We start from the raw sequence: 144179 nt of genomic DNA on the forward strand, positions 1-144179 counted from the left end.
GTCACATGTCAGTGTGGATAGAAGTAGCAGCCATTTTGCTTTGGTGTAACATCTTGAATTTTGTTCAATAGGGAAGGTTGGCGATAGTTTAGAATAGGGACATGCAGTGTAGGGGGAAGTGTTTTTGTTCCACTAATCAGCACATGAAATCATATAAATAGGGATTGCAGGTACTTCTAGTGCATCAGAAACCGTTTAGGCTAGCGATAGTTTAGATTAGGGACATGCACTGTAGGGATAGGTGTTGTGCTACAAATAGGCACATGAAGTCATACTGTTGGGGATGAGAACTGAGTATACAAAAATACTTAATTCAGCCATCTCATAGACTCAGTTATATAGTTCAGCAGATGTGAACTAACACACATATTTGTGAATGCTTTTGTTTCTTACTAACATGTATATATGTATATTGCATATTCAGTGATTTTTCCTTAAGACACAGTATATACTGGTGTGTGTGTATATATATATATATATATATATATATATATATATATATATATATATATATACAGCTTGAAGATGGCTGCCATTTCCTGTTTTGCACATGAGACAAATGGACAAAAGAAATTCCTGGAGCCTGGACTGACCAATCCAAGGACCAAGGAGGATGTGTAGATCTCTCTACGTCATGAAGCCCTGCCCTGCGATACTTGATTGGACTAAAACTTTTGTTTACACCCCTTTACTGCTCGGCCTAGAGTTTTTTCAAATAATAAAGATCACTTGGTCAAGAGCCAGTCATGGAGATAGATGTAACTGACTTGCTGTCCAGTTATTCTTCATTCTCGTGTGCACACATGACATTGATTTGAAACAGTAGCCAGATCCTGAGAGACCTTTTGAGTCTCACCATCATCATCGTCATTTTTTTAACCTTGACAGTTGGCGCCCAACGTGGGGCCACCGAGAAGAGTGAGTCAGAGCTTCCATTTTCCGGACATCTGGGGGCTACTCCACAAGTATCCATGTGTCGCTCGATAGGATTGATCCCCCTCCATTCTGCGGTAAGCATCATATACATTGTGTGTGCTGTTTTACCTGTGGTTCGAGAGACACCTGGCGAAAGGGGGTGGTCACTAGTCCGGAGAATGGTAGTGCACCGGAGACCTAACGGTGTGACTGTCACTCGCCGGTGACCTAGTGAAGGACCCAGCCCCCATAGGGGCTAGGCGTAGGTGTTAAAGGATCTGGCTGTCTGTATTATTGATTTGCTGTAAGTAAGGTAGGCTTTTTGAGTAGCTGTTGATTTGTATATAGTGTATGGTTAATCAGGCTTGTGATTACTCTGTTTGGTTCTCAAAGAGTTAATTGCCTGCTGCTACCTATGGAGACAGTGGAGAAAAGCCCAGTGCCTGCAGTTTTTTTCTTCTTCGCTGAGAGCGAAGAGGCAGACTGCTGGGGTCTTGTAGAGCCCAGGGACATCCATGACAGTCTTTCTATTGAGAACAAAGAATGCGAGAGGGGGGAGCAGAAGCCCACACAGACGCAGCTGCTGTCTTTGTTCTGTAGAGGAGAAGGGGGTCAGTGTGTGTTAGCAATCCCCCACTGCCGTGGTCTTTGCATTGAAAGGGAGAAAGGAGGTGTCATATACCCATAGCTGCTTGCAGTGAGGAGAAAGGAGGGGTCAGTGGGCTAACATACAGGAGGTGGCTGCAGCCTTTGTATAGTAAAGCAAACGGAGGAGTTGTAATGATTTGAAAGAAAGACAAGTGTTATTTTGGTTTGGATTAGAGAGAAATTAACTGGCTTATGCGTTTTTCAGCATTTTGTAATTGTTGGTTTGTTTTTGGAACAGAGAGATAAGGGAATCGTCGTGTGCCCCAGTGTTTTTTATAACACATCGATTCTTGTGTTTATAGCCGGTAATAGGAACACGTGGAGAACGGTATTAGTATCCACGTGTTGGACGCCGAAATGTGCGTCCTCTATACACGGGAAAGAGGGGGAGGGATTCCGGTGGTGGTAAATAAGTGTTTTGAATCAGCGTATTTCCCCTGAGTATTAACTCATGCACTGCTATGTGAGATGCCGGAAAAAGGAACGTACGAGGTACGGTTTGTATTCTACGTTGGACGCCTAAGTGTGTCCTTATTACATAGCAGGGGACGAGGGAAAAGGGTTCAGTTGGATTTGGCCAATCCAATTAGAGCACTGTATACTCTGTTCAAGAAGAGATTGTTTTTAGTAGGAGCTGAGAACGCTGTCGCCCTAGTTACAAAAAAAAAAAAAAAAAGAGCGGAAAAATATATGAGATTGTAAAAACTTGTGTAAAATCGTTGGACTACCACTAGATGGCAGGCTGCAACCCATGTACTGAAGTTCAGATTAATCTCCAGTGAGAGTATACTGGAGGACAAAGACCCTATTCACTGTGTGTTGCTGTTTGTAGAATCACTAAATGTTTTTCTCTAGCTGTGCCTCGTTGCTTTCCTTTAGAAGTCATCATATCTGGTGCTAATCAAATCTCTCCTTTGTATGCTGGAATGCAAATTTACAGACACTAAAAGTATCCCTGGTTTACTTCGTAGCTTCAGCCACTCCCAGTACACCCAGGGAGTCACAACATGGATGCTACACCCGGAAGTCAGGTGCCTGGAACTTCCTGTGGCAGCCGTCTTGCTGCACCTCTGATGGCAGTACACTTCATAAGCCACACCCCTCGCAATGGCTCTTTGTTCAAAGCTCTCCACCCATCCCCAGTGGGAGGTGTTCTGTGGTATAAATGACTAACACATTTGAATAAGTATAAATAGTATATTTGTTTACTCAGCTATCCCATACATGCAAGTCAAAGATAAGTAAGTGAAATTTTTACTGAATTGATAAATAGTCAGAGATAAGAATGTAATGTGTCTTTCCCCAATAGTGACGTAAGTTTAGTTTAACCCTTAGAGTTCAGGATTTCCCATTTTTAGTTTACTGCTTATACCTGAATAGGGAATATTAGATTTCATGGGATCTGCGATTTAATTTCTGTGTTGTTTTGTTATACCTGAATAGGGAATATTAGATTTCATGGGATGTGCGATTTAATTTCTGTGTTGTTTTGTTTTTTAATGGCGATTTATTCGAACAAAATATATTTTTATTTTGTGACTCTATTATCTTTTCTGTTTTTACGATTATTTCTAAACAATTTATATATTTTTGCAGGTTAGTTGCCCAGTCACAGCTGTCATTTAATCACGTCTCAGTTATTTCTATTATGAAAGGTTTTTCTTTTCTTTATGGATACAGTGTTGTTTATCGTAAGGTTCTAAAATTCCCCAGCAATGTATATTGTTGTAAGATATACGTTATTTTCAGTGTTTGTTCATTTTAAGTTTTAGTATGTAGCTAATTTATTGCCTGCTGTTTTATTTTTTCTTTTAGGGAATACCAGCATAAAAATTCTGAATTTTGTTACATTGGTAAATAAATACTCAATTAAACAAGGGGGGACATGAAGGTAATAATTATATTCTCCAACAGTAGAGGGCGCAGCAGGCATATTAGATAGGTTTTGAAGCTGATCCTTCCCCCGCAGGTTATGTTTATTAGATTACTATGAAGTACATCTGTTAACTGAAATAGGAAAGTCTTGTCTTATATGTTTATTTGCTTATTTATTTAGTATTTTCAGTCATATGAAGTATAGATGACCACTAACTGTATTATGGTCAGAGTTAAAGTTATAAGAATGATCTAATCTATATTTCTTTTAGTTTTGTTTTTATAGATGAAACCAGATGGTAGTCGATTCTGCACTGGATATGCTGCTGTTTACACCAAATGAGGTAGTTAAATTTAAGCCACTCTCTCCCCTCCTATGGGTACAAGAGGCAGTGCCGCATTAAATGCCTCTCTTGATGGGTAGAACAGGAGTGGGTAAGAGTCTTTAGAGGTGTATGTAGGTTGTAGATTTTTTCCTGTTGTCAAATGAATTAGGTATGCTGAGGAGAAAGTCTAGATCTGAGCTGATGGAATTGGATGGAGATCCCCGCACAGGTGCAGCTGACCAAGAGCAGTGAGACCATGCCTCGGTGACACCGGTCACGTCAGTGACTTCTGTCACTCCTTGTGTTCTTAAATCCCTACAGGAACAAGCAAAACAACAAGGAATGGAGAGTGACATGCAGGGAGCCAGCTGACTGAGGAAGGTCTGGACAAAGGGTGGTAAGCTTTCTCTGCCATGAGAGCTCTTTTTAATGATGGCCCAGGTAACATCTGTGAAAGACAATTGTCAGTTTGTGCTTTGGTGACACCAGGGTTCAGTACCCAGGTGGGTAGACTTACCCAGTCTCGTAAGACATGTGCCTAGAACGAAGTGAGGAGGAGAATTGTAAAGAGTCCACAGAAACACCCTGCACCTACTCTACCCATTTTTTAGAGACTGCAAACTGATTATAGATGTATATCATGAGCACGTTGTATGCAAGTCTGTGCGTGTTGTGTAAATTTCTCTCCAGGTTTGGTCAGAGGCATTCCAGCGCAGAAAACGACATTATTGTTGAGAAGCACACAAAGGTGGTATGTAAAAAAAAAATGTGTTTACAAAAAGTGTATATTTTTATAGAAAAGTGGAAACTAGTAAATCGTGTATAAAATGTATATGTTTTGTTTTCTTTTCGTAATAAACAGGTCTTTATGTAAGATGTTTTTTTGGTTTAGCACAGACATGTATATTTTTATATAATTGACTGAATAGTGTGATAAACAGGTGTATTTTCCAATTCCAGATCTTAAATCAGAGCTATTAGCATATGGTTTTCGGTCAGGAGACTGATTGATCCTAAAGGACAAGCGAGAAAGAGCCATGAGTCAACACTAGAGGAGCTGATCCAATCCGCAGAAAAATCTATGGATCCACACCTCGCATTGTAGAAGGGTTGATCAACCAGAGCTGCACTGAGCGTTCTGCTCATACTTATCCTTTTCAGAAAACCCTGTACAGTTTTAGACCAGCATTGCCAGAACAGTTAGAAGAGAGGACTTAGAGAACCTTGAGACATGGGAAAGTCCAACTACAAAGGGTGAGGACTCGCTTAGGAGTCCTTGGTCTCAAACCGGTGAAGAAAACCCCTTTCCCCTTTTCGCCCATGTTTCAACCTTCAGTTAGGCAGGTTTTCCGATAGGTCTTTCTACCTCTCTTCCTAAGGGAACATAGTGCCCACAGAATTCAGAAATGGCAGAAATAAGTCTTTAGGGGGGACTGTTGGGGATGAGAACTGAGCATACAAAAATACTTAATTCAGCCATTTCATAGACTCAGTTATATAGTTCAGTAGATGTGAACTAACACACATATTTGTGAATGCTTTTGTTTCTTACTAACATGTATATATGTATATTGCATATTCAGTGATTTTTCCTTAAGACGCAGTATATACTGGTGTGTGTATGTATGTATGTAATGTGTATATATATATATATATATATATATATATATATATATATATATACACACAGCTTGAAGATGGCTGCCATTTCTTGTTTTGCACATGAGACAGATGGACAAAAGAAATTCCTGGAGCCTGGACTGACCAATCCTAGGAGGATGTGTAGATCTCTCTACGTCATGAAGCCCTGCCCTGCGATACTTGATTGGACTAAAACTTTTGTTTACACCCCTTTACTGCTCGGTCTAGAGTTTTTTCAAATAATAAAGATCACTTGGTCAAGAGCCAGTCATGGAGATAGATGAAACTGACTTGCTGTCCAGTTATTCTTCATTCTCGTGTTCACACATGACATTGATTTGAAACAGTAGCCAGATCCTGAGAGACCTTTTGAGTCTCACCATCATCATCGTCATTTTTTGAACCTTGACAATACAAATAGGGATTTCAATTAATAGCAAATAAACCCGCACACTAACACCAGCACATCCTCAAAATAGAGAGGGAACCATTGAAAAAAAAAGGACTTCGTGTGCCAATTGTTGATTCAGACATAATTATTTAAATCCAATACAAAGTGATTACATATAAAAAAAAATATTTTTATTGCACATAAGACATTGGGTTACCATAATAAAGATTGAATACAAAGACATGTTACAGGGTAAAAAGAGGAAATAGAAAAACGGCACAAAAATTCCCTACATGGTAGACATAAATAGCAGACCTATCCACCAAACTTGACTCCTGTGAGGATAATATATAATGACTCAAAAAAATTTACCAAAGGAGAAAAAAATACCACACACGGAGGATGAGCTCACCACAATTAAAGTATGTCAGAAGTAGTATATAAATAAGTAAGCCTCTATGGGACTAGACCTCAACCATGTCACATAAAAAAGTATCTGAGGTAGCCCTAAAAGGGCCTACAAACACCCACTAATATGACAGGAGAGGAAGCCCATACAGGATTGGTATAACTCACCCATGGAGAGGTCACACTTGATGTAATTATATGAAAAGTGCACCTACGCATCTCGCAGAAAGCTTCATCAGGTGAAGTATTCTGTTATGGGATGGTGCCTATGTCAGACGCTCAGCCATGTAGAGCTTTTATAGTGTACTGCCGGTGTATAGAATTGAGTCCCGATGTGGGCATCGCTATGTTTTGGCGCATGCCCCCACGCAACTTCCCCCACCCGCGTCACATCCGGCACTCCAGCACCGACACCAATAACGTCACTGCTTACGGAGGCCATCAGGAACAAGGGCGGGAGAGCGGAGGCGGGCGCATGTGCACTCGACGAGTCCACATTTCTCTCGGGTAACATCAAGTATCAGAAATGCGTCTGTGCATTAGAAGTCCACCGCTATCAAAGGAAAGCAGAAAATGGTGCTAGTATCAACAGAGGCTGTATGTGCATATGTATATATATCAGGCATATGTGTAAAAAAAAGGGGGGGTTATTGGGCAGAAGATGATACCCGTATATATGCCAGTTATACCACGATTATACATGGGATAAAAGAGTATATACTCATCAAATTATAAAAAGATATATCCTATACTTATTGTATTTTCCATGCATATATGCATATATAAGAATACACATAGAGAAGGGAAATATGACAATGTACCAATACATGAAGTAAAAAGTGATATAAATAATTATCCCTAATTCAAACCCTTCAAGCATCGAAAAATTCATCATGGATCATTCTATAGATTGTGCCATATGAGACAGTATATGTAAAATAGACATGATAAATCAGTATACACAAAGCACGTAAAAAGCACGTAAAGTAACAGCAAACAACCATCAATCAACCAGTATATAAAATGCATAGACGAAGATGAATGGTTGACTTTAGTTCACTCCAACTTGAACCGACATCAGAAGATACGGCAGCAACATCGGCTACAGGATCACAAATAGCACCAACTAAATATAGAGAGGAAGGAAACATACAATTAAAATTTAAACACACACATAGGGAAAAGTTTTTTTGTATAAAAACACCGCAAAGGAGAAATAATTTCAAGAAGTATGTATGCAAAAACTCAATGTACAAACAAGACGGACAGTCATGTTCAGGACCAGAGAAAGGATTTCAAAACTACAAAATGCCAGTGGATAGACAACCCTCATAGGAATGGCGAGAAACTAAAGCGGGCTTTACACGCTACGATATCGCTAGCAATTTCTAGCGATATCGAGCGTGTAAGTACCCGCCCCCGTCACACATGCTATATCGTGTGATCGCTGCCGCAGCGAACATTATCGCTACGGCAGCGTCACAACCAGTTACATGGTCGTCATCGTCGCTGTGACTGCCGAAAAATCCCTCCCTCAAGGGGGAGGGACGTTCGGCGTCACCGCGACGTCACTAAGCGGCCGGTCAATCAAAGCGGAGGGGCGGAGATGAGCGGGACATAACATCCCGCCCACCTCCTTCCTTCCGCATTGTGGCCAGCGGCAGGTAAGGAGACGTTCCTCGCTCCTGCGGTGTCACACACAGCGATGTGTGCTGCCGCATGAGCGATGAACAACATGGATAAACAACCCTTACTGATTTTTGAGTTTGGGACGACCTTTCCATGGTGAACGATTTTCACCATTTTTGAGGTCGCTTAAGGACGCTGGTGTCACACGCTGCAATATCGTTAATGACGCCGGATGTGCGTCACTAACAACGTGACCCTGACGATAAAACATTAACGATATCGTAGCGTGTAAAGCCCCCTTAAGTTTCTCATTGAGACCCAGGGGTGCAACAATGTCCAGTCTCAACAAAAACTCGCATTCACGCTTAATCAAGGTTTTCTTATAATCACCGCCCCGTATACCGAGATGAATGACATCAATCCCCATGAACTTAAGTTCATTGGGATTACACTTATGATGGAGTTTGAAGTGGCATGGTATGGTCTTGAGGACATTGAGGTCACATTCCTCTTAAGCCACCATGATGTCTCTCATGTGTTCCCTTACACGCTTGCGGAATTCCCGCAATGTAAGGCCCACGTAGATTAGGTTACATGTGCATTTGGCGTAATAGATGACATTTGAAGACCGGGAGGTAATATTATGTCTTAGCTCAAACGTCTTACTGCCGTCGGTTTGCAAGTTGTCAGGCAGTGAGACATCCAAATAGGTGTTGGTGCCTGCTCCAAATTATCCAGGCTGAGGCCAGTACATTAATAGGTATTGTTAGTGAAGTCTGTCCACACTGCATGTTGGCAATTGTAATTACCTTTAGAAATTTAAAAAGACCAGTCTGGTTCTAGCTACTGTAGCCACGTATTATTGTTCTATAAAAAATTGTTAGTGCAGCGCACATTCTGCATGTTGCCAATTGTAATTGCCTTTAGAAATATTTATAAAGATCGCTCTGGTTTTTGCTACTGTAGCCACGTATTATTGTTCTACAAAAAAATTGTTAGTGCAGTGTATATACTGCATGTTGGCAGTTGTAATTGCCTTTATAAATATTTATAAAGACTTAAAAAAAAATTGTCAGTGCAGTATCTACACACTGCATCTTGCCAACTGTAATTGCCTTTACAAAATGAAAAAAGCATCACTCTGGGGATAACCATGTATTATTATTGGCGGACCTAATAAAGTTTTTAGAGCAGTATCTAAAAAGTGTTTATTTATTGCCACTTTTGTGGGTCTGCTGTAAATTACGCACTGAAATAAATTTATAGGTATTGGTAGTGGTGCCTGCTGAGAAATTGCTATTAAACAACATAAAACGGTGTTCTTCTAATTTTTAGTAACTAAATAATTTATCTTTAGTGTCAAGTGTCTAACATGAGTGGTCTTAAGGGGGTGTTACACGCTGTGATCTCGCTAGCGAGATCGCTAGTGAGCGTACCGCCCCCGTCGGTTGTGCGTCACGGGTAAATCGCTGCCCGTGGCGCACATCATCGCTAGGAACAGTCACACATACTTACCTGCCTTGCGACGTCGCTGTGACCGGCGAACCACTTCCTTTCTAAGGGGGCGGTTTGTTCGGCGTCATAGTGACGTCACTAAGTGGCCGCCCAATAGAAGCGGAGTGGCGGAGATGAGCGGGCCGAACATCCCGCCCACCTCCTTCATTCCTCATTGCGGGCGGTCGCAGGGAATGTGATGTTCCTCGTTCCTGTGGTGTCACACATTGTGATGTGTGCTGCTGCAGGAACGACGAACAACCTGCGTCCTGCAGCAGCAACGATAATCGGGAATAGAACGACGCGTCAACGATCAACGATAAGGTAAGTAATTTAGATTGTTAACGGTCGTTCATGCGTTTCACACACAACGACGTCGCTAACGAGGCCGGATGTGCGTCACGAATTCCATGACCACAACGACATCTTGTTAGCGATGTCGTTTCGTGTAAAGCGGCCTTTAGGGTTGGGAAACATCTGTTTACAAGGGGATCGGTACAGTAACCAAGAGTGGTAAATCAGGACAAGGTTGTCGTGTCGTAGAAAGGGGAATAGATGGGGTGTTGGAGGTGTATGTGTGGGAAGTTCTGTTAGTCAAAGGTCTAATGAGCAAACACCAGCTTAGCCTCTCCCAAGAGAAAGGAGAACAACTTATGTTACTGGACAGCCTACTACACAAGATTTGTTTGCCAGCCGTACATCGATTCAACTTTGAAATAAGGCTCATCAACATCAGGTGGTAGAGTGGATTTCAAGCACTATATCAAATAGCCCCTCCTTATCACACACCTCCACATCACACACAGTTCATTCCTCAGAGGTGCCACCCAATTATACTTGTTTGTGCCCATGTCAAAAATTTCCAACCGGCAGACTGACTGTGGGGAACCAGACATGGTTGGTTCTGCAAAGCTTTTCCCACATTCTATCCGATGGGCATCACAGGTCCACTCCAAAGATTCCCAGACTGTTAAGGAGGAAAGCATCTGCACTGATGCCCAAAATCTTTGTGAGTTGGATCCTGGCTCAGACAAAGTAGGGTCCCACCCTCATCAATTAACGTTAAGTCCTGGGGATGGAGGTGATGATGAGGAGACTCAGATACCTGAGTTGCACACGTACTGTGCTGTGATGTCAGATGAGGAAAAGGAGAAGGACAACATAGAGCATGACAACGAAGTTGTAGATCTCACTTGGTGTGAACCCAGAGGCATGCAGCTGAGTAGCTCAGATGACGAGGAGCAGAAGCAGGAAGCCGAGGATGTTACAGTGTCAATTCCTGCACAAGCTCATAGTGATGCACCAAGAGAAGCACTCCCATAACTGTGGCTGTGGCCAGTGGCAGTTGAGGGTCTACAGTTCGCAAGACGTTTTGCCTAGCCTGGGCCTCTTTAGAGACCGCAAAGGATGACCCAACTTGCGTTATCTGCCAGCATTATAAACAATGACTGAGTAGAGGCATAAATAGTAATAATTTGACAACTACAATCATGAACAGACACATGAGCAATCAACATGCATTACTGTGGGAATGTCACTGCGCTAAAATGCAGAGTAATGGGCCTTCACAGCCACCAAATTAACATCATCTGCCACTTCTTCCTCCTCCTGCGTCACCGGGGAAAGGATTGTAACACATGTCTCCAACCGCAGAACCTCCTCTTGTATATCCACTACAGTGGGGGTGACTGAGGGACTGTCAGGTGTTCCGGAAGAGACCTTGCCTGGTGCTTTAGATCCATGTGAGACATCGAACACATCACATGGTTCTCAATCCAGCATTGCATCTCCCCCTACACCTATCGCCCAGTTCATCGGTCAGTCATGCACAGCTTACTTCACCGTCTCTTAGCACAGCAGCCAGCCCTCAGTCACTCAGGTTTGGTCAATGCTCAAAAAAGCATTTCCTCCCACACATGAGAAAGTCTATATGATTTCTTTTCCTGAGAAGGAGACGGAGATGTCTCTGAAAAGTGTAGAATTATGAAATAAAGGAAATCTTTTTCATCTACAGCATCAGTGGTTTTTAGCGCGGCATTTAAACCGGTTTTCTCTTTACCTGACCTATATATTATACACATGAGAAAGCAAAGTGCTTGAACCTGACCATAATGAAATTGTTGGCCACGGAAATGCTGCCTTTCCGGCTGGTGGATACAGACGGTTTCCGAAAACTCATGGATATCGCAGTCCCCCAGTACGAGTTGCCCAGGGCCCATTACTTCCCTAATAAAGCTGTGCATGCACTACACTAAGTTACAGCTAAGATTACCTTTTCTTTGGAAAACTCTGTTTCCCGTAGTGCATTTCACCACTGACACCTGGACCAGCAAGCATGGGTAGCGGCATTACATCTCGCTGACTGAGCATTGGGTTACTTTGGTGGCTGTGGGGACTGGCGGAAAAAGGGGCTGCTTTCCAAGTGTTGAAATCCCCAAGACTTGAGTGCCAAAATTCTGAATCTACCGCTTCTGCTTCCTTCACCTCCTCTAGGGCCTCCACCTGTGCCCTCAATCTCTCCCTTAGGGCTCATTCACATGACCATTCAGTTTTTGCGGTCCGCAAAACACGGTCTGCTTTTTCATGGATGCATCCGTTTGGCATCCGTGTGACATCCGTTCCGTATACGGGCCGTGTGTCATCTGTGTGTCATCCGTGTGCCTTCCGTTTTTTTGCGGACCGCAAAACATGGAAGCAGCTAGATAGATAGAGGGATAGATAGAGAGACAGAGCTAGACAGATAGATGGATAGATAGAGGGATAGACAATTAACTAAACATTTGACTAACATACGTTGAGTTTTCTCCTCCACTCCAGATCCAGGCAGATCCAGACCAAGAGATGGCTGTTTCCCATCTTCTATCTGATACTTTGTGTCAAGAAGATAATATCCAAGCTTGTGGACAAGAAGATGACTGTGCATCCCGCCTTTGATGATGTCCCACCATCACTGCCTGAGGACTGAGGAATATGAGGCTCTGAGTGCAACCAACCCCGATGAATATGAACTGATGTGAGGATCACCACCTCCTTCACCCCGGATATTGTATGTCAGTGTGGAACGTAGCCAAGAGGACAATCAAGGGGTATTATGTCAGGGTCTGTCAGGAGATAAGGATACGCTGGAGGCTCGGCCCTGACCACCATTAGGTCTACCGTCGGGATGAGGGAGAGTGCAGGGTCCCCAGTCACAGGGTCAGCACAGGAGCCCCTGGATAATCCATACTCCCAGTGAGAGATGGGTTATCTCATATGCGAGTTAGGTAACCATCGGCATTAGGACAGATTGATAGCCAAAAAAATCTTTTACTTTCGTCGAGTCTATCTCCAAAGGGGGGAATGTTATGGACATGATTATGAACTGTTATGATTATTAAGAATTATATGAAGATATCCAAAACAAGACTTAAGATGACGCTTGAAATATGTACCACATCTATATTCAGCAGACATCATAAGACTCACCAGACATTCTGAGACTTTCATGTGATAAGCCAAGTCAGCATGATAGACTTAATATAAATGAGGAAACATGTATACAGTATACATATATCTCAGAATAAGCTCTTTTTACAGTTTACCCAATAGGAAACGTGTTACGTATTTTTGGCTCCTAGCCAACTGATTTCTTTAAATGTATGTGAACTTCCGTAATTAAACCAGTCATATGTTCAACATAGATCTGTCTACATCACTGGTTTTTGGATGAATGAGATAGCATGATAATGACAAATGACTCAGATGATTTGGATGCAGACGGATTTTAAGGTGTAGATGCATAACTTGGATGGCATCACCATAAAATTATGCCCCCCTTAACAACAGTACCACACAGGACAGGATTAGATACACAGATCAGCAGTCAGCATCACACAGGAGAAGATTAGATACACAGCTAAGCAAGCAGTATCACACAGTTTAGGATCACAGTGCAGAGCCATTTTGCTGGTGACCAAAAATATCTAAAGTGTCACCAATGACAGCTGCATAGTGCTCACCACATAGCGCTCTGCACGCCCTGGTCCAGCAATGCTCTGCCACATGCACACCTGCAATGTTCTGCCACATGCACGCACACACGCAATGCTCTACCACACTCATGCTCGCCCGCAATGCTCCGCATGCACGCCAGCCCGCAATACTCCGCATCCATGCCCGCAATGCTCCGCATGCAATGCTCTGCATGCACACCCGCAGCGGCTGCGACAAGGAGAGTGGAGGAGGGGGGAGGGTAGCAGCAAGGAGAGTGGGGGGGGGAGTGGGTGGTATCATTGTCGACGGTAGCAGTGGCGGTGGGGGTGAGGGGCGCCGGTAGTCACACAATGCTCCGCATGCACACCCGCTGCGGCAAGGAGAGCGGGGGGAGTCATTTCAGATGGTAGCAGCGGCGGGGCGGTGGGGGGTGTCATTGGAGACGGTAGCAGCGGCGGCGGGGGGAGGGGCGCCAGTACTCACACAGGCCGAATGGGTGACAGGGGGAAAGTGCAGCACACAGCATACTCTGTCAGTTGCACAAAGATGGCACTGATCTCCTCCCTCTGCTGTGATCTGGACAGCCCAGGGGGGCGCATCCAGATGACAGCAGGGAGCTGTCCTGTATTAATCAATCCGTTCTGGGAGGTGCTTGTTAACCAAGTTACTCGTTCAGCAAAGAAAGATTTCCCATAGGAAATCATTGCAATGCAGACAATTCATTCCCCAACTTGTTAAATGTCCCATCCTGGTCCCCTGTTGTGCCATTCCACACATGTACAAACACACACAAACGCACACAAGCACGCACAAACACACACACAAACACACACTGTTACGGTTGCTGTGACTCTGGAGACTATGTTCGTATTTCTTGCTACTGCACATGTGCAAGCGCTGGAGACTAAGTCCTATCTTGGAGCCATTGCACATGTGTGGGTGACATCATCGCTGACACGAGGTCACATGTCTCTGACACCTTCTAAGCTGAAAGACCGCTGGTCATGTGCTTGTGACATGTGGTCACATGTCTCTGACACCTTCTATGCCGATTGGTCGCTGGTCATGTGCTTGTGACGCTTTGCTCGGTGATAGGCCAGCGTGACGTCATTGCTGTCATTCTGGCAGCGGATTGGCTCTGGTGTCCTCCATCTTGGATGAGGCACAGAGTCTATATAAGACCCTGACGCACGCTGCCCGGCGCTCAGTCCTCTTGGTTCATGCATGAGAGTAGACGCTCTGTGCACGTCCCTCTAGGCATCTCTCCGTCTATGTTAGGTGAGCGCTACCGGCAGGGTAGCGTTCTTATACCTTACAGCTCCGGCTGGGGTCCGTATCCTTACCTCTTAGTGGAGCGGACATAGGTAGGTGCCTGAGGCACATGGTCCGGCTGGGCCTTGTGATTCTACTCGTAGGTGGACGTTGCCGCTAGGGTAACGTTCCTTATACTGCGTCTGGCAGTTGTTCGCATCCTCGCACACTAGGGGAGCGAACAGAGGTAGGAGCTTTGTGCGGCTTATGCTGCTGTCCGTCTCTTTTGCACCACTAGAAGAGCGGACCTAGGCAGGTGCCATATCTAGTGGTTAGTGTCCTCGCACACTAGTGGAGCGAACGCAGGTAGGAGCTTTGTGCGGCTTACGCTGCTGTCCGTCTCTTTTGCACCACTAGAAGAGCGTACCTAGGCAGGTGCCATATCTAGTGGTTCGTGTCCTCGCACACTAGTGGAGCGAATGCAGGTAGGAGCTTTGTGCGGCTTACGCTGCTGTCCGTCTCCTGGCACTACTAGAGGAACGGACCTAGGTAGGTGCCATTTCACACTCACTGCTTTTGTCTCTGTGATCATTAACAGAGACCATTCCACACACCCTCCAAGTAAGGGAGGAATTGCCTTATTTACTAATTATATTCCTCTGTGAGTTTAACAGAGGTATTGCACTCTGCCATAGTCTGCAGCAGAGTCTTTGCACGGTGGACCCTGACTGTCTGATATTCCTTTAGGTTTTATTATCAGACAGCCCCCCGTAACACACACACACACACACAAGCACGCACATATTATGCTCACCTTACCTTCTGTTCCATCACCGGCCTGCTGGGACTTGCTGTGTACGGGCTGTGTATCGGGTAACCATGACGACGAGGGAGGAACTTCTGCATCCAGAGCGCTAACGTCAAAGGCAGAAGCCTCTGATTGGTCAGCGCGCTGCCTTTGAGTAGCGTCTGACAAGGGAAGTTCCTGCCTCGTCGCCGATGGTTACCGATACACAGCGTGGAGCGGTGAACTACAGGACCCAGGAGGCTGGCGATGGAACGGAAGGTACACATATTATGCTCACCTTACCTTCCGTTCCATCGCCAGCCTCCTGGGTCTTGTAGTTCACCACGAGGATTCCTCCCTCGTCACGATGCTAATGATGTTAAGCGAAATTCTCGTTAAGTGGGTTACTCGTTAAGCGAGGTTCCACTGTATAGGGTCGGAGCTCGACCACTGTCCTCTATGCTTTAGGGGCTGCCATAAAGAAGGTGAGTAACTGTCGTTACTCACAGCAAATTCAACATGGCAGCCCCCAGTGTTTCAGTAAAACTAGAATTAAAAAAACGAAATAAACAGTGAGTTTAATTTTGTATTAAAAATACTTGATTTCATAATCACTATTAATACAAAAATAAAAAAAAGCGGCCCCTTCCCTTTAAGACGTCTCCTGACTCGTCCTCCAAGCTAAGGCCTCTTTCACACATCAGTTTTTTTGCCATTAGTCAGAATCCGTTTTGTAACTGATGCAACGGATCCTGTAAAAAAACGGATCCGTCGTTTTCTGACCAGAAATGAATTTACACCTCAAGTGAACATGCTTGGTTGAAAAAAACGGATACGTCATCAGAATCCGTAATTTGACGGATTGCGACGGTTCCTGCACCCATAGGCTAGGTTTCCATTATAACAAACAATGGACGCCGATGGATCCGTCGCTGTCCATTTTTTTGACACAGACATAAAAATATTCATGTGGGCGTTGGCCAGACAAACATTTTTCGACGGATCCATCGCACGACGGATGAGAAATGTGAAGCCATCCGTCACTAATACAAGTCAATGAGAAAAAAACAGATCCAGCGCTGGATCCATTTTTTTTACGAAACGACGGATTGCGACTGATGGCAAAAACTGATGTGTGAAAGAGGCCTAACATCCGAGGGCATTTGTTTGCTTGAGAAGGGGGAGGGGCCTTTGAATTGTTCAATTTTCTTACTCACTGTAGCCTTAACCTCTTCTTTGATCAGAGTTTTAATCTCTTGAAAGATAGAGGGGGATTCATCTGTCTTTTCAATACAAGAACAGCACAGCTTTTTATCATATTCCCTGTCTAGCTTCCTCTTGCACAGGGCACATTCTTTATGCTTTGTCTTAGATGTTGCTTTCCTAGCCTAAAGAAAAAACAATAATAGGGCTATAGGTATGGTATTACAGAGTAGGCACTCACCCATTCTCATCCCAGCACTACCATGCTAGGAGGAGGTTTCGGGTCCTCTATGGCGTCCGCTGGTGTGGGATTCTCCATGGTAGGAAAGTTCCACTTGCATCCAGGTCCACAGTTGATAAAGGGACGCAAACAGTGGCACCCTAAGTATCTTGCACATGCAGTTCCTCGGACTACATCCACCTGGAAGTGCCAGCATACCGCACCCCCAGCGTGTGACATCATATCCTTCCAGAAATGACCTGGAGAATCATGTGTGAAGGTGCATGCCCTAGGTACACCCCCTTCCGGTCCAGCCTCCAGGATGGAGTGGTCGCCGGGATTTCTACAGCAATGGGACCCTGTGTGCAGGTGCACATTCTAGACCCGCCCTCTTCCAGCCCTGCCTCCAGCATGGAGTGGTCGCTGGGATCCATTGCTGTTGTGAGGGGCCAAGTGTGCAGGTGCACATCCTAGGTCTGCTCCCTTCTATCCCAGCTTCCAGCATGGAGTGGACGCCGGGCTCTTCCTTACTTCGGCAGGGGACCCTGTGTGCAGGTGCACAAACTACGTCTATTCCCTACTGGACCAGCCTCCAGCATGTAGCGGTAACCGGGAACTGTTTACAGCGGGAACAGAGAGCTAAAAGAGAGGCAGTCGCTACCAGGAGATGTTGACGGCAGCGGTTGCTGCACTCAGCTTTCACATCCATCCCTCTAGCTCGCGTGACCGAGGGAGACGCAGGTATGCCTGGAGCCCCAGGCAGCACCGTCCATAGATATCCGCTCCTATGAACAGGAAAAACACTGGGGTACAGAGAGGTGTCACCCTTTTTTTATCTCTGTAGGTTTCCTGTTCCTGGGGACGTACACTCTCTCACATACATGTTATGGTGAAAGGAAAAAAATAATTACATTTTTATCACTAAAATGTTGTGTTAACCCGAAATTTCCAATTTTCACAAAGGAAATAGGTAAAAAAAGACCCCAAAATGTGTTACATAATTTCTCCTGAATGTGGCTATACCCCATATGTGACTGTACAATACTATTTGGCTACAACACAGTGCTCGGGGGCAAGGCGTGCCATTTGATTTTTGGAGCACAAATTTTCCTAGAATAGTTTTCAGACTCCATTTACAGAGCCCCTAAGTGCCAGAACAGAAGAATTCCCCCTCAAGTGATCAAATTTTGGAAATTACACCCCTCTGGAAATTCATCTATGAGTGTAGTGACGATTTAGTCTGGAAAACACCCATGGTGTCAAACGCAGTGAATGTTGCAGAATTAAAAATTGCAAATAAGTTCTTGGGACGTGGTGAAAAAGTAAAAAAAAAGTTTTTAAAGACAGCAAAAATATTAAAAATAAATCAGAAAATAAAGAACAAAAATTTTTAAAAATTCAAATAAATAGTTATATTTGTGTAAAAAAAAAAGTACACATATTTGGTATTGCCGCATCTGTAACAACCCGAGCAATAAAACTGTCTCACTAGTTAACCCCTTCAGTGCATACAGTAAAAAATAAATAAAATAACTAGCAAAAACTGTCTTTTCAACATACAGCTGACAAAAAAAGTGGAATAAAAAGTGATCAAAAAGTCAATATAAAAATAAAAATGGTACCTCTGAAAAGGTTATCTTGTACCTCAAAAAACAAGCCATAATACAGCTCTGTCAGCTAAAAAATAAAAAAATTATAGCTCTAAGAATGCAACAATGCAAAAAGTTGTTTTTGTCCTATAAAATTGTTTTTACGGTGTAAAAACGGCAAAACAAAAAAAAATATATAAACATGATATCACTTTAATCATACCAACCTGAAGGATAAAGCTATCGTATCACTTTTACAGCATGGTGATTTGCATAAAAAAATAAAAAAAATAAATAAATCCTGAATTGTTGTTTCTTCTTGATTCTGCCTCACAAAAAAATGAAATAGAAAGTGATCAAAAATTATTATGTGACCAAACATGGTACGAATAAAACCGCTAACTCATCCCCCAAAAAACAAACCCTCACATTACTTGTCAGAAAAATAGAAAAACTATAGCCTTCAAAATCCGTTGATGCAAAAAACCTTTGTTTTGTAAAAAGCGTTTATTTTTAGTGTGATATTCGCCAAACCTAAAAAAAATATATAAACCTGGTATCGCTGTAATCATACTGACCAGAGGAATAAAGCTGCCTAATCACTTATACCACAAGGTGAATGGCATAAAAAAAATAAAATAAAGCCAATTCTTCAACTGCTATTGATTTGTTCATTCTGCCTCTAAAAGATCACAGTATGGTGCGGCTCATATTTATCCTGCGCTCTACGCTGAGCGCTTGCACCAGGATGGGTATGTGCCCACAATCAGGAATAGAAGTATATTGGATGCAACATATTTTTGCTGCTCCATACCACTGTGTTGTGCGGTACAAGCACAGCAGATGGATTTAAAGAAATCCCATGCCATCTATGCTTCTTTTGTCCACAGCGTAAACTGACGGGTAGCGCGGCTTTCCTCGATGCAGCATATCAATTTATGCTGCAGAGACACAAGTGTCCTCAACTGGGAAAACAGAGACTGCTGTCTCATTAGTGAATGGATCTGGAGTTTCACCTGAATCACATATTTCGGAAATGTAGATGAAAACCACGATGTAAGTGCTCTGCATAGAGCAAAGAATAAATGTGAACTGATCCAAAATGTTCTGTTGTTCTGTACCAAAATAGTCACCATAGCATTCAACTCAAACCACAAAAACACAAGTCCCCAATCAGGTCCGTCATTGGCTAACGGAAATGTAGGGGGTTTCGACGTTACTGGTAGCACAAAAGATCTTGAAAAATGCTGTGGCTCCCCATAAAAAGAAAAACAGTAAAATCTGCACTCCCAATCCAAATGCCCCCCCTACCTACTGAGCCCCACAATGTGGCTAAATTACAGTTGGCGTCCACATGTTTGCCATTGTTGTAGTGAGGAGAGCCCGCTAAAATGTATGGGGTACAGGCTTACAGAAGCACGAGCTGCGCATAATGTACGAGCACTACAATGTACTGAGCACAAGGGCTTATTTAAAATTTTTAATTCTGCAACATTCACTGTGTTTAACACCATGAGTGTTTTTAAGAGACTAAATAATCACTAACCCGTAGATGAATTCCCAGAGGGGTTTAATTTCCAAAATCTGGTCACTTGAGGGAGATTTCTTCTGTTCTGGCACTTAAATCTGTGTTCCAAATATCAAATGGCACTCCTTCCCCTCCGAGCCCTGTAGTGCGGCCAAATACTATTGTACGGTCACATGTGGGCTATTGCCACGTTCAGGAGAAATTCTGTAACACATTATGGGACCTTTTTTACCTATTTCGTTTGTGAAAATTGGAAATCTGGAGGTAAAACAACATTTTCGTGGTAAAAATGTAATTATTTTTTGTTCACCGCCCATTATAGTATATGTCACGCTCCCCGGGTCCCCTGTCACGCTCTCCGGCTCCCCTGCCTCGCTCCCCGGCTCCCCTGCCACGCTCCCCGGCTTCCCTGCCTCGCTCCCCGGCTCCTTTGTCAGGCGTCCCCCGCTCCACAGCCTCCAGGCCCCATCACCTGCGGTCCCCAGGCGGCCCGGTCCCCGCTCCCGGCGCCCGTCGGCAGCTTTGCTCCAGCCCGGCTCTCCTGCCTCCTGTTCACCGCTCCCTGCCCTGGCTTCTGGCACCCGGACCTCGCGCATGCGCATTAGGGCGCGCGCGAGGTCATTGACCCTTTCTTAAAGGGCCAGTGTCCTCCAACAGGATATTGAAGGATCAGGTACTGGGTATATAGGGGGATCCTTTCCAAGTGGGCAGGGCCTGTTCTTCGTGTTTTGCTAAGCTAGGAGTCAGGTCTCCTTGTGTCTTCTGGTATACTTACCTATCTCTCTCCTAGAGCCGCTCCTGCCTCGCCATCCGGTCCTGACGATTTCCGAACCCCGAACGGTGACTGTCCGCCATCCCGTCAGTACATACCATCTCTGATCCCTGTGGTGACCCGTCTTCTCGCTCCGTCAGTTCCGGACTCTGCCTGACATCTCGGCCTCCGAACCTGAGCTCCGTCACCCGGACTACCTTCAGTGACTCCGTGGTCCCAGGGACTTCTAAACTCCACCCCTTTGAACGGACTGTCCTGCTACCTGTAGTGCCCCGGCTACCGGACACCTTGCCTTCGGTGAGGTGTTCAGCCCAGTGGATCCACCTCCTGGGTCTGCCCGTCCACCTGGCCCTAACAGTATACAATTGTGTGACACACCTGTAGTGTCAATATGCTCACTGCACCCCTGGATGAATTCATTGAGGGATGCAGTTTGTAAAATGAGGACACTTTTAGGGAGCTTCTGCTGTTCTGGCACCTCAGGGGCTCTGCCAACGTGACATGGCACCCGCAAACCATTCCAACTAAATCTGCAGTCCAATATGGCACTCCTTCCCTTCTTCATTTTGTACTGTACTTCAAAAGTAGATTTCTACTAAATATGGTGTATTGGCGTAATCAGGAGAAATTGCACATCAGTCTGTATGGTTCATTATGTCACTGAACCTTAGTGAATTTGAGAAATGTGGCTTTAACGCAACATCTTTTTGGTTAAAAATTTATTTTTTTCATTTTCACGGCTCAACCTTATAAACTTCTGTGATAACCCCAGGGGATCAAGGGGCTCACCAAACATCTAGATAAATTCCTTGAGGAGTCAATTTTCAAAATGGATCACTTCCGGGGGACTCCACTGTTTAAGCGCTGTAGGGGGTCTCCAAATATGACATGGTGTCCGCTAATGAGTCCAGCTAATTTTGCTTTCAAAAAATCCAATGACGCTACTTTCCTTCCGAACTGTGCTGTGCTCCCAAACAGCAAACAGTTGATCTCCACCACATATGAGGTATCTGCGTACTCAAGAGAATTTGCACAATAAATTTTATGATGCATTTTTTCCCAGATACTCTTGTGAAAAAAAAGCTACAAATTTTGTGGTAATTTTTTTTTTATTATTATTTTTACGGCTCAACCCTATAAACCTTTGTGAAGCCGCCAGGGGTGCAAGGAGCTCACCAAACATCTAGATATAATCCTTGAGGGGTCCAGTTTCTCAAATGGGGTCACTTCTGGGGGACGCCACTGTTTAGGTAGCTCAGGGGGGGTCTCCAAATGCGAGATGGCGTTCGCTAATGATTTCAGCTAATTTTGCTATCAAAAATTCGAATGGCGCTACTTTCCTTCTCAACACTGCCGTGTGCGCAAACAATTCATTTCAGTAATGAATGACAAAGGAATTCAGCTCACCCACGCCAAGTCTCCAGGCCCTCTCTCTGCAGCACGGACAATCGGCCGGGCAGCTGCAAGAATGTGAGATGAAATCCAGCACAGGAAAGAAGGCACTCTTCAATATAAATTTCCATATGGTTTATTCCATGTGCACATGTATGAAGGTAGGTACAGACAGCCCCTGAGCAGGGGAAAAATGACTAGCGACGCGTTTCGACCGTATTACATGATCTTAGTTATGTAACTGACTAATCTAAGTGCAGAGTTTAAAAAGACATTCATTCACATTATAATGAGCACACATGTGGAGTGACCGATGATGCAGCTCCTGTTAACTCTTTCTTGCCTTCATTACACTTCACAGTCTAATTCATTACAGGCTTTAATTGGTAGGGATCTATAAGAGCTAGAAACACTGTGTCAGAAAAGCAATATCTATAAAATGTAGTTGTAACAATTATATATAGTTATAAATATATTGCACAGATTTATATTTTATATATAGAGGGGGAAAAAAAACAAAACAAATTCAGATAAATCCACTATCAATGTATACATTTTTGTGGGCACCAAAATGCCCACCTGAATATTTCTTGTATATCACATGTCTAATTAAATGGATGCTAGTGGGACTTTATTTTAGCTGTAAGCTTTGAAAAAAAACCAAAAAAAAAAACAAACTATAAAGAGAACATTATCCGTATAACATAAGTTTGAGCCTAATATGGTTATATCATGTGTATATTTAAAGAACTATTATTTTATATATAGGAAAACTCCATATATTGTGTTACCGATCTAAATAATGCATAAAAATCACAATCCTCTCATATGGAATTTCCTATATATGTACAACATGTCCTATTAAGTGAATTTTGATAGACATTTTTTGGCGTGATTATCATTTTGAATTGTAAACGTTATCTCTAGAAAGATGTAAAAGAGAACATACTGTATCAAAAATCACCTATACTGCAAAATTAAATACCTGCGGATATTTAAACCTCCAGGCTGTCTGGAGCCTAGTATAAACATCCAATAAGGCTATGTGCGTACAGTGCGTTTTTCGCTGCGTTTTTGCGCGTTTTTCGGGTGCGTTTTTGGCCTCAAAACTGCATGACTTTGCTTCCCCAGCAAAGTCTATGAGTTTTCATTTTTGCTGTCCGCACACAACTGTTTTTTTAAGCTGCGTTTTTGAGCTTGAAAAAAAAATGGACATGTCAATTCTTTCCTGCGTTTTTCTGCGTTTTCCGCCCATGCAATGCATTGGAAAAACGCAGCAAAACGCAGCCAAAAACGCACCAAATCGCGGTAAAAACACATGCGTTTTTTCGACGCAGGTGCGTTTTTGTGCATTTTTAGCAGCCAAAAACGCACAAAAACGCAGCATCAAAAAAATGCAGCGTGCGCACATAGCCTAAGACTCTCTTCCCAAAAGCAAACTTCTATAGTCTCCTCCTCTGGTGGGTCTTCTGACTTTCTCAATGGCATTGAACTTAAAGGATTTATTATCTCCCCCGTGTACCTCCATAAAGTGACGAGAAGCTGCAGAAATGCCCACCTTGGGTGCACCTGTGGCATCTGAGAGGTGCCTTGTAATCCTTTTTTTTTATGCACCTACAGTGCAACCCACATACTGTTTAGAGCAGGGGTCTCAAACACGCGGCCCGCGGGCCGCATGCGGCCCCTGAGGCTGTTTGTTGCGGCCCGCAGACCCCGTGACAAATCGCGGCTCTATGCTGAGGGTCGGCGCCGGCAGGAACTTTACTGCATTTGAATCCATCTACGGTGCCGCGCAAGGAGCTGTCAGTTCTATCCCAGTTGCTGCTGCTGTCTGCCAATCAGATGCAAGGAGGTGACGTCATACAGCGACGTCACTTCCTTGCATCTGATTGGCAGGCAGCAGCCATTGGTCCAGACACAGCTCCTCTGCGCTGCACCGCAAATGGATTCAAATGCAGTGAAGTTCCTGCCGGCGCCGACCCTCAGCACAGAGCCGCGACCATCACGGGCCGCGACAAGCAGGTAAGGTACGTGCTCAAGTTCAGGACCCACTGCGTGCTGGACACAGCGCGTCCTGATCGGCGGGGCCGCAAGTCTACTCCTTAGGAGACCGCAGCTGCCCGTGCCTGCGATCAGGGGTTCGGGCCGCTGCGGTCTCCTCGCTGTGCTCTGCCTAGGGAGGACGCTTCAGACGCCGCAGCATAAATTCACATGCTGCGGCCTCTGGAAGCCACACCGCAGTTCCGTTTTCACTGCGGGCCGTACACGCACAGTGGGCATGGGATTTTTAGAAATCCCATGCCCACTGTGCTTTTACCACACATAGCAGAGTTTTGGACGCAGCTGAAGCATGCTGCATCCAAAACTCTGCAAGTACTGATCGTGGGCACACAGGGAACGGAGGAAAGGTGAGGAGATTTTTTTTTTTTTTGTTTGCGTATTACTAAAGGATGGGCAGAATACTACAGGGATGGCCACAATACTACAAGGGTGGGCATAATACTACAGGGATGGCCACAATACTAGAAGGGTGGGCAGAATACTACAGGGATGGCCACAATACTACAAGGGTGGGCAGAATACTACAGGGATGGCCACAATACTACAAGGGTGGGCAGAATACTACAGGGATGGCCACAATACTACAAGGGTGGGCAGAATACTACAGGGATGGCCACAATACTACAAGGGTGGGCAGAATACTACAGGGATGGCCACAATACTACAAGGGTGGGCAGAATACTACAGGGATGGCCACAATACTACAAGGGTGGGCAGAATACTACAGGGATGGCCACAATACTACAAGGGTGGGCAGAATACTACAGGGATGGCCACAATACTACAGGGATGGGAAGAATACTACAGGGATGGGCAGAATACTACAGGGATGGCCACAATACTACAGGGATGGCCACAATACTACAGGGATGGCCACAATACTACAGGGATGGCCACAATACTACAGGGATGGCCACAATACTACAAGGATGGGCAGAATATTACAGGGATGGCCACAATACTACAAGGGTGGGCAGAATACTACAGGGATGGCCACAATACGACAGGGATGGGCAGAATACTACAGGGATGGCCACAATACTACAAGGGTGGGCGGAATACTACAGGGATGGCCACAATACTACAGGGATGGGCAGAATACTACAGGGATGGGCAGAATACTACAGGGGTGGCCACAATACTACAGGGATGGCCACAATACTACAAGGATGGCCACAATACTACAAGGATGGCCAAAATACTACAGGGATGGCCACAATACTACAAGGATGGGCAGAATATTACAAGGGTGGGCAGAATACTACAGGGATGGCCACAATACTACAGGGATGGCCACAATACTACAGGGATGGCCACAATACTACAGGGATGGGCAGAATACTACAGGGATGGCCAGAATACTACAGGGATGGCCACAATACTACAGGGATGGCCACAATACTACAGGGATGGCCACAATACTACAGGGATGGCCACAATACTACAGGGATGGCCACAATACTACAGGGATGGCCACAATACTACAGGGATGGCCACAATACTACAGGGATGGCCACAATACTACAGGGATGGCCATAATACTACGGGAATTGGCAGAATACTACAGAGCACAATACTACAAGGATGAGCACAATACTACAAGGATTGGAACAATATTACTGGGCACAATACTACAGGGCACAAGGATGGGCACTATACTACTGGGCACAATACCACAAGGATGAGCACCTTACTACAGGGCACACGGATGGGCACATTACTACAAGATTTTGGCTAAGATTACTATATGATGCTGCTAATTGTAAAACAATTACAAGAAGGTGATAAAATGTAAAAAAAAAAAAAATCCTAAAGCATGACTTTTTTTATTTACATTAAAAATGCTTTTCTGTATATAAACTTAACAAAAAAAGTGCACGTTTGTTATAATAAACAAGCGAAAAATGTTTACAAAAGTGATCCAAGATGTATAGAAAAAAAAACATGGATTCATTAAAAATGTTCCCTTTGTCCTGCAAATAATGCGGCCCCCCTCATTTTTTTTTTTATATGCGGCCCATACACCCAGCTGAGTTTGAGACCCCTGGTTTAGAGCAATCCGTGCAAGTGATTAGGTAGACCATACCAGAGGAGTTACAATTAAGGAACTGCTTAATTCGATACGTTTTGCCATCTACTGTAGAAACAAAATTCCTGCATTTATTCACAAATGTGCAGCACAAGCATATGTTGTGTCCACATTTGTAGAATCCATTAATACTGAGCCAGGTCTCTGATGGCATATCTGCTGAAATTTGAAATAGACTAGGGGAAACCATACTACTTATTGTTGGAGCTTTTTTGGGGATAAAATTAATTTTATAATTTTCCAAAACAGTTTTGACCACTGTGTCAGTATATAAAACATTGGCAAAAATCTTTTGATCACGGTAACTACAAAATAAGAAAATCAAAGAAACCAGATTGTGGCTAGATAACTACAAAATAAGAAAATCAAAGAAACCAGATTGTGGCTAGATTGGTCAGACAGCCCTGCACACAGGGGATTGGGAACAAGAGTTTAAATCAACATTCAGAGAACTACAAAATAAGAAAATCAAAGAAACCAGATTGTGGCTAGATGCAGAATTTTTGAAACACTATGTGGCAGAAGAGAAAATCCCTAGAGGGTTAAGAATCAACAAAGTGTGTACATATCCATATCCTAACGAATTTCAGAGGGAATGGAATAGTATTTTGTCGAAATGTTCTTTAAATCTCACGGAATGCATAATTAAATATGAATGTATAGAAATCACAGAGACTGAGAAAGACATTAAAACGTTATATGAGAAAATTGATAATATGAATAAACCGGATATTTTTGAAGCAATGCTTTCTAAAATGAAAGAACAAATAGAAAGTCTCGAGAATAAAATTGTGGATATCAAAAAGAAAAAGTGGGACAGAGACTACATGGATTTTGAACAAGACAAGGTATATTCCTGGAAGCCAAACAGAATTAACATGAAAAAATCCTCTCAAAAAAATAAAAAAAAATACCAAGGTGACTCCAGGAAAGTGAGTTTTTCATACCCTGATACTTCTAGGGGGGTCTATCTCCTCAACAGGAACTGGTGATTCTACGGAGGGTACATCTGCTGCCCAGCCCATAGTGATATAGGAAATAAACAATCAAAAAACGGACCAGGAGAGCTGGGCGAAAACATCGCTATAAGAAGAAATCCAGCAAGGGGAAGGAAAGGGACTTAGATCTCAAACCAGTGTGGAACCTCACTGCCAGGATTTTTGAGGACAAACATTTGAATGTATTGGCCAAAGGCATGGGTTTTTCTCCCTCCACCAGATTTAACCTTTTCTCCACTCTGATGGATATTAATAAATTCACCAGAAATATCACCTTAAAGTGCCATTTTTTACACGATCAGGAAAAAGATGTGGGAGTTTCTACTCCAATAAGATGTGGTGATAACATTTGTGATGTGCCTACTTTCAAAGAATTGTGTGGTATTCATACACTTAGACAATGTGAGGCGGAAGGTGGATTTCATAATGTCAGTCTAAATGAGGGCTTTAAAACATCTAATGTAGAATTTTACCCACTACAATCCCGACCACAAATCCTAGACAGGTTTCAGGATGTGGTGGAGGGGGAACTGGTGGGTTTAAAATCACGGAATAAAAATAAACGAAGAAATTTAACCACGATGGAATATAAAGCCTTAAATGAATTGAGGAATGACAGAAGTATAGTAATCAGGAAAGCGGATAAGGGAGGAGCCATTATAATTTTGGATGCCGAATTATACCTTAAATGCAATTTAGAACTACTCGATGATTCAACAACTTATGGTACTTTGGAGGGAGACCCTACTTTGAAATTTCAAAGAGATCTCTTTCAATTATTGAGGGATGGTCTAAGTATGGGGGTCATTACACAAAAAAATTTCGATTATCTATACATAGAAAATCCAGTAGTCCCCATTTTTCATTCCCTACCAAAGATCCACAAAGGGGGTTTTCCCCCTAAATTCAGGCCCATAGTGGCCAGTATTGGGTCTTTAAACGAAAAAGAATTGGATCATGGGTAGATTTCAAATTGCAACCATTGGTCAAATTCCTTCCTGGCTACATTAAAGATACAAAATCTGTGCTCAGAGCTTTCAATGGCTTTGGATGGAGTAAAAAATTTTTGTGGCTTACAGCTGATGTAATTGCATTATACCCCTCTATTTCTTATGAGGTGGCCATGGTTTCTTTAAAGCATTTTCTAAGTAAATATAGTAGATATTCACAAGAAGAACAGGAATTTCTCCTAGATGCAACTAGATACTTACTCATTAAAAATTATTTTTTATTTAACAACAAATTTTACATTCAACGCAAAGGCGTGAGCATGGGGGGGAAATTTTCCCCTTCTCTGGCAAATTTGGCCATGGGCCTATGGGAGGAATTGTTTATCTTCAGTGATATTAATCCATTTGCAAATAACATCATTTGGTATGGGCGTTACATAGATGACTTGCTGCTGGTGTGGGAGAGTCCAATAGACACTGTAGAAAAATTCCAACATTATTTGAATAGCAATGATCTCAGCTTAAAATTTACATGCAATTACAGTTTTACATCGATTAATTTTTTGGACCTTACACTCAATGCCAGCAGCGAGTTGTCTGATGTTACAATCATCCCGTTTAATAAAGAAACAGACCGCAATACCATACTGAGATATGATTCATGCCACCCTAAACATGTAACACACAATATACCCAAAGGCGAATAAATCAGGATTAAAAGAAATTGCTCAGATGAAAAAGGTGTTAGATGTAGAACTGGCCAAAAAGAAAGACAGTTTAGCCAGCAGAGGATACCCATTGGAGCTATTAAGGACAGGAATGGAGGAGGTGAAAAAATTAGAAAGGAATTCTCTAATTCTAGATAAAAATCCAAGAGGAACTAATGTAAATGATTTGGGAGGAATTAATTTTGTAACAAATTTTAGCCAAGACTATTATGAAGTTGTTACCGTGATCAAAAGATTTTTGCCAATGTTATATACTGACACAGTGGTCAAAACTGTTTTGGAAAATAAGAAAATTAATTTTAGCCCCAAAAAAACTCCAACAATAAGTAGTATGGTTTCCCCTAGTCTATTTCAAATTTCAGCAGATATGCTATCAGAGACCTGGCTCAGTATTAATGGATTCTACAAATGTGGACACAACATATGCTTGTGCTGCGCATTTGTGAATAAATGCAGGAATTTTGTTTCTACAGTAGATGGCAAAACGTATCGAATTAAGCAGTTTCTTAATTGTAACTCCTCTGGTGTGGTCTACCTAATCACTTGCACGGATTGCTCTAAACAGTATGTGGGTTGCACCGTAGGTGCATTAAAAAAAAGGATTAGAAGGCACCTCTCAGATGCCACAGGTGCACCCAAGATGGGCATTTCTGCAGCTTCTCGTCACTTTATGGAGGTACACGGGGGAGGTAATAAATCCTTTAAGTTCAATGCCATTGAGAAAGTCAGAAGACCCAACAGAGGAGGAGACTATAGAAGTTTGCTTTTGGGAAGAGAGTCTTATTGGATGTTTATACTAGGCTCCAGACAGCCTGGAGGTTTAAATATCCGCAGGGATTTAATTTTGCAGTATAGGTGATTTTTGATACAGTATGTTCTCTTTTACATCTTTCTAGAGATAACGTTTACAATTCAAAATGATAATCACGCCAAAAAATTTCTATCAAAATTCACTTAATAGGACATGTTGTACATATATAGGAAATTCCATATGAGAGGATTGTGATTTTTATGCATTATTTAGATCGGTAACACAATATATGGAGTTTTCCTATATATAAAATAATAGTTCTTTAAATATACACATGATATAACCATATTAGGCTCAAATTTATGTTATACGGATAATGTTCTCTTTATAGTTTGTTGTTTTGGGTTTTTTTTTCCTTTTTTCAAAGCTTACAGCTAAAATAAAGTCCCACTAGCATCCATTTAATTAGACATGTGATGTACAAGAAATATTCAGGTGGGCATTTTGGTGTTGTTAGGACCAGGATGACGGGTAGGCCCAGGAGGTGGATCCACTGGACTGAGCACCCCACCGAGGGCAAGGTGCCCGGTAGCCGAAGCACTACGGGTAGCGGGACAGTCCGTTCAGAAGAGTGGGTGTAGAAGTCCCTGGGATCACGGAGTCTCTGAAGGTAGTCCGGGTGACGGAGCGCAGGTTCGGAGGCCGAGATGATGTCAGGCAGGGTCCGGAACCAGCGGAACGGGGAGATCGGTCACCACACAGCTCCAGGAATCAGAGACGGTAGGGACTGAGAAGATGGCGGACAGTCCGTTCGGGGTTCTGGAACCGCCAGGACCGTTTGGCAGGACAGGAGCGGCTCTACAAGAGAGATAGGTGAGTATGAGACAATGGCACAGGGAGACCTGACTCCTAGCTTAGCAAACACGAAGAACAGGCCCCGCCCACTTGGAAAGGAACCCCCTATATACCCTGTACCTGCATCTTCAATATCCTGTTGGGGGACGCTGGCCCTTTAAGAAAAGGTCAATGACCGCGCACGCCCTAATGCGCATGCGCGAGGCCCGGGTGCCAGAAGCCAGAGCAGGATGCGGTGTACAGGTGGCAGGAGTGCCGGGCCGGCTCAGGACAGCAGACGGGCGCCGGGACCGGGGACCGGGTTGCCTGGAGGACGCAGGTGAGGGAGCATGGAGGCTGAGGAGCGGGGGACCAGGGAGCGTGGCACGGGAGCGGGGAAGCGAGGTCCGGGAGCGTGGCAGGCTAACCGGGGAGCGTGGCACGGGTACCGGGGGAGCATGGCACGGGCACCGGGAAGTGTGACAGTACCCCTCCCCCACGCCCCCCTCCCCGCAACTGGGACAGGAAGGCACGTATCAGAGGAGTACCCACATTCTCCCGGGGTTCCCAGGACCTATCCTCAGGGCCATGCCCAGCCCAGTCCACCAGGAAGAACTGTCGGCCCCGTACGGTCTTCATGGCCACGATATCCCTTACCGCATAGATGTCATCATCAGCAATAGGAGGAGGAGCAGAGCTGGCAGCAGCGGAGAAGGGACCAAGGACAACCGGCTTGAGCAGGGAGACGTGGAAGGAGTTGGGTATTCTCATCGAGGCCGGGAGCTGCAGCTTGTATGAGACCTCATTTATTTTGCCGATGACTTTAAACGGCCCGATGTAGCGAGGACCCAGCTTGTATGATGGTAGCTTCAATCGGACATATTTGGAAGCAAGCCAGACCAGATCTCCTGGAGAGAAACACGGAGGATCCAGACGCCTCTTGTCTGCGTGTCTCTTTATCCGCAGGGAAGCACGTCCAAGGGACGTCTTGACAGAGTCCCAAATCGTTGAAAAGTCACGGACTACGGTATCAGCAGCAGGGACATCCGAGGAAGAAGATACAGGTAATGGGACGGAAGGCTGAAGTCCGTAAACGACATGGAAGGGAGAGCTGGAGGAGGACTCACTGACGTGATGGTTATGGGAGAATTCAGCCCAAGGAAGAAGCGTGGACCAGTCGTCGTGATGGGCGTTAACGTAGTGACATAAGAAGGAGGTCAGGATCTGATTGACTCGTTCCACTTGGCCATTTGACTGAGGATGGTAGGCTGAAGAAAAGTCCAGAGTCACTCCCAGATGTTTGCAGAGGGCCCTCCAGAAGCGGGAGGTAAACTGAGTTCCTCTGTCGGACACAATGTGTGAGGGAAAGCCATGCAACCGGAAGATGTGCTGTATGTAGGCGTCAGCGAGTTCCTGGGCAGAGGGGAGTCCAGCCATAAGGACAAAATGAGCCATTTTGGAGAAACGGTCCACCACGACCCATATGACTGTGTGTCCGGAGGACAAGGGCAAGTCTGTAATAAAGTCCATTGCAATGTGTTGCCACGGAACGGAGGGAATTGGCAGCGGCAGAAGGCGACCATATGGCAGGTGTTTGGGCGTCTTGTTCCGGGCACAAGAGGAGCAGGCTGAGACAAAGGACGCGACGTCCGTGCGAAGGGATGGCCACCAATAGTGAAGTACAATTGTACTCCATGTTTTCTTCTGACCAGCATGGCCGACTATTTTCGAGGCATGGCCCCAGTGCAACACTTTTTGTCTGTCAGTTTCAGAGACATAGGTCTTCCCGGGCGGTATCTTGGCCAGAGTGACAGGAGCCACCGGAATGATTTTACTTGGGAAGATGATGGGCTGGGATGTCTCCTCCTCTTCCATGGGCACAAATGACCTGGACAAGGCATCTGCTCGCACATTCTTATCCGCGGGCCGAAAATGGAGCTGAAAATCGAACCTGGCAAAGAACAAGGACCACCTGGCTTGTCGTGGGTTCAGTCGCTGAGCAGACCGCAGGTATTCCAGGTTCTTGTGGTCCGTGTAAATGATCACGGGGTACACTGCTCCCTCCAGAAGGTAGCGCCATTCCTCCAGAGCCAGTTTGACTGCTAATAGCTCTCGGTCACCGATGGTATAGTTGCGTTCAGACGCTCAGAAGCTCTTGGAGAAGAAACCGCAAGTGACCATCTTCCCGGTGGAAGACTTCTGCATGAGCACTGCCCCGGCCCCAGAGGAGGAGGCATCCACCTCCAAGGTGAACTGTCGGTTTAACTCAGGACGGTGGAGCACAGGAGAGGAAGCAAATGCCCGCTTCAGGGAGCCAAACGCGGCGTCGGCCGCAGGTGACCAGTCCTTCGGATTAGCCCCCTTCTTGGTCAAGGCAGAGAGAGGCGCAGTCAGGGCAGAGAAGTGAGGGATGAACTGACGGTAATAGTTCGTATAGCCGAGAAAACGTTGAATTGCCTTCAGTCCGGAAGGAGGGGGCCAGTTGAGAATGGAAGAGACCTTCTCTGGGTCCATCTGTAGGCCGGTATCGGAGATTACGTAACCCAGGAAGGGAAGAGAAGACTGCTCGAAGACACTCTTCTTGTACTTGGCGTATAGACGATTTTCTCTAAGCCTTTGTAGTACCAGCTGCACGTTCTCTCTGTGGGTCTGGAGGTCCGGAGAGAAGACCAGGATGTCATCCAAATATACCACCACACAGACGTAGAGAAGGTCCCGGAACACGTCGTTCACTAGTTCTTGAAAGACTGCCGGTGCGTTACACAGGCCGAAGGGCATCACACAATACTCGTAGTGCCCATCGCGAGTGTTGAATGCGGTCTTCCATTCGTCCCCAGAGCGGATGCGGACCAGGTTGTAGGCACCACGAAGATCCAACTTGGTAAACAAACGAGCTCCTCTAAGCCGATCAAACAATTCGGGGATGAGCGGCAGGGGGTATTTATTCTTTACGGTGATTTGATTCAATCCCCGGTAGTCAATGCAGGGGCGCAGGTCGCCCTCTTTCTTCTTAACGAAGAAGAAGCCTGCTCCAGCAGGAGAGGAGGATCTCCGGATGAATCCCCTTGCCAGGTTCTCAGTGATGTAGGCAGACATGGCCCTTGTTTCAGCAGGGGACAAAGGATATATCCGTCCTCGAGGTGGTGTGGTTCCCGGGAGTATGTCGATGGCACAGTCGTAAGGACGATGTGGCGGCAGTACCTCTGACTCCTTTTTATCAAAGACGTCCGCGAAGGACCACTAGGCCGAAGGCAGTACTGGTAGGGACTCCGGGACCGGAGGTCGTCGGATGGGCTGTATGGACCTCAAGCAGTTCTCGTGGCAAGAGGGGCCCCATCGGGTAATTTCGCCAGCACGCCAGCTGACCGACGGTTCGTGTCTCCGTAACCAGGGGAGTCCCAGCAGGATTTGATGAGACATATGCGGGAGGACGTAGAAGGTGATTTTCTCAGTGTGCAGGGCACCGTGCGTAGTACTACAGGCTTGGTGATCCAAGAGATGGTGTCAGAGAGGGGTCTCCCGTCTACAGAGGCAATCACGAGGGGTTTGTCGAGTGGAGTAACAGGCACCTGGTACTTGTCCACCGTGGCCTGCTGGATGAAACTGCCTGCTGCCCCGGAATCGAGGTACGCTTCCGCCGTGAACCGCGTCTCTCCCGTTGTCACTTGAACCGTCCACGTAACCGGGTCTAAGAGAGTCCCAGTACCTAGGGTGGCCTCTCCTACCAGCCCTAGGCTTTGGAGTTTCCCGGCCTCTCTGGACAGGAACGTAGCAGGTGTGTGCCCTCTCCGCAGTAGAAGCAGAGGCCCTTGGCGAGCCGTTCTGCTCGGCGTTGTTCGGACTGCCGCAAACGGTCAATCTGCATGGGCTCATGGACAGAAACACCAGACGACGCCGACTGAAGTACGGCGGGCTTCTGCGGAGGAGAGGAATGCCGTATCGGACGTCTCTCGCGGGACACCTCTTTGGATCGTTCCTGGAATCTGAGGTCCACGCAGGTGGCTAGTGCGATCAGGGCATCCAGGGTGGAAGGAACATCACGGCCGGCCAGCTCGTCCTTAATACGACCGGAGAGTCCTTCCCAGAAGGTGGCGGTTAGGGCCTCATTATTCCACCCTAATTCAGAGGCCAAGGTGCGAAAGCGGATGGCGTATTGACCCACCGTCAAGGTCCCCTGGCGTAGTTTGAGGAGTGATAAGGCGGACGCGGCGGCACGTCTGGGTTCATCAAAGGTGGTTCTAAACGCCTGCAGGAACTCCTGGATGTCAGTGGTTACAGGGTCCTCCTTCTCCCACAAGGGGTTCATCCAAGCCAGTGCCTCACCCTCTAGATGGGACATCACAAACGCCACCTTGGCTTGATCGGAGGCAAACAGATGCGGAAGCAGTTTAAAGTGGAGGGAGCACTGGTTCAAGAATCCTCTGCAGGTCTTAGGATCTCCGGCATATCGGGGTGGAGAGGCCAAGCGGAGTTTAGAGGCTTCTGAGGAGGCTGCCACGGAAGATGTGGACGTGGACCTGGACGTGGACTGTGATGCCAGGGACGTAGCTGTGGCTTGCAGCGTATTCAGACGGGTGTCCACTGAGGTCATGAAGGCTAACATGCGGGATTGGGTCTCGCGTTGTCGTCCGAGTTCCTGCTGCAATCCAGCCAGCTGGGACGCTAGTGCATCGGCGGGATCCATGGCCTGTTCTTACTGTTAGGACCAGGATGACGGGTAGGCCCAGGAGGTGGATCCACTGGACTGAGCACCCCACCGAGGGCAAGGTGCCCGGTAGCCGAAGCACTACGGGTAGCAGGACAGTCCGTTCAGAGGAGTGGGTGTAGAAGTCCCTGGGATCACGGAGTCTCTGAAGGTAGTCCGGGTGACGGAGCGCAGGTTCGGAGGCCGAGATGATGTCAGGCAGGGTCCGGAACCAGCGGAACGGGGAGATCGGTCACCACACAGATCCAGGAATCGGAGACGGTAGGGACTGAGAAGATGGCGGACAGTCCGTTCGGGGTTCTGGAACCGTCAGGACCGGTTGGCGGGACAGGAGCGGCTCTACAAGAGAGATAGGTGAGTACGAGACAATGGCACAGGGAGACCTGACTCCTAGCTTAGCAAACACGAAGAACAGGCCCCGCCCACTTGGAAAGGAACCCCCTATATACCCTGTACCTGCATCTTCAATATCCTGTTGGGGGACGCTGGCCCTTTAAGAAAAGGTCAATGACCGCGTGCGCGCCCTAATGCGCATGCGCGAGGCCCGGGTGCCAGAAGCCAGAGCAGGATGCGGTGTACAGGAGGCAGGAGTGCCGGGCCGGCTCAGGACAGCAGACGGGCGCCGGGACCGGGGACCGGGTTGCCTGGAGGACGCAGGTGAGGGAGCATGGGGGCTGAGGAGCGGGGGACCGGGGAGCGTGGCACGGGAGCGGGGAAGCGAGGTCCGGGAGCGGGGGAGCGTGGCAGAGGAGCCGGGGAGCGTGGCAGAGGAGCCGGGGAGCGTGGCAGGGGAACTGGGGAGCATGGCACGGGTACCGGGGAGCATGGCACGGGCACCGGGGAGCGTGACAGGTGTCCACAAAAATGTATACATTGATAGTGGATTTATCTGAATTTTTTTTTTTCAAAGCTTACAGCTAAAATAAAGTCCCACTAGCATCCATTTAATTAGACATGTGATATACAACAAATATTCAGGTGTCCACAAAAATGTATACATTGATAATAAGAATTAGACCTACCGGTAATGATGTTTCCAGGAGTCCGTCATGACAGCACCACCGGAGGTTGCTCCCCTATCCTCTATAGGGACAGGAAACACGCAAGAGGTTAAAAGCCCCTCCCATCCCCCACCTACTCAGTTACTTTCCAATAACCGCCACAGGATGGGTACAACGCCATTTTATTAGAACAAAACAGGAACAAAAACTGCATAACACAAGCAGCAATACAACAAAAAACAGGCAAAGGGAGGGATATAAGGGTGCTGTCATGACGGACTCCTGGAAACATCATTACCGGTAGGTCTAATTCTTATTTTCCAGGTCGTCCTTATATGACAGCACCACCGGAGAATACCAAAGGAATCGGACTAGGGGGGGGGGGGGGGGGTCGACTGCCTGAAGCACCTTCCTACCAAAGGCTAACCGCTCGGAAGCCGACAGATCCAACCGGTAATGTTTACAGAAGGTACTGGGGCCAGACCAAGTAGCCGCGTCACAGACCTGTGCTAATGTAGCACCGGCCACAGAGGCCCAAGAAGTGGCCATAGCCCGGGTAGAATGGGCCCTAAGGGAAGAGGGAGGGACCCGACCTACCCCGGAATAGGCTGAGGAGATCAAGGTCTTAACCCATCTAGCAAGTGTAGCTTTGGAAGCCTTCCTGCCCTTGTTGGGACCGCCAAACTGAATAAACAGACAGTTGTCCAAACTCCAGCTCTTAGTTGCCTCCAGATAGGCCAATAATACGCTGCGCACATCCAAGGAACTAAGCTCCAGTTCCCTAGGTGTGGCCGGAGTGGCAAAAAAGGATGGAAGAATAACTTCTTGATTGAGGGTAGCCGTGGACACCACTTTCGGAGAAAACCCAGGATCCAATCTCAGAATGATGCAGTCATCTCGTACCTGGAAATAAGGCTGTGAAATTGACAGTGCTTGGATCTCGCCAATCCGTTTGGCAGTAGTGATGGCGACCAGGAACACCGCTTTGTAGGTGAGATTCTGAATGGACAAGGCCTCTCCTAGCTGGTATGGAGAGGAACAGAGGAATTGCAGAACAAGACTCAGGTCCCAAGAAGGCGAGGCTACACAGACAGTCAGTAATCATTCTGCAGGCATGTTCACTCACTCTTGCCGTAGTCAGGTGACCAGGAGGTCGTCATGGAAACCTTGGTCACCATGCCAACAATCAAGCCCTCGCAATTACGTTGCAGGGATCCTGATCGAAGGGGAGAGGGAGCGCAATCCCTCTCCCAATCCCCTAAGTAACATGATCGATTAAATTACATTTTTTTGTCGCTGCAACATTGCATTAAAATGGAATAACAGGCAATTGAAATGTACGCTAAAATGGTATAATCAAAAACGTCAGTTCAAGACGCAAAAAATAAGCTATCACTGAGCCCCAAATCTCAAAAAATTAAACTTCTCGGAAAATGGCCACAAAAGCACAATTCTTCTTTTGGACAAACTTACAATTTTTTTTTCACCCCTTAGATAAAAGTATACATGGTTGTATTTATGAACTCATACAGACGTGAGGCATCACACTAACACGTCGGTTTTACCATATAGTAAAATGTGTGAATGAAAGACTCAAAAACAATCACGCTGTTCTGACACCCTCGCTCTGTGCATTAGAAGAACGAGTTGACAGACAGCGAAACTCTTTCCCATGCATTGACTCGGACGCTAGGGGTCCTTTACAACCTTTATTAATGAGATCAGTGTAAAATTACAAGAAACAAATGAAAGTACTCAGTATACAGTATACAGCATATCTGAGATACATAGCATTCAATTTGATACAGGACATGTGGTGAAATGCACTACATAGCTAATACATATTAGCTATAATGACAGAAGATAATCATGCAAAACAGAACAGCTACATTAGCCAATTTGATGAGCTCTAAAGCTGGTGTCACACTAAACGACAGCGACAACGACGTCGCTGTTACGTCACCATTTTCGGTGACGTAACAGCGACCTTGTAAGTCGCTGTTATGATCGCTGCTTAGCTGTCAAACACAGCAGAAGCAGCGATCATAAGGTCGCTGTGCTACATGTTCAGAGAGCAGGGAGCCGCGCTTAGCGCTGGCTCCTTGCTCTCCTGCAGCACACATCGGGTTAATTAACCCGATATGTGCTGCAGCTACATGTCACAGTTCAGAGAGCAGGGAGCCGCGCTTAGCGCTGGCTCCTTGCTCTCCTGCAGCACACATCGGGTTAATTAACCCGATGTGTGCTGCAGCTACATGTCACAGTTCAGAGAGCAGGGAGCCGCGCTTAGCGCTGGCTCCTTGCTCTCCTGCAGCACACATCGGGTTAATTAACCCGATGTGTGCTGCAGCTACATGTCACAGTGCAGAGAGCAGGGAGCCGCGCGCACTGCTTAGCGCTGGCTCCTTGCTCTCCTTGCTACAGTATGCATCGGGTTAATTACCCGATGCATACTGCAGCCACATGTCACAGTGCAGGAGCCGGCACTGGCAGCAAGAGCGGAGGCTGGTAACCAGCGTAAACATCGGGTAACTAGGGAAAGGTCTTCCCTTGGTTACCCGATGTTTACGCTGGTTACAGCTTACCGCAGCTGCCAGTGCCGGCTCCTGATCGCTTCATTTCGTCGCTCTCTCGCTGTCACACACAGCGATGTGTGTGTCACAGCGGGAGAGTGACGACCAAAAAATGAAGCTGGACATTCAGCAACGACCGGCAACCTCACAGCAGGGGCCAGGTCGTTGCTGGATGTCACACACAGCGACAGCGACGGGACGTCGCTGCAACGTCACAGAAAATGGTGACGTAGCAGCGACGTCGTTGTCGTCGTCGTTATGTGTGACACCAGCTTAACAAGGGGATTATAACAACTCACCGACTGTGCTATGTACTGAAGAGGTAAACAGAAGAGCTGAAATCCAGAGAGAAGATCAGAATGCAGAATGTCTATGTCCATCTAACTAAAATGGATGCCGAAGAAGAGAGTGGCAGAGCCAAAGTAGTGCAAAGTCTGATGGGAACTACATAAGCCTTGGTGGGACAATTTACATTGCATAATAACTAATGAAACAGATGATAAACAAGCAGTAGTAAGAGAACACTGTCAACAGATGGTGCTGTTGGATTAGTTATCACTGGACAGTAGTCTAATATTAATTACTAAACTCAACTTTATCACAAGGAAGTAAACTATTATATGCATTTCTATAAAGGCATGACAGTCCCCGTCTGGCATCCGGGGGATGCCCCATGAACTTCAACTAGAGCAATAGAATAAGTTCAGAAACAGGTCTAAGGCCCCCTTCACACGTCCGTGAAAATCACGCACGTGTTTTACGGACGTGTCAAAGGTGCGTTTTCCCCTCCGTGAACTGTGTTTATGGCCTACGTGTGTCTACGAAAACTTTCAACTCACCTGTCCCTGGCGTCGCTGTCCGTGGTGCTGAACTTCGGTCTCCAGCCCTGCCGAATCCCCGCTGCTGCTGCTGCTTCCAGCCGCAGTGAAGTGAATAGTAAATGAGCATAATGAGCGGCGGTCGGCAGCAAGTGACAGCAGCAGCAGAGACAGGAGGGCAGGAGAAGGTGAGTAAAGATTTGTTATTTTTTTCTCTGACACGTGAGTTTTCTCTGGCGCGTGTCACACGGGACTGCATCCACACTACATCTGTGTGGTCCGTATGCGGGCCGTGTGACACCCGTGATGCCGGAGAAAACGTGGACATGTCTACGTGTGGAACACAAGGACACACGTATGCTCCACACGCACACACGTTCCATGGCAAAACATGCACGTGTGCGCAGACCCATTGATTTTAATGGGTCTACGTGTGCCCGTGTCTCGGTACGTGCAGGAACGGACCTAACACGTACCGGAGACACGTGCGTGTGAAGGGGGCCTAAGAAACAGCTTTCTAGTTTGCTTGGGAATCCTGATTTCCACCTTCCTGACCTGTCCATCTTGACTTGAGAAGACTATGGTTACCAATCCTAGAGGCCACTCATTCCTTTTAGACTGAGTGTTCTTCACTAGAACAAAATTTCTAGGTTTCATGTTGGGCCTAATAGCTTTCCATTTCTCTCTTGTCTGTATTGTAGAGAGATATTGTTTTCTCCACTTGGTCCAGAAAAGGTCTGCTAGCATTTGAACTCTCTTCCATTGGGATTTGTACAAGGCTTTCGTAGTAAACTCTCCGGAAGTCGGCATGCTCACATTAAACTTCTGGGTGAGGAGAGTTGAAGGAGTGAGCAGAGAGAGGTCATCAGGATCATTGGATATGGGAACCAGTGGTCTATGTCACGCTTCCCGGTCCCCGTGCCCTGCTCTCCGGTCCCTCTGGTCTGCTCCCCGGTTCCCGGCGGCGTTCCCTGCACACCACTCCGGTCCCGGCCTCTTCTTCCTCGCCCGCGCCCTCCATGTGTCCTGCTTTCCGTTCCCGGCGCCCCTCTGCGACACTCACCCGGGCACTCCTGCTTCCTCTGCACCGCTCCCTGGACTGGCTTCTGGCACACGGGCCTCGCGCATGCGCATTAGGGCGCGCGCGGTCATTGACCCTCTCTTAAAGGGCCAGCACTTAGAAACAGGAAATTGCATAGACAGGTACAGGGTATATTAGGATTCTCTTTCCTGGTGGGCGGGGCCTGTTCTACGTGTTTAGTAAGCTAGGAGTTCAGGTCCCCGTATTGCTGTGTCCAGTATTAACCCCTGTCTGTCTCGCAGAGCCTGTCCTGCCACGCCAGCCGGTCCTGACCACGTCCGCTCCGGTACTCCGGACGGTGACTTCGGCGGAAGTTCCACCACCTCTACAGCTCCGCCAGTCTCCAGTCCCTGGCTCCGTTTGGTGACCCGTCTCCTCGCTCAGCAGGTTCCGGATTCAGTCTGACCCTTCAACCCGGCCTCGGACCCTGAGTCTCTTCACCCAGACTACCGTCTAGAACTCCATGTTCTCAGCGACATCTACTTTCCAGCTCTCCTACGGACTGGCTTGCTACCAATAGTGCTTCGGCTGCCGTGCATCAAGACCCTTTGGCGGGGTGACCGGCCTGGCTGCCTCACCAGGGGAATCCGGTGTACGGTCCAGTGTTTCCACCACCCGGACATAACAGTCTAACGTTCATAATGGCTACTACCTCGGCCATGAAGGTTGTGAGAGTCTCATGAGTGAGCTTCGAAGGACCAAGCTGCAGAAAGATAGAAAGGAGGATTCTGCGAGCCATGCCGATCATGCGCTCCCAAACATCTCCCATATGAGATGAGTGGGGTGTGCTAAAGGTCCACATGCAACCTAGTTCTGAAAGACAGCTTTTTACTTGGTTAACGTCCAGATTTGAGGGAATCTTTAGTTCCCCACATAGTCCTACAAAGTTAGAACCTCTGATGAACACCAATAATAAGAAAATAACCCGTACCACACCAACAGATATATATATGACAATAGTTACTGTCAAAAAGTTATAGCAGGTGTGGGGGTACCTTGGACCATAAGGACCATTCGGATTTATCATATATATCACCAAAAAAAGAGAGCCGAACAAGGGGTCATGAAAAATTAATTATCTTTATTCATATACATAAAAAGAGCATAGTAAATATCTCATGCAAATATTAAAAAACACGACTGTTGACTAGAGAAAAGGGGGTCACAAATTGATCTGCATATAGATATCAATATAATTTAATAAGGATGAGGGTGAAGTACAGGGGTGAATCACAAAAGTACACGTCAGAAAATCTCAAAAATAAACTCATATATTATGAAAACGTGGTCAGAGGTCATACCATGGAGTATATTTAACTGCAGTCAGCAGAGAAAAAAAACAGAGTGACTCACCCAAAGCAAATCACCCAAACATCCTATGCAGATATAGGCAGAGGAAAGACTGCTCAGAGTAACAACAACCAGTGGGCAATTCATCCAAGGAGATATATGAAGTGTCAGAATCGGCACCAGAGAGTATACATAACAATAGGGTATTTACCTAACCGGTTGTGGAGCACTGTTTCCAGAGAGGTAGAGTCACACCCACCCCAAAGTTAGAACCTCTGTCTGAACAAATATGTTTTACATGTCCTCTGAGAGAAATTAATCATCTGAAGGCATTTATGAAGCTGGATGTGTCCATTGTCTCAATGACTTCTATGTGTACGGCTCTAATACTCAAAAACGTGAACAAGACAGCCCAGCGCTTGCTGTTTGCATGTCCTCCCCTAGTGTGACATGCGACAACTGACCATGGACCAAACACGTCGAGGCCTACGTTGGTAAAAGGAGGTTCGGGACTCAAACAGCCTGCTCGTAGGTCTGCCGTTTCTGGAATTCACATGAACCACGGAGTTTCCTGCAGACAATACATTTGAAAATGATTCTACCTGGGGGTTTCACTCGCTTCCAGCGGTGCTAGGTAGCTTAGACAACACAGGTATCACTGTCTCTTATGAAAACCCAGCAGTTTATTTATTAGACTCAACATAAACTGCTAACAAAATGTAACAAAGCCTCTCCCAGCTTAAAAGGAAAATATAACACATCCACAAACCATGGGCTTCCAGTCCAATTAAATGTCCACAGTGGAGTCTCCACACTCTGGCTCCTGCCAGCAAACACCACTCACTGTGGTTGCTTCCTGCAGCCTGCAGCACTCTCCAGCCAGGCTGCAGTCTTTTCCCCAGTCCTCACCTGGACTGATTTCCAGAAGTCTCTCCATTCTTCACACAGACTGAAACCTCCAGCACACAATCTCCATGTGCAGTACACTCTCAGACTTCTGTCTGTCTCTCCTCCAGGAGAGGTTCAGCCCTGCAGCCACAGCCCTAACCTGGCTCCACTCACCTCAGTCTCAACTCAGACTGAATTCCAGACTCTGACAGTCTCATAAATCAGACTGGACACACCCACAGGTGGAGGTCTGTGATTCTCCAGACCTGTACAGCACACTGGCATTATTAAAGGGAACCTGACCCTTTTATGCCGAACAAGCCTTTGTGGAACTACAAGTTCCATAGGAACTTCTTCAGTTTAATATTGCAGGGACCTTCTCCACTGCGACATATAGTGACCATTTACCACATTGGTGGTCGCTACCTCACAATCTGCACAGCTTCCTAGAGAGAACTTTCTCTGAGGGAATACACGTGTATGGCCTGTGTATATGCAGGTCAGATAATGTCTTTAGAAAGTCCCTCCAGGTTATTCACGGAACTTCTTTCCCAGGAAAAAGTGGGGTGTCTCAATCAACCGAGTCTACAATTAAAGGCCCCGTCACACTAAGCAACATCGCTAGCAACATCGCATATTTGGACATCGGGCTAATGCAATATTATTTGTCTTGGTGCTGCTATAACTTTTTGTTCTGGTGCTCTGGGTCAGTGCAATAATTTCTGTGTATTCCCTGGCCTCCTCATTTTTTATTTTTTTTTTTTTTTTTTTTGTGGCTACATATGTGAACATTGGGCTAATGCAATACTAATTGTCCAGTTGCTGCTATAAACCATTGTTTTTCGGTGCTTTGGGTCAGTGCAATAATCACTGTGTACTTCCTGGCCTCTTTACGCCTTTAGTGGCAGCACTTTTTGAATCCCGGGCTAACGCAATATTATTTGTTCTGTTGCTGCTATAACCGCTGGTTTTTCGGTGCTTTGGGTCAGTGCAATAATTACTACTTTTTTGCTGCTATTTCATCTTTGGGTTGGTGCAATATATATATTGGCAGTGCCATTTATACTTTTTCAGCGTGCTATTTGAAACACAACCCAATTAGTGCATACCATCTATCTTTTGTTTTTTACACAGGTGAAATTGTACTATACATCTGATCCATTGCTTTATATATTGACTGAAGAGGAGAGCTGTATTTATATTCTACATTGAAGACCCCTAGTGGTCAAAAAATATATAGATATTTATTTATTATGTTTTGGAGATACAATTGTGTTTTTGGGTAGCTTATGGATGGAAATAATTTTCATGGTATATCCCCTTTCATTTCCTTTTTTGTTTGTGTTTTTTACTTTGTTGATGACTTTTTTCAATAAAAATATATTATCTGATTCTATTTGTTGTTATCTACTCTGTTCTTTATAGGTTATTGTTCTTACTTCAGAGTTAGTTAAATATATGATTTGGCCATTCATTGGTTCCTAACGAACAACTTTTGTGACGTTGCTAGCGATGTTGCTGTGTGTGACATCCAGCAACAACCTGGCCCCTGCTGTGAGGTCGTTGGTTGTTGCTGAATGTCCTGGTCCATTTTTTAGTTGTTGCTGTCCACTGTGAAGCACAGATCGCTGTGTGTGACAGCGAGACAGCAACAACTAAATGTGCAGGCAGCAGGAGCCGGCTTCTGTGGAGGCTGGTAACCAATGTAAACATTGGGTAACCAAGAAGCCCTGTCCTTGGTTACCCGATATTTACCTTTGATACCAGCCTCCGCCGCTCTCACTGTCAGTGCCGGCTCCTGCTCTGTGCACATGTAGCTGCAGGACACATCGGGTTAATTAACCCGATGTGTGCTGTAACTAGGAGAGCAAGGAGCCAGCGCTAAGCATTGTGCGCTGCTCCCTGCTCTGTGCACATTTAGCTGCAGCACACATCGGGTAATTAACCCCATGTGTGCTGTAGCTAGGAGAGCAAGGAGCCAGCGCTAAGCAGCTAAGCATTGTGCGCTGCTCCCTGCTCTGTGCACATTTAGCTGCAGCACACATCGGGTAATTAACCCCATGTGTGCTGTAGCTAGGAGAGCAAGGAGCCAGTGCTAAGCATTGTGCGCTGCTCCCTGCCCTGTGCACGTGTAGCTGCAGCACACATCGGGTAATTAACCCGATGTGTGCTGTACTAGGAGAGCAGGGAGCCAGCGCTCAGTGTTGGTTACCCGATATTTACCTTAGTTACCAAGCGCAGCATCTTCCACGCGGCGCTGGGGGTTGGTCACTGGTTGCTGGTGAGCTCACCAGCAACTCGTCTAGCCACGCTCCAGCGATCCCTGCCAGGTCAGGTTGCTGGTGGGATCGCTGGAGCGTCGCAGTGTGACATCTCACCAGCAACCTCCTAGCAACTTACCAGCGATCCCTATCGTTGTTGGGATCGCTGGTAAGTTGTTTAGTGTGACTGGACCTTTATTCTCTTAGCAAGGTTTTATCTTGGATGATCACCGGTGCAGCAAATCTGAGGGGGTCATATAGACTATTGATTGTGGACAGGACTCCACATCGTGTGAAGGGTTTTTGCTCTAGGTCGACCTGAAACATGAAGATATCAGACTTTAAGTCCCAATTGAGCCCTAGACTGCGTTGTGCAGGAAGAGAGTCTATGGCTAAATCTAGGTCTTTCAGATCGGTGGCGTAGTCTTCGGCAGAAAAGGCTTCAATCACTGTTTTGCAATTAGAAGCTATTTTATGCAATTTGAAATTAGAACAAGCTAGGGCATTCTGAGGTCTCTTGAGTAGGCTGATTGCAGCCTGAGGCGATGGAAGAGACTTTTTGCCGTCATCTACATAGAAGTCTCTTTCAATGAACTACCGTATTTTTCAGACTATAAGACGCACCGGACTGTTGTGAATGTTTGTTATGTCTTGGCTGCTGGGAGGCTCCCTCTGGTGGCCAGGAAGGGTTTGGATAGAGACCAGGTGTGTTGTGCAGTGGGTGTTTCCTTTCCTAACTCTCTGCCTATTTAAGTCCTGGTCTGATTGCAGGCTGTTGCCGGATGTCAGTTGTTCTTTGTATCTCTAGCCTGCTTAATCCTGCTCTACACCACATCTTCCCCAGATAAGTGCTTGCTCTTTATTTATTGTCTGGTTCTTTGCTTATCTGGGTTTGTCATTTGTTGTGGTTGGTTTCAGTTTATTTCCTTCCAGGGATTTTCCCCCTCAGTGGATTGTTGAGGAACTCCCTGCAGTTCTGTGTGGAGTATAGCTCCTTTTTGGGTCCATGTGTTTGTGGCTTGTTGAATTTGTTATAATTCTTGTTTTCTGTTCATTGGTATGACAAGGGCACCTGGTATAGGACGGAGTTCAGATCGAGTGATCTGAGGGCCTTTTTGTACTATCAGGAAGTTGGTATTTTGTAGGGTTTTTCTCTGGCAACCACCAGTCCCTTTCCTGTCCTTCCCTATTTTAGTCAGCGGGGACCTCACCTTTTGCTAATCCTGTCATCTACCTGTGTATTGTGTTTTTCCTATATCACCGCAGTCTTTGAATGTGGGGGGTTTGCTATTCTTGTCTATTTTTTGAGGCATAGAGTTATTCATCTTTCCTTCCTTTAGGATAGTTAGTTCTCCGGCTGGGTTCGCGGTGCACAGGATGTTAGTTCACCCCTCGGCTACTTCTAGTTGTGTTGGTTAGTAAGGGGATGGCGGCCAGATTAGTTGCCAATGCTCTTGTCACCTTTTTGCCAATGATTTGTGATGGTCTTCCATGGTTCCGGATCATAACAGTACATCTGGCCAAACAAATTTAAAGGGTACTCTTAAGAAGGAAAAAAAAGAGAAAAAAAAAAAGCTGCTGAGAGGTTTTTTTGGGGTTTTTTTGGGTGTTTTTCCTCTTCTTCTTTGGGTTCTGTGGAAGATTTGTTTTGTCTAGCATGGATGAATTGGGTGAGCGTGTTGCTCATCTTGATGCTAAGGTTCGTCGTATAGAGTCTTATCTTGCACAGACTCCCCTTGCAGAGCCTAAAATTCCCGTTCCTGAATGATCCGATTCTCAATGATGTGGACTCCTTTTTTCAGGCCTTGGGATTATTATATGACGAACCCAATATTGTGGACCAAGCAGAAAAGGTCTTGTTGTTCTTAACTCAGGGTTTGGATTCTGCAGAAACGTTTTGTCAGAAATTTCGTAAGTGGGCGGTCCTTACCAAATGGAATGATGATGCGCTTGCGGCTCTTTTTCGCAAGGGTATGGCGGATGCTGTGAAGGATGTAATGGTAGGATTTCCCGTCCCTTCTGGTCTTGATGCCTCTATGACCTTGGCCATTCAGATTGATAGTCGTTTACGTGAGCGCAGGAAGTTACCTGCTGGTTTTGTGCCTGTGGAACAGCCTTTGGAGCCTATGGAGTGTGATAGGTTCCTTTCTAATGCTAGTCGGCAGGGGTTCAGACGGAAGAATAGACTGTGCTTCTATTGTGGAGACACTTCTCATAACATCTCTGTCTGCCCTAAACGTGAAAGGAGATTGGCTACTTCTGTTACTGTGGGTTCTTTGCAACCAAAGTTTCTTTTGTCTGTCACATTGATTTGCTCATTGTCTTCCTTTTCTGCATTTGCCTTTGTGGACTCAGGGGCAGTGCTCAATTTGATGGATTTTGGGTTTGCTAGGGATTGTGGTTTTCCCATGGTTCCTTTGCAAACTCCTATTCCTTTAAGAGGCATTGATGCTACCCCTTTGGCAGAACATAAACCCCAATTTTGGACCCAGGTGCCTATGAGAGTTACACCAGCGCATCAGGAAACTTGTACATTTTTAGTATTGCATAATCTACAGGACACCTTGGTACTGGGATTTCCGTGGTTGCAGACCCATAATCCGGTTCTTGACTGGAGATCCTTGTCGGTAACTAGTTGGGGTTGTCAAGGTTTGCATCAGGACCTTTCCGTGTCGTCCACGTCTGCTCAGGCAGTTGATGTTCCGGCTTTCTTGTCTGATTTCCGTGATGTATTTAATGACCAGGAATCTGATTCTCTGCCCCCACACCGGGACTGTGACTGTGCCATTGAGTTGGTGCCCGGTTGTAAATTTCCTAAGGGGCGAATTTTCAACTTGTCTGTGCCCGAACATGATGCCATGCGGTCATACATCAGAGAATCATTGGAGAAGGGGCACATTCGGCCCTCCTCTTCTCCTTTGGGTGCTGGCTTCTTCTTTGTTGCTAAGAAAGATGGTTCATTGAGGCCTTGTATTGATTACCGTCTTCTTAATAAAATTACGGTCAAATATCAGTACCCTTTGCCTCTGATGTCTGATCTGTTCTCTAGAGTGCAGAGTGCCAAATGGTTTACGAAACTGGATCTCAAGGGTGCGTATAATCTTATCCGTATTAAAAAGGGTGATGAATGGAAGACAGCTTTTAATACTCCTGAGGGGCATTTTGAGTACCTAGTGATGCCTTTTGGGCTCACTAATGCACCCTCCGTCTTCCAGGCCTTCATGAATGATATTTTTCGGGACCTTATTGGTAAATTTTTGATTGTGTATTTGGATGACATCTTGATTTTTTCTGATGATTGGGACTCTCATGTGGGGCAAGTACGGGATGTTTTTCAGATACTTAAGGATAATGCACTGTACGTTAAGGGGTCAAAGTGCCTCTTTGGGGTGCAAAGGATTTCCTTTTTGGGCTTCATCCTGTCTCCCTCCGCTATTGAAATGGACCCGGTTAAGGTTCAGGCTATTTACGATTAAGTGCAACCGACTTCTCTAAAATCCCTGCAGCGGTTTTTGGGGTTTGCTAATTTTTACCGTAAATTTATAGCCAATTTTTCTTCCATTGTCAAACCTCTGACAGATTTGACAAAGAAGGGAGCTGATGCTGAGCATTGGACCCCTGAGGCTATTGTGGCCTTCCAGGAGCTTAAAAGGCGATTCACTTCTGCCCCAGTTCTGCAGCAACCTGATTTGTCTCGCCCATTTCAAGTTGAGATTGATGCCTCAGAGATCGGAGCAGGTGCTGTTCTGTCTCAACGAGACGCTACTTCGGGTAAACTTAAGCCCTGTGCCTTTTTCTCTCGGAAATTTGCTCCTTCTGAACGGAATTATGATGTGGGGAACTGGGAATTATTGGCTATGAAGTGGGCATTTGAAGAGTGGAGGCATTGGTTGGAGGGGGCTAGGCATCAAGTTGTGGTGCTTACGGACCACAAGAATCTCATCTATCTGCAATCGGCCAAGAGGTTGAATCCTCGGCAGGCCAGGTGGGCTTTGTTTTTTACCCAGTTTAATTTTGTGGTCTCTTTTTTGCCGGGCACCAAGAATGTTAAGGCCGATGCCCTTTCCAGAAGTTTCTGCACTGACTCTTTGGAGGTTGTCGAACCGTCTACTATCCTGAATGATGGTGTAGTTTTCTCGGCTATTTCGCCTGATCTGCGGTTGGCACTGGCGGAATTTCAGGAGGATAAACCTGAGAGATGTGCTACAGGGAAACTGTTTGTCCCAGACCAATGGAGAGACCGAGTTGTCTCTGAGGTTCATTGCTCTGTTTTGGCGAGTCATCCTGGCATTTTTGGTACTCGGGATCTTGTGATACGCTCTTTTTGGTGGCCTTCCCTGTCCCGAGATGTCCGTCGTTTTGTGCAGTCGTGTGGAGTTTGTTCTAGGTCCAAGCCCTGTTGTTCACGTTCTAGTGGGCTATTATTGCCTTTGCCTGTACCTAAGAAACCTTGGACGCACATCTCTATGGATTTTATTTCAGAGCTTCCCATCTCTCAGAAAATGACTGTGATTTGGGTGATCTGTGACAGATTCTCCAAGATGGTCCACTTGGTTCCCCTATCTAAGTTGCCGTCTTCATCAGAGTTGGTGCCTTTGTTTTTGCAACATGTTGTCCGTTTGCATGGTATTCCCGAAAACATTGTTTCTGACAGAGGGGTGCAGTTTGTATCCAGGTTTTGGAGGATTTTTTGCTCCAAATTGGGTGTTCAGCTGTCTTTCTCCTCGGCGTTTCATCCTCAGACCAACGGTTAGACTGAAAGGGCTAACCAGACCCTGGAGACCTATTTACGGTGTTTTGTTTCTGCGGATCAGGATGACTGGGTTTCGTTTTTGCCTTTGGCTGAATTTGCCCTTAACAATAGAGCTAGCTCTACCACGTTGGTGTCCCCCTTTTTCTGCAATTTTGGGTATCACCCTAGGTTCCTCTCAGGGCAGCTTGAGGCGTCTGACTGTCCGGGGGTGGATTCGGTGGTCAACAGAATGCAGCAGATTTGGGGGCAGGTAGTGGATAAATTGTTTCAGTCCCAAGAAACTGCCCAAAAGTTTGCCAACCGGCGTCGGACTGTTGGTCCCCGATTTAAAGTAGGGGACATGGTGTGGTTGTCCTCTAAAAATATTCCTATGAGAGTTCCGTCTCCTAAATTTAAGCCCAGATTTATTGGACCTTATAAGATTTCGGAGATTATTAACCCTGTATCTTTCCGTTTGACTCTGCCTGCGTCATTTAAGATTCACAATGTCTTCCATAAGTCCTTGTTGAAGAAACATGTGGAGCCGGCAGTTCCTGTAGCAGCGCCTCCTGACCCTGTTTTGGTACAAGGGGATCTGGAGTATGAGGTTGAAAAAATTCTGGATTCCCATCGCAGTAGGCGTCAGCTTCAGTACCTTGTAAAATGGAAGGGTTATGGGCAGGAGGATAACTCTTGGGTTGTGGCTTCTGACATTCATGCGGACAGGTTGGTTCGCGCCTTCCATCATGCTCATCCCGAGCGACCCGGTGGCGTGGGTGAGGGTTCGGTGACCCCTCCTCAAGTGGGGGTACTGTTGTGAATGTTTGTTATGTCTTGGCTGCTGGGAGGCTCCCTCTGGTGGCCAGGAAGGGTTTGGATAGAGACCAGGTGTGTTGTGCAGTGGGTGTTTCCTTTCCTAACTCTCTGCCTATTTAAGTTTTGGTCTGATTGCAGGCTGTTGCCGGATGTCAGTTGTTCTTTGTATCTCTAGCCTGCTTAATCCTGCTCTACACCACATCTTCCCCAGATAAGTGCTTGCTCTTTATTTATTGTCTGGTTCTTTGCTTATCTGGGTTTGTCATTTGTTGTGGTTGGTTTCAGTTTATTTCCTTCCAGGGATTTTCCCCCTCAGTGGATTGTTGAGGAACTCCCTGCAGTTCTGTGTGAAGTATAGCTCCTTTTTGGGTTCATGTGTTTGTGGCTTGTTGAATTTGTTATAATTCTTGTTTTCTGTTCATTGGTATGACAAGGGCACCTGGTATAGGACGGAGTTCAGATCGAGCGATCTGAGGGCCTTTTTGTACTATCAGGAAGTTGGTATTTTGTAGGGTTTTTCTCTGGCAACCACCAGTCCCTTTTCTGTCCTTTCCTATTTTAGTCAGCGGGGACCTCACCTTTTGCTAATCCTGTCATCTACCTGTGTATTGTGTTTTTCCTATATCACCGCAGTCTTTGAATGTGGGGGGCTTGCTGTTCTTGTCTATTTTCTGAGGCAGAGAGTTATTTATCTTTCCTACCTTTAGGATAGTTAGTTCTCCGGCTGGGTTCGCGGTGCACAGGATGTTAGTTCACCCCTCGGCTACTTCTAGTTGTGTTGGTTAGTAAGGGGATGGCGGCCAGATTAGTTGCCAATGCTCTTGTCACCTTTTTGCCAATGATTTGTGATGGTCTTCCATGGTTCCGGATCATAACACCGGACCATAAGACGCACCCTGATTTTAGAGGAGGAAAATAGGAAAATAAAATTTTAAGCAAAAAGTGTGGTCATGACACACTGTTATGGGTCTAGGATCTGCTGCTGACACTGTTATGGGGGTAATGTCCCAAATTCTCTAACTAAGGTACCCCATCCTGGTAATGATCCTCCTGCCTTGTATATGATCCTCATCCTTGTATATTTGTCCCTCATCCTGGTATTGCCCCCATCCTGCTAAATACCCCCATCCTGCTATATACCCCCATCCTAATAAATACCACCATCCTGATAAATACCACCATCCTGCTATATACCCCTATCTTGCTAAATACCCACATCCTGATATATACCCCCAGCCTGATAAATACCCCCATCCTGCTATATACCCCCATCCTGTATACGGCCTGCATCCTGTGGCACACAAAAAAAATAAACATTTATACTCACCTTTCCTCACTCCAGCAGCATCGCTCGTCTTCCAGGCTGTGTCAGCAGCAGCGCCGCTGACCTGTGTGGAGCCGGTAACCAATCCCTGCAGCATCACGATGTCCTCCTGTCTGCCGGCCCGCTGATATGTGTGGAGCCGTGCGCACAGCGATGACGTCATTGCTGTGCTCACCGCTCTCTACACAGATCAGCGGCCGGCAAACAGGAAGACATCGCGATGCTGCAGGGAACAGTGACCGGTGATTGTACCATACTTATTCACTGCCACCCCCGCGCTGATGATGATGAGCGGGGGGAAGTGAATATAACCACACATGATCACTCCAGGCTGTAGTTGCCAGGGGTGATCACGCGGGCCGGCTCCCCCGCACATCCTCCCGTTGTTACGAACCAGCCTGCTGCGGTTCCTGTTGCGCCCAGGCGCCGGCTGCCGTTCTTGGCCGTGCCTCGGGTCGTCCAGTTGGCTGTTCCTTCCACCCCGTCTAAGTGTGGAGAGGCGGCTAGTGCGCATGCGTGCGCCGATTTACCCCAGCCAGAGTTTAAGCCCAGTGTTTTGCCTAGTGAGCATGCTCAGCCTGATTGTGTTATGTCTGAGACTAAGTCCTCAGTTCAGGCTACTGAGCATGCTCCCACAATTAACCCTAACAGCCTCTTTGCACAGGTACTTGGACTTCGTACTGTGTCTAAGTTCTGGGATGTGCTTACTGAGCATGCTCAAACTGATAGTCTGCTTTCTGAGCCTGTTGCTCAGGCTACTGGGCATGCTCAGGCACTTAGTGCACCAGAAGCTAGGTCCGGTAAGGACCTCACTGAGCATGTCCGTGAGGTGGCAGGCCCTGATAGGGCAGAGGGTGTCAGGTGTCCTGATGACGTGGAAACTCCGGACTGGCTCGCAGAGGTCCGCCCCTATGATCTGGCACCTCAGTATTGGTCGTCAGACGATGACTGGTGAAGTGTTTGGGGCGTGGCTGCCATGAGGTCATCAATGACGTGGCGGTTCCAGATAGGTCGCATGTGACATCACTGATGACATGGCACTCTGCTATTGGACCTTGGTGGTTCCACCCTGGGTTTGGGGCGGACCCAGGTTATAAAAGGGGCTGGAGATAACATGGAGGCGCGCAGTCTTCACATTTGCTCAGTCAGAGCAAACCTCCATGTTAGAGCCTCATTGCGGCATAAGCCTATGTTGGGAAGCGGTAGGTAGGGTTAGGCGAACGGTGCCTGTCACGCCAAGATTCGTGGCTCGGCACATCAGGGTCAGGCGCTGTGCTTCCCTCCTGCCGTTCCAGTCTTGCTGTAGCAGCCCAGTGGCGTTAACTGGGTTGCGGCTGCTGTGCTTCCTGTCCGATTGTGCCCCCTACGCACACGGACAACGCACCTGCTGCGCCACCTGTCCGATTGTGCCCCCTACGCACACGGACAACGCACCTGCTGCGCCACCTGTCCGATTGTGCCCCCTACGCACACGGACAACGCACCTGCTGCGCCACCTGTCCGGTTGTGCCCCCTACGCGCACGGACAGTGTACCCCAGGACCCCTGTGGAGTTAACAGGGTGTTCCTTATCCTCCTCGGCTTCCCGGTCAACGCTACTGGTGTACCCATCTGGCCTGACGTGTCCTACACACGTGGCCAGTCGAGAGGTGGCCAGAAACGCTAATCGGAGGACCGCTCGGCCTGACAAGTCCTACACACGTGGCCGACAGGGCGCTTTCGTGGCGGTCTTCCGGTCAGCGCTACCTGGTTACCACCCGGCCTGACGTGTTTCCTGCACACGTGGTTGGTGTAGCGCTAGGTGCACCAAAACGCTAATCGGGTTGTCGTCCGGTCTGACGTGTCCCAACACACGTGACCGGTTCCCAGAGTTCCTGGGTTATCTCAGAGCCATCCAGCTCTATAGTCTCCGCCTAACCCTCAGGTGCCAGCAGCTCCTTTGTCATCTGGAGCACGGTGGGCCCCGACTGGCGATTAGGATCTATACCCCCTGGTCCTAATCTGCCGGTCCCCCCGTAACAGTAAGACTGCGCCAGGGTCTGGCTGGCATGGCGGAGATGGAGCAGCTATGTCAGTTCATGCTGCAGCTTGATGCCAGAGTGAGGTCTCTGGAGAAGTCTGCTCTTGCTGCTGATATGGATGATGTGGTGGCTCAAGCGGCTGCAATGGTGTCAGTCACCAAGCCTACTCCAACCCTCCCTCACCTCTCGCTGCCCAACAAGTTTACGGGGAACAGCAAGGCATGTAGGGGATTCGTGAACCAGTGCTCAGTCCATCTAGAGCTGTTGGCTGCACGGTTTCCTACAGAGAGGTCGAAGGTGGGGTTTATCATCTCCTTGCTCTCTGATAGAGCACTGGAGTGGGCTACACCATTGTGGGAGAGGAATGACCCCGTAGTACAGGACTCTATGGAGTTTTTGGAGTCCTTGCAACAAGTTTTCCTGGGGCCTCAGGTCACTCACGACTCGGCCCTACAGCTACTGACTTTGGAGCAGGGGCGTACCTCCTCAAGTCAATATGCTGTGAGTTTCAGGACACTTGCTGCAGAACTGGGGTGGTCAGAGAGGACTCTCATTCCACTGTTCTGGAGGGGATTAGCCTCGCACGTGAAGGACGCATTAGCGTCGCGTGAGGTACCAACTACCCTTGAGGGCCTCATGACTCTGGCTACCCGCATTGATCTGCGGACCTCCGAACGTCAGCTGGAGCGCAGGTCAGAGGGTCGTTCAGCCACTGTAGTGGTTTCTCCTACTGCACCTCCTTTAGAGGACATCTCTGTCCCTATGGACATCGCTAGGGTTGGTGTTGCTAGGTCTTCGAGTCGCAAGGGCATTTCCTGTTTCGCTTGTGGGCAGTATGGTCATTATGCCAACCGTTGCCCAAAGCGTCAGGGTAAGCGACCGCGATTGGTGACCATAGCTGAAGGTAGACTGGACTCTGCGTCATCCATTAGGGTGACGTTTCCCGCGTCCATTTCCTTTAAGGGGTCAACATGGTCCACAAGGGCAAGTGTGGACACAGGTGCTGGGGATAGTTTCATCTCCTCCTCTTTTGCCCGGTGGCATGCCATCCCACTGGTGCAAATGCCAAGGCCAGTGAGAGTCCGTGTATTGGATGGGTCCTTGTTGCCCAAGGTAATTCACCAGCGGACAGTGCCCATTACCCTTGCCATGTCATCTGGGCATAGGGAGACCATTTCATTTCTGGTTCTCCCTAAGGGTGCAGATGATATTCTGCTGGGTATTCCTTGGTTGAAGCAACATTCCCCACATATCGACTGGTCGTCTGGGGTGATTACGCGGTGGAGCGAGTCTTGTAGCTCCCACTGCATGTCTCCATCTTCCGCCCGTCACTCAGTGGTATCTGTGGCGACTATAGACCATTCAAGTGGGAGGGCCGCTAGAGGGGGGGGTACTGTTACGAACCGGCGCCGCCATAGCCGCAAGCAGCCTGCTGCGGTTCCTGTTGCGCCCAGGCGCCGGCTGCCGTTCTTGGCCGTGCCTCGGGTCGTCCAGTTGGCTGTTCCTTCCACCCCGTCTAAGTGTGGAGAGGCGGCTAGTGCGCATGCGTGCGCCGATTTACCCCAGCCAGAGTTTAAGCCCGGTGTTTTGCCTAGTGAGCATGCTCAGCCTGATTGTGTTATGTCTGAGACTAAGGGTACCTTCACACTTAGCGATGCAGCAGTGATCCGACCAGCGATCTGACCTGGTCAGGATCGCTGCTGCATCGCTACATGGTCGCTGGTGAGCTGTCAAACAGGCAGATCTCACCAGCGACCAGTGATCAGCCCCCAGCCAGCAGCGACGTGCAAGCGACGCTGCGCTTGCACGGAGCCGCCGTCTGGAAGCTGCGGAGACTGGTAACTAAACATCGGGTATGGTTACCCGATGTTTACATTAGTTACCAGTGTGAGCAGGGAGCCGCGCACACTGAGCGCTGGCTCCTTGCTCTCCTAGCTACAGTACACATTGGGTTAATTAACCCGATGTGTAATGCAGCTACATGTGCAGAGAGCAGGGAGCCGCGCACACTGCTTAGCGCTGGCTCCTTGCTCTCCTAGCTGCTGTACACATCGGGTTAATTAACCCGATGTGTACAGCAGCTACATGTGCAGAGAGCCGGAGCCGGCAGCACAGGCAGCGTGAGAGCTGCAGAGGCTGGTAACTAAGGTAAATATCGGGTAACCACCTTGGTTACCCGATGTTTATCTTGGATACAGCTTACCTCAGCTGTCAGACGCCGGCTCCTGCTCCCTGCTCGCTTCATTTGTCGCTCTCTTGCTGTCACACACAGCGATCTGTGTGTCACAGCAGGAGAGCGGCTTTGAAGAAAACGAACCAGGGCTGTGTGTAACGAGCAGCGATCTCGCAGCAGGGGCCAGATCGCTGCTCAGTGTCACACACAGCGAGATCGCTAATGAGGTCACTGCTGCGTCACAAAAAGCGTGACTCAGCAGCGATCTCGGCAGTGAGCTCGCTATGTGTGAAGCACCCCTAAGTCCTCAGTTCAGGCTACTGAGCATGCTCCCACAATTAACCCTAACAGCCTCTTTGTACAGGTACTTGGACTTCGTACTGTGTCTAAGTTCTGGGATGTGCTTACTGAGCATGCTCAAACTGATAGTCTGCTTTCTGAGCCTGTTGCTCAGGCTACTGGGCATGCTCAGGCACTTAGTGCACCAGAGGCTAGGTCCGGTAAGGACCTCACTGAGCATGTCCGTGAGGTGGCAGGCCCTGATAGGGCAGAGGGTGTCAGGTGTCCTGATGACGTGGAAACTCCGGACTGGCTCGCAGAGGTCCGCCCCTATGATCTGGCACCTCATTATTGGTCGTCAGACGATGACTGGTGAAGTGTTTGGGGCGTGGCTGCCATGAGGTCATCAATGACGTGGCGGTTCCGGATAGGTCGCATGTGACGTCACTGATGACATGCACTCTGCTATTGGACCTTGGTGGTTCCACCCTGGGTTTGGGGCGGACCCAGGTTATAAAAGGGGCTGGAGATAACATGGAGGCGCGCAGTCTTCACATTTGCTCAGTCAGAGCACACCTCCATGTTAGAGCCTCATTGCGGCATAAACCTATGTTGGGAAGCGGTAGGTAGGGTTAGGCGAACGGTGCCTGTCACGCCAAGATTCGTGGCTCGGCACATCAGGGTCAGGCGCTGTGCTTCCCTCCTGCCGTTCCAGTCTTGCTGTAGCAGCAAAGTGGCGTTAACTGGGTTGCGGCTGCTGTGCTTCCTGTCCGATTGTGCCCCCTACGCACACGGACAACGCACCTGCTGCGCCACCTGTCCGATTGTGCCCCCTACGCACACGGACAACGCACCTGCTGCGCCACCTGTCCGATTGTGCCCCCTACGCACACGGACAACGCACCTGCTGCGCCACCTGTCCGGTTGTGCCCCCTACGCGCACGGACAGTGTACCCCAGGACCCCTGTGGAGTTAACAGGGTGTTCCTTATCCTCCTCGGCTTCCCGGTCAACGCTACTGGTGTACCCATCTGGCCTGACGTGTCCTACACACGTGGCCAGTCTAGAGGTGGCCAGAAACGCTAATCGGAGGACCGCTCGGCCTGACGTGTCCTACACACATGGCCGACAGGGCGCTTTCGTGGCGGTCTTCCGGTCAGCGCTACCTGGTTACCACCCGGCCTGACGTGTTTCCTGCACACGTGGTTGGTGTAGCGCTAGGTGCAACAAAACGCTAATCGGGTTGTCGTCCGGTCTGACGTGTCCCAACACATGTGACCGGTTCCCAGAGTTCCTGGGTTATCTCAGAGCCATCCAGCTCTATAGTCTCCGCCTAACCCTCAGGTGCCAGCAGCTCCTTTGTCATCTGGAGCACGGTGGGCCCCGACTGGCGATTAGGATATATACCCCCTGGTCCTAATCTGCCGGTCCCCCCGTAACACCCGTCCACCTGTCAGCGCCGGCTTCAGCGCTGAGAGATGATGGGCGGGAGGATGCATGCATATGAAATGAGCGGGCCCATGTGGTCACGGCAGGCGCTGCTACAGCCTGCGCATGCCACCAATAACCCGATCCACCGCAGCACCCTCATTCCCCGCAGCCATGCCCTACATTCAGACTATAAGACGCACCCCCCACTTCCCCCAACATTTGGGGGGAAAAAAGTGCATCTTATAGTCTACAAAATACGGTATAATGTGGTAGAAAAAAGAAATGTCCGCACATCCAAAATTCATAAGCTGATCTAATTCCGCTAGGCAAAAAATGAAATACCTGAACATGAATTTCTTGGTTTAACATTCTGATCAGACTGTATGAAGCCCACTGCCACATCACGGCGAACCTCTGAGTGGGTCCCTGCTCTGACGCCTTAATGGTGTGGAACCGTATGCCAATCATCGCCACAGCGACAATACACCAGCAGGGCAGATGACTTGGTACCTCACAGCACCCATGCTGCAAGGCTGAGTCCCCATGACTCCAGGCCACATCACCCCACAGACACAAAATCACTACAACAATGACACAGCACAAACACCCTGTGAAGGGAGCAGATTAACTTACTTTACACCAGCTCCCAGTATGTAAACTGGGAGCAAAGAAAAGGCAGACCCCCTCTTGCAGTCTCCTGCTAATTAAAAGCACCTGTGCCAAATAGGAGGAGTGCTGGTCCAAGTAAAAACAAAAAAAATGAGAGGATACATTATGCATAGCAATAATGTGGCAGAAAAAAGAAATGGCCGCACATCCACAATTCATAAGTTTATCTAAGGCCTCTTTCACACATCCGTGAAAATCATGCATGTTTTTCATGGACGTGTCAAAAGTGCGTATTGCCCTCTGTGTGCCGTATTTATGGCACACGTGTGTTCTCCATATGCTATCCGTGATAACAAACGGAGAACGGGAACTTTCTGCTCACCTGCCCCTGGCGTTGCTGTCCGTTGTGCTGATCTTAGGTCTCCAGCCCTGCCGACTCCCTGCTGCTGCAGCTTCCGGCCCTTAGTGGAGTGAATATGCAATGAGCATAATGAGTGGAGGTCGGAAGCAAGTGACAGCAGCGGCAGAGACAGCAGTGCTGGAGAAGGCGAGTATAGAAATTCCTTTTAATTCACAGGCACGTGTGTTTTCTCTGGTGCATATCACACGGATCACATCCGTGTGCGGTCCGTGTGACCCGTGATGCCGGAGAAAAACGGACATGTTTACGTGTGGAGCACACGGGCACACATATGCTCCACACGGACACACGGTCCATGGCAAAACACAGACATGAGCGCAGACCCATTGATTTTAATGGGTCTACGTCTGCCCGCGTCTCTGGCACGTGAGGAAACGGACCAAACACGAACGTGTGAAGGAGGTCTAATGACGCTAGGCAAAAAATTAAATACCTGAACATGAGGTTCTTGGTTTAACATTCTGATCAGACTGTATGAAGCCTACTGCCATGTTTTGTTTACTTGGATCTGCACTCTCCCCATTTGGCACAGGTGATTTTAATCAGCAGGAGACTGCAAGAGGGTTCAGCCTTTGTTGCTCCTAGTTTACATGCAGGAGCCTGTGGGAGGTGAGATCGCAGCTCCTCTTACAGTGTGCTGGTACTGTGTAGTGGCCGTTGTTGTGGTAGTTTCATGTCAGTGGGGCAATGTGGCTTGAAGTCATGGGGACTCTGACTTGCAGCCTGGGTGCTGTTAGGCACCAGGTCACCTGCCCTGCTGGTGCTTTCTCGCTGAGGCAGTGGTTAGTGCACAGTGCCGCACTATAAGGTTTAGATTAGGGACCCACTCAGAGGTTCGCTGTGACGTGGCAGTGGGCTTAATACAAAAATACATTTTTCTGAATGTGAACACAGCTCCGCCCCTTTCGGCCATGTTTTTTCCATCTCCTATATAAGTAAGTCCTTGGTGTTACGTCACCACCGGAGTCCGCTCCATCGACTTCTGCTCCGATCGCCAGGCGACGCCATGTTCCTGCCGTGGATGGTGCTGGTGATGGGAAAGGAGTCGATGCCAACGGCGCCTGTTACATCTCGTGGCTCTCCTCTTGCAAGGAATGAGGTGGTCCCCCATTCCTTGTCTGCCGCGAGCCCTCCTCCTCAGCAGCGCCAAAGGCCTGGGAGACTGCAGGAGTTTCCTCCTCCTAGATGCAGAAGAAGGGTGACACCTAGTGGTTTACTCCTTGTAAGGAATGGAGTGGTCTCCCATCCCTTGCCTGCCACGTGTCCTCCTGCTCGGCATCGCAGAGGGTCGGAGTGGTTGCACAGTGTGCAAAGGATAGATGCTCAGGGAAGCAGCAAGACTTCCCTTAGTTCTGCACATTGTGAAACCGAAGATCCCGCCTTTATGACCCAGAGGCAGGAGGTTGAGCATGTGCCCCACGTGACGTCTTCTGATTCGCTCACTGGTATCACACGGCCAGATAACGAGGCTGGTGATGTGCTGAATCCTGACTGGCCGGGCCAGGACGTCACAGATCATGATTGGGTCACATCCGTCTCGCGCCGGCCCTTGGCTGGAGCTACATCTCCTTAAAAACCCCTCCTGCCATCATGGCGGCGCGCGACCGTCCTTCTATGTTTGGATGTCTGGCAGCGTGCTGCCACGCCACTGTACAGACGTCATTGTATTTTGCAGGTCTCGCCCCTGCCTTGCTGCTCCGGCAGTATTCCGTTTAACTGGCTGTGTTCCTGTCCCAGGTGAGCTCCTTGAATCTCTGTCGGACTCACCTGGTTTCTGAAGCACACGTGCGTGGGCACCTCTGTGCTACCCTCGTGCCATATTCCTGTGACTCCCGCTGGCACACGTGCGTAGGCACCTCTGTGCGTCCCCGTGCAACAGGTACACCGAGTTGTGAGCCCCGTGCCATACAACCCTCACGGGTTAGGGCGGACAGGTGTACGCAGATCGTCTGTGACATTCCAGACGATCGCTAGCAGCAACCCGCTCACTCTTCTCCCACCATAGCAGCGGTCCCTTACACCGCACAGTGGACCTTGACCGGCGGAAGCTGTCCATATACCATCTTGGCACGCTTCCCCGGGTCCCCCTCGTAACAGGCGCCGGTGGGCGCAGGCTCCGTTCATCCACTGTTCTGGGTTTCCTGGGGATCTGCAGTGCCACTGGCTGACTGTAGGTGGCGGGTGTCTCCCAGCTGAGGTACCATCATTCAGCTACAGCCTATGGGAAGACACCACACCCTTCTTAACTCCCCTCCTGCCTGCTGACCTCTGCCAGAGATAGTTCTGAGAATTCTGGCTCCTGTTTCGTCCTGTGATTTCGTGTGCTGATTACCGCTTGTTTCCTGACTACCCTGCGGCCTGCTGTTTTTGTACCTCGCTGCCCGATCCGGTTTTGACCTCTACTTGTTTCTGATTACGTCTTTGCTGCCGATTCTGTCCCTGTTCTGCTATACCTGGTTTGACCCTGCCTGACGACTACTCTCTCAGACTGCAGCCTTCCACAGGTAGTGATCTCCAGGGCCCTGTGTAATTCGAAATCCCTGTATAGGGGTTAAACGGTTTCAGGGTTTTGGGGGTCCTACTTGGCGAGTGGCTTCCCTCTAGCCTGTCTATTACAGCCCGTCTGAGTCTGTGGATCCAGGCAGGCGTTACACTTTGTTACCCCTCTCCACACACAGCAGTTTTTAATTGCAATGAGATGACACAGAGTTAGGGTCACAGAGCTAGGGACCATAATATAGAGATATACCTTGGCGAGGTATTGGCGCTCAGTTACATTGATCAATGTGATTGCTAAATGTCTCTTTTTCCAAATATTCTTGGTAGGTATGCATATTATTATTCACACAAAAACTTGTGAACGAGGGGGGGTATTTTTCATGTTTTTTTGGAGTAAGACTTACTGCACCACAATTGTGAAAAAAAGTATACAGTTTTTATTATTACAAAAAATACAAAATACTGGAAATCACATGTGATTGCAGTTAGTGATTAGACATACATAGTTAAAATCCAATTAAATGAGACAGAGAAAAGAAGGTCATAGGGAGGGAGACAGGCTACCCCTTAATTTCTGTGCAGGGAACAGGATAGTTAGATTATATCTCAGATGGCCATATAAATAACCAGAGAAACATAGGTCTATCCCCTAAGATAGTAGAGTAATGGAGTGCTTATACATGAAAATTAACCAACGGGATAAGATCCAAATCAGGGCCTGAACACATTAGTATGTAACACCACCAGCGAGTACATAGCATAATCTCAAAAAAAACCCAAAATTTTCATACAATGGTGGAGATTGGCACCTGAAGGACCTACCTGTGGTATGTATAGCACCCAAGAAGGGGAGTCTGTCAGCCTCACATGTGGACCCGGTCCCGACACGTGTTTCGCAGGTGCTTCAACAGTCTCCCGTAGGTAGGTCCTTCAGGTGCCAATCTCCACCATTGTATGAATTATTTTTTTTTGAGATTATGCTATGTACTCGCTGGTGGTGTTACATACTATTGTGTTCAGGCCCTGATTTGGACCTTATCCTGTTGGTTACTTTTCATGTATAAGCACTCCATTACTCTACTATCTTAGGGGGATATACCTATGTTTCTCTGGTTATTTATATGGCCATTTTAGATATAATCTAACTATCCTGTTCCCTGCACAGAAATTAAGGGGTAGTCTGTCTCCCTCCCTGTGACCTTCTTTTCTCTGTCTCATTTAATTGGATTTTAACTATGTATGTCTAATCACTAACTGCAATCACATGTGATTTCCAGTATTTTGTATTTTTTGTAATAATAAAAACTGTATACTTTTTTCACAATTGTGGTGCAGTAATTCTTACTCCAAAAAAACATGAAAAATACCCCCCCTCGTTCACAAGTTTTTGTATGTATTCTATGGGGTTCATGTACACTACCATCATTATAAGGTTCGCTGTACTTGGTTTTTGTTTTTCTAATATTATTATTCACGTTTCACTTTCCAAGTTAGCAAGTTGCATTATTCATTACAATTGTCAGCATGCTTGTAGCATTATACTATTATCAAATTAGTTGATGTGCAGCCTTCATCTTTATTGAGTGGGCTTAATACAGTCTGATCAGAATGGTAACTAAGAACCTCATGTTCTATTACTTAATTTTTTGCCTAACGGCTTTAGATCATTGTATTTATTTGAGATGTGTGATTCATGTCTTTTTTTCTTTTTATAGTGTCTTTCAATGAACTGTTTAACATCTTCATCAAAGTCTTTTTCACTTCCTCACACAGATTGCTTAAGGACGTAGATTGCTATCGCATGGGATGCACCTTCATACGGTACTCTACAATGTCTTTAGTAGGTTATTTATTGCTTAACTAAAGGAACTGTAGGAAGTCTCTATGTTCCTCATTGACTAGAAAGCAATGAGACATTTGTTGTATATCTGCAGTGATGGCAACTGCTTCTTTCCAAAATCTGATGAGAACACCAATGAGCGCATTGTTGAGGTCGGGACCTGTCAAAAGGACATCATAAGGATGTCTTCCCATCCAGGGATTCGATTTGATAACCTGTCACCCTTCTGCCAGATTCTTCACTCACTCCTTTACATATTTTCAGTGAGTAGGAGAAGCAAAGTCCCTCGATTTCAAAGAAAGCTGATATATTACTCTGGTCATCGAGTATAGCATAGAGTTTAACCACCTTTTCTCTGTGGCCTATAGAGTAAACTTTAACCAGACAGATCTTTCAGCAGGATTTGTTAGTAAGACCTTCTGTAAAAACTTGAGTGCACTGGAGTGACACTTCAGGAGGTGTACTGTCTTTCTCCTCCCCACCGTGCTCTGTAAGTCGATCTATGAAGGGTTCTGTGGGGCTGGCTCTGGGTGTGAAGCTGTGCTGTACTCTTGACTGTTACACTCCGAACAAGTGATACTGTCTTTGCAGTCTATAGCTAAGTGGGATGTAGATGCACAACATCTGTAACATATGTCAAAGAAAACTTGAGGAAGATTCTACGGTCTTTAAGAGATTTTCCTCTAAATCTATTGCACTTTTGCAGTGAGTGAGGCCTTTTGTGTAGGGGGCACTCTTTGTCTGGGTCGATTATTAGTGACCCTTCGGGTTCTGTTGTACTGTGGGTCTTACGTGATGAACCTGTAGCAGGCACATTCGTTTTATGTATGGTGATAGGTGAGCCTCTGGGGTTGCGTACAGGAGCAGGCTTACCTGTTCGTAGGTTGACAGGATCTATGGCGGAAATTTCGAAGCTGGGATCATTCCTGAACTTGGCTTGCTGAAGCACAAAATCTACGAAGACGTGGAATGGAGGAAATGGCACATTGTGGCTTTGTTTTTAATCTGAACCCTGGTTCAACCATTTCTCTTGCAGACTGTAAGGGAGCTTCTTCACTATGGGTTTAATGCCTCTGGCTGTATCTAGGGATGCGAGGTCTGGCAGGTCTCCTTCAATCTTGGTGACTTAGAGTTCTACCAAGAGGTCGCTCAATTCTCTTAGCATGTGAAAGCTCTTATTAGAAATTTTGGGAAAGTCCTCCAACCTTTTGAAGAGGGATTCTTCTATCCTCTCTGAAGAGCCATAGCACTCATGAAGTCTCTTCCATAAGAGGCACAAACCCTTGCTCGGGTGGTTGATGCTTATATCTCTGATACGTTTTGCATGCTCTACTGATTCGTTTCCTAGCCACTTGACCAAGATATTGATCTCTTCATTGGCAGAGATGCCCAGGCCAGCCATGGCGTTTCTGAAGGAAGTTCTCCACGCTCTGTAACTTTCGGGTCGGTCATTAAACTTTAAGAGACCTTTGGTGAGTAACTCACAACGTGCGAATAACTTGAGGAAAGCTGGTAGCTCTTGATTTCTGAGAGGGTGGTCCGGATACATCTCACTATGATGAGGTCTCAGTCGCTGTAAAACGGGCATGCTGTAGCACGTAGTCTAAAGTGCATTGTGAGATATCATGACGACAAAGTTCGGGTCCATGCCTTAAGCTGAAACTTTTACTGTCGCTGCGTGCTGCTTGTTCTAAAGCCTGTACTTCGGCTTCTGATGTTGCTGCTTCAGTGTCTATGGCGAGTTTTGCAAGGTTGGCTTCTAGACAAGCTTTTTCCTTCTTTACTTTCAACTCTTGTTCAGTGAAGGTAGCTCTCACTTTGGCGGCTTCTGCCTTCGCCCTGGTGGTGGCAATTGCAGCGTTGCTCACAGACTTCCTTCAAGCTGACGAGCTTATATGGGAGTGTGTCACATAAACTTCGGATCCTCTATCTGATATCTTGCCTGTATGTGGCTTGACTGCTCTCTTATAGAAGTCGACGTCTATGCTTCAACCCCATTTATAGTAGTCGTTTTACTGTTCTGACAGCTCTAATTCTCTATGCATTAGAAGAACGAGTTGACAGCTAAAGTCTTTCCCAGATGCTGGGGGTCCTTTTACAACTTTTATTGATGAGATCAGTGTAAAACTACAAGAAACAAATGAAAGTACTCAGTATACAGCATATCTGAGATACATAGCATTCAACTTGATACAGGACATGTGGTGAAATGCACTACATGGCTAATACATATTAGCTATAATGACAGAGGATTATCATGCAAAACAGAGCAGCTACATTAGCCAATTTGATGAGCTCTAACAAGGGGATTATAACAACTTACCGACTGTGCTATGTACTGTAGAGGTAAACAGAAGAGCTGAAATCCAGAGAGAACATCAGAATGCAGAATGTCTGTGTCCAATTAACTAAAATGGCTGTTGAAGAAGAAAGTGGCAGAGCCAGACTAGTGCAAAGTCTGATGGGAACTACATATGCCTTGGTGGGACAATTTGCATTACAGGGTAACCAATGAAACAGATGATAAACAAGCTGCAGTAAGAGAACATTGTCAACAGAGGGCGTTGTTGGATAAGTTATCACTGGACAGTAATCTAAGATTAATTACTAAACTCAACTTTATCACAAGGCAAGTAAGGGAGGAAAAAAACGAAAAATTGCCAGGGGATGAAGGGGTTAAAGGAAGAGTCCAATACTTGGGCAACCCGTTCTCAATCCCTATGTTTTCCCTTGTAATATAGTAACATCAATACTCACATCTGGTGCTGACACTGTTCCAGCAGTGTCAGCACTAGCTCTGCCAGCATTGCAATGCATTATGTTACACTGTCCAATTAGCGCCTGACCCAAGGTATTCCTAGTGCTGGACCCTATTTAGTGAACGGGTGGGATAAACTCTTCGTTAACCCCACTAAACGCTAAAGGAAGACACAAGGGGGGACACAAGGGGGGAAAAAAGCATGAACTACTTATCCACACATGACACAGGCAGGAGTTCGGCAAGCTTTGGCAACTATACTACAGAGGAGAGCAAGCCACCTGCTTACAACCAGAGCTAGAATGAACTGAATAATATCACCAGCACCAGTCCGGGGAAGAAGGGAGTATTTAAGCACCAAGAGAATACTCATGAACAGCTATGTGGAAGGCAAGCTCCTGCTGGGTCTGTAAAGGGAAGAGATGGAAATCTAGCAGCAAAGCTAGATATGACAATGAATACTAACAGCAGGAACAATAGAAAGTCAGGGAGCATTTTGTGCAGCCAAATGTTGTGACCTTCTATGGTGAGAAATCACATGACTGTTTGTGATCCTTTTACAAGTTAACTCCGGACACTGAGGACCAGGCCTATCTGGATGGGCAGCATGAAATGAATGAACCAATCTTGTGGCATTCACATCCAATGCTGGGAGCCACATCCTCTCCTCTGCTCCGTAACCCCTCCAGTGCACCAAGTATTGAAGAGAACGACGTAGAAAACGAGAGTCAATAATTTTAGCTGTTTGAAACTCCAAATTACCATCAACCATGGTTGGGTCCGGCAGCAAGAAGGGGGTTGGCTCAAAAGGTTCCACATAGTTTGTGAGCAGTGCCCTCTGAAAAATTGTGGATTCTACGAGCCTGAGGGAACTCCAGACAAAATGATACTGGGTTAATGATGGCGGTTAAATAATAGGGACCAATAAAACTAGGCTCCAGCTTCCAGGAAGGAATTTTCAACTTTATGTTCCAAGTAGACAACCACACAGTCATTTACACTTAGGTCCGGACCAAGCAAGCATTTTTTTGTCAGCCATATGTTTGCATCTGTCTCCCATGCGCTTCAAATTACTCTGAACCCCTTGCCATATATGAGAGAGTGATGAAGCAAAATGCTCCTCCTCAGGAACTCCAGAAGCACCCCCTATCACTAAAAGTACCAAATTGCAGATGAAAACTGTCTGCACCAAAGAATGGTAACTTACCAGTGGAGTCCTGTGACGATTATTTAAAGCAAAAAGATGCCAAATCTTCTGGGTTCTCAGAGACAAAGCACGTAAGGTAAGTTTCCAAATTTTGATTTATGTGCTCTCTCTGCCCATTCGACTGAGGATGGAAAACAGAAGAGAAAGCCAACTGAACCTCTAGTTGAGCACAAAATGCTTTCCAAAATTTGGAAACAAACTGGGTTTCCCAATCTGAGACCACATCGGAAGTAACCCCATGAATCTTCACGATCTCATTAACAAACACCTGAGCCAGAGTCTTGGCATTCGGAAGTGCCGACAATGCGATGAAATGTATCATCTTACTGAACCTACCCACAACCACCAAAACCACAGTCTTTCCCGAAGACAAAGGTAGGTCAGTAATGAAATCCATGGATAAATGCATCCATCGTTTATTCGGGACAACCAATTGCAGGAGAGATCCCGATGGACAGGTATGCGTTACCTTGGAATGTGCGCAAATACTGCAAGCAGACACATAGTTAGCAACAACCTGATGCAACCTCGGCCACCAAAAACGATGAGACAGGAGGTCTGAGGTTGCTTTTCTACCAAGTACAAAATTGTGAAGTTCCCCAATTAGTTTACGGCACAGATTGGGTAGCACGAATAACTTCCCTGAAGTGCAAGAGGCCGGGGCATCCCCCTGAGTCTCTAGCATCTCCCCCTCCAGGTCTAGTTACAATACTAAGATGACCCCTTCTGCAAAATGGGTAGCAAGTTCACAGGATCACTACCCCCAGGGAAAGGCCAGGTTAATGCATCTGCTTTGATGTTTTTAATCCCTGAACGGTAAGTGACAGTAAAATTAAACCTGGTATAAAACAAAGACCAGTTTGTCTGCCTGGGATTGAGACGTTTGGCAGAGTCAAGATATGACAGGTTTTTATGGTCTTTCAGACGTAACGGGAGAGAGATCGGGTGTTTTATTTAGGTTGACGCGTTTCAGAGAACTTTCTCCTTCATCAGGATACAAGGAAAAATCAACAGTCTACTTTTTTCCTTGATTACCTGTTGAAGGAGACAGTTCTTTGAAATGCGTCAACCTGAATAAAAGAATAAAGAGATGAAATAATCAACATCTGTTTTTCTGGTGATAGCATGGCATAAAACCAATCTCTCCCCTTGTAATACTATTGTATGTACTGAGGATTTCGATTGCGTTAGGGCAATGACAACCAGAGACGGGTTCTTGGTGCAAAGACGTTTTATAATATGTAACCACAATATGTACACAGAACAGAATATACACAGTAGAACATAAACACAGTAAATACCTGCCGGGTTCAGAGCAAAGGGGAATTCCCGGGACCGCGCACCGGACTCCTCCAGGGAGACCACCAGGAGCGAACCCCTATACAGGGGCTGTCTGGCAATCACCCCAGAAGGCCTAAATGCGCATTAGCCGGGACACGAAAGGGCAACAGGTATAGTCCAAAAAATGTCCGTACGTGATGTGAGTCCTAGGGTGGATATGAAACGGAAGAGACCGGGTAGAAGTGCCGACCAGAGATGGCAGACAGAGTCCGAGCACAGCTTGATGAGACAGGTGAAGTCGAGAGCTGGTGTCGGGTGTTTCAACAGGATCCAAACAGCAATCAGGAGATGAGAGCAGCAGGGCAGGAGTACACAGGAAGCAGTATACTCAGGCAACTAGACAAAGCTTAGGGGCGGGCTTTTGAACAGATGAACAGGAAGTAGGGCAACAGAACAGAAAACTCCATGTTAACAAAGGGCAAGATCCTTCAGAAGAAAACTGGAAATCCCGGAACTCTGACAGTACTCCCCCCCCCCAGAAACGGCCTCAGGACGGACCAGGGCCAGGCTTGTCCGGGTACCTCCGATGAAACTGAGCAACCTTCCGGGGCGCTCTGATGTTACCCACAGGTTCCCAGGAATCGTCCTCGGGGAAGTACCCCTGCCAACGTACCAGATACTGAAGCCGATGCCGATGGAGCCGGGAGTCAATAATGTCCTCAACCACAAACTGCTCCTGGCCATCAACCATCACTGGTGGAGGAGGAGGCATGATACGACCTTGAAACGTATTAGGGGAAACTGGTTTCAGCAGAGAAACGTGAAAGACCGGGTGTACCTTTAAATTGTGCGGCAACCTCAGCCGACAGGCCACAGAGCTCACTATCCCGGTGATCTTGAACGGACCAATGAATTTCTGCCCCAGCTTCTGCGAAGGAACACCTAGTTTCAGATTCTTGGTGGATAACCACACCGAGTCCCCTACCTTATACATGGGTGTCTGTTTCCGGTGAGTGTCTGCCGACTTCTTGTAACGCTCCTGAGCCGAAGCCAAAGAGTCCTTTAAAACCTCCAGATTCCGTTGTAGCTCCGTCAATCTGTCCTCCACCGCTGGCACCGAAACCGCCACCGGTGACCTAGGCAAAATATTCGGATGGTAACCCAAGTTAGCGAAAAAGGGCGTTACCTTAGTGGAGCTGCTCTGAGTGTTGTTATACGAGAACTCCGCCAAAGGAAGCAGCTGCAACCAATCGTCCTGCAGATGGCCGACATAACATCGCAGGTACTGCTCCAGGGTTTGATTAGTCCGTTCGGTTTGCCCATTTGTCTGGGGATGGTATGCAGAAGACAAACAGACATCAATATGGAGTGCCGAACAAAACCCTTTCCATAACTTAGACGTGAACTGCACGCCCCGGTCAGAGATGATCTCATCCGGTACCCCATGCAACCGAAATATATTCTGGATAACCAAATCCACTGTCTCTGCGGCTGAGGGAAGACCGGTACATGGAATAAAGTGAGCAGCCTTTGTCAACCGATCCACTACCACCAAAATGGTATTGTTACCGCCCGAGACGGGCAACTTCACAATAAAATCCATTGAGATGGATCCCCAAGGGCGAGATGGTACGGGTAACGGTTGAAGGAGTCCCGTAGGAGCCACACGAGGGACCTTGCACCGGGCACAAATCACACATGAGTGGACATAGTCTTTCACATCCTTTAAACAGGTAGGCCACCAGAAAAAACGACTCAGAAATTCCTGTGTCTTCTGTACCCCCCTATGACCTGCCAACATGGAGTCATGGACCAACTTGAGAACCCGAAGTCTTACAGCCTCCGGGACATAAATACGTCGCTCTCTCAACCACACACCATTCCGAAGGACAAGAGTCACATCATTCGGGGGGGCAGCAAGAAATACGTCACCATCATAGGCCAGCTTGATGTCCTTCCACAAGTCCTGGTCCCGGATTACTCCAACAAAATTGGCATCTGATAAAACGGTCTGAGACGGGGTTCCAGGCACGGAGTCCATGGCGTGGATTCGGAACAAGGCATCGGCTTTCCCATTACGTGACCCTGGACGGTATGTAACGATAAAATTGAACTGGTTAAGGAACAGGCTCCAACGGGCTTGCCGTGGAGACAGGCACCTGGCAGATTTAAGGAACTCTAGGTTACGATGGTCTGTGAGAACTATCACTTGTTGCGCTGCTCCCTGTAAGTGGTGTCTCCATTCCTTAAAAGCAGAAATAATCGCCAACAATTCCTTGTCCGCAATGTCATAGTTCTTTTCTGCAGGGGACAACCGGCGAGAAAAGAAAGCACACGGGTGCAAGAGACTCTTGTCCCCAGTCCTTTGTGAAAGGATAGGCCCTAATGTATAATCGGAAGCATCGACTTCCACAATAAAAGGGAGTGCGGGATTCGGGTGTATTAGTATTGGCGCTGACGTAAAACAAACCTTGAGACAATTGAAAGCTTCCTGGGCCTGGGCGGACCACACAAACCTCTGCCTCTTTTTGGTTAACAGTGTGATAGGACGGACGATCTCTGAAAAGTTGCGGATAAATCGTCTGTAAAAGTTAGCAAAACCGACAAAGCGTTGTACCTCCTTGATGTTTCCCGGTTCCGGCCAGTCTAGAATTGCCCGTATCTTGCCAGACTCCATGTTCAGTCCCTGAGGAGAGATGACATATCCTAAAAATTGTATATTTGAGCAATGGAATTCGCACTTCTCCAGTTTAATATACAGGTGGTTATCCCTCAGACGGGTAAGTACTGTCTTGACGTGCTCCTGGTGTTCCTGTAGGGAATCAGAAAAGATCAAGATATCATCCAGGTAAATCACCATGAACTGGTCCATTATATCCCTAAAAATATCATAGACTAGGTGTTGGAAAGCCGCAGGGGCGTTACAAAGTCCGAAAGGCATCACTAGATACTGTAATACTTATTATATGTTCTGAGGATTTCGATAGCGTAGGGCAATGATCAGCAGAGACGAGTTTTTGATACAAGATGTTTTATAATCTGTAACCACGGTAGATAACAACGGAACAAACACAGCAATACAAATACACACAATACCTTCCCGAAACGGAGCGGAGGGAATTCCCGGGGCCACGCACCGGACTCCCCCAGGGAGACCACCAGAGCGAACCCCTATACAGGGACTGTCCGGCAATCACCCCGGAAGGCCTAAATGCGCAGCAGCCGGGACACAAGGGGCAAGCGGTAAAAGTCCAGGAGTGTCCGTACGGGATGATTGTCCAGAGTGGTTACGAACCAGAGAGAACCGGGCAGAGTGCTGACCGAAGATGGCAGACGGAATCCGGGCACAGCTTGAGAAACCGGGTAAGGTCCAGAGTCGGTCGGTCGGTAGTCTTTAGGAGGATCCAAAAGCAATCAGGATTAGCAGCAGCAAAGCAGGAGCACACAGCAAGCAGTATACTCAGGCACTGGACTGGGCTGAGAGGCGGCCTTTTAAGCAGCTGGACAGGAAGTAGGGCAACAGAACCTTAAAACTCCATGTTAACTGAGGGCAAGCTCATTCAAAAGAGAACTGGAAAACCTGGAAACCTGACAGATACTCATAATGTCCATACCGACATCTGAACGCTGTTTTCCACTGGTCCCCGGGACGTATGCGGAGTAGATTATATGCCCCACGGAGATCCAATTTAGTAAATATTTTGGCCTGTTGTACTCTCTCCAATAGTTCGGGAATTAACGATAACGGATACCGGTTCCGGATGGTTATCTTATTTAGTTCCCGGTAGTCGATACAAGGTCTCAGAGTCCCCTCTTTCTTTTTCACGAAAAAGATGGGTGCCCCTGCTGGTGAGGTAGAAGGTCGAATAAATCCCTTGGCTAGGTTTTCATCGATGTAATCTTTTAGTGCTTGTAACTCAGGTGCCGCCAACGGGTAGACATGACCAAACGGGATCTCTGCCCCTGGGAGTAAGTCTATGGGACAATCATACGGTCTATGCGGGGGAAGCCGATCTGCTTTTTTTTGTCGCATATATCAGCGAAGTCATTATAAAACGGGGGTAGAACAGGTACCTGTACAGTGCCCTCCGCAAATGGGGAGAAGAAATCAACATGAAAACAAGGCTCTCCTGCTGACCTGATTTCATCACACATTCAAGGGGTACTGTCTCCCGATCAACTGGTCTGGAAACTAATGGAGAACCGTCTACCATCTCCATGGTAACCGGTGAGGATCTTTGTTGAGTCTGGATACCGTGTTTCCTGGCAAAAGAAGAGTCCATGAAATTTCCCCCTGCCCCAGAGTCTATCATAGCAGATGTAGGAATTAACTGTCCCTCCCACTGTATCTGAATGGGAAGCGAGCAATGGGTGTATTTCCCTTCTGGGTCCTTAGGTGAAGTTGACATCCATGTCGAGGGAAATACCGCATCCAGGTGTAAATTTGCCTCAGAGATATCGGACTCTGCGTCCGTGTTGTCACACTCTGCCATTGCTGCCAGTACCTTATTCGGGCGATTTGGACGTTTTGAGCAGTCAATCAGAAAATGGTCTGATTGACTACAATAGAAACACAAACGCTCACGGAGCCGATGTTCACGACGTTCGTTGGTCTCTCGCCTTTGTAGAGAGTCCACTTGCATCCTCGGCCTCCCGTGGCGTCTTGTGAGGTTCTCTAGAAGGAAACGCAAAGTTGGTTACCCGGTTTACAGCTGCCCATTTTTCCTGTCTGCGTTCCGTCAAGCGGGTATCGATACGCACACAGTGTTGGAGAAACAGTTCAAAATCCTGTGGACATTCGGCACGAGCTATCTCGTCCTTGATGGTACCGGACAGACCCTTTCTGAAAACTGACAATAGCGCATTGTTTCCCCAGTCGGTGTCTACCACTAACCTTTTGAACTCAGTGGCGTATTCGACGACAGACCACTTTCCCTGACGTAAGGAAAGCAGAGCCGATTCAGCGGTAGCACGGCGATTAGGATCATCAAACATTTGCGCCATTGCTGTTAAAAAGTCATCCAGGTTATTTAAACGGATATCACGATTCTCAATCATAGGATTAGCCCAAGCCAGTGCTCGTGAGGTTAACAACATGATTATACATAACACTTTTGACCGGTCAGACCGGTAATAATCAGCATGTACATCAAAAAACAGTATACACTGGTTAACAAACCCACAGAACTGACTTCGATCACCACTGAAACGAAATGGAGGTAACCTAGGCATACCGGCAGCTGATACGGATGTAGCGGGGGTGGCTTCCTGAGCCTTCATTCTGGATTGCAAATCCTGAATAGCTGGACCCAGTACCTGGTGATCATGGCCCAGCTGTACCTCCACATCTCTAAGCTTAGTTTGCACCGCCTCCATCTCCTGCTGCAAGGAGTTAATCATGGAGAAAAGCTGATCAACTCGTGTCTCCGTCATTGCCCCAGCGAAATCCTCTTATTGGCCTGAGTATAATGTAATACTATTGTATGTACTGAGGATTTCGATTGCGTTAGGGCAATGACAACCAGAGACGGGTTCTTGGTGCAAAGACGTTTTATAATATGTAACCACAATATGTACACAGAACAGAATATACACAGTAGAACATAAACACAGTAAATACCTGCCGGGTTCAGAGCAAAGGGGAATTCCCGGGACCGTGCACCGGACTCCTCCAGGGAGACCACCAGGAGCGAACCCCTATACAGGGGCTGTCTGGCAATCACCCCAGAAGGCCTAAATGCGCAGCAGCCGGGACACGAAAGGGCAATAGGTATAGTCCAAAAAATATTCGTACGTGATGTGAGTCCTAGGGTGGATATGAAACGGAAGGGACCGGGCAGAAGTGCCGACCAGAGATGGCAGACAGAGTCCAAGCAGAGCTTGATGAGACAGGTGAAGTCCAGAGCTGGTGTCGGGTGTTTCAACAGGATCCAAACAGCAATCAGGAGATGAGAGCAGCAGGGCAGGAGTACACAGGAAGCAGTATACTCAGGCAACTAGACAAAGCTTAGGGGCGGGCTTTTAAACAGATGAACAGGAAGTAGGGCAACAGAACAGAAAGCTCCATGTTAACAAAGGGCAAGATCCTTCAGAAGAAAACTGGAAATCCCGGAACTCTGACACCCCTGTTACGTCTAAATTAGCATTCCAGGGCTGTTGAGATCCGGTAACCGTGGAAGATTACCAAAATATCCCATTAGTAGAAAAACACCAAGAAAAACAAGAGTAGTTGGAACCTGAGTTGACCGCAATCCCCAAACTATCAGACCACACTAGAAGTAGCCGTGGAGCGTTCCTAAACACATAGATGCCACATCACAGCCAGAGAAACTAGCTACAACTCACAGATAGAAATGAGGAAATCTTACTTGCCTCAGAAAAGTAACCAAAGGAATAGCCAACCCCCGAAATATAAAAAATAAGGTGATATAGGAGAACACGATACACAGATAGGAAAAATAGATTTAGCAAAGGCGAGGCCTGACTACCTAGATACACAGGAAAGAAAAGGAAACTGATTGCGGTCAGTACAACACCCTGCAGAAAAATACCAATCTCCTGATAGTAAAAATGGCCAGGAGGTCAAACAACCTCATCCCTACTATATCAGGTACTCTTGTAAATAATGGGAGAACAAAATACTAAAAAGAACACAAAAATACCAAAGTGCAAATAATCAAGTTCGACAGGGAGAATCTCCCTTTTCTTGTAGAAGAGTTAGGAAAGGGGGAACCCCCATGCTCACCAAACTAGAAAAGCAAATCTTCACCTACAAGAAAACAGATTCCAAACAAAACAAAAAGAAAAACCAAACACCCTAAGGTGTTAACCAGGAAGCAAAGCAAAAGCTTGCAAACTTATCTGCAGAGGTCTTGCACAGGAAAACGGGGAAGGACAAAACTCCAAGCCAGGTTCAGAGACTGAGGAAAATTCAACTATCACCGGCACCAGCAAGGCAAAAAGTGCTCTCCTATATACAGCAGGCTTGTCTGCAATAGGACTTTCTTAATTCCCAATTAACGCTGACACCGTCTGAGTAACAGACTCAGACTCAGCTTCACTACCATTCCTGGCCTACAGAGGGAGCTCCAAAACAGCACCCACACAGACGACATTCACAACAGTACCCCCCCTTGAGGAGGGGTCACCGAACCCTCACCAGAACCAGCGGGTCTGTCAGGATGGGCATGATGGAAGGGGGGGAAACAAAGGCGCAAATAGGGTTTTACCCGGTATTAACCGTGTATATATGTAAAAAGATATACTCACCTGGAGCGGTTGTGCCAGTCACAACCCCTTTTAAAGCATATGAGTGTCCACGTGGTTCAAGCAGCGGCCCCGTGGAGACGTAGTAGAAAAATATATATATATGCACACATAAAACCCGATTCTCATATATATGTGTGCATATATATATATTTTTCTACTAGGATGGGCATGATGGAAGGCACGAACCAATCTGTCAGCGTGAATGTCAGAAGCAAAGACCTAAGAATTGTCTTCCTGACCATAACCCTTCCACTTAACAAGGTACTGTAGTTTTCGTCTATTAAAACGCAAATCAAAAATTTTCTCTACCTCATACTCCAGATCCCCTTCTACCAACACAAGATCCAGAGGTGCCGCCGTGGGAACTACTGGCTCCACATGTTTCTTCAAGAAAGACTTATGAAAAACATTGTGAATTTTAAACAACTCAGGAAGAGCCAAACGAAAAGATATGGGATTAATAATCTCTGAAATCTTATAGGGCCCAATAAATCTAGGCTTAAAATTAGGAGAAGAAAGTCTCATAGGAACATTCCTGGAGGACAACCAAACCATGTCCCCCACTTTAAACCGGGGACCAACTGTCCTACTTTGGTTGGCAAACTTTTGAGCATTCTCCTGGGACTGAAACAATTTGTCCACTACTTGAGCCCAAATCTGTAGCATTCTCTCCACCACAGAATCAACCCCCGGATAGGCAGAAGCCTCAACCTGCCCTGAAGAAAAGTTAGGATGAAATCCAAAATTTCAGAAAAAAGGAGACATCAAAGTAGCAGAGCTAGCTCTATTATTGAGAGCAAACTCTGCCAAGGGCAAAAAAGAAACCCAGTCATCTTGATCCGCAGATACAAAACATCTCAAATAGGTTTCCAAGGTTTGATTAGCTCTCTCAGTCTGGCCATTGGTCTGAGGATATAAAGCAGAAGAAAAAGACAGTTCAATTCCTAATCTAGAACAAAATGCTCTCCAAAATCTGAACACAAACTGAACTGCTCTGTCTGACGAAATATTCTCAGGAATGCCATGTAAACGAACCACCTGTTGAAAAAACATAGGGCACCAACTCTGAAGAAGACAGCAACTTCGGTAATGGTACCAAATGGACCATCTTAGAGAATTTATCACAAATAACCCAAATAACCATCATCCTTTGAGAGACAAGAAGATCCGAAATAAAATCCATAGCAATATGAGTCCAAGGTCTCTTAGGCTCAGGTAATGGCAACAACAGCCCACTAGAACGTGAACAAGGCTTGGATCTGGAACAGATCCCACAAGATTGCACAAAACGTCTGACATCCCGAGACAAAGAAGGCCATCAAAAAGACCTACTCACAAGATCCGTAGTACCGGACTTCCTATTCCTGCGCTGGCTGAAGAGGAGTGAAAGTGAGGAGCTCTGCAGTACCCTGACCGAAAATCACCCCTCACACAGCAAATACCCATATATAGGGCACACATAGATAGGGCACTGGAACAGCTGATCAGCTTACCGGCCAAGCGATGGAGCGGTATGTCCTCCGGAGCGGCGTGGGAGCGCAGAGAGATAACAGAGCCGGCGGCGCGGGAAACTTCAAAGATAGCAGAGGGCTGTCGGCGGTCAGGCGTGCAGGCAGCTCCTGATGCACACCGCAGGAGACAGGAGATAAGGGAAGCTGCAGTGAGAGATCCCACTCTGCATGACAAAGAGGTAAGCTGCACCTATGTAATGGAAGGCCACAGAGGAGGCATGGGAGATGGAGACCTGGAGCACGGCACAGCACAAATCCTGAGGCAGGAAGAACCACATTATAAAAATGCAGTAACAGGCATGGAAAGGAGTGTAGAGACAGAGCAGGAGGCTGCAGACCATGACAAACCCGTGTTTGTCATGGTGCTGCAGCTCCTGACACACTGCCTATGCAGGACTGTGAAAACGAAAGTAAAAGTGGAGAGAGTGAAGCACATGGAGTAGCACATGGCATACAAAAACAAACAAGAGTTTCTTCAACTGCACCTGTAGTAATAAATTATAAAGACATGGCCCAGGAGGTTGCAAAATATTTAAAGGCAGAAATAGCCCCGATCATAGCCTCAGCAATTCAAGATGCCCTGAAAGGGTTAACAGATGAGGTTGGGCAACAAGGTGCCAGACTGGATGAAACAGAATGCCGTGTGAGCAGACTGGAGGATGAGGTTGAGCAAAGGAGTAGGGATGTGGATCTCTTGTAAAAAAAATGTGCACATCCTGCTGGATCTGATAGAAGACCTGGAAAATAGATCCCGCAGGAACAATTTGCAGTTAGTGGGTCTCCCAGAAACAATACAGAAAAGGCAGCTGCAAAGAATCTTTGAGGATGACCTTCCGTCCGCCCTGGGTCTGGAACCTAAGAGAAGAGTGGAAAGAGCGCATAGAATGAAAAACCGCAGATAAAACTGGGCCCCAGAAGCCGAGACAAGCTATTGCAAAATACCTAGACTTTAATGATAAAGAGGACATAAAAAGAGCCTTTCGGAAGCGTAAACAACCCCTGATGTTCCAGGATTACAAAATTGTCCTTTTTAATGACTTCTCAGTGGAGGTTACTAAGCGACGCAGAATGTTCAGTGCGAGCTGCACCGAATTATATAGGAACCAGGTGCAATTTCAACTGATCTACCCGGCCACCTTGAAAATATGGTGCACGGATGGCACAACAAAAAACTTCCAGGACCCTAAAATGGAGGAGCTCTACATAGACTCTCTCTTAGAGAAGGAAAGTGAGGAACGGCAGGCAAAAAGATCATCGCCAGACCAACCCAGAGGAAAAGAACAACCTTCGGAGGATGGAGACCGACCAAGCCTCAACAGTTCATCACCAAAGACGCAAAGGCAAAGACCTCCTAAGACATTCCATAAGGGTGACACCAGCCAAAAAGAGAGCAAGCAGGTGGAGAAGTCCAAACCAACGAGATGAGATCGGCTAACATGGACTCGGTGGATAGAAGCGGTGGAGAAGAAAAACGCAAGGACACGTGAGAGGGGGTTCACATTTTTGGACTTTTTGATGGGAGGGAGGAGGAGAGAAGAGGGGTGAAGGGATTTCCCTCTCCCTTTTTTTTTTGTCTCTCCTTCACCTTGCCTAACCACGTTACACAAGGTCAGGGGGAGGAGTGTAGAGAGGTGGGATGCAAAGCCAGAAAAAAGGGAGTACTAAGACACATTGGTATTTGTTTGCAATGTTAAAGTTTGTGATATTACTGATAGTTGTAGTAGCATTTGGGGTATATTGTCAATGGGAGGGGTTAAAAGGGGAAATCACACAGCAGCACGAATATAGACAAATAAGAAACCGCAGGCGACGTTCACCCACCAAAGGGAATACCAGATGCATAAGTAGCCCAGAAATACCAATCACATAATATGAAGGTCATCTCATGGAATGTTAGAGGGTTGAAAGCGCCAGAAAAGCGTATGATGGTATTAAGATATCTCAAAAAGTTAAAGGCAGACATAGCGCTACTACAGGAAACGCACTTGAGGAAGGAGGACTTTTTCAGGATGAAGAAAATGTGGGTGGGAGAGGTAGTGGGGTCACCATCAGAAGGGAGGAAAGCAGGGGTACTCATACTGATGCACAAATTTTAGCATACAAGGTGAAGGGAGTGGAGCGGGACTCGGAGGGCAGGTGGATGGCGCTCACATTAGAGGGGGTGTAGGGCACACTGACAATTCATAATGTATATGCACCAAACACTGAACAGAGGCCCTTCTATGCTAAATTGAGGGTAAGATTGCTCCAGGGAGAAGGACAAAAGACAGTTGTGGGAGGAGACTTTAATTCAGTGTCTGGTAGAGGATATTAAAAAAAGAAAAGATGGCCATACTGAGCGTAGGAACAGACCAACACCCCTGTCGAAGCTGGTGGCAGATCTAAGTCTGGTAGACATATGGAGAAAAGAGTTCCCGAGCGAAAGAGAGTATTCTTTCTATTCGAACCCGCATCAAACATGGTCTAGAATTGACTATCTGTTGACGAGTAGATTTGATGGATAGATGCAGGGGGGCTAAGATAGAAGACATGGTAATATCCGACCATGCGCCGATATCATTAGACTTAGCTGACCATTATCCTAGGGGTACTGACTTTATTTGGAGGTTCCCCTCCTCCTTGCTTAGGGATCAGCAGTTTGTAACAGTAATGCAGGGGTGGTGGAGTGACTTTGAATACCACAATGCGTCAGAGGAGATGAAGCCACAGCTACATTGGGAGGCTGGAAAGGTGGTAATGAGAGGGCACTTGATGGCACGAGTGTTAAGGCTTAAAAAGCAAGTGAATGCAAAGTTTAATACCACAAGTGCCCAATTACGTGCTGCGTATACAGAATTCTTGAGTGATGCTTCAATAAAAAATAGAGAAAAATGGAAACAAGCCAAAAAGAACTTTGATATGTGGGCAGAAAAACGAGATCTCATGAGGAAAACACAACTAGACATAGATCTGCGGCGCTTTGGGGATAAGGCAGGTAAACTTTTAGCTAATTTAGCTAAGGGGCGGCAAACTAGGAGCACTAACCTAAAGCTAAAAAGAAAAGATGGGAATATTTTTACTGACCCAGTAGAGATAGTTAGTGAATTACAAAGCTTTTATTCAAAACTTTACACCCAAGAGGAGGCTGGGAGCGAGACGGTAATGCCTTTCTTGAGAGAATAAATCTTCCCAGACTAACAGCGGACCAACTGAGTGATTTAAGAGAAGCCGGCGCTGGTGACTCTGGATGCGGAGAAGGCGTTCGACAATGTGCAGTGGGGCTGGTTGGAAAAAGTATTGGACAAGGTGAGCTTGGAAGGTCAGTTCAGAGCATATATAAGAGCGATTTACACCAACCCGCTGGCAAGAGTGCAAATACCGGGCCACTTGTCGAGCGTTTTCTCGTTGCAAAAGGGGACACGCCAAGGGTGCCCATTCTCTCCTCTACTCTTTGACCTGGCGTTGGAACCATTGGCATGGTTACTAAAACAACATGGACCATACAAAGAAATTAAGATAGGGAGCAAAACTCTAAAAGCTGCATACTTTGCAGATGACATTATACTTTTTATGGCCGAAGTGGAGAGAGACTTGCCGAGGGTACTAGACTTGTTGGATGAGTTTGGTACTTTTTCTGGGTTTGTGTTAAATAAAGCGAAGTGCGAGGTACTTTATCTTAGGGAAAGAGATAAACAGAAAAACAGAGGTGAAAAAGTGTGCGATATCCCCTTAGCCAAAAAAGCATAAAATACTTGGGTATAAAAATGGGGCGGAAAATAGATTGGGTGTATAATTTGAATTTTCCCCCGGTAATAACTAAAATAATCACAGAGCTGGAGAGATGGCAGAACCTACCTCTTAGTCTCCTGGGGAGGATACACCTATTGAAGATGATGAGTATCTCAAAACTACTATATCCCTTACAAACCATCCCAATGTTGCTAAAGCATAATGACATACGGAAAATAGAAGTAGCAATTAGAAAATTCATATGGAAAGGTCGTCGCCCCCGAATAAAACTGCAAACCCTTATGATGGCTAAGGAGGAGGGAGGCACAAATTTACCAAATATACGGGGGTACAATGTAGTTTGTATGGCCAGTCATATAGTGGACTGGTTGAAAGATACTACTTGGCATTCGGATGTGGAATTGCAAAAAGCGTATGCTCACCCGTGGAACATAGTAGCACTCTTATATACACCACAGGGCCTCCTTCCCACTAAAATCAAGCAACCAATGATCTTCCGAGATACAATTGCAGCGTGGAAAGAAATAAGGAGGAAGTTAAAACTATCATGGCGAATTTCCAAGCATTTGCCATTATGGGGGAACCCCACCTTCACGGCTTTGAGGGAAAACAGCTTGTTACAGGAGTGGAGGGAAAAAGGGATACAAAAGGTGGAACATTTGCTTCATAAGGAAGAAAACAAATGGATGAGGTAAAAGGAGATAGTAGATAAAATAGGGGTGAGGGCACACCAGGCGCTTCAATACGGGCAAATAAAGGGTTTGGTAATGTCCCTACTGGTGCGGGTCGAGGAAGAAATGCGTAATGTCATGGACGATATTCTTCTTCCCATGGGAGAAAAAACAACCATAACAGCATTATATAGACGATTCTAAGGGATTTTTATTCAGAAAGAGCAAGATCAAATTTTTAAAAGTTGGGTGCAGCAATTGGGAGGGACAGGTATGGAGATAGGACAACAAATTTTAGATGGATGGAGAATCTTGAGGAAAAGAGTACTGAGCGAGATGTGGAAGAATACGCAGTTCCAAATTATGCACAGGGCAATCATAGCATTCAACATCCCGGCTTCAGCTGCAAAGAGGGAACGCAAAATACATTGCCCAAAATGTAAGCTCAGAGATGCAGATCTTTTCCATGGTCTTTGGGACTGCCCAACAGTAAGAGCTTTATGGGAAAACATAAGAAATATGGCGGAGAGGTTGTGGAAGAAAAACATACCTCTGAGTCCACTGAGATACCTATTCCACTGTGAGTCAGGCGAGGGTGAGAAATCTATGGAGGGAGGGGGGGCTAGTCTGATTTTGTTTCACTCTATATGCCTAATGGTTAAACGATTAATCCTAAAGCACTGGCTAGATGACCGGCTACCTGAATTTGGCAAAATTATCGGGCAGCTTAAAGCCTTACTCAATCTAGACTGGCAGGAGGCAGAACGAAGTAAGGAGCAAGGAATTAAAACATTTTTAACAAAATGGAGGGCATTTTTGCTGCGCTATCACACTGAAACAGAAATAATTAGCTACATGACACCATTTTTTTTAATTAAATGTTTTTATTAAAGTTTTAAAAGTTACAACCAAATAAACATTGGAAGCTACCCAGCCTCTACCCCCCTCCCGTTCCTCCCCTCCCCAACAAACATTAAACAAACAGACTTGTAGAAAGGAGAGATAATGTCAAATCTGCAGCTCCACGCATTCCTAGACAAAAGTTCTTAAGTACCATTATTACATTTATCAATTAATCCAGTTAGACTTTTGTTTTTCTTTATGAGTTTTTGCTTTGTTTGGCATTGTACATGGTTAAATGTCATTTTTGATGAAGAATCTAACCTGTTCCCATGCTATTCTCTTCTCCCCAAACCTCTGTCATCATTATAGATGTTCTGCAGAAATTTCTCGCCCTTTGCCCCTTGTTATCAATTTAGAGTAAGCCCAATCTAAACCTAATCAGTTCCCTCAAAGCCAACCCTGACCCGTCTATCCATCGTGCCCATATTTTTTCAAATTTGATGACGCCATTTCTTTTCCGATATATACTTTTCTCCACATTTATCACCCAATTAACTTTTTTAACACATTCAGATATTGTAGGACTGTGGTCCGAGATCCAGTGTTGAGCGATTAATTTCCTGGCAATATATAATAGTCTAGATACGGCCACTTTGCCCTCCTCCTCCAAAGGTAAATCCTCCACGTATCCCAGAATACATACAAAGGGAGTTAAGCTCGTCTCTATCGTATATATCATATTTTTTGGACTATAAGACGCACCGGACTATAAGACGCACCCTTGTTTTAGAGGAGGAAAATATAGAAAAAAAAATAAAATTAAAGTAAAAGAATGTGGTCATGACACACTGTTATTTTACTGCTCACAGTGTTACTGAGGTAATAATATCCCCAAATTCTATCCTCATATCCTCCATTCTGGGTACCTTCCAGGTATATATGGCCCCCATCGTGGAATATGTATGTTCCCCATCATATGTGTGATCCTCCAATCTGGCGTGTGTGTGTGTGTATATAGTTATAGTGTGTGTGTGTGTGTGTGTTTATATATATATATATATATATATATATATATTGTGAGACTGTGACCGGGGTTGTCTATGACGGCCGGTACGTCTCGCCCCGGTTGTGTGCTCCCTCCATGTATAGAAAGCAACTCCACTCCAGGGTTAATGCTGTTTCCCTGCAGGCTGAAAGGAGGGTTAAAAGGAAACAGGAACTTGGGCGTGGGTCCCTAGTGTGAGGGAGTGAACACAACTCCCTGAGTTTCTGCCAGAGAAACACATGTGTGCTGTTTTGGACTTTTGGTTTGTGCAATAAACCGTGTGCTGTGACCATTGGTGCCTGGATCCCGTGTCTTCTGCCGTGCAGCCGACCACGCTACCTCACAGATGGTGGAGAACGGCGGGCATGCCAGCCCGGTGAGGTGTAGCATCCATCCCTGGTGACCCGGTAGCACATGTCCTGGATTCGAGCGGCTATACTACAGCCTAAACCCGGCGACGCCATGGAGGACATACTAAAGCAGCTGGCTCAGGCTAATGCACAGCAACAACAGGCTAATGCACAGCAGCAACAGACCAATGCACACCTGCTCCGGTCGTTGGATCGTCAGCAGCAATCCTTGCAATTGCAGGAACAAAGGCACCAAGAACAGATGGTTCTCCTGGCCAAGTCGATCCGTGCCGGACGGGCAGCAACAACCCCGGGACCGGGTGACGACGGCAGCGTCCGGGAAGTGGTGAGACAAGCGTTGCAAAAGATGACCCCGGGGGATGATGTGGAAGCGTTCCTGGCGGTGTTTGAGCGGGTGGCCGAGCGGGAAAAGCTGCCGACCCCCCAGTGGGCTGAGGTATTGTCGCCCTATCTGACGGGGGAGCCCCAAAAAGCGTACCTGGACCTCTGTACCGAGGACGCCATAGAATATGCGACCCTGAAAGCCGAAATACTTGCTCGGTTGGGGGTGAATACCTATGTACGGGCTCAGCGGGTAAATCAGTGGTTCTATGAGGAAGTCAAACCCGTACGCTCCCAGGCCTATGACTTGTTGCATCTGGTAAAGAAGTGGTTGCAGCCTGACACTCTGAGCCATGCGCAAATGGTGGAAAGGGTAGTGGTTGATCGCTTTGTGCGCACTTTACCCGTCACCATTCAACGGTGGGTAGGACAGGGCGACCCAAGTACCCTGGACCAATTAGTGTGCCTGGTGGAGCGGCATGTGGCTACGCAGGACTTGATACGGTACACTGAGACTTTGCGTGCCGCCCGTCGGTCCGGCCCCTCCAAGCCTCGGGCCAAGGACCCACCGCTGACACCGGTGCGGGAGTCCGCTACCGTCCCATCTGAGGCCGCGCCCGCCGTCCCTGAGGTCCGGAAGGCTATGTACCCTAAACGACAACTCGTCAAGGGGGTTTCCTTCCCTATTAGATGTTGGCGGTGCCAGCGGGTGGGACATATGGAAGCCCAGTGTCCACTCACCACGGAGCCCATGGATTGTGGGGTTACCCAGCGGGGTTCAATGTATGCTCAGGCGGTGTGTACCGCGGACCTTGTCTCCCCGGAGACTGAGCCCCACTTGTGCCATATACAGGTGAATGGATGTCCGGTTACAGGCTTGTTGGATTCCGGAAGCTTAGTGACCCTTGTGCGATCAACCCTAAGGGCTGAAGTAAAGACCACAGGACGTACCGTGGGGGTGGTTTGCATACATGGGGACCACCGAGACTATCTCACGGGGGTTGTCACCATCACAGCACCCTGCGGGCCGGTGCAACATGAGGTGGGACTTATGAACACTCTTCCCTATGACGTGATCCTAGGAAGGGATCTGCCATATTTTTGGACTCTATGGAAGGGGCCTCCTAAGTCCCCTCAGGTATTGGACAGTCTGGGTAACCTAAACAACCTTTCCTATGACCGGACACATCCACCATCTCTGCTCTGACATGACGCAAGGTAATATTGATTAATTACTTATGCCCCCTTGCCATTGGGACTCTCTAGGGGATTCTACAGATCTCCTACTAATAACTGTTTTCTTCACACTGTCCCTTTTGACTCTTCATGGGCTATTTTATAACTTGTACAAATCCTCCATTATATTGCTGCCTGTCAGCAGGTTTGCCATCTGGTGGTGTGTCCTGGTATTGCTGTGGGTTGTTTCCTAGCAGGCTGTTTCCATCTAGCCTGCCTCCACTGTGTGTCCTGTATCACCTTATGTACAATTAATAAATCTTGTATTTCACTTTGATTATCCGTGGTCCTCTCTCTTTTGTATCCCCACCTTTATTTTTGGTAAATTGGGGCTACATTATTCTAGGTTTCATTGGACAGTCCGGGACCTGAGCCCGACAATCCCGAATCCGGGACACCTGCTGTAGGGGTCCCCATGATAGGGACAGAATGTGAACCCGATAGGTCGCCCCTAGAGGTATTGGCAGGAGAGGCTGAGATGGTCGAGCCCATCCCGGAGTTGGAGGCATCCCCGGATACGTTTGGGACAGCCCAACTCCAGGACCCTACATTAATACATGCCCGGAGTCGGGTGACAGTGGTTGACGGGGTGGCACAGCTGCCCGGTGCCCAGGTAAGGTACCCCCATTTCGCTCTTAAGCAGGATTTACTCTACCGGGTAGATGAAATACGGGGCGTGGGGGTAGAGCAGTTGGTGGTGCCCCAGCCGTATCGCCGGCGGGTCCTCGACTTGGCTCATAAACACCTGATGAGTGGCCACCTAGGGGTCAAGAAAACGCAGGAGCGAATATTGCAAAGGTTCTATTGGCCCGGGGTCTTTGGGGAGGTAAAACAGTTCTGCGAAACCTGCCCGGAGTGTCAGCTTACCGCACCCCTGGCCCACTTTCGCAGTCCGTTGGTACTGTTACCCATTATAGAAGTCCCTTTTGAACGGATAGGGATGGATCTGGTGGGGCCCCTCGTAAAGTCCGCTCGAGGGCACCAACACATCCTAGTGATCGTTGACTATGCCACCCGGTATCCAGAGGCGATACCTCTCAGACATACTGCGGCGAGGCTTATAGCTCGGGAGTTGTTTGCTGTGTTCTGCCGGGTGGGGTTGCCCACGGAGATCCTTACGGATCAGGGGACCCCATTCATGTCTAAAGTGACCAAAGAGCTATGCCGGCTACTCCAGATCAAGCAGTTGCGTACGTCTGTGTATCATCCTCAAACGGACGGTTTAGTGGAGCGATTCAATAAAACCCTGAAAACCATGCTCAAAAGGGTGATTTCCAAAGACGGGAAAGACTGGGATATGATGCTTCCCTATTTGATGTTTGCCATCCGAGAGGTGCCACAGGCATCCACGGGGTTTTCGCCTTTTGAGTTGTTATACGGGCGACATCCCCGGGGATTGTTGGACCTGGCAAAGGAAACATGGGAGCAGGAGCCCACCCCCCATAAAAGTGTGATTGAACACATTTTAGGAATGCAGAACCGCATAAGCGCGGTCATGCCAATTGTGAAGGAGCATTTACAGGAGGCTCAGGCCGCGCAAAGCGGCCGCTACAATAGACAAGCCACCGTGCGGACCTTTCAACCCGGGGATCGGGTGTTGGTATTGATCCCCACGGCGGAGAGTAAATTCCTGGCTCAGTGGCAAGGCCCCTACGAGATAAAGGAAAGAATCGGGGTGGTCAACTATAAGGTATTGCAGCCCGGTAGGCGGAAACCTGAACAAATATACCATGTCAACCTGTTAAAACCTTGGCAGGAACGGGAAAGCCTGATGGTTGATTTTTTCCCCATCTCCCTCCTCTTCGGGTCGTTCAAACTCGGCTCCAGTGACCTCCGGAGAGGACGAACCGGAAGTAAGGATTGGAGAAGCCCTCACCAAGCAACAGAGGCGAGAGGCCAGACGGCTGGTTCAGCAGAACCCCGATGTCTTCTCCAAGCTGCCTGTTAGGACAAGTCTGATACGACATGACATTGTCACCGAGCCTCACCTGAAGGTACGCCTGAAGCCATACCGGGTACCGGAGGCTCGAAGACAAGCCATATCCGAGGAAGTGAAGACAATGCTATGCCTGGGGGTCATCAAAAAATCCCGGAGTGAATGGGCTAGTCCCATTGTCCTAATACCAAAACCCGATGGCTCCTTAAGGTTCTGCAATGACTTTAGGAGATTGAACGAAATATCCAAGTTCGATCTCTACCCCATGCCCCGGGTGGATGAGCTGATTGATAGGCTGGGACAGGCGTGATATTTCACCACGCTCGACCTGACCAAGGGGTACTGGCAGGTGCCACTGACGGAGTCCGCCAAGGAGAAAACCGCTTTTGTTACGCCGGAGGGTCTCTTCCACTATGTTGTCTTGCCTTTTGGGTTACATGGCGCTCCGGCCACGTTCCAGAGGTTGATGGACTTGGTGCTGGAACCCCACCAGACGTATGCATCAGCGTACCTTGATGACATCATTATTTACAGCTCCGAGTGGCAGGCCCACTTGGAACAGGTACAAGCGGTGGTGAACGCGCTCCGAACAGCCGGATTGACAGCCAATCCCAAGAAATGTGCATTGGGGCTCACGGAAGCCCGCTACTTGGGCTACGTAATAGGCCAAGGAGTGATTAAGCCCCAAATTAACAAAGTTGAGGCGATCCAGAAGTGGCCTAGAGCCCCTGACCACGAAGCAGGTTAGGGCCTTCCTGGGTATCGTGGGGTACTACATGGTGTAAATTTGGTGTGAATTAAAAACGCAAGTAAGAGTTTTGGCTATGTATGCATGCACACTGCCCTTCTATATTAGTACTCGATATATATTGTGTGGGGGCTGTTAGGTTTGAACTAGAAGGTTTAATATCTGTGTTATATAAGTTTCATCCTACTCAGGAAAATTTTTCAATTGATGTCTATGAAACATGCTTTAATAAATTTATATGCTTGAGAAGAAATACCACAGCCAAATATATAATGAGCTGACTTTCAGCTTTAACATTAGGGGTTAAACTACAACAATTGTTCCAAATAGGCTAAAACACACCCTGCAGTTAGCATTTGTTGCAACCACATAGGGGGAGCCAAGTATCTCCAACACTGAGGGAAAAAAAAAAAAATTCACACAATAACTAAATAAGTGTGACGCCTATAGCCACATGAATCGCAGGTGGTGTAAATTAAAATCGCACGTTACAACTTTGGCTGTGGGTTCTTGAATTATGACATAATCATTGGTATATATTTGTTTCCCCCTTTATTTTTGAAGCCAATACACCAATGTTATAACAATATGACAATGGATTTATTGGGCACAAGATTGTTTTTCCCACCCACCAAAAGCAGTGCAAGACAAGGCTTTAGTTTTTATCACCTAATAAAAAATCATGAGATCCCTGCGGAGATTCAAACCACAGGGAAAAGTGGTTTTTAATGTGAATATCCACCAGGCCTCTCTCTTACGCAAAGGTTTTTCCATATTACCCCCTCTATGCGACTTTTGTATTTTTTCTATTCCATACACCCGCAAAGTATCCAATGTGCCTTGATGTTTGTTAATAAAATGTTTTGATAACTGGGATGTGCCTTCAAAATTATTTCAGAGGAAATGCAGAAGAAGAGGTAGGAAACACAAATCCAAAAGGCTATACCCTGCATCCCAAAAAGACATAGACTCTAATGTAAATTTTGATGTCATTAATTTATCTTCCTGTGACATATCGGCAACACAAAGAGCACTTCTTGCTCTGGGTTTAAATTTTGCACCAACTAATAATTTTGACTTGTTTGGTACATTGTGTGATATTAACAAATTTGTTCGTAATATTGTGGTAAAAAAATTTTTGTTGGGGATGATACTGTGCAATCCGATGCCAATATAGTTGAACATGAAAATATGTATACAAATTTTAAATTTAAAGAACAAATGGCATTGCTAACATTGGAAGAGTTGGGAGATCAATACAAACTAGAGTCCCCCAATGGTAGAGATTTTGCACCTAGTATTTCCAATCCGGATTTTTATCCGTTAAATGAAAGATGTGAAGCCATAATAAACCTTCCAAAAAAATATGGAGAGGGATCTGAGACTGCTACATGAATCTGGCAAAAACAACAATCTCAGTAACTTAAATGTCCAACAGAGAGAGGCAAAATTCAGATATTATAATCAAAAAATCTGACAAAGGGGGATCGGTGGTGATAATGGACAAAGCTGATTATATTGATTGGATGCGCCTTTTGGTGTCTGATATCAACACTTATGTCCCTGTCGCCACTGACCCCACTATTACCATCAATAAGAAAATTCACAAGCTAATCAATGAGGGGGCTTCCCTTTTCTGTTATGACAAAAAATACGCTGAGCGGCTTAAAATTAATGATCCCAGAACACCCATCCTCTATGGGTTACCTAAAACACATAAAGGGGAGAATCCACCCCCCATGCGGCCCATAGTATCGGGCATTGGCTCGGCGGGCGAGAGGCTGGGGCAGTGGATTGACTCTGTTTTGCAGCCCCTGGCCCGCCATGTTCCAGGTTACCTCAGGGACACTATTAGTGTTTTAAATGAAGTTAATGACATAAAGTGGCAAAATACCTATGGCTGGATAACAGCAGATGTCATTTCTCTTTATACTTCAATACCCCAACAAATAGCAATAATGGCAGTCCAACATCACTTGGCAAAAAATTCAAATTTTGATAACGAAAAAATTTCCTTCATAGTAGAAGCTATCAGGTTTCTTATGGCAAACAATTATTTTTTGTTTGACTCTCAATTCTTTATTCAAAAAACTGGAGTTTCTATGGGTGCTAAGTATTCCCCGTCAGTCGCTAATTTAGTTATGAGTTGGTGAGAAGAGGTATATATCTATTGTGACAGCAATGCATTTGTGGGATGTGTGGTCTGGTACGGGAGATTCATCGATGACGTCATCATGGTATGGGCGGGCGGTGGGTCTCTCGTATCTGACCTCACTATGTACATAAATAATAATCCTTTCAATCTAAAATTTAAGGTGGATTTTCAACAACACACTGTGAATTTTTTAGACTTACGAATGACGGGTCTCAACACTGGGTTAATAGAAACATGCACCCATAGAAAACAAGTATCAGGAAATACAATTTTGCATGCAGCAAGTCACCATCCCTCACATACCATCAAGGCCATACCAGTAGGAGAAATGCAACGAGCACATAGAAATTGCAACTCTCAGAAAAACCTCCAAACTGAAGTAGACACCATTAATACAAGACTCAAAAAAAGAGGTTACAAAGAATGGATGTTAAATAGAGCACAAAAGGTTGTAAAATCAAAAATTAATTCTACGAAAACCACCACTCAGACCACGACTAAAAAACAACCAATTGCTAATTCAGCTATCACTTTAGCCTTATGATATAGTAATCAGTTTGCAGACATACGAAAAAAAAATTTCCGCAATCTAACTATATTAAAAACAGACACAACCTTGAAAAAAATTCTCAATAATAATTGTAGAGTAGTTGCCAAAAAAGCAATGTCACTGGGAGATAAGTTATCTCCAAGTGACATCAAAAATAAAAACAAACAATTGAATCTTCCAGGCACCAACTGGCTGTCTTTAAAGGGTTTTTACCATTGTGCGAGAAAACAGTGTAAGATGTGCCCATTGACTCCTAAAAAGATCACATCTTTTGAAAACAGTGATGCTAGCAGTAGCTATGCGATAAAAACTTTTATAAATTGTAGAAGTTCATATATAGTGTATTTGGCAGAATGCATAACTTGCAAACTAAAATATATTGGAAGTACAAAACGAGAACTGCACACACGCATAAAAGAACATATATACGATGTAATACATAAAAAAACCTCTGGAGGCACATGCCAGTTATCAAAACATTTTATTAACAAACATCAAGGCACATTGGATACTTTGCGGGTGTATGGAATAGAAAAAATACAAAAGTCGCATAGAGGGGGTAATATGGAAAAACTTTTGCGTAAGAGAGAGGCCTGGTGCATATTCAAATTAAAAACCACTTTTCCCTGTGGTTTGAATCTACGCAGGGATCTCATGATTTTTTATTAGGTGATAAAAACTAAAGCCTTGTCTTGCACTGCTTTTGGTGGGTGGGAAAAACAATCTTGTGCCCAATAAATCCATTGTCATATTGTTATAACATTGGTGTATTGGCTTCAAAAATAAAGGGGGAAACAAATATATACCAATGATTATGTCATAATTCAAGAACCCACAGCCAAAGTTGTAACGTGCGATTTTAATTTACACCACCTGCGATTCATGTGGCTATAGGCGTCACACTTATTTAGTTATTGTGTGAATTTTTTTTTTTTTCCCCTCAGTGTTGGAGATACTTGGCTCCCCCTGTGTGGTTGCAACAAATGCTAACTGCAGGGTGTGTTTTAGCCTCTTTGGAACAATTGTTGTAGTTTAACCCCTAATGTTAAAGCTGAAAGTCAGCTCATTATATATTTGGCTGTGGTATTTCTTCTCAAGCATATAAATTTATTAAAGCATGTTTCATAGACATCAATTGAAAATTTTTCCTGAGTAGGATGAAACTTATATAACACAGATATTAAACCTTCTAGTTCAAACCTAACAGCCCCCACACAATATAAATCGAGTACTAATATAGAAGGGCAGTGTGCATGCATACATAGCCAAAACTCTTACTTGCGTTTTTAATTCACACCAAATTTACACCATCTGCGACTTGTGCGGTTATATTGCGTTACATTCAATATGGCGCTTTGTATTCTACCATAATATAGAATAACAATGTGTTTCTTTCATTAAAGCATAGTTTAAATAACAATTTAACCAAAAAAATAAAAAAAGTTTTTCAAAAATTTTTTTTTACAAATGCTAACTACAGGGTATGTCTTAGCTTCTTTGGAACAATTGTTGTAGTTTAACCCCTAATATTAAAGCTGAAGGTCAGCTCATTATATATTTGGCTGTGGTATTTCTTTTCAAGCATATAAATTTATTAAAGCATGTTTCATAGACATCAATTGATAAATTTTTCCTGAGTAGGACGAAACTTATATAACACAGATATTAAATCTTCTAATTAAAACTTAACAGCCTCCACACAATATAAATCGAGTACTAATATAGAAGCAGTGTGCATGCATACATAGCCAAAACTCTTACTTGCGTCTTTAATTCACACCAAATTAACACCATCTGCGACTTGTGCGGTTATATTGCGTTACATTCAACATGGCGCCTTGTGTTCTACCATAATATAGAATAACAATGTGTTTCTTTCATTGAAGCATAGTTTAAATAATAATTTAACCAAAAAAATAAAAAAAGTTTTTGAAAAAAATGTTTTAAAAAAACCCCAACAAAATTAAAATAATTAAAATAAATTTTTGACAATAAAAAATGAGGCTTCTTTCAAAGTATATAAATCCATTTGAGTTCATATATAAGCATTTGGGTACTCCGAAGTGCAGGAAAATCCACATAATATAGATATTAAACTTCCATGTCGGAACTTAAAAGCTTTTACATAGTATGACAACTGAGCACATATATAGAAGGGTAATATGTGTGCATATACATGAGTAAATATGTTTGAAAAAATTCCGGTGTGCGCTATTTGTTGAGTGCAGATTTATTTATTTAAATATGATATATTGGCACATATGTATGTGTATTAAACTTGAAGGTGCTATATCTGCACACACTGAATGGCGCACTGCAACTGGTTTGGTTATAAACGTATATATCTACAAATCCAGAAAACCATTGAAAAATGTGTACTTTATTGCATTGTATTGTATTGTATCATTGTTTTTTAAATTGTATATGTATGTAATGATTTTCATGGTAAAACCTATTTCGTGCATGTAAGGTGCTGAAGTAATTTAAACATCTGTTACATTGATTAGCATTTGCATATAAGCTTTGCAGCACCGTCTATCCAGTATCATGATTAAGGGTGAGTGCTTTCACCTGAAACGCGTTGTGCTGGTCATGTCATTCTTTGTGTCTGCATGATAAAATAAAGACAGGATTTTTTTGCCTGGAGAGCTGGACATCCTCATCTTTTGCATTATTTTGGGCTGTGGCAGTGCGTGTCCGTGCTCCAGGACGAAATCAAGACTGAGCTTTTTCCACGGTGAGCTGATTCTTACTATTGAATTAATCCTGTATGTTCTCCCATTTCCCTCCCCCTGTGGTTTTCCCTATATATTTCCAAAATTCCCCCAATAAAAGCCTTTTTCCTTATTTTTCCTCCCTCCCTTCCAATATCCTCCTCCCCCTTAAATTTCAATGGTTAAACATCTTTATGATTACTTATCTACTTTTGGATATATTTACATAAGAGTGTTTGAAATTCTATGACTGTTATGTAATAAAAATATTGAAACACTAGTAAAATTGCCTATAAATTTATGGTAGAAATTGGCAAAGTCCAAAATTTTTTTAAGGGATTTCAAAGAGGTTGGCTGAACCCAGTCCTGAATGGCCTGAACCTTGACTGGATCTATTTCAATAGATGCCGGGGACAAAATAAACCCCAAAAAGGAAATTTTCAGCACGCTAAAGAGACATTTTGATCCTTTAACGTACAATGAATTTTCCTTAAGTATCTGAAAAACCTTCTGAACATGAGCATCTCAATCATCAGAAAAAAATCTAAATATCATCCAAATAGACAATCAGAAATTTTCCAATTAGGTCCCGAAAAATATCATTCATGAATGACTGAAAGACGGAGGGGGCATTAGTGAGCCCAAAAGGCATCACTAGGTACTCAAAATGCCCTTTCAGGGGTATTAAAGGCCATCTTCCATTCATCACCCTCCATAATTCGAATTAGATTGTACGTTCCCCTAAGATCAAGTTTCGTAAACCTCTTAGCTCCCTTTACTCTGTAAAACAGGTCCGACATCAAGGGTAATGGATACTGATATTTAACAGTGATTTTATTAAGGAGACGTTAGTCAATACAAGGTCTCAACAACCCATCCTTTTTGAACACAAAGAAAAAAACGGCACCCATAGGTGCCGAGGATGGTCTAATATGACCTTTCTCCAATGACTCATACAGGAAATATAGGTTCTCATAGCATCTTGTTCAGGAACAGATAGATTGAAGATCCGTCCCTTAGGAAATTTGCAACCTTGCACTAATTCAATGGCACAATCACACTCCCTGTGGGGGGGGGCAAAGAATCAGAACAAGTCTGTCATGTAAAACTCTTGAAGGGTCCTTACCCCCCTTTCCACCATCAGCCACAGATCGCCATGACGATTATCTGATCGGCCTAAAAGCTTAGGAATTTACGACTCGGGGATGGTAGAGCTACAGCCAAAAGATGTACAGAAAAGACAATCCTTTGTTCTGTTGGAGGGAAAACTCCTAATACAGTTTTTTACGTGGCCCGTTAATGCTAGAAAAATGAAAAACATACTGCCAGAATCCCTGTGGAGCGCTGAACCCAGCGCACCGTTTAGCTTCACTGGGGGATCGTTGGTATCATGACAAATTAGTATTGGCCAGTTAAATCATGCTAGATGCGTTGTGTTTGCTATCTATGTAAATGTAAAATCGAGATATAAAATATGACACTAGTATCTTTCACCTGTGTGGCCCAGGGGCAAAGATATGTGAAAAGCTAGAATTAAAGAACTTTGTGACACTCTTGGCACAGCCCACAAGAGATTGTACATAGTACATAGTTACTTAGGTTGAAAAAAGACCTAGGTCCATCTAGTTCAACCTTCCTCCACCAGTTCTACATTTGGTCACAAAGTCATTTATAACCAACAATGTTGTGTGTACTGAGGAAATCATCCAGCCCTTTTTTGAAAGCTGTTATAGTATCTGCCATTACTACCTCTTGTGGTAGGGCATTCCACAGTCTGACTGCTCTAACTGTAAAGAACCCTTTCCTATTTAGCTGTCGGAATCGCTTTTCTTCCACTCGCAGTGAATGCCCCCTGGTCCTTAGTATTGTCTTCGGAAGAAATAAGTCATGTGCCAGTCCTTTATATTGACCACACATGTATTTATACATATAAATGAGATCTCCTCTGAGACGTCTTTTTTCTAAGCTAAACATATCTAACTTTTTCAACCTGTCGTCATATGGGAGGCCTTCCATTCCTTGTAGTAGTCTAGTTGCCTGCCTTTGAACTGACTCTAACTTCTGAATGTCCTTTTTAAAATGTGGAGCCCAAAACTGAATCCCATATTCCAGATGTGGCCTTACAAGTGATTTATAGAGGGGTAACAATACGTTGGGATCACGGGATCTAATCTCTCTTTTTATACACCATAGCATCTTGTTTGCTTTTGCAGCTGCTGCTTGACATTGAGTGCTGCTGCTCAGCTTATTTGTAATGAGAATACCCAAGTCCTTCTCCTGTTCTGTAGTCCCGAGTTTACTTCCATTTAATGTATACGCAGTTATAGGATTACTCCGTCCTAGGTGCATTCCTTTACATTTAGCAACATTAAATCTCATTTGCCAAGTATCTGCCCATTCTGACATCTTATCCAGATCTTTTTGTAATATTATACTATCAAGGTCAGTTTTTAATATCCTACATAGTTTGGTGTCAACAGCAAAGACTGACACTTTACTATCAATCCCATCCACAAGGTCATTAATAAAGAGATTAAAAAGAATTGGTCCTAGCACAGATCCCTGCAGCACCCCACTGCTGACTATGGCCCATTTAGAGAATGTTCCATTTATGACTACTCTTTGTTTCCTATCTTTTTAGCCAATTCCTTACCAGTTGCATATAGTTTCCCCTAGTCCTTGCTTCTGGAGCTTTAGTATAAGGTTATTATGTGGTACAGTATCAAATGCCTTTGCAAAGTCCAAATAAATCACATCAGCTGCATTACCAATATCCAGGTTTGCACTTACCCCCTCATAGAACCCCAACAGGTTGGTTAGACACGATTTATCTTTCATGAATCCATGCTGTCTGTCAGTTATTATATTATTTTCTGCAACATATTTTTGCATGTCATCCCTTAAAATGCCCTCAAAAACTTTGCATACTACTGATGTCAGGCTTACTGGACGGTAGTTGCCTGGATCTACCCTCTTACCTTTCTTAAATATCGGTACCACATCAGCAATCCTCCAATCCTGAGGCACCAACCCTGTTACAAGCGAGTCTAAAAAGATAAGATACAGAGGTCTGTCAATTACGGAGCTCAATTCCCTCAATATTCGTGGATGAATGCCATCTGGCCCTGGGGATTTGTCAATGTTTAATTTACTCAGACGTAGGCGTACTTCTTCTTGTGTTAAATTAATTATATCGGGTGGTGAACTTTGATTTTTCACTTGTTGAATGATGCCTGGTACAGTCAGTTCCTTGGTGAACACAGAAGAGAAATGCCTATTTAATATCTCAGTCTTTTGTTTGTCCTCTATAACTAACTTGTTATTATATTTTAAGGGGCCAATACTATCCTTTGTTTTCCTTTTGGCATTAATGTATTTATAAAAGATTTTGGGATTTATTTTAATGTCAATGGCGATTTTTGTTTCAGTAGCTAGTTTGGGTCTGGGGTTGATTACAGGTGTGTGGTTTTGCATTTGGAAGCTGTTGCTGTGACCAGACAACATGCGGTCTAAGGAACTCTCAATTGAGGTAAAACAGAACATCCTGAGGCTGAAAAAAAAGAAAAAATCCATCAGAGAGATAGCAGACATGCTTGGAGTAGCAAAATCAACAGTTGGGTACATTCTGAGAAAAAAGGAATTGACTGGTGAGCTTGGGAACTCAAAAAGGCCTGGGCGTCCATGGATGACAACAGTGGTGGATGATCGCCGCATACTTTCTTTGGTGAAGAAGAACCCATTCACAACATCAACTGAAGTCCAGAACACTCTCAGTGAAGTAGGTGTATCTGTCTCTAAGTCAACAGTAAAGAGAAGACTCCATGATAGTAAATACAAAGGGTTCACATCTAGATGCAAACCATTCATCAATTCCAAAAATAGACAGGCCAGAGTTAAATTTGCTGAAAAACACCTCATGAAGCCAGCTCAGTTCTGGAAAAAGTATTCTATGGACAGATGAGACAAAGATCAACCTGTACCAGAATGATGGGAAGAAAAAAGTTTGGAGAAGAAAGGGAACGGCACATGATCAAAGGCACACCACATCCTCTGTAAAACATGGTGGAGGCAACGTGATGGCATGGGCATGCATGGCTTTCAATGGCACTGGGTCACTTGTGTTTATTGTGTTTATTGATGACATAACAGCAGACAAGAGTAGCCGGATGAATTCTGAAGTGTACCGGGATATACTTTCAGCCCAGATTCAGCCAAATGCCGCAAAGTTGATCGGACGGCGCTTCATAGTACAGATGGACAATGACCCCAAGCATACAGCCAAAGCTACCCAGGAGTTTATGAGTGCAAAAAAGTGGAACATTCTGCAATGGCCAAGTCAATCACCAAATCTTAACCCAATTGAGCATGCATTTCACTTGCTCAAATCCAGACTTAAGATGGAAAGACCCACAAACAAGCAAGACCTGAAGGCTGCGGCTGTAAAGGCCTGGCAAAGCATTAAGAAGGAGGAAACCCAGCGTTTGGTGATGTCCATGGGTTCCAGACTTAAGGCAGTGATTGCCTCCAAAGGATTCGCAACAAAATATTGAAAATAAAAATATTTTGTTTGGGTTTGGTTTATTTGTCCAATTACTTTTGACCTCCTAAAATGTGGAGTGTTTGTAAAGAAATGTGTACAATTCCTACAATTTCTATCAGATATTTTTGTTCAAACCTTCAAATTAAACATTACAATCTGCACTTGAATTCTGTTGTAGAGGTTTCATTTCAAATCCAATGTGGTGGCATGCAGAGCCCAATTCGCGAAAATTGTGTCACTGTCCAAATATTTCTGGACCTAACTGTATGTTCAGTATCCTCAGTTACCATGACTTTGTCCCAATCTACACATTTAAGCTCTTCCCTTAATTTGTTGAAATCAGCTTTCCTAAAATTCCAGGTTTTAGCATTTCCCCTTTGAAATGTTTTATTGAATATTACGTTGAAGCTTACCATATTATGATCGCTGGTGCCCAAGTGCTCCCAGACCTGTAGATCTGAAATTGTATCCGGTCTATTTGATAGGACCAAATCTAGCAAATTATCTCCCCTCGTCGGTTCATCTACTATCTGAGAGAGGTAATTGTCTTGAATGGTAGATAAGAATTTACAGCTTTTAGCACAACCAGAAGTTTCTATGTCCCACTGTATGTCTGGATAGTTGAAATCCACCATAATAAGAACCCGATTATTATTATTAGCTGCCTTTTCAATTTGTTCCAGCATTTCACCCTCTATTTGTTCAGGTATGTTAGGAGGCTTATAGCAAACTCCAATTAGCATTTTTCCATTATTCCCCTCCCCATGTACATTTACCCATACTGACTCTACATTGTTGCAGTTCCCCCCAATGTCATCATTCAACACAGGTTTTAGGTTAGATTTGATAAATATACACACCTTTTTTGTCTTTCCTGTCCCTCCTAAATGTACTATAACCCTGTATGTTTGTCACCCAGTCATGGCTTTCATCCAGCCAGGTTTCCGTAATGCCGACCACATCATAATCTATGGTTGACATAAGAGTCTCCAATTCATTCATTTTGTTTGCAAGACTTCTTGCATTTGCCAGTAGACATTTTATCCTATTAACACCTTTATTACTCCTAGCCTCCCTATGTTCCTTGCATGTCCCATCCCCCCCTAATCCTTCATTGACCCCTACCATCGCACTGTCTCTATCTGCTCTATCTATCCCCTTTTTTGCTCCACTACCCTCCCTCCCCCCAGATCCTAGTTTAAAAGCTCCTCCATCCGTCTGACCATTTTCTCCCCCAGCACAGCTGCACCTTCCCCATTGAGGTGCAGCCCGTCCCTACCATAGAGCCTGTAGCCGACTGAGAAGTCAGCCCAGTTCTCCATGAACCCGAACCCTTCCTTCCTGCACCAATTTCTAAGCCACGTATCTATCTCCCTAAGCTCCCGCTGTCTTTCTAGTGACACTCGTGGCACCGGTTGTATTTCTGAAAACACCACCTTGGAGGTCCTGGACTTCAGCTTCTCTCTTAGTTCCCTGTAATCATTTTTAAGGACCTTCCACCTGCCTCTAACTTTGTCATTAGTACCAATGTGCACCATGACCGCTGGGTTTTCCCCAGCCCCACCCAGCAATCTGTCTATCCGATCCGCAATATGCCGAACCCGAGCTCCCGGCAGACAACACACTGTTCGGCATTCACGGTCTCGGCGACAGATGACCCTGTCTGTCCGCCTAATTATAGAGTCCCCTACCACTAACATCTGTCTGGGCTTTGCTGCACTCCTATTTCCCTCCTTCCTACAGCAGTTGTTTTCCTGGTTGCTAGGAGCAACGTCCTGCTGTAGTGACCCTAGTCCTGGCCCTTCATACTTAATATCAGCCAAACAGGCATATTTACTAGATTGTAAAATGAGGTAACAGAGAGGGGGGTTACCTGAGGGCATAAGAGAAATTAGCTCCTTGTTGGGGGGAGTCAGTACTGGAGGACATCAGTAAGTGGTGATGCTGGCCGTTGTTCTACCATCTTCTTCTCTTGGAGCCCCTCCCTCCCTAAATTCGGACGTCACATCTATGGCACGAGTTTAGTAAATTTCACGTTTATACCTTTTATTTTTATGTAACTGTCTATGCTGTATTTGTATTGTTCCCTTTTGTAAATACTTGTATATTTTCTTAACACTGCCTATTTTCAGATTAAATATATAAAATTTAATAGTTCGTTTCCTTCTGTTCTATATACGAACCCAAACCCGAAAGAAAAAACCTTCTGCTATCTGAAACGGGTCCCCAGCTACCTGTAGAAAGTCTGGGTGGTGGCAGCGTAATTATTATTGCATAGAATTATTGGAGTGCTATCATTAAGGGTACCGAGGTATATATATATATTCCATTAGTGGGAATCGGTGATATACATTTACCCTTGCTGTGAGACCTCCAATATTTGGCATTATTAGCTCAGCAGCCTCATTTTATGCATTGTCCTGCAGTACAAAAAGTGGCCTGCCGACAAGGGAGCCACTAGAGAGTAGTCGTGTTCGTGACAAATTAGTGAACAGCTGTGGGATATCTGAGTGACTCCCCCGGCTGTACGTGACAAATTGGTGGCAGCGGTGGAATATCTGAGTGACTCCCCCGGCTGTTCGTGACAAATTGGTGGCAAGCGGTGGGATATAGAGCATTAGTGATTTGGTTTGAGCAATCATCCCTTTCACTAAAAACTTGCAAAGGTTTTGAGGATCGAACTCAGTGTTTAAATATACCTGGAACAATACTGTACTTGTAGCAGTTACCCCCTCCCTTCTCTCGTTTTTCTATCCTATCTTTTAATTGGCAATTATTGCTGCATTGACCGAAGCCCGGTACAGCCAGCTGACGAAGGAGACTCTGATTGCCATCTGCACGACCAGAGATATTGATGTCAATGGCAAAAACAAGCCAGACCTCATTAACCCCTTCACGACCATGGACGGAAAGATCCGTCATGGTGCCCTGGGCCTTAAAGACCAAGGACGGATCTTTCCGTCATGGAGGAATCGCGGCACCGGAGCCCCCAGTGACTGCGATCGGTTAACACAAACCGCACATTCGGGAAGGAGGGGACCTGTACCTGACCTCAGGAGGGGTGGTGCCTTCTTCCCGGACCTACGGAGGCTGTGATTGGCTGACGAACGCCGCTCAACCAATCACAGCCAGGCTTTGTGACCGATCTCTCCAAACACCAGGGACCTGTTGCCGGTGACCGCCCCTGTCACCTTCACTTGTCGGTCCTGAGCACGCCAGCACACACAGTGAGTGTATACAGTGCAATTGCAGGGCGACAAGCTCCGGTGCCATGCTGTTATGTGACGGGAGCATGGGACCCGGAAGTTGCCGCGCTGCCATTGCACTGTATGAAACTGGTGAAAAGCCTACCTATTCGCCGCCGCCGCTGCCCTCCTCCATCTGCCACAGTGCCACCGCTCTCCCCGATCTGCTGCCCGGCAGCCTCCCCCTCATGATCGGCTGCGCGCCTCCTCTCCTCCGTTATGTGCTGCCCGGCCCCTCCCCCTCGTGATCGGCTGCCCGCCCCCTCTCCTTCGTCATGTGCTGCCCGGCCCCTCCCCCTCGTGATCGGCTGCCTGCCTCCTCTCCTCCGTTATGTGCTGCCCGCCCCCTCTCCTCCATTATGTGCTGCGCGTCCCCTCTCCTCCATTATGTGCTGCGCGCCCCCTCTCCTCCATTATGTGCTGCGCGCCCCCTCCCCTCCGTGATGTGCTGCCCGCTTCCCCCCACCTCTCACCCCCTTGTTCGGCTACCCGCCCCTTCCCTTGTCACCCCCGTGATGTGTGCTCCCTCCCCTGTCACCCCCGTAATGTGTGCTCCCTCCTCTGTCACCCCCGTGATGTGTGCTCCCTCCCCTGTCACCCCCGTGATGTGTGCTCCCTCCCCTGTCACCCCCGTGATGTGTGCTCCCTCCCCTGTCACCCCCGTGATGTGTGCTCCTTCCCCTGTCACCCCCGTGATGTGTGCTCCCTCCCCTGTCACCCCCGTGATGTGTGCTCCCTTCCCTGTCACCCCCGTGATGTGTGCTCCCTTCCCTGTCACACCCGTGATGTGTGCTCCCTCCCCTGTCACCCCCGTGATGTGTGCTCCCTCCCCTGTCACCCCCGTGATCTGTGCTCCCTCACCTGTAACCCCCGTGATCTGTGCTCCCTCACCTGTCACCCCCGTGATCTGCTGTCTGCTCTCCCACCAACTCTCACCCCCGTAATCAGTGCTGTGCTCACCTGTCTGCCCCATGATCTGCGCTCCCTCACCTCTCACCCCCGTGATCTGTGCTCTGCTCACCTGTCTCCCCTGTGATCTGCGCTGCGCTCCCACCTCTAACCCCCCCCGATCTGCTGCCTCCTTCATCTCCTGTGATCCTGCTGCCTAGATCCATCCTGTAAGGTAACTATCCCCAATCTCACCTCCCACTCCCCTTCCCTCCCATCCCCCCCTCATCCTCTGCCGCTCCTGCATCCACTGCGCCCTCTCCCATCCGCCCCCACCCTATCCCAGCCGCCGCCGTCTCACATTCACAGATGCTCCCTTTATATGCCGCTGCCCCCCATCTGCCACCCCCCCATCTGCCGCTGTTCTGATCCATTCTGTAAGTATTGTTCGTGGCTCTTTTCTAACTATCCCCAATCGCATCTTTCACTCCCTCCCCCCTCCCACTCCTCCCCCACCTGCTTGCCGCCAAGTGCTGATCAGCTACGTGATTAGCTGATCAGGTACGTAATTGTTGCTCTAGTTTTTGCTTTTTTTGTGCACCCCAAATAAAAAAAAAAAACAAAACAAAACTTGAACAATTAGGTACCTGATCAGCAATCGTCCTGCAGTTGTACTCGACTTTGGACAGGACTTCTTTTTCCATCCCACCTAGTCCCCCCCCCTTTCTTGCAGAACATTCGTGCGTGCGCCCTGTTTTTTTTTCTATGCCATGGGGGTCTAGTTTCCAAAATGGGGTCACATGTGGGGGAGCTCCACTGTTTCGGCACCTCAGGGGGTCTCCAAACGCAACATGGTGCGGCTAACGATTGCAGCTAATTTTCTGTTCAAAAAGTCAAATGACGCTCCTTCCCTTCCGAGTCCTGCTGTGCGCCCAAACAGTGTTTTTTCGCCACATATGAGGTATCTGCGTGCTCAGAAGAAATTGCCCAACAAATTTGGGGGGTTCATTTAATCCTGCTACCCTTGTGAATATGCAATATTTGAAGCTAAATTAACATTTTTGTTAAAAGTAAAATGTTCATTTTTTCCTTCCACATTGCTTTAGTTACTGTAAAGCACCTGAAAGGTTAATAACCTTATTGAATGTGGTTTTGAGTAGCCTGAGGGGTGCCGTTTTTGGAATGGTGTCACTTTTAGGTGTTTTGTGTCATGTAGACCTTTCAAAATCGCTTCAAATGTTATGTGGTCCCTAAAAAAAGTGGCTTTGTAAATTTTGTTGTAAAAATGAGAAATTGCTCATAAACTTTGAACCCCTATAACTTCCTTAAATTTTTTTTTCCCCCCAATATTGTTGTGATGAAAAGTAGACATGTGGGAAATGTTATTTATTAATTATTTTGTGTCATATGTCTCGTTGGTTTTAGAGCATAAAAATTAAAAGTTTGAAAATCACAAAATTTTCGCGAAATTTCCATTTTTTTCACAAAGAAACGCAAAAAATATCGGCCTAAATTTACCACTAACATGAAGCCCAATATGTCACGAAAAAACAATCTCAGAATCACCGGGATCCGTTGAAGCGTTCCAGAGTTATAACCTCATAAAGTGACACTGGTCAAAATTGCAAAAAATGTCCTGGTCTTTAGGGTCAAAATAGGCTTGGGGCTGAAGGGGTTAAACAGCTGTTACAATGGGACGCAAAGCAAGTCCGTTCCCCCAGTGCTGATGAAGGGGAGACAAGCCAAGCCCTGGATGATACTGTGGCCAGGCCCTCTTCTGCAGCTTCAAGCCAGAGCAGCGACCGGAGCAGCATGGACTCTTACCTGCAGATGGCCCTACAACAACTCGCTGCAGATGAAGCTCATTCAGCAATATCGGGAGAGAGGCTGAGAGAGCCGAGCGAGAGGCCGAGCGAGAGGCTGAGAGAGCTGAGCACCAGGCCCAGGCTGAGAGAGCTGAGCGAGAGACCGAGAGAACCGAGCGAGAGCATCAGGCCCAGAGAGACCATGAATTGAAGGTCCTCCAAGCCCGGCAGCAGACCTCTTCCTCACTGAACTGTGAGTCTAATAATGGCAACAGTTTTAAGCCCCGACCGGAGCACTTTCCTGTGATGGAAAAGGACGGGGACTTGGACACCTTTCTGAAGGGATTTGAAAAGACTTGCTTGCAGTACCAGTTGCCCCCAGCACAATGGGCACGATACTTAACCCCAGGGCTGCGAGGCTAGGCCATGGACGCGTTTGACAGTCTCCCTCAGAAACAGAGTGGAGACTATGAGGTCATAAAGCAGGCCCTAATACGGAAGTATCTGTCACGCTCCCCGGGTCCCCTGTCCAGCTCCCCGGCTCCCCTGCCACGCTCCCCGGCTTCCCTGGCTCGCTCCCCGGCTCCTCTGTCCGGCGTCCCCCGCTCCACAGCCTCCAGGCCTCCTCACCTATGATCCCCAGGCGTCCCGGTCCCCGCTCCCAGCGTCCGCCGGCAGCTTCGCTCCAGCCCAGCTCCCCTGCCTCCTGTTCGCCGCTCCCTGCCCTGGCTTCTGGCACCCGGGCCTCGCGCATGCGCATTAGGGCGCGCGCGCGGTCATTGACCCTTTCTTAAAGGGCCAGCGTCCACGGACAGGATATTGAACACACAGGTACAGGGTATAAAGGGGTTTTATGTCCAAGTGGGCGGGGCCTGTTCTTCGTGTTTCCTAAGCTAGGAGTCAGGTCTCCTTGTGTCTCTGTGATATACTTACCTATCTCTCTTCTAGAGCCGCTCCTGCCTCGCCATCCGGTCCTGCCGATTCCCGAACCCCGAACGCTGACTATCTGCCATCCCGTCAGTCCGTACCATCTCTGATCCCTGTGGTGACCCGTCCTCTCCCTCCATCGGTTCCGGACTCTGCCTGACAACATCTCGGCCTCCGAACCTGAGCTCCGTCACCCGGACTACCATCAGTGACTCCGTGGTCCCAGGGACTTCTCCATTCCACTCTTTTGCACGGACTGTCCTGCTACCCGTAGTGCTCCGGCTACCAGACCCCTTGCCTTCATTAAGGTGTTCGGCCCAGTGGATCCACCTCCTGGGTCTGCCCGTCCACCTGGCCCTAACAGTAAGAACAGGCCATGGATCCCGCCCAAGCACTAGCGGCCTTGCAGGAGGAACTCACACGCCAGCGTGAGACCCAGACCCGCATGCTGAACTTCATGTCTTCTGTGGACGCTCGCCTGAACACACTGCAAGCGTCGGTCACATCTTCGGCATCTCGAGCTTCCACTGTACAATCCACGGCCACAGCTCCCGTGGCAGCCTCCTCGGATGCTTCCAGACTTCGTTTGGCCTCACCACCCCGGTACGCCGGAGATCCCAAGACCTGCAGGGGTTTCATCAATCAATGCTCTCTCCATTTCAAGCAGCTGCCGCACTTGTTTGCCTCCGACCAAGCCAAGGTCGCGTTCATGATGTCCCATCTAGAGGGTGAGGCGCTGGCCTGGATGAACCCCTTGTGGGAGAAGGAGGATCCGGTGACCACTAACATCCAGGAGTTCCTGCAGGCATTTCGTGGCACCTTTGACGAGCCCGGACGCGCCTCTGCGTCTGCCTCATCTCTCCTCCGGCTACGTCAGGGGACTCTGACGGTGGGTCAATATGCCATCCGTTTTCGTACCTTGGCTTCGGAACTCGGGTGGAACAATGAGGCTCTAACCACCGCCTTCTGGGAAGGCTTCTCAGGTCGTATCAAAGATGAGCTGGCTGGTCGTGACGTGCCGTCCACCCTGGATGCCCTGATTGCCCTAGCGACTCGAGTGGATCTTCGTTTTCAGGAACGATCCAAAGAGGTGTCCCGTGAGAGACGTCCGATACGGCATTCCTCTCCTCCGCAGAAGCCCGCCGTACTTCAGTCAACGTCATCTGGTGTCTCCGTCCATGAGCCCATGCAGATTGACCGTTTGCGGCAGTCTGAACAACGCCGAGCAGAATGGCTCGCCAAGGGCCTCTGCTTCTACTGCGGAGAGGGCACACACCTTCTACGCTCCTGTCCAGAGAGGCCGGGAAACTCCAAAGCCTAGGGTTTGTAGGAGAGGCCACCCTAGGTGCTGGGATTCTCTCAGACCCGGTTACGTGGACTGTTCAAGTGACAACGGGAGAGACGCGGTTCACGGCCGAGGCATACCTCGATTCCGGGGCAGCAGGCAATTTCATCCAGCAGGCCACGGTGGACAAGTACCAGGTGCCTGTTACTCCACTCGACAAACCCCTAGTGATTGCCTCTGTGGATGGGAGACCCCTCTCTGACACCATCTCGTGGATCACCAAGCCGGTGGAACTGCGTATCGGTGCCCTGCACACCGAGAACATCGCTCTCTATGTCCTCCCACACATGTCCCATCAAATCATGCTGGGACTCCCCTGGTTACGGACACACGAACCCTCAGTCAGCTGGGGTACTGGTGAAATCACCCGATGGGGCTCCTCTTGCCACGAGAACTGTCTGAAGACTATTCAACCCATCCGACGACCTCCGGTTCCAGAGTCCCTACCGGGACTGCCCTCGGCCTATTGGTCCTTCGCGGACGTCTTTGATAAAAAGGAGTCAGAGGTACTGCCGCCACATCGTCCTTACGATTGTGCCATCGACCTGCTCCCGGGAACTACACCACCTCGAGGACGGATATATCCGCTGTCTCCTGCCGAAACAAGGGCCATGTCTACCTACATCACAGAGAACCTGGCAAGGGGATTCATTCGGAGATCCTCCTCTCCTGCTGGAGCAGGCTTCTTCTTCGTTAAGAAGAAAGAGGGCGACCTACGCCCATGCATTGACTACCGGGGATTGAACCAAATCACCGTGAAAAATAAATACCCCCTGCCGCTCATCCCCGAATTGTTTGATCGGCTTAGAGGAGCTCGTGTGTTTACCAAGTTGGATCTTCGGGGTGCCTACAACCTGGTCCGCATCCGCTCTGGGGACGAATGGAAGACCGCGTTCAATACTCACGATGGGCACTATGGATACTGTGTGATGCCCTTCGGCCTGTGTAACGCACCAGCAGTCTTTCAGGAATTGGTGAACGACGTGTTCCGGGACCTTCTCTACATCTGTGTGGTGGTTTATCTTGATGACATCCTGGTCTTTTCTCCGGACCTCCAGACCCACAGAGAGAACGTGCAGCTGGTACTACAAAGACTGAGGGAAAATCGTCTGTACGCCAAGTACGAGAAGTGTGTCTTCGAGCAGTCTTCTCTTCCCTTCCTGGGTTACGTAATCTCCGATACCGGACTGCAGATGGATCCGGAGAAGGTCTCTTCCATTCTCAACTGGCCCCCTCCTTCTGGACTGAAGGCAATCCAACGCTTTCTGGGATTCGCAAACTATTACCGTCAGTTCATCCCTCACTTCTCGGCTCTGACTGCACCTCTCTCCGCCTTGACCAAGAAGGGGGCTAATCCAAAGGACTGGTCACCTGCGGCCGACGCCGCGTTTGGCTCCCTGAAACAGGCATTTGCTTCCTCCCCTGTGCTCCACCGTCCGGAGTTAAACCGACAGTTCACCTTGGAGGTGGATGCCTCCTCCTCGGGAGCCGGAGCAGTGCTCATGCAGAAATCCTCCTCCGGGAAGATGGTGACTTGCGGTTTCTTCTCCAAGAGCTTCTCAGTGCCTGAACGCAACTACACCATCGGTGACCGAGAGCTATTGGCAGTCAAACTGGCTCTGGAGGAATGGCGCTACCTTCTGGAGGGAGCAGTGTACCCCGTGATCATTTACACGGATCACAAGAACCTGGAATACCTGCGGTCCGCTCAGCGACTGAACCCACGGCAAGCCAGGTGGTCCTTGTTCTTTGCCAGGTTCGATTTCCAGCTCCATTTCCGACCTGCGGACAAGAATGTACGCGCAGATGCCTTGTCCAGGTCATTCATGCCCATGGAGCAGGAGGAGGAGACATCCCAGCCCATCATCTGCCCTAGTAAAATCATTCCGGTGGCCCCTGTCACCCTGGCCCAGATACTGCCCGGGAAGACCTATGTCTCTGAGACTGACAGGCAAAAAGTGTTGCACTGGGGCCATGCCTCGAAAACAGCCGGCCATGCTGGTCAGAAAAGAACATGGAGTACGATTGTACGTCATTACTGGTGGCCATCCCTTCGTACGGACGTCGCTTCTTTTGTCTCAGCCTGCTCCTCTTGTGCCAGGAACAAGACGCCCAAACATCTGCCATATGGCCGTCTTCTGCCTCTGCCTATACCCTCAGTTCCGTGGCAACACATTGCAATGGACTTCATTACGGACTTGCCCCTGTCCTCCGGACACACAGTCATATGGGTCGTGGTGGATCGGTTCTCCAAAATGTCTCATTTCGTCCCTATGGCTGGACTGCCCTCAGCCCAGGAACTCGCTGACGCCTACATACAGCACATCTTCCGGTTGCATGGCTTTCCATCACACATTGTGTCCGACAGAGGAACTCAGTTCACCTCCCGCTTCTGGAGGGCTCTCTGCAAACATCTGGGAGTGACTCTGGACTTTTCTTCAGCCTACCATCCTCAGTCGAATGGCCAAGTGGAACGAGTCAATCAGATCTTGACCTCCTTCTTACGTCACTACGTCAACGCCCATCATGACGACTGGTCCACGCTTCTTCCTTGGGCTGAATTCTCCCATAACCACCACGTCAGTGAGTCCTCCTCCAGCTCTCCCTTCCATGTCGTTTATGGACTTCAGCCTTCCGTCCCATTGCCTGTATCCTCTTCCTTGGATGTCCCTGCTGCTGATGCTGTAGCCCGTGACTTTGCAACAATTTGGGACTCTGTCAAGGCGTCCCTTGGACGTGCTTCCCTGCGGATGAAGAGACACGCAGACAAGAGGCGTTTGGATCCTCCGTGTTTTTCTCCAGGAGATCTCGTCTGGCTTGCTTCCAAGTACGTCCGATTGAAGCTACCATCATACAAGCTGGGTCCTCGCTACATCGGGCCGTTTAAAGTCCTCTGCAGAATAAATGAGGTCTCCTACAAGCTGCAGCTCCCGCCCACGATGAGGATACCCAACTCCTTCCACGTCTCCCTGCTCAAGCCGGTTGTCCTTGGTCCCTTCTCCGCTGCTGCCAGTTCGGCTCCTCCTCCTATTGCTGATGATGACATCTATGCGGTAAGGGATATCGTGGCCATGAAAACCGTACGGGGCCGGCAGTTCTTCTTGGTGGACTGGGCGGGGTATGGTCCTGAGGATAGGTCCTGGGAACCCCGGGAGAATGTGGGTACTCCTCTGATTCGTGCCTTCCTGTCCCGGTTGCGGGGAGGTGGGCGTGGGGGAGGGGGTACTGTCACGCTCCCCGGGTCCCCTGTCCAGCTCCCCGGCTCCCCTGCCACGCTCCCCGGCTTCCCTGGCTCGCTCCCCGGCTCCTCTGTCCGGCGTCCCCCGCTCCACAGCCTCCAGGCCTCCTCACCTATGATCCCCAGGCGTCCCGGTCCCCGCTCCCAGCGTCCGCCGGCAGCTTCGCTCCAGCCCAGCTCCCCTGCCTCCTGTTCGTCGCTCCCTGCCCTGGCTTCTGGCACCCGGGCCTCGCGCATGCGCATTAGGGCGCGCGCGCGGTCATTGACCCTTTCTTAAAGGGCCAGCGTCCACGGACAGGATATTGAACACACAGGTACAGGGTATAAAGGGGTTTTATGTCCAAGTGGGCGGGGCCTGTTCTTCGTGTTTCCTAAGCTAGGAGTCAGGTCTCCTTGTGTCTCTGTGATATACTTACCTATCTCTCTTCTAGAGCCGCTCCTGCCTCGCCATCCGGTCCTGCCGATTCCCGAACCCCGAACGCTGACTATCTGCCATCCCGTCATTCCGTACCATCTCTGATCCCTGTGGTGACCCGTCCTCTCGCTCTATCGGTTCCGGACTCTGCCTGACAACATCTCGGCCTCCGAACCTGAGCTCCGTCACCCGGACTACCATCAGTGACTCCGTGGTCCCAGGGACTTCTCCATTCCACTCTTTTGCACGGACTGTCCTGCTACCCGTAGTGCTCCGGCTACCGGACCCCTTGCCTTCATTAAGGTGTTCGGCCCAGTGGATCCACCTCCTGGGTCTGCCCGTCCACCTGGCCCTAACAGTATCAGCTAACTCCAGAGATGTACCGCAAAAAGTTCCGGACCCTACAGCATGGACCACTTGACAGAAACAGAGACGTTGTAAATGGGCTCCGGACCAACTTTAACCAATGGGTCCAAGGACTGTCCGCCATCACTGCTAAGCAAATAACAGACCTGATGGTAAAGGACCAATTCCTACACCTTTGTCTTGCGGACGTGCGACAGTTCGTGATGGACCGGGAACCAAAGGATGCGAATACAGCAGCACAGATTGTTGACACCTATGAGGCCAACCATGCATCGGGGGTGCGGAAGCCACCCTCCACCAGCTGGAAAGGGGGTAAGATGACAACTACCACCCCCCCTGCCCCATACCAGCCGACGTCCCGTAGGTCCTGTGCCATCCACCAGTGCCCGGCCCACCTCTGACACTCGCAGGTGTTTTTCCTGCAACCAGCCTGGACACCTCAGCTCCGCTTGCCCAGAGAGGCAGAAGAGGAACCCCACACCCAAGGGCCTAGTGCAGCTGTCTTTTTGGTGGGGGAGGCGAGTGGTAGGACCTGTGAAAACCTACACTCCGTCACCGTGGGCGGCACCCTCACTGTGGGGCTCAAGGACACTGGAGCCAATCGAACCCTGATCCGCCCCGAACTGGTGCCTCCTGAAAACCTTATCCCGGGAAAACTCCTGACTGTCACTGGGGTTGGGGGTGTTCGGCAATCTTTCCCAATGGCCCAGGTTTCCCTCGACTGGGGTGCTGGGAGAGGGTGGAGGGAAGTGGGAGTGTCCGAACATCTACCAACCAATGTTTTATTGGGGACTGATTTTGGACGATTGGTTGCACAATTTGTCCCTGATGACCCTCTCCAATCCAATAAGTCATGTGATGCAAATGTTGTTGATAAGTCATGTGATGCAAATGTTGTTAAGTCATGTGATGCAAGCGCTGTTAAGTCATGTGACCCGAATGTGGATATCCAGAACGTGATTACAAATGTTGTGCATGGTAATAAAGTGGAGGTTTGTACAGGGGAACTCAGCCATGCCACGCTGCGGGGTGACGTGGCTGAGGACGTCCCCAAGGTAGTAAGTGTCTGTGCTGACAGAGATGGAGGCAGACATGAGAACCATTAGGAAGGTGGTCAAATGCAGCTAACCAGTGTCACAGCGGACAGTGACATGGTCGGTGATAGCTGCCACCAGGATTGGCACTGCTCCTAAGGTACTACGGGATGAGGAGCAAGTAGCACCCAGAGCCGGTCAGGCTGATGGGGAAGAGTTATTATCCCCCGGAGAGACAGCCTTCATCGGTGCTGTCACCCACAGTCAGAGTGCCCAGAACGCAAATAAAACCTTGCCTTCTGACACCTCTTCACCCAGAGGGATAACGGAACTGGTTGCGGACCCAGAGCAGGCCTCAGGGGGTCCCGGTGAGGTTGGAACCTTAACGTCACTTTTGGCTGCCTCTAGCCAAGAGTTCCAGGTGGCTCTACGAACTGTTGCCAGTCTAGAGACGTTAAGGGACCTCGCAGAGAAGCCCTCTTCCGAGATCAATAAGGAGAGGGTATTCTGGGACCGGGGAGGTTGTACCGGGAGACTGTTCCCTGTAACCCCCAACAGGAGTGGCTGAAGGAAAGACAGCTGGTGGTGCCTCACCGCTTTAGGAGTGAGTTGCTGCGGATTGCCCATGAGATCCCACTCGCCGGACACTTGGGGATCAGCAAAACCAAGGACCGGCTGTCTCATCACTTCTATTGGCCCAAAATGGGGACAGATGTTGCCAATTACTGCCGCTCCTGTATCGCATGTCAAAGAGTGGGAAAGTCAAGGCCTGCTCCCAAAGCTCCCCGATCTCTTTACCGGTAATAGAGGAGCCTTTCCAGAGGATCGCTGTGGACATCGTCGGGCCTCTGGCCGTCCCCAGCAGCTCTGGAAAACGTTTCATCCTTACTGTGGTAGACTATGCTACCCGGTATTCGGAGGCAGTGGCTTTGTCCTCAGTTAGGGCCGATAAGGTGGCAGATGCCCTCCTGGCCATATTCTCCCGAGTAGGATTTCCCAGGGAGATGCTCACCGACCAGGGGACTCAGTTCATGTCTCGTCTAATGGAGGCTCTCTGTAAGAAAATGCAGGTGCAGCATCTGGTATCAAGCACCTATCACCCACAGACCAATGGTTTGTGTGAGCGATTTAATGGTACCCTTAAGCAGATGCTTAAGATGCTGGTTGAGTCACATGGCCGTGACTGGGAGCGGTATCTCTCACACCTGTTTGCTTACAGAGAGGTATCACAGACCTCAATGGGGTTTTCCCCCTTCGAGTTCCTGTATGGCAGACGAGTCCGGGGGCCTCTTGGTCTGGTAAAGGAATCCAGGGAGGAGGAACTGAACTCCCCAGAAGTGTCCGTTGTGGAGTATGTCATTCGGCTCCGTGACAAAATGCAGTCAATGACACGGCTGGTGCATGAGAATATAGGGCAAGCCCAGGCCAGCCAGAAGCTATGGCACGACCAACACACTCGAGAGCAGGTGTACGAAGCGGGTCAGAAGGTGTGTGTCCTAGTCCCAATGACCCAAAACAAGCTTCAGCCGGCCTGGGAGGGTCCATACCTTGAGCATCAGCGCCTCAATGACGTAAACTACGTGGTTACCATCAACCATGCCAGGAAGAGGCAAAAGGTCTTCCATGTCAACATGATGAAAGCTCATCATGACAGGGAAGCTTTCGCTCTTCCTGTGTGTAGCCTTCCTGAGGAAGGCGAAAGCGAAGTCTTGGTGGACTTGCTCGCCTCAGCCCGGGATGGAGGGTCTATCGAGGAGGCGGCATTCAACCCACAGCTATCCATGGACCAAAGGTCCCAGCTGAGGGAGGTATTCCGGCCCTACCTGATGACCTTCACGAATGTCCCAGGTAAGACATTCCTAGCCACCCGCCAGGTGGACACAGGGAGACATTCCCCAGTCCGTCAACCCCCATACCGTGTCTCCCTAGAGGTACAAAAGGACAAAAAAAGGGAGATTGATGAAATGCTAGCCCTGGGGGTGATCCAGAGGTCCAAAAGTGCATGGGCCCCGCCTGTAGTTTTGGTTCCAAAAAAGGACCGGACAACCCGGTTTTGTGTGGACTACAGGAGGCTAAATGCAATCACAGCACCGGATGCGTACCCAATGCCACGCATCGATGAGCTACTGGATTGCTTAGCTGGGGCCCGGTACCTGACAATCATGGACCTGAGTCAAGGGTACTGGCAGATTCCTATGTCCAAGGATGCACAAGAAAGGTCCGCCTTCATCACCCCATTCGGGCTGTATGAATCCCTCGTCATTCCCTTTGGCATGAGAAATACTCCTGCCACTTTCCAGCGATTGGTTGACCAGCTGCTCGAGGGACTAGGAGGGTTTGCAGTCGCTGACCTGGATGACATTGCAATCTTTAGTCCCACTTCAGAACACCTAGGGCACCTGGAGCAGGTGCCCAGGCGATTCCAAAGCGCTAGTCTGACTATAAAGCCAGGGAAGTGTCAGATCGGCATGACGGAGGTACAGTACCTCGGACACAGAGTGGGTGGCGGGACCCTGAAACCAGAGCCAGGGAAGGTTGAGTCCATCACCTCCTGGCCTACCCCCAAGTCAAAGAAGTAGGTGATGTCCTTCTTGGGTACAGCAGGGTACTATAGGAAGTTCATTCCTAACTATAGTGCTCTTGCTAAGCCGTTGACGGACCTCACCAAAAAGAAGCTACCGCAAGTAGTCACCTGGACAGATGACTGTGAGTGCTCCTTCAGAGCATTGAAAGCTGCCCTTGCCAGTTCCCCAATCCTACAAGCCCCAGACTTCACCCGACGGTTCATAGTTCAGACAGATGCCAGTGCATTTGGCCTGGGTGCAGTACTCAGCCAGGTAAATGGGGAGGGAGAAGAGCATCCGGTGGTGCTTCTCAGCCGCAAGCTCTTACCCCGGGAAGTGGCCTACGCCACTGTGGAGAAGGAGTGCCTCGCTATAGTGTGGGCCCTGCGGAAGCTGCAGCCCTACCTATATAGACGCAACTTCACCATAGTAACAGACCACAACCCTCTCAGTTGACTACACCGGGTTGCCGGCGACAATGGTAAGCTACTGCGGTGGAGCTTGGCACTACAGCAGTATGATTTTACCATTCAACACAAGAAGGGTGTTGAGCATGGCAACGGTGACCTGCTGTCCCAGCAGGGGGATGCCAGCGAGGTAGGCTTAGGACACGATCGGAAAATCAATCTCCCATGCTACCTCAAAAAGGGGGAGGTGTCATGTAAAACTCTTGAAGGGTCCTTATCCCCCTTTCCACCATCAGCCACAGATCGCCATGACGATTATCTGATCGGCCTGAAAGTTTAGGAATTTACAACTCGGGGATGGTAGAGCTACAGCCAAAAGATGTACAGAAAAGACAATCCTTTGTTCTGTTGGAGGGAAAACTCCTAATACAGTTTTTTACGTGGCCCATTAATGCTAGAAAAATGAAAAACATACTGCCAGAATCCCTGTGGATTGCTGAACCCAGCGCACCGTTTAGCTTGACTGGGAGATCACTGGTATCGCTAAAAATTAGTATTGGCCAGTAAAATCATACTAGATGCATTGTGTTTGGTATCTATGTAAATGTAAAATCGAGATATAAAATATGACACTAATATCTTTCACCTGTGTGGCCCAGAGGCAAAGACATGTAAAAAGCTAGAATTAAAGAACTTTGTGACACTCTTGGCACAGCCCACAAAAGACTGTAAAATGAGGTAACAGAGAGGGGGGGTTACCTGAGGGCATAAGAGCGATTAGCTCCTTGTTGGGGGGAGTCAGTACTGGAGGGCATCAGTAAGTGGTGATGCTGGCCGTCGTTCTACCATCTTCTTCTCTTGGAGCCCCTCCCTCCCTAAATTCGGACGTCACATCTATGGCACGAGTTTAGTAAGTTTCACGTGTATACCGTTTATTTTTATGTAACTGTCTATACTGTATTTGTATTGTTCCCTTTTGTAAATTCTTGTACATTTTTTAAACACTGCCTATTTTCGGATTAAATATATAAAATGTAATAGTTCGTTTCCTTCTGTTCTATATACGAACCCAAACCCGTCCGAAAAGCCTTCTGCTATCTGAAACGGGTCCCCAGCTACCTGTAGAAAGTCTGGGTGGTGGCAGCGTAATTATTATTGCATAGAATTATTGGAGTGCTATCATTAAGGGTACCGAGGTATATATATATTCCATTAGCGGGAATTGGTGATATACATTTACCCTTGCTGTGAGACCACCAATATTTGGCATTATTAGCTCAGCAGCCTCATTTTATGCATTGTCCTGCAGTACCAAAAGTGGCCTGCCAACAAGAGGGGCGCTAGAGAGTAGCCGTGTTCGTGACAAATTAGTGAACAGCTGCGGGCTGAGTGACTCCCCCGGCTGTTAGTGACAAATTGGTGGCAGCGGTGGGATATCTGAGTGACTTCCCTGGCTGTTCGAGACACAGTCTCATTAACCCCTTCACCCCCAGCCACTAAAACACCCTAATAACCGGGCAATTTTTTGCAATTCTGATCAGTGTCACTTTGACAGGTTATAATTCTGGAATGCTTCAACGGATCCTGGCGATTCTGACATTGTTTTTTCATGACATATTGTACTTCATGTCAGTAGTAAATTTAGGCCGATATTTTTTGCGAAAATTTGAAAATGTCGTCATTTTCAAACTTTGAAAATGTATGCTTATAAATATATGTCACACAAAATAGTTACTAAATAAAATTTCCCACTTGTCTACATCAGCGCAATTTTCGAAACAAAATTTTATTTCGTTTGGAAGTTATAGGGGTCAAAGTTCATCAGAAATTTCTCATTTTTCCAACAAAATTTACAAAATATTTTTTTTAGGGACCACATCACATTTGAAGTGACTTTGAGAGGCCTAGGTGACAGAAAATACCCAAAAGTGACCCCATTCTAAAAACTGTACCCCTTACACTGCTCAAAACCAGATCCAAGAAGTTTATTAACCCTTTATGTGCTTCACAGGAACCAAAACAATGTGGAAGGAAAAAATGAAAATTTAAGCCACTTAAAACTTTAGCCATAAAATTTTCATTTTCACAAGGGAGAAAAGAGAAAATGCACCGTACAATTTATAGTGCATTTTTTCCTGAGTACGCTGATACCCCATATGTGATAAAAATCAATTGTTTGGGTGCACGGCAGAGGTCAGAAGGAAAGGAGCGCCATTTGAATTTTTGAACGCAAAATTAGCTGCACTCATTAGTGGACGCCATGTCGGATTTGAAGACCCCCTGAGGTGCCTAAACAATGGAGCTCCCCCACAAGTGACCCCATTTTGGAAAATAGACCCGTCAAGGAATTTACCTAGATGTTTGGTGAGCCCCTTGAGCCTCCAGGGGCTCCACAGAAGTTGATAATCTTGAGCCATGAAAATATGTATATATTTTTTTTTACCACAAAACTGTTACTTGAACCAGGTAGCTTTTTTTCACAAGGTTATCAGGGAAAAATGCACCATAAAACGTATTGTGCAATTGTTCCCGAGTACGCAGATACCTCATATGTGGTAGAAAGTAATGACACTGAGAATTGAGCATATAGCATGGAGAGGAATGCACTGCACAGAGCAGATTGCAGTGCACCGAGCGTACACCACGGAGCGGATTGCACTGCACGGAGCAGATTGCAGTGCACTGAGCATACAACACTGAGCGTACAGCACGGAGCGCAATGCACTGCACAGAGCAGATTGCAGGGCACTGAGCGTACAGCATGGAGCGGAATGCACTGCACAGAGCAGATTGCAGTGCACTGAGCGTACAGCACGGAGCGGATTGCAGTGCACTGAGCATACAACACTGAGCGTACAGCACGGAGCGGAATGCACTGCACAGAGCAGATTGCAGGGCACTGAGCGTACAGCATGGAGTGGAATGCACTGCACGGAGCAGATTGCAATGCACTGAGCGTACACCACGGAGCGGATTGCACTGCACCGAGCAGATTGCAGGGCACTGAGCGTACATCACAGAGCGGATTGCACTGCACCGAGCAGATTGCAGGGCACTGAGTGTACATCACGGAGTGGATTGCACTGCACCGAGCAGATTGCAGGGCACTGAGCGTACATCACGAAGCGGATTGCACTGCACCGAGCAGATTGCAGGGCACTGAGCGTACATCACGGAGCGGATTGCACTGCACGGAGCAGATTGCAATGCACTGAGCGTACATCACGGAGCGGATTGCACTGCACCGAGCAGATTGCAGGGCACTGAGCGTACATCACGGAGCGGATTGCACTGCACCGAGCAGATTGCAGAGCACTGAGCATACAACACTGAGCGTACAGTACGGAGCGAAATGCACTGCACAGAGCAGATTGCAGGGCACTGAGCGTACAGCATGGAGTGGAATGCACTGCACGGAGCAGATTGCAATGCACTGAGCGTACATCACGGAGCGGATTGCACTGCACCGAGCAGATTGCAGGGCACTGAGCGTACATCACGGAGCGGATTGCACTGCATCGAGCAGATTGCAGGGCACTGAGCGTACATCACGTAGTGGATTGCACTGCACCGGGCAGATTTCAGGGCACTGAGCGTACATCACGGAGCGGATTGCACTGCACCGAGCAGATTGCAGGGCACTGAGCGTACATCACGGAGCGGATTGCACTGCACCGAGCAGATTGCAGGGCATTGAGCGTACATCACGGAGCAGATTACACTGCACCGAGCAGATTGCAGGGCACTGAGCGTACAGCACGGAGCGGATTGCACTGCACCGAGCAGATTGCAGGGCACTGAGCATACAACACTGAGCGTACAGCACGGAGCAGATTGCACTGCACCGAGCAGATTGCAGGGCACTTAGCGTACATCACGGAGCGGATTGCACTGCACCGAGCAGATTGCAGGGCACTGAGCGTACATCACGGAGTGGATTGCACTGCACCAAGCAGATTGCAGGGCACTGAGCGTACAGCACGGAGCGGATTGCACTGCACCGAGCAGATTGCAGGGCACTGAGCGTACATCACGGAGCGGATTGCACTGCACCGAGCAGATTGCAGGGCACTGAGCGTACATCACGGAGCGGATTGCACTGCACCGAGCAGATTGCAGGGCACTGAGCATACAGCACGGAGCGGATTGCACTGCACCGAGCAGATTGCAGGGCACTGAGCGTACATCACGGAGCGGATTGCACTGCACCGAGCAGATTGCAGGCACTGAGTGTACAGCACGGAGCGGATTGCACTGCACCGAGCAGATTGCAGGGCACTGAGCATACAACACTGAGCGTATAGCACGGAGAGGATTGCACTGCACCGAGCTGATTGCAGGCCACTGAGCGTACAGCACGGAGCGGATTGCACTGCACCGAGCAGATTGCAGGGCACTGAGCATACAACACTGAGCGTACAGCACGGAGCGGATTGCACTGCACCGAGCAGATTGCAGGGCACTGAGCGTACATCACGGAGCAGATTGCACTGCACCGAGCAGATTGCAGGGCACTGAGCGTACAGCATGGAGCCGAATGCACTGCATGGAGCAGATTGCAGAGCACTGAGCATACAACACTGAGCGTACAGCATGGAGCGGAATGCACTGCACAGAGGAGATTGCAGGGCACTGAGCGTACAGCATGGAGTGGAATGCACTGCACGGAGAAGATTGCAATGCACTGAGCGTACACCACGGAGCGGATTGCACTGCACCGAGCAGATTGCAGGGCACTGAGCGTACATCACGGAGCGGATTGCACTGCACCGAGCAGATTGCAGGGCACTGAGTGTACATCACGGAGCAGATTGCACTGCACCGAGCAGATTGCAGGGCATTGAGCGTACATCACGGAGCGGATTGCACTGCACCGAGCAGATTGCAGGGCACTGAGCGTACAGCATGGAGCGGAATGCACTGCAAGGAGCAGATTGCAGAGCACTGAGTATACAACACTGAGCGTACAGCACGGAGCGGAATGCACTGCACAGAGCAGATTGCAGGGCACTGAGCATACAGCATGGAGTGGAATGCACTGCACCAAGCAGAATGCAGGGCACTGAGCGTACATCACGTAGCAGATTGCACTGCACCGGGCAGATTGCAGGGCACTGAGCGTACATCACGGAGCGGATTGCACTGCACCGAGCAGATTGCAGGGCACTGAGCGTACATCACGGAGCGGATTGCACTGCACCGAGCAGATTGCAAGGCACTGAGCCTACAGCACGGAGTGGATTGCACTGCACCGAGCAGATTGCAGGGCACTGAGCCTACAGCACGGAGTGGATTGCACTGCACCGAGCAGATTGCAGGGCACTGAGCATACAACACTGAGCGTACAGCACGGAGCGGATTGCACTGCACCGAGCGGATTGCAGGGCACTGAGCGTACATCACGGAGCGGATTGCACTGCACCGAGCAGATTGCAGGGCACTGAGCGTACATCACGGAGCGGATTGCACTGCACCGAGCTGATTGCAGGCCACTGAGCGTACAGCACGGAGCGGATTGCACTGCACCGAGCAGATTGCAGGGCACTGAGCATACAACACTTGAGCGTACAGCACGGAGCGGATTGCACTGCACCGAGCAGATTGCAGGGCACTGAGCGTACATCACGGAGCAGATTGCACTGCACCGAGCAGATTGCAGGGCACTGAGCGTACAGCATGGAGCCGAATGCACTGCATGGAGCAGATTGCAGAGCACTAAGCATACAACACTGAGCGTACAGCATGGAGCGGAATGCACTGCACAGAGGAGATTGCAGGGCACTGAGCGTACAGCATGGAGTGGAATGCACTGCACGGAGCAGATTGCAATGCACTGAGCGTACACCACGGAGCGGATTGCACTGCACCGAGCAGATTGCAGGGCACTGAGCGTACATCACGGAGCGGATTGCACTGCACCGAGCAGATTGCAGGGCACTGAGTGTACATCACGGAGCAGATTGCACTGCACCGAGCAGATTGCAGGGCATTGAGCGTACATCACGGAGCGGATTGCACTGCACCGAGCAGATTGCAGGGCACTGAGCGTACAGCATGGAGCGGAATGCACTGCAAGGAACAGATTGCAGAGCACTGAGTATACAACACTGAGCGTACAGCACGGAGCGGAATGCACTGCACAGAGCAGATTGCAGGGCACTGAGCATACAGCATGGAGTGGAATGCACTGCACCGAGCAGAATGCAGAGCACTGAGCGTACATCACGTAGCGGATTGCACTGCACCGGGCAGATTGCAGGGCACTGAGCGTACATCACGGAGCGGATTGCAGTGCACTGAGCATACAACACTGAGCGTACAGCACGGAGCGGAATGCACCGCACAGAGCAGATTGCAGGGCACTGAGCGTACAGCATGGAGTGGAATGCACTGCACGGAGCAGATTGCAATGCACTGAGCGTACACCACGGAGCGGATTGCAATGCACCCAGCAGATTGCAGGGCACTGAGTGTACATCACGGAGCGGATTGCACTGCACCGAGCAGATTGCAGGGCACTGAGTGTACATCACGGAGTGGATTGCACTGCACCGAGCAGATTGCAGGGCACTGAGCGTACATCACGAAGCGGATTGCACTGCACCGAGCAGATTGCAGGGCACTGAGCGTACATCACGGAGCGGATTGCACTGCACGGAGCAGATTGCAATGCACTGAGCGTACATCACGGAGCGGATTGCACTGCACCGAGCAGATTGCAGGGCACTGAGCGTACATCACGGAGCGGATTGCACTGCACCGAGCAGATTGCAGAGCACTGAGCATACAACACTGAGCGTACAGTACGGAGCGAAATGCACTGCACAGAGCAGATTGCAGGGCACTGAGCGTACAGCATGGAGTGGAATGCACTGCACGGAGCAGATTGCAATGCACTGAGCGTACATCACGGAGCGGATTGCACTGCACCGAGCAGATTGCAGGGCACTGAGCGTACATCACGGAGCGGATTGCACTGCACCGAGCAGATTGCAGGGCACTGAGCGTACATCACGTAGTGGATTTCACTGCACCGGGCAGATTTCAGGGCACTGAGCGTACATCACGGAGCGGATTGCACTGCACCGAGCAGATTGCAGGGCACTGAGCGTACATCACGGAGCGGATTGCACTGCACCGAGCAGATTGCAGGGCATTGAGCGTACATCACGGAGCGGATTGCACTGCACCGAGCAGATTGCAGGGCACTGAGCGTACAGCACGGAGCGGATTGCACTGCACTGAGCAGATTGCAGGGCACTGAGCATACAACACTGAGCGTACAGCACGGAGCGGATTGCACTGCACCGAGCAGATTGCAGGGCACTGAGCGTACATCACGGAGCGGATTGCACTGCACCGAGCAGATTGCAGGGCACTGAGCGTACATCACGGAGCGGGTTGCAATGCACCGAGCAGATTGCAGGGCACTGAGCGTACAGCACGGAGCGGATTGCACTGTACCGAGCAGATTGCAGGGCACTGAGCATACAGCACGGAGCGGATTGCACTGCACCGAGCAGATTGCAGGGCACTGAGCGTACATCACGGAGCGGATTGCACTGCACCGAGCAGATTGCAGGCACTGAGTGTACAGCACGGAGCGGATTGCACTGCACCGAGCAGATTGCAGGGCACTGAGCATACAACACTGAGCGTATAGCACGGAGAGGATTGCACTGCACCGAGCTGATTGCAGGCCACTAAGCGTACAGCACGGAGCGGATTGCACTGCACCGAGCAGATTGCAGGGCACTGAGCGTACATCACGGAGCAGATTGCACTGCACCGAGCAGATTGCAGGGCACTGAGCGTACAGCATGGAGCCGAATGCACTGCATGGAGCAGATTGCAGAGCACTGAGCATACAACACTGAGCGTACAGCATGGAGCGGAATGCACTGCACAGAGGAGATTGCAGGGCACTGAGCGTACAGCATGGAGTGGAATGCACTGCACGGAGCAGATTGCAATGCACTGAGCGTACACCACGGAGCGGATTGCACTGCACCGAGCAGATTGCAGGGCACTGAGCGTACATCACGGAGCGGATTGCACTGCACCGAGCAGATTGCAGGGCACTGAGTGTACATCACGGAGCAGATTGCACTGCACCGAGCAGATTGCAGGGCATTGAGCGTACATCACGGAGCGGATTGCACTGCACCGAGCAGATTGCAGGGCACTGAGCGTACAGCATGGAGCGGAATGCACTGCAAGGAGCAGATTGCAGAGCACTGAGTATACAACACTGAGCGTACAGCACGGAGCGGAATGCACTGCACAGAGCAGATTGCAGGGAACTGAGCATACAGCATGGAGTGGAATGCACTGCACCGAGCAGAATGCAGGGCACTGAGCGTACATCACGTAGCGGATTGCACTGAAACGGGCAGATTGCAGGGCACTGAGCGTACATCACGGAGCGGATTGCACTGCACCAAGCAGATTGCAGGGCACTGAGCGTACATCACGGAGCGGATTGCACTGCACCGAGCAGATTGCAAGGCACTGAGCCTACAGCACGGAGTGGATTGCACTGCACCGAGCAGATTGCAGGGCACTGAGCCTACAGCACGGAGTGGATTGCACTGCACCGAGCAGATTGCAGGGCACTGAGCATACAACACTGAGCGTACAGCACGGAGCGGATTGCACTGCACCGAGCGGATTGCAGGGCACTGAGCGTACATCACGGAGCGGATTGCACTGCACCGAGCAGATTGCAGGGCACTGAGCGTACATCACGGAGCGGATTGCACTGCACCGAGCTGATTGCAGGGCACTGAGCATACAACACTGAGCGTACAGCACGGAGCGGATTGCACTGCACCGAGCAGATTGCAGGGCACTGAGCGTACAGCATGGAGCCGAATGCACTGCATGGAGCAGATTGCAGAGCACTGAGCATACAACACTGAGCGTACATCACGGAGCGGATTGCACTGCACCGAGCTGATTGCAGGGCACTGAGCATACAACACTGAGCGTACAGCACGGAGCGGATTGCACTGCACCGAGCAGATTGCAGGGCACTGAGCGTACAGCACGGAGCGGATTGCACTGCACCGAGCAGATTGCAGGGCACTGAGCATACAACACTGAGCGTACAGCACGGAGCGGATTGCACTGCACCGAGCAGATTGCAGGGCACTGAGCGTACATCACGGAGCAGATTGCACTGCACCGAGCAGATTGCAGGGCACTGAGCGTACATCACGGAGCGGATTGCACTGCACCGAGCTGATTGCAGGGCACTGAGCATACAACACTGAGCGTACAGCACGGAGCGGATTGCACTGCACCGAGCAGATTGCAGGGCACTGAGCGTACAGCATGGAGCCGAATGCACTGCATGGAGCAGATTGCAGAGCACTGAGCATACAACACTGAGCGTACATCACGGAGCGGATTGCACTGCACCGAGCTGATTGCAGGGCACTGAGCATACAACACTGAGCGTACAGCACGGAGCGGATTGCACTGCACCGAGCAGATTGCAGGGCACTGAGCGTACAGCACGGAGCGGATTGCACTGCACCGAGCAGATTGCAGGGCACTGAGCATACAACACTGAGCGTACAGCACGGAGCGGATTGCACTGCACCGAGCAGATTGCAGGGCACTGAGCGTACATCACGGAGCAGATTGCACTGCACCGAGCAGATTGCAGGGCACTGAGCGTACAGCATGGAGCCGAATGCACTGCATGGAGCAGATTGCAGAGCACTGAGCATACAACACTGAGCGTACAGCATGGAGTGGAATGCACTGCACGGAGCAGATTGCAATGCACAGAGCGTACACCACGGAGCGGATTGCACTGCACCGAGCAGATTGCAGGGCACTGAGCGTACATCACGGAGCGGATTGCACTGCACCGAGCAGATTGCAGGGCACTGAGTGTACATCACGGAGCAGATTGCACTGCACCGAGCAGATTGCAGGGCATTGAGCATACATCACGGAGCGGATTGCACTGCACCGAGCAGATTGCAGGGCACTGAGCGTACAGCATGGAGCGGAATGCACTGCAAGGAGCAGATTGCAGAGCACTGAGTATACAACACTGAGCGTACAGCACGGAGCGGAATGCACTGCACAGAGCAGATTGCAGGGCACTGAGCATACAGCATGGAGTGGAATGCACTGCACCGAGCAGAATGCAGGGCACTGAGCGTACATCACGTAGCGGATTGCACTGCACCGGGCAGATTGCAGGGCACTGAGCGTACATCACGGAGCGGATTGCACTGCACCGAGCAGATTGCAGGGCACTGAGCGTACATCACGGAGCGGATTGCACTGCACCGAGCAGATTGCAAGGCACTGAGCCTACAGCACGGAGTGGATTGCACTGCACGGAGCAGATTGCAGGGCACTGAGCCTACAGCATGGAGTGGATTGCACTGCACCGAGCAGATTGCAGGGCACTGAGCATACAACACTGAGCGTACAGCACGGAGCGGATTGCACTGCACAGAGCGGATTGCAGGGCACTGAGCGTACATCACGGAGCGGATTGTAGTGCACCGAGCAGATTGCAGGGCACTGAGCGTACATCACGGAGCGGATTGCACTGCACCGAGCAGATTGCAGGGCACTGAGCGTACAGCACGGAGCGGAGTTGCACTGCACCGAGCAGATTGCAGGGCACTCAGCATACAACACTGAGCGTACAGCACGGAGCGGATTGCACTGCACCGAGCAGATTGCAGGGCACTGAGCGTACATCACGGAGCGGATTGCACTGCACCGAGCAGATTGCAGGGCACTGAGCGTACATCACGGAGCGGATTGCACTGCACCAAGCAGATTGCAGGGCACTGAGCATACAGCACGGAGCGGATTGCACTGCACTGAGCAGATTGCAGGGCACTGAGGGTACATCACGGAGCGGATTGCACTACACCGAGCAGATTGCTGGGCACTGAGCGTACATCACGGAGCGGATTGCACTGCACCGAGCAGATTGCAGGGCACTGAGCGTACAGCAAGGAGCGGATTGCACTGCACCGAGCAGATTGCAGGGCACTGAGCGTACATCACGGAGCGGATTGCAGGCACTGAGCGTACAGCACGGAGCGGATTGCACTGCACCGAGCAGATTGCAGGGCACTGAGCATACATCACGGAGCGGATTGCACTGCACCGAGCAGATTGCAGGGCACTGAGCCTACAGCACGGAGTGGATTGCACTGCACCGAGCAGATTGCAGGGCACTGAGCATACAACACTGAGCGTACAGTACGGAGCGGATTGCACTGCACCGAGCGGATTGCAGGGCACTGAGCGTACATCACGGAGCGGATTGCACTGCACCGAGCAGATTGCAGGGCACTGAGCGTACATCACGGAGCGGATTGCACTGCACCGAGCAGATTGCAGGGCACTGAGCGTACAGCACGGAGCGGATTGCACTGCACCGAGCAGATTGCAGGGCACTGAGCATACAACACTGAGCGTACAGCACGGAGCGGATTGCACTGCACCGAGCAGATTACAGGGCACTGAGCATACAGCACGGAGCGGATTGCACTGCACCGAGCAGATTGCAGGGCACTGAGCGTACATCACGGAGCGGATTGCACTGTACCGAGTAGATTGCAGGCACTGAGCGTACAGCACGGAGCGGATTGCACTACACAGAGCGGATTGCAGGGCACTGAGCGTACATCACGGAGCGGATTGCACTGCACCGAGCAGATTGCAGGGCACTGAGCGTACATCACGGAGCGGATTGCACTGCACCGAGCAGATTGCAGGGCACTGAGCGTACAGCACGGAGCGGATTGCACTGCACCGAGCAGATTGCAGGGCACTGAGCATACAACACTGAGCGTACAGCACGGAGCGGATTGCACTGCACCGAGCAGATTGCAGGGCACTGAGCGTACATCACGGAGCGGAATGCACTGCACCGAGCAGATTGCAGGGCACTGAGCGTACATCACGGAGCGGATTGCACTGCACCAAGCAGATTGCAGGGCACTGAGCATACAGCACGGAGCGGATTGCACTGCACTGAGCAGATTGCAGGGCACTGAGGGTACATCACGGAGCGGATTGCACTGCACCGAGCAGATTGCAGGGCACTGAGCGTACATCACGGAGCGGATTGCACTGCACCGAGCAGATTGCAGGGCACTGAGCGTACAGCAAGGAGCGGATTTCACTGCACCGAGCAGATTGCAGGGCACTGAGCGTACATCACGGAGCGGATTGCAGGCACTGAGCGTACAGCACAGAGCGGATTGCACTGCACCGAGCAGATTGCAGGGCACTGAGCATACATCACGGAGCGGATTGCACTGCACCGAGCAGATTGCAGGGCACTGAGCCTACAGCACGGAGTGGATTGCACTGCACCGAGCAGATTGCAGGGCACTGAGCATACAACACTGAGCGTACAGTACGGAGCGGATTGTACTGCACCGAGCGGATTGCAGGGCACTGAGCGTACATCACGGAGCGGATTGCACTGCACCGAGCAGATTGCAGGGCACTGAGCGTACATCACGGAGCGGATTGCACTGCACCGAGCAGATTGCAGGGCACTGAGCGTACAGCACGGAGCGGATTGCACTGCACCGAGCAGATTGCAGGGCACTGAGCATACAACACTGAGCGTACAGCACGGAGCGGATTACACTGCACCGAGCAGATTGCAGGGCACTGAGCGTACATCATGGAGCGGATTGCACTGCACCGAGCAGATTGCAGGGCACTGAGCATACAGCACGGAGCGGATTGCACTGCACCGAGCAGATTGCAGGGCACTGAGCGTACATCACGGAGCGGATTGCACTGTACCGAGTAGATTGCAGGCACTGAGCGTACAGCACGGAGCGGATTGCACTGCACAGAGCAGATTGCAGGGAACTCAGCATACAACACTGAGCGTACAGCACGGAGCGGATTGCACTGCACCGAGCAGATTGCAGGCCACTGAGCGTACAGCACAGAGCGGATTGCACTGCACCGAGTAGATTGCAGGCACTGAGCGTACAGCACGGAGCGGATTGCACTGCACAGAGCAGATTGCAGGGCACTGAGCATACAACACTGAGCGTACAGCACGGAGCGGATTGCACTGCACCGAGCAGATTGCAGGCCACTGAGCGTACAGCACAGAGCGGATTGTACTGCACCGAGCAGATTGCAGGGCACTGAGCATACAACACTGAGCGTACAGCACGGAGCGGATTGCACTGCACCGAGCAGATTGCAGGGCACTGAGCGTGCATCACGGAGCGTACAGCACGGAGCGGAATGCACTGCAAGGAGCAGATTGCAGAGCACTGAGCATACAACACTGAGCGTACAGCACGGAGCGGAATGCACTGCACAGAACAGATTGCAGGACACTGAGCGTACAGCATGGAGTGGAATGCACTGCACGGAGCAGATTGCAATGCACTGAGCGTACACCACGGAGCGGATTGCACTGCACCGAGCAGATTGCAGAGCACTGAGCGTACATCACGTAGCGGATTGCACTACACCGTGCAGATTGCAGGGCACTGAGCATACATCACGGAGCGGATTGCACTGCACCGAGCAGATTGCAGGGCACTGAGCGTACATCACGGAGCGGATTGCACTGCACCGAGCAGATTGCAGGGCACTGAGCGTACATCACGGAGCGGATTGCACTGCACCGAGCAGATTGCAGGGCACTGAGCGTACAGCACGGAGCGGATTGCACTGCACCGAGCAGATTGCAGGGCACTGAGCATACAACACTGAGCGTACAGCACGGAGCGGATTGCACTGCACCGTGCAGATTGCAGGGCACTGAGCGTACATCACGGAGCGGATTGCACTGCACCGAGCAGATTGCAGGGCACTGAGTGTACATCACGGAGCGGATTGCACTGCACCGAGCAGATTGCAGGGCACTGAGCGTACAGCACGGAGCGGAATGCACTGCACAGAGCAGATTGCAGGGCACTGAGAGTACATCACGGAGCGGATTGCACTGCACCGAGCAGATTGCAGGGCACTAAGCATACAACACTGAGCGTACAGCACGGAGCGGATTGCACTGCATCGAGCAGATTGCAGGGCACTGAGCGTACGTCACGGAGCGGATTGCACTGCACCGAGCAGATTGCAGGGCACTGAGCGTACAGCACGGAGCGGATTGCACTGCACCGAGCAGATTGCAGGGCACTGAGCGTACATCACGGAGCGGATTGCACTGCACCGAGCAGATTGCAGGGCACTGAGCGTACATCACGGAGCACATTGCACTGCACCGAGCAGATTGCAGGGCACTGAGCGTACAGCATGGAGCGGAATGCACTGCACGGAGCAGATTGCAGAGCACTGAGCATACAACACTGAGCGTACAGCATGGAGCGGAATGCACTGCACAGAGCAGATTGCAGGACACTGAGCGTACAGCATGGAGTAGAATGCACTGCACGGAGCAGATTGCAATGCACTCAGCGTACACCACGGAGCGGATTGCACTGCACCGAGCAGATTGCAGGGCACTGAGCGTATATCACGGAGCGGATTGCACTGCACCGAGCAGATTGCAGGGCACTGAGTGTACATCACGGAGCGGATTGCACTGCACCGAGCAGATTGCAGGGCACTGAGCGTACATTACGGAGCGGATTGCACTGCACCGAGCAGATTGTAGGGCACTGAGCGTACAGCATGGAGCGGAATGCACTGCAAGGAGCAGATTGCAGGGCACTGAGCGTACAGCATGGAGTGGAATGCACTGCACGGAGCAGATTGCAATGCACTGAGCGTACACCACGGAGCGGATTGCACTGCACCGAGCAGAATGCAGGGCACTGAGCGTACATCACGGAGCGGATTGCACTGCACCGAGCAGATTGCAGGGCACTGAGCGCACATCACGGAGCGGATTGCACTGCACCGAGCAGATTGCAGGGCACTGAGCATACATCACGGAGCGGATTGCACTGCACCGAGCAGATTGCAGGGCACTGAGCCTACAGCACGGAGTGGATTGCACTGCACCGAGCAGATTGCAGGGCACTGAGCGTACATCATGGAGCGGATTGCACTGCACCGAGCAGATTGCAGGGCACTGAGGGTACATCACGGAGCGGACTGCACTGCACCGAGCAGATTGCAGGGCACTGAGCGTACATCACGGAGCGGATTGCACTGCACCGAGCAGATTGCAGGGCACTGAGCGTACAGCACGGAGCGGATTGCACTGCACCGAGCAGATTGCAGGGCACTGAGCGTACATCACGGAGCGGATTGCACTGCACCGAGTAGATTGCAGGCACTGAGCGTACAGCACGGAGCGGATTGCATGGCACAGAGCAGATTGCAGGGCACTGAGCATACAACACTGAGCGTACAGCACGGAGCGGAAAGCACTGCACAGAGCACATTGCAGGGCACTGAGCGTACAGCATGGAGTGGAATGCACTGCACGGAGCAGATTGCAATGCACTGAGCGTACACCACGGAGCGGATTGCACTGCACCGAGCAGAATGCAGGGCACTGAGCGTACATCACGTAGCGGATTGCACTGCACCGGGCAGATTGCAGGGCACTGAGCGTACATCACGGAGCGGATTGCACTGCACCGAGCAGATTGCAGGGCACTGAGCGTACATCACGGAGCGGATTGCACTGCACCGAGCAGATTGCAGGGCACTGAGCATACATCACGGAGCGGATTGCACTGCACCGAGCAGATTGCAGGGCACTGAGCCTACAGCACGGAGTGGATTGCACTGCACCGAGCAGATTGCAGGGCACTGAGCGTACATCATGGAGCGGATTGCACTGCACCGAGCAGATTGCAGGGCACTGAGGGTACATCACGGAGTGGATTGCACTGCACCGAGCAGATTGCAGGGCACTGAGCGTACATCACGGAGCGGATTGCACTGCACCGAGCAGATTGCAGGGCACTGAGCATACAGCACGGAGCGGATTGCACTGCACCGAGCAGATTGCAGGGCACTGAGCGTACATCACGGAGCGGATTGCACTGCACCGAGCAGATTGCAGGCCCTGAGTGTACAGCACGGAGCGGATTGCACTGCACCGAGCAGATTGCAGGGCACTGAGCATACAACACTGAGCATATAGCACGGAGAGGATTGCACTGCACCGAGCTGATTGCAGGCCACTGAGCGTACAGCACGGAGCGGATTGCACTGCACCGAGCAGATTGCAGGGCACTGAGCGTACATCACGGAGCAGATTGCACTGCACCGAGCAGATTGCAGGGCACTGAGCGTACAGCATGGAGCCGAATGCACTGCATGGAGCAGATTGCAGAGCACTGAGCATACAACACTGAGCGTACAGCATGGAGCGGAATGCACTGCACAGAGGAGATTGCAGGGCACTGAGCGTACAGCATGGAGTGGAATGCACTGCACGGAGCAGATTGCAATGCACTGAGCGTACACCACGGAGCGGATTGCACTGCACCGAGCAGATTGCAGGGCACTGAGCGTACATCACGGAGCGGATTGCACTGCACCGAGCAGATTGCAGGGCACTGAGTGTACATCACGGAGCAGATTGCACTGCACCGAGCAGATTGCAGGGCATTGAGCGTACATCACGGAGCGGATTGCACTGCACCGAGCAGATTGCAGGGCACTGAGCGTACAGCATGGAGCGGAATGCACTGCAAGGAGCAGATTGCAGAGCACTGAGTATACAACACTGAGCGTACAGCACGGAGCGGAATGCACTGCACAGAGCAGATTGCAGGGAACTGAGCATACAGCATGGAGTGGAATGCACTGCACCGAGCAGAATGCAGGGCACTGAGCGTACATCACGTAGCGGATTGCACTGAAACGGGCAGATTGCAGGGCACTGAGCGTACATCACGGAGCGGATTGCACTGCACCAAGCAGATTGCAAGGCACTGAGCCTACAGCACGGAGTGGATTGCACTGCACCGAGCAGATTGCAGGGCACTGAGCCTACAGCACGGAGTGGATTGCACTGCACCGAGCAGATTGCAGGGCACTGAGCATACAACACTGAGCGTACAGCACGGAGCGGATTGCACTGCACCGAGCGGATTGCAGGGCACTGAGCGTACATCACGGAGCGGATTGCACTGCACCGAGCAGATTGCAGGGCACTGAGCGTACATCACGGAGCGGATTGCACTGCACCGAGCTGATTGCAGGGCACTGAGCATACAACACTGAGCGTACAGCACGGAGCGGATTGCACTGCACCGAGCAGATTGCAGGGCACTGAGCGTACATCACGGAGCAGATTGCACTGCACCGAGCAGATTGCAGGGCACTGAGCGTACAGCATGGAGCCGAATGCACTGCATGGAGCAGATTGCAGAGCACTGAGCATACAACACTGAGCGTACATCACGGAGCGGATTGCACTGCACCGAGCTGATTGCAGGGCACTGAGCATACAACACTGAGCTTACAGCACGGAGCGGATTGCACTGCACCGAGCAGATTGCAGGGCACTGAGCGTACAGCACGGAGCGGATTGCACTGCACCGAGCAGATTGCAGGGCACTGAGCATACAACACTGAGCGTACAGCACGGAGCGGATTGCACTGCACCGAGCAGATTGCAGGGCACTGAGCGTACATCACGGAGCAGATTGCACTGCATGGAGCAGATTGCAGAGCACTGAGCATACAACACTGAGCGTACAGCATGGAGCGGAATGCACTGCACAGAGGAGATTGCAGGGCACTGAGCGTACAACACTGAGCGTACAGCATGGAGTGGAATGCACTGCACGGAGCAGATTGCAATGCACTGAGCGTACACCACGGAGCGGATTGCACTGCACCGAGCAGATTGCAGGGCACTGAGCGTACATCACGGAGCGGATTGCACTGCACTGAGCAGAATGCAGGGCACTGAGTGTACATCACGGAGCAGATTGCACTGCACCGAGCAGATTGCAGGGCATTGAGCGTACATCACGGAGCGGATTGCACTGCACCGAGCAGATTGCAGGGCACTGAGCGTACAGCATGGAGCGGAATGCACTGCAAGGAGCAGATTGCAGAGCACTGAGTATACAACACTGAGCGTACAGCACGGAGCGGAATGCACTGCACAGAGCAGATTGCAGGGCACTGAGCATACAGCATGGAGTGGAATGCACTGCACCGAGCAGAATGCAGGGCACTGAGCGTACATCACGTAGCGGATTGCACTGCACCGGGCAGATTGCAGGGCACTGAGCGTACATCACGGAGCGGATTGCACTGCACCGAGCAGATTGCAGGGCACTGAGCGTACATCACGGAGCGGATTGCACTGCACCGAGCAGATTGCAAGGCACTGAGCCTACAGCACGGAGTGGATTGCACTGCACCGAGCAGATTGCAGGGCACTGAGCCTACAGCATGGAGTGGATTGCACTGCACCGAGCAGATTGCAGGGCACTGAGCATACAACACTGAGCGTACAGCACGGAGCGGATTGCACTGCACAGAGCGGATTGCAGGGCACTGAGCGTACATCACGGAGCGGATTGCAGTGCACCGAGCAGATTGCAGGGCACTGAGCGTACATCACGGAGCGGATTGCACTGCACCGAGCAGATTGCAGGGCACTGAGCGTACAGCACGGAGAGGAGTGCACTGCACCGAGCAGATTGCAGGGCACTCAGCATACAACACTGAGCGTACAGCACGGAGCGGATTGCACTGCACCGAGCAGATTGCAGGGCACTGAGCGTACATCACGGAGCGGATTGCACTGCACCGAGCAGATTGCAGGGCACTGAGCGTACATCACGGAGCGGATTGCACTGCACCAAGCAGATTGCAGGGCACTGAGCATACAGCACGGAGCGGATTGCACTGCACTGAGCAGATTGCAGGGCACTGAGGGTACATCACGGAGCGGATTGCACTACACCGAGCAGATTGCAGGGCACTGAGCGTACATCACGGAGCGGATTGCACTGCACCGAGCAGATTGCAGGGCACTGAGCGTACAGCAAGGAGCGGATTGCACTGCACCGAGCAGATTGCAGGGCACTGAGCGTACATCACGGAGCGGATTGCAGGCACTGAGCGTACAGCACGGAGCGGATTGCACTGCACCGAGCAGATTGCAGGGCACTGAGCATACATCACGGAGCGGATTGCACTGCACCGAGCAGATTGCAGGGCACTGAGCCTACAGCACGGAGTGGATTGCACTGCACCGAGCAGATTGCAGGGCACTGAGCATACAACACTGAGCGTACAGTACGGAGCGGATTGCACTGCACCGAGCGGATTGCAGGGCACTGAGCGTACATCACGGAGCGGATTGCACTGCACCGAGCAGATTGCAGGGCACTGAGCGTACATCACGGAGCGGATTGCACTGCACCGAGCAGATTGCAGGGCACTGAGCGTACAGCACGGAGCGGATTGCACTGCACCGAGCAGATTGCAGGGCACTGAGCATACAACACTGAGCGTACAGCACGGAGCGGATTACACTGCACCGAGCAGATTGCAGGGCACTGAGCGTACATCATGGAGCGGATTGCACTGCACCGAGCAGATTACAGGGCACTGAGCATACAGCACGGAGCGGATTGCACTGCACCGAGCAGATTGCAGGGCACTGAGCGTACATCACGGAGCGGATTGCACTGTACCGAGTAGATTGCAGGCACTGAGCGTACAGCACGGAGCGGATTGCACTACACAGAGCGGATTGCAGGGCACTGAGCGTACATCACGGAGCGGATTGCACTGCACCGAGCAGATTGCAGGGCACTGAGCGTACATCACGGAGCGGATTGCACTGCACCGAGCAGATTGCAGGGCACTGAGCGTACAGCACGGAGCGGATTGCACTGCACCGAGCAGATTGCAGGGCACTGAGCATACAACACTGAGCGTACATCACGGAGCGGATTGCACTGCACCGAGCAGATTGCAGGGCACTGAGCGTACATCACGGAGCGGATTGCACTGCACCAAGCAGATTGCAGGGCACTGAGCATACAGCACGGAGCGGATTGCACTGCACTGAGCAGATTGCAGGGCACTGAGGGTACATCACGGAGCGGATTGCACTGCACCGAGCAGATTGCAGGGCACTGAGCGTACATCACGGAGCGGATTGCACTGCACCGAGCAGATTGCAGGGCACTGAGCGTACAGCAAGGAGCGGATTGCACTGCACCGAGCAGATTGCAGGGCACTGAGCGTACATCACGGAGCGGATTGCAGGCACTGAGCGTACAGCACGGAGCGGATTGCACTGCACCGAGCAGATTGCAGGGCACTGAGCATACATCACGGAGCGGATTGCACTGCACCGAGCAGATTGCAGGGCACTGAGCCTACAGCACGGAGTGGATTGCACTGCACCGAGCAGATTGCAGGGCACTGAGCATACAACACTGAGCGTACAGTACGGAGCGGATTGCACTGCACCGAGCGGATTGCAGGGCACTGAGCGTACATCACGGAGCGGATTGCACTGCACCGAGCAGATTGCAGGGCACTGAGCGTACATCACGGAGCGGATTGCACTGCACCGAGCAGATTGCAGGGCACTGAGCGTACAGCACGGAGCGGATTGCACTGCACCGAGCAGATTGCAGGGCACTGAGCATACAACACTGAGCGTACAGCACGGAGCGGATTACACTGCACCGAGCAGATTGCAGGGCACTGAGCGTACATCATGGAGCGGATTGCACTGCACCGAGCAGATTGCAGGGCACTGAGCATACAGCACGGAGCGGATTGCACTGCACCGAGCAGATTGCAGGGCACTGAGCGTACATCATGGAGCGGATTGCACTGTACCGAGTAGATTGCAGGCACTGAGCGTACAGCACGGAGCGGATTGCACTGCACAGAGCAGATTGCAGGGAACTCAGCATACAACACTGAGCGTACAGCACGGAGCGGATTGCACTGCACCGAGCAGATTGCAGGCCACTGAGCGTACAGCACAGAGCGGATTGCACTGCACCGAGTAGATTGCAGGCACTGAGCGTACAGCACGGAGCGGATTGCACTGCACAGAGCAGATTGCAGGGCACTGAGCATACAACACTGAGCGTACAGCACGGGGCGGATTGCACTGCACCGAGCAGATTGCAGGCCACTGAGCGTACAGCACAGAGCGGATTGTACTGCACCGAGCAGATTGCAGGGCACTGAGCATACAACACTGAGCGTACAGCACGGAGCGGATTGCACTGCACCGAGCAGATTGCAGGGCACTGAGCGTGCATCACGGAGCGGATTGCACTGCACCGAGCAGATTGCAGGGCACTGAGCGTACAGCATGGAGCGGAATGCACTGCAAGGAGCAGATTGCAGAGCACTGAGCATACAACACTGAGCGTACAGCACGGAGCGGAATGCACTGCACAGAACAGATTGCAGGACACTGAGCGTACAGCATGGAGTGGAATGCACTGCACGGAGCAGATTGCAATGCACTGAGCGTACACCACGGAGCGGATTGCACTGCACCGAGCAGATTGCAGAGCACTGAGCGTACATCACGTAGCGGATTGCACTACACCGTGCAGATTGCAGGGCACTGAGCATACATCACGGAGCGGATTGCACTGCACCGAGCAGATTGCAGGGCACTGAGCGTACATCACGGAGCGGATTGCACTGCACCGAGCAGATTGCAGGGCACTGAGCGTACATCACGGAGCGGATTGCACTGCACCGAGCAGATTGCAGGGCACTGAGCGTACAGCACGGAGCGGATTGCACTGCACCGAGCAGATTGCAGGGCACTGAGCATACAACACTGAGCGTACAGCACGGAGCGGATTGCACTGCACCGTGCAGATTGCAGGGCACTGAGCGTACATCACGGAGCGGATTGCACTGCACCGAGCAGATTGCAGGGCACTGAGTGTACATCACGGAGCGGATTGCACTGCACCGAGCAGATTGCAGGGCACTGAGCGTACAGCACGGAGCGGATTGCACTGCACCGAGCAGATTGCAGGGCACTAAGTATACAACACTGAGCGTACAGCACGGAGCGGATTGCACTGCATCGAGCAGATTGCAGGGCACTGAGCGTACGTCACGGAGCGGATTGCACTGCACCGAGCAGATTGCAGGGCACTGAGCGTACAGCACGGAGCGGATTGCACTGCACCGAGCAGATTGCAGGGCACTGAGCGTACATCACGGAGCGGATTGCACTGCACCGAGCAGATTGCAGGGCACTGAGCGTACATCACGGAGCACATTGCACTGCACGGAGCAGATTGCAGAGCACTGAGCATACAACACTGAGCGTACAGCATGGAGCGGAATGCACTGCACAGAGCAGATTGCAGGACACTGAGCGTACAGCATGGAGTACAATGCACTGCACGGAGCAGATTGCAATGCACTCAGCGTACACCACGGAGCGGATTGCACTGCACCGAGCAGATTGCAGGGCACTGAGCGTATATCACGGAGCGGATTGCACTGCACCGAGCAGATTGCAGGGCACTGAGTGTACATCACGGAGCGGATTGCACTGCACCGAGCAGATTGCAGGGCACTGAGCGTACATTACGGAGCGGATTGCACTGCACCGAGCAGATTGTAGGGCACTGAGCGTACAGCATGGAGCGGAATGCACTGCAAGGAGCAGATTGCAGGGCACTGAGCGTACAGCATGGAGTGGAATGCACTGCACGGAGCAGATTGCAATGCACTGAGCATACACCACGGAGCGGATTGCACTGCACCGAGCAGAATGCAGGGCACTGAGCGTACATCACGTAGCGGATTGCACTGCACCGGGCAGATTGCAGGGCACTGAGCGTACATCACGGAGCGGATTGCACTGCACCGAGCAGATTGCAGGGCACTGAGCGCACATCACGGAGCGGATTGCACTGCACCGAGCAGATTGCAGGGCACTGAGCATACATCACGGAGCGGATTGCACTGCACCGAGCAGATTGCAGGGCACTGAGCCTACAGCACGGAGTGGATTGCACTGCACCGAGCAGATTGCAGGGCACTGAGCGTACATCATGGAGCGGATTGCACTGCACCGAGCAGATTGCAGGGCACTGAGGGTACATCACGGAGCGGATTGCACTGCACCGAGCAGATTGCAGGGCACTGAGCGTACATCACGGAGCGGATTGCACTGCACCGAGCAGATTGCAGGGCACTGAGCGTACATCACGGAGCGGATTGCAATGCACCAAGTAGATTGCAGGCACTGAGCGTACAGCACGGAGCGGATTGCATGGCACAGAGCAGATTGCAGGGCACTGAGCATACAACACTGAGCGTACAGCACGGAGCGGAAAGCACTGCACAGAGCAGATTGCAGGGCACTGAGCGTACAGCATGGAGTGGAATGCACTGCACGGAGCAGATTGCAATGCACTGAGCGTACACCACGGAGCGGATTGCACTGCACCGAGCAGAATGCAGGGCACTGAGCGTACATCACGTAGCGGATTGCACTGCACCGGGCAGATTGCAGGGCACTGAGCGTACATCACGGAGCGGATTGCACTGCACCGAGCAGATTGCAGGGCACTGAGCGTACATCACGGAGCGGATTGCACTGCACCGAGCAGATTGCAGGGCACTGAGCATACATCACGGAGCGGATTGCACTGCACCGAGCAGATTGCAGGGCACTGAGCCTACAGCACGGAGTGGATTGCACTGCACCGAGCAGATTGCAGGGCACTGAGCGTACATCATGGAGCGGATTGCACTGCACCGAGCAGATTGCAGGACACTGAGGGTACATCACGGAGCGGATTGCACTGCACCGAGCAGATTGCAGGGCACTGAGCGTACATCACGGAGCGGATTGCACTGCACCGAGCAGATTGCAGGGCACTGAGCGTACAGCACGGAGCGGATTGCACTGCACCGAGCAGATTGCAGGGCACTGAGCGTACATCACGGAGCGGATTGCACTGCACCGAGTAGATTGCAGGCACTGAGCGTACAGCAAGGAGCGGATTGCACTGCACAGAGCAGATTGCAGGGCACTGAGCATACAACACTGAGCGTACAGCACGGAGCGGATTGCACTGCACCGAGCAGATTGCAGGCCACTGAGCGTACAGCACAGAGCGGATTGTACTGCACCGAGCAGATTGCAGGGCACTGAGCATACAACACTGAGCGTACAGCACGGAGCGGATTGCACTGCACCGAGCAGATTGCAGGGCACTGAGCGTGCATCACGGAGCGGATTGCACTGCACCGAGCAGATTGCAGGGCACTGAGCGTACAGCATGGAGCGGAATGCACTGCAAGGAGCAGATTGCAGAGCACTGAGCATACAACACTGAGCGTACAGCACGGAGCGGAATGCACTGCACAGAGCAGATTGCAGGACACTGAGCGTACAGCATGGAGTGGAATGCACTGCACGGAGCAGATTGCAATGCACTGAGCGTACACCACGGAGCGGATTGCACTGCACCGAGCAGATTGCAGAGCACTGAGCGTACATCACGTAGCGGATTGCACTGCACCGGGCAGATTGCAGGGCACTGAGCGTACATCACGGAGCGGATTGCACTGCACCGAGCAGATTGTAGGGCACTGAGCGTACATCACGGAGCGGATTGCACTGCACCGAGCAGATTGCAGGGCACTGAGCGTACATCACGGAGCGGATTGCACTGCACCGAGCAGATTGCAGGGCACTGAGCGTACAGCACGGAGCGGATTGCACTGCACCGAGCAGATTGCAGGGCACTAAGCATACAACACTGAGCGTACAGCACGGAGCGGATTGCACTGCACCGAGCAGATTGGAGGGCACTGAGCGTACATCACGGAGCGGATTGCCCTGCATCGAGCAGATTGCAGGGCACTGAGCGTACGTCACGGAGCGGATTGCACTGCACCGAGCAGATTGCAGGGCACTGAGCGTACATCACGGAGCGGATTGCACTGCACCGAGCAGATTGCAGGGCACTGAGCGTACATCACGGAGCGGATTGCACTGCACCGAGCAGATTGCAGGGCACTGAGCGTACAGCACGGAGCGGATTGCAACGCACCGAGCAGATTGCAGGACACTGAGCGTACAGCACGGAGCAGATTGCACTGCACCGAGCAGATTGCAGGGCACTGAGCGTACATCACGGAGCGGATTGCACTGCACCGAGCAGATTGCAGGGCACTGAGCGTACAGCACGGAGCGGAATGCACTGCACAGAGCAGATTGCAGGGCACTGAGCGTACATCACGGAGCGGATTGCACTGCACCGAGCAGATTGCAGGGCACTAAGCATACAACACTGAGCGTACAGCACGGAGCGGATTGCACTGAACCGAGCAGATTGGAGGGCACTGAGCGTACATCACGGAGCGGATTGCACTGCATCGAGCAGATTGCAGGGCACTGAGCGTACGTCACTGAGCGGATTGCACTGCACCGAGCAGATTGCAGGGCACTGAGCGTACATCACGGAGCGGACTGCACTGCACCGAGCAGATTGCAGGGCACTGAGCGTACAGCACGGAGCAGATTGCACTGCACCGAGCAGATTGCAGGCCACTGAGCGTACAGCACGGAGCGGATTGCACTGCACCGAGCAGATTGCAGGGCACTGAGCGTACATCACGGAGCAGATTGCACTGCACCGAGCAGATTGCAGGGCACTGAGCGTACAGCATGGAGCGGAATGCACTGCACGGAGCAGATTGCAGAGCACTGAGCATACAACACTGAGCGTACAGCATGGAGCGGAATGCACTGCACAGAGCAGATTGCAGGGCACTGAGCGTACAGCATGGAGTGGAATGCACTGCACGGAGCAGATTGCAATGCACTCAGCGTACACCACGGAGCGGATTGCACTGCACCGAGCAGATTGCAGGGCACTGAGCGTACATCACGGAGCGGATTGCACTGCACCGAGCAGATTGCAGGGCACTGAGTGTACATCACGGAGCGGATTGCACTGCACCGAGCAGATTGCAGGGCACTGAGCGTACATTACGGAGCGGATTGCACTGCACCGAGCAGATTGCAGGGCACTGAGCGTACAGCATGGAGCGGAATGCACTGCAAGGAGCAGATTGCAGAGCACTGAGTATACAACACTGAGCGTACAGCACGGAGCGGAATGCACTGCACAGAGCAGATTGCAGGGCACTGAGCGTACAGCATGGAGTGGAATGCACTGCACGGAGCAGATTGCAATGCACTGAGCGTACACCACGGAGCGGATTGCACTGCACCGAGTAGAATGCAGGGCACTGAGCGTACATCACGTAGCGGTTTGCACTGCACCGGGCAGATTGCAGGGCACTGAGCGTACATCACGGAGCGGATTGCACTGCACCGAGCAGATTGCAGGGCACTGAGCGTACATCACGGAGCGGATTGCACTGCACCGAGCAGATTGCAGGGCACTGAGCATACATCACGGAGCAGATTGCACTGCACCGAGCAGATTGCAGGGCACTAAGCCTACAGCACGGGGCGGATTGCACTGCACCGAGCAGATTGCAGGGCACTGAGCGTACATCATGGAGCGGATTGCACTGCACCGAGCAGATTGCAGGGCACTGAGCATACAGCACGGAGCGGATTGCACTGCACCGAGCAGATTGCAGGGCACTGAGGGTACATCACGGAGCGGATTGCACTGCACCGAGCAGATTGCAGGGCACTGAGCGTACATCACGGAGCGGATTGCACTGCACCGAGCAGATTGCAGGGCACTGAGCGTACAGCACGGAGCGGATTGCACTGCACCGAGCAGATTGCAGGGCACTGAGCGTACATCACGGAGCGGATTGCACTGCACCGAGTAGATTGCAGGCACTGAGCGTACAGCACGGAGCGGATTGCACTGCACAGAGCAGATTGCAGGGCACTGAGCATACAACACTGAGCGTACAGCACGGAGCGGATTGCACTGCACCGAGCAGATTGCAGGCCACTGAGCGTACAGCACAGAGCGGATTGTACTGCACCGAGCAGATTGCAGGGCACTGAGCATACAACACTGAGCGTACAGCACGGAGCGGATTGCACTGCACCGAGCAGATTGCATGGCACTGAGCGTGCATCACGGAGCGAATTGCACTGCACCGAGCAGATTGCAGGGCACTGAGCGTACAGCATGGAGCGAAATGCACTGCAAGGAGCAGATTGCAGAGCACTGAGCATACAACACTGAGCGTACAGCACGGAGCGGAATGCACTGCACAGAGCAGATTGCAGGACACTGAGCGTACAGCATGGAGTGGAATGCACTGCACGGAGCAGATTGCAATGCACTGAGCGTACACCACGGAGCGGATTGCACTGCACTGAGCAGATTGCAGAGCACTGAGCGTACATCACGTAGCGGATTACACTGCACCGGGCAGATTGCAGGGCACTGAGCGTACATCACGGAGCGGATTGCACTGCACCGAGCAGATTGCAGGGCACTGAGCGTACATCACGGAGCGGATTGCACTGCACCGAGCAGATTGCAGGGCACTGAGCGTACAGCACGGAGCGGATTGCACTGCACCGAGCAGATTGCAGGGCACTGTGCATACAACACTGAGCGTACAGCACGGAGCGGATTGCACTGCACCGTGCAGATTGCAGGGCACTGAGCGTACATCACGGAGCGGATTGCACTGCACCGAGCAGATTGCAGGGCACTGAATGTACATCACGGAGCGGATTGCACTGCACCGAGCAGATTGCAGGGCACTGAGCGTACAGCACGGAGCGGAATGCACTGCACAGAGCAGATTGCAGGGCACTGAGCGTACATCACGGAGCTGATTGCACTGCACCGAGCAGATTGCAGGGCACTAAGCATACAACACTGAGCGTACAGCACGGAGCGGATTGCACTGCACCGAGCAGATTGGAGGGCACTGAGCGTACATCACGGAGCGGATTGCACTGCATCGAGCAGATTGCAGGGCACTGAGCGTACGTCACGGAGCGGATTGCACTGCACCGAGCAGATTGCAGGGCACTGAGCGTACAGCACGGAGCGGATTGCACTGCACCGAGCAGATTGCAGGGCACTGAGCGTACATCACGGAGCGGACTGCACTGCACCGAGCAGATTGCAGGGCACTGAGCGTACAGCACGGAGCAGATTGCAATGCACCGAGCAGATTGCAGGCCACTGAGCGTACAGCACGGAGCGGATTGCACTGCACCGAGCATATTGCAGGGCACTGAGCGTACATCACGGAGCGGATTGCACTGCACCGAGCAGATTGCAGGGCACTGAGCGTACAGCATGGAGCGGAATGCACTGCACGGAGCAGATTGCAGAGCACTGAGCATACAACACTGAGCGTACAGCATGGAGCGGAATGCACTGCACAGAGCAGATTGCAGGGCACTGAGCGTACAGCATGGAGTGGAATGCACTGCACGGAGCAGATTGCAATGCACTCAGCGTACACCACGGAGCGGATTGCACTGCACCGAGCAGATTGCAGGGCACTGAGCGTACATCACGGAGCGGATTGCACTGCACCGAGCAGATTGCAGGGCACTGAGTGTACATCACGGAGCGGATTGCACTGCACCGAGCAGATTGCAGGGCACTGAGCGTACATTACGGAGCGGATTGCACTGCACCGAGCAGATTGCAGGGCACTGAGCGTAAAGCATGGAGCGGAATGCACTGCAAGGAGCAGATTGCAGAGCACTGAGTATACAACACTGAGCGTACAGCACGGAGCGGAATGCACTGCACAGAGCAGATTGCAGGGCACTGAGCGTACAGCATGGAGTGGAATGCACTGCACGGAGCAGATTGCAATGCACTCAGCGTACACCACGGAGCGGATTGCACTGCACCGAGCAGATTGCAGGGCACTGAGCGTACATCACGGAGCGGATTGCACTGCACCGAGCAGATTGCAGGGCACTGAGTGTACATCACGGAGCGGATTGCACTGCACCGAGCAGATTGCAGGGCACTGAGCGTACATTACGGAGCGGATTGCACTGCACCGAGCAGATTGCAGGGCACTGAGCGTAAAGCATGGAGCGGAATGCACTGCAAGGAGCAGATTGCAGAGCACTGAGTATACAACACTGAGCGTACAGCACAGAGCGGATTGTACTGCACCGAGCAGATTGCAGGGCACTGAGCATACAACACTGAGCGTACAGCACGGAGCGGATTGCACTGCACCGAGCAGATTGCATGGCACTGAGCGTGCATCACGGAGCGAATTGCACTGCACCGAGCAGATTGCAGGGCACTGAGCGTACAGCATGGAGCGAAATGCACTGCAAGGAGCAGATTGCAGAGCACTGAGCATACAACACTGAGCGTACAGCACGGAGCGGAATGCACTGCACAGAGCAGATTGCAGGACACTGAGCGTACAGCATGGAGTGGAATGCACTGCACGGAGCAGATTGCAATGCACTGAGCGTACACCACGGAGCGGATTGCACTGCACTGAGCAGATTGCAGAGCACTGAGCGTACATCACGTAGCGGATTACACTGCACCGGGCAGATTGCAGGGCACTGAGCGTACATCACGGAGCGGATTGCACTGCACCGAGCAGATTGCAGGGCACTGAGCGTACATCACGGAGCGGATTGCACTGCACCGAGCAGATTGCAGGGCACTGAGCGTACAGCACGGAGCGGATTGCACTGCACTGAGCAGATTGCAGGGCACTGTGCATACAACACTGAGCGTACAGCACGGAGCGGATTGCACTGCACCGTGCAGATTGCAGGGCACTGAGCGTACATCACGGAGCGGATTGCACTGCACCGAGCAGATTGCAGGGCACTGAATGTACATCACGGAGCGGATTGCACTGCACCGAGCAGATTGCAGGGCACTGAGCGTACAGCACGGAGCGGAATGCACTGCACAGAGCAGATTGCAGG

General features: G+C 49.0%; 1 long non-coding RNA gene across 1 annotated transcript; it reads right to left on the bottom strand.

Annotated features, from left to right (window-relative positions):
• Positions 1-5965: 5965 nt before the first annotated feature.
• LOC142244342 (uncharacterized) lies at positions 5966-65327 on the bottom strand. Its single transcript, XR_012724515.1, has 2 exons — positions 64086-65327; positions 5966-7330 (listed from the first exon to the last, which is right to left on the bottom strand). It is a non-coding gene; the product is annotated as an uncharacterized LOC142244342 (long non-coding RNA).
• Between the last annotated feature and the right edge of the window lie 78852 nt (positions 65328-144179).

This window comes from Anomaloglossus baeobatrachus, chromosome 6 (assembly GCF_048569485.1).
Source record: "Anomaloglossus baeobatrachus isolate aAnoBae1 chromosome 6, aAnoBae1.hap1, whole genome shotgun sequence".
Classification (NCBI taxonomy): Eukaryota; Metazoa; Chordata; class Amphibia; order Anura; family Aromobatidae; genus Anomaloglossus; species Anomaloglossus baeobatrachus.